The following is a 144179-nucleotide window of genomic DNA, read 5'->3' as shown; positions in this document are numbered from 1 at the left end:
TTTGTTTTTGAGTTTAGCGTGTTAGCATGCGAACATTTGCTAACTAGCACTAAACACAAAGACGACCTGAGGCTGACAGGAATGTCATATTTGGTCATATACAAAAACTATTTGATGATGATGATGCTAAATGTTAAGTGATCGTCACGGTGATCATAACTCACCCATGAATGTTTGTACCAATTTTATTTTAATCCGGTACATTGGTTGTTGTTTCACTAAGAACAACAAATGAGGAAGAGTCAGAGAACCACCAAAGTCAGCAGGACGCATCCTCTGGGAACCATGAATGTCTGTAAAGCTTTGTGCTAATCCATCCAGTGGATAGTGAGATATTTCAGTCTGGACCACAGCGGTGGACCGATGGCACTGCCATCCCTAAAGCTTTGTTGTAAGCGTGGCTAATAAAAATGGCATTCTGAGAGATTTGTGTTAATAAAGACAATAATATGCAGGAACTGTGTCTCTGTCAGCTTGTTTTAGTATTTCTGCCCCCTACCGGATGAAATTATTAGTTAATGCAGCATTACTTAAAACTTTTAACCAGTTAAATGACGAGCAATGCAGACTTTCTTCTACTTACGCCTTAGCCCGGGGACTAGTTCATGTGTACACACAGCTTCTGATGGCAGGGAAAACCAATTCTATGTGAGATACAACCTGAGGTTTAGGCTAATTTAATGAAAAAATGTTGTTTTTGTCACCATGCGTCTATAATGTCCCACAAATACAATTATACCATGTAGCTTTCCAACAAGGCCGTAAATTAGTCACAGTAATAGCAAAATAAAAAATGGATTTCAAGTTTAATCAGTGCAGTTTTGTCCTGGTGTGAGATCAACAAGGTTTTTTTATGGTTACACTCCAAGTGTTACTTACTAATAACTGCAGCAGATCTGCGTGAGCTATGGTCAGGCGACGGTGGCAGTCTGGGATCATCATCCTGGACTCCTGCAACACCTCCATCTGAAACCACAGAGACCACACGGGTGCCATCAGCATCTTTCTATTAATTGGACTTACCCCTGCAACTTTTTCATTACCTGCGTTCACAAAAAAACCCCAACAAGAAACACATTTTCGAACAAGTATTGAGCATTGATTTAAACAGCTAGATACAGGCATATTCATTCGCTGCATTTTGCTGTAACCTTGTTCCTGTGCAGGGTGTCCCACATATACTCTGCTGTGGTTAACATCTCCCAACAAGCCAGCAGTATGAAAAATGTTATTGAGTTATCGATCCGGCAGGGAGTTGGGCAGCAGGGGACCACCTCAATCTGACTGCACACCTGGATAAATGAAGAAACCCTGAGCCGAGGGCACTGTGATCAGGCGTAAAGAGGTATTACTGCGCCTGGAGTGAAAATGTGTTAAAGCCTGGGGAACTTTTACAGCCGCGGCTAATGTGGAATTCCCCCAGCTGGCACCCTAAAGAGCAGAGAAGAGTTGGCTAACGCTGTCAGACACACTCACTCATGACAGATGCTTCCTCACCTAGCCCTCTGTCGAGCTGGAAAGTCAAAACATGGCACCGTTACACACATGTACATTTCACGGCTGTGCACACTAACAGACACTCAGATGAACTCATACGCAGCCAGGCTGGCGGGCTAACTGACACGCTGAAAGACAGTAGACAACTAGTCGGGTTGGTTGCCATCTAGATGTGACAAGGTGAGCCAGACTAAGCAAAGGAGTGCTGAAATGGAGAAAAGTCATGGTGCCCTCCCAGTGCAGTGGAATGATCCCATCAATGCTGGATAAAGATGACACTTACAGCGTATTGATTCCATTAAAATAAAAACCTCTAATCCATCCTGCCTCAGACCTTTCATCTCCAACCATAATCCATCTGGCCTCCCAATCTCCCCATTTAATACCAGCCAAGCCGGCTGCTCAGCCTGAGCCGCTGCCCCACGAACGAACAAACAAAACACACAGAGAATTTTAATGTTACCAGTAAACATAATCAGAAGTGGTGTCTGCTCTGCAGTTCCTGCCTGCTTGGCACATGTGGAAGCAAAATCTGATTTAAGGAAGTATGGAGCAGTACTGGTGGACCATGCCCACACATTTTGGTGCTGTCCACTGAGGCTTTTTTTGGGGTTTTAAATTTGGAGGCATGTCTAAAAGGTCTGTGTAGAACAGATATCCACTTGCTTGAAAATATTTATGTCTTAAAGGAGAAAAAAAATGAAGTAATTCTTTAGCTACTCATAAATACTGTAATAATGTAAAATCCTTACATAAAGTGCAGAAGACTTGTAGCCATGCTAGCAGCACTGTACACAGGCACAGCTGTGCTTTGAGCTAAACGCTAACGTCAACATGCTAACATCCCCACCATAACAATGCGGACATGCTGATGTTTAGCAGGTATGTTTACCATCTTAGATTCAGCGTGTTAGCCTGCTAACATTTGCTAATTAGCACTACACACAGCACAGCTGTGGCTGACAGGAACACAATTAGTTTTTAGATGTTTGGTTATTAAGGCCAGTCAGTTCATTTATAGAGAACATTTAAAGACAACAAATGTTGGCCAAAGTGCTTTGCTGAGAGATTAAATCATAGGATTCATTGATTGATGATTACAATCAAATAAAAACAGACATAAGTAAGAGGATAAGTAAATTAATAAAAGTATAGGATATCTTGATATTTTCTGTCCGGACCAAAGCTACCAACAGATGGACCACCTGCCAGCCATAGAGCCGCCCTGCTAGCATGGCTAAAAACACTGTATGACACGAGACACACCTTTTATTTAACACTCTTCTTAAGATCCCTGTGACATGAACTGCACCTGTGTTAGTTGATGACTCCATCTTAGTCCTCGTGTTATTAAAAATTCTAAATGTTATTGGAAGAAACGTGTAAAAACCCTGCACAAACAGAGAAAAGTCTGTTAAAGAAAGCTAGCAGCAGGCATATATCAGTCCTATATTGTTTTCTGCAGTGCTCGAGCTAGTGACGGAGGGCTGCAGGCAGTGACAGAATGGAGAGGTGGTTAGGGACACTAAATTACCAGCATGTGTCAGTAATTATCAAACTCCACTAAAGTAACATGATATAATTACATCTGCATGAAGCAAATTACAAAATCACTAATGATTCTCCTCTCAAAACCTAATTCTTCATTATCACTGTGGACCGACCTCATTACATGAATGAGGGGGTACTCAAATCACCAATATAGAATTCACTTCCTTACTACAGGAGAGCAAAACCCTGTCAGTAACAACGGGAAAAGTGTCGGTGATAAATGGATAATGCAAAGGGTTTCAAATTAAGACACATAATTGTTGAACAGGATCAAAGAAGCGAAACACAGGACCCACGTACCTGTTTCTTGATGACATAATCGTCTCCTGCCTCTGCCTTCAGGCGCTCAACCTTCTCCTCCTGCTGCTTTGCCTCATTTTTGTACGCAATCTCCTCTTTCGCCAGCCTGCAGAGGAACAAGAACAGGAAGAGAGGAAAAGACAGGTTATAGTTAGAGGCAGTGACACAGTGTTGTTCCATCAAACATGAAACATAAATGCACGGCCTCCCAGACAGATAATATAAGCCGAACCATGAAAAGGCAGGCTGTGATGGTCACCTTTTACAGACAAGGCCATCTATCCTCATTCTCTCCAACGCTCCTCTGACTGAGGGGACACACTGAGATCATCTCCCGCAGGATGGTAAGACACACACCTCAATAACAACCACCGAACGCATCATTCCTCCTCACTGCTGCTACACACAATACTGGAATCCAAGTAGACATCGGCCTTAAATTATGCTTTAGACAACAGATTTTGACCTAAAGCTCCTAAGAGGAGCATCTATTGGTATATCGTAAAAATGGCCCTGAATACCTGAGATAACTGCTTCATGAACATTGTTAATATGAAGCTCATTTGTTGTTCTTGGCCATAAAATATCAGAAAATGGTAAATGTTAACTACTGTTTGCCAAAGCCCAAGGTGACTTCCTTAAATGCCTCGTTTTATCCACATCCCAAATATATTCTGTTTTATGGTCACAGAGGAGAAAAGAAACGAGAAAATATTCACATTTAAGGAGCTGAAATCAGAGAATGTGGACATTTCTTCTTCCAAACTACAAAAATAGGTTGTGATTCATTCATATTCATATAGTTGAGAACTAATTGATTAATCATCTAATAATCGCAGCGTGTTTTAAGCCACATACCTAAAGCATGAACTGAAAAAGCCCTCCTAAAGGCAAGCTAGCTAAAAACGAATAAAGCGAAGTGTACTGGAGAACACAGATACTGTTATATTTGTAGGAATATTTGGGTACATTTTAATCTAATCTATTTTATTAAAGAGTAAATCTAGTATTTTAAATGTAGGCTGCAAATAATTTGCATTTCCATTATTGAATAATCTGCTTATTATTTCTTCAATTGCATGATGCTTATTTGTTATTTGGTACATTTCACCATAAAATGACAGTAAAAATTATAACAATTTCCCAGAACCCCAAGCGGCCCATGTTTAAATGGCTAGATTTGTGCGTACAACAGTTCAAACCCCCAAAATATTCAATTTACAGTCACACATAAGACGAAAGCAGCCTTCAACTTTAGAAACTAGAACCAGAGGCTGTGTAGCATTTTTCATTTGATTTGTCTTAAATGATTTTTGAATGAGACTAGAATTAAATAACTGATTCTAAGAATTGTTGCCAATTTACTTTCTAAGGATCAGCTGATGGATTACTGTAATCTAATGTATAGATAATATCAGATTTTCAGTGCCAGAGCCATTTAGAAAACACTGCTGCCTTAGATTTCATTCTTATTTTCTTCCAAAATATTCAGATGTTCATTTGAAAACGGATCATTTTCAGTCATTTAACGAAGAGCACTTAAACCCTGATTCTTCTTCATCATTCTTACGGTACAGCAAAGTGAATTCTGATTTCATGTCAAATAAACACGTCACATTCATTCACCTTCACTGTTGAGTTCAACCTTTAACTCGCACTGAATCTCTTCTGCGGCCAAACAAACACACAACCTTTTGCTGTCATTGCAAACTGTATCAAGCCTTCCATTTCAGGCCTCATCACTGTGCTTATGTGACTCCTTTATCCACCTCCAACACACACACCCACACACACACACACACACACTACTAGTTCTTTTTAGAGATTAATTGATCATCAATTTAGCCCCTAATTTGGACCAAGTCAGGTGGTAAATGGGCCTCTTTTCCTTGATTGTTAGTGAAAATGGGCCTGAATACATTGATAAATTTTGATTATTTATCAATTACGGGCCAAATGGAACTAAATCTATTAAACAGATTCTGACCCTGATTGGTATAATGGAGTTTGAAAATATCGCTATTGATAATGATTCCCAACTAATAGTCTTTTTCCGGCTGTGCCTGCTTGTCGGAATGACAACACAAATTTAATTTTTCATAAAATCAGCTGTGTGTGCGTAAGTGAGCGATCCTTCATTAATCAGCCACATTACTGGAGACCCTTCCCTCCGCGTTGCACCGCTCCTTGCTTAGCCGAGGAAGCCAACAGCACTCTGTCATATTTTACATCAATTACCACTCATTGTAACACGGTTCCATCAAGAAGCTTTTAAAACAGGCACCATATGCAATAGCAGCTCCTGCCTCCCGCTCTCATGCTTGATGCAGAGTGAGTGATGTCACCTGTTTAGAGTCAAAGAAGGTGGCGAAGAGAGGGGAAAGATGGAGGAAGGACGGCTGGAATAATTTGAATAAAACTGAAGGACAGTCTAATAACAAAATGTCCATTCCTCCCCTTCCAGTCCTGATGTTAATTTCTTATTTCTCCCAGACTTGGAGCGCTGTGTGAACGAGGGGTGGGGTCGTGGCTGGTTTTAAATAGACCTGCCACCTCAGGCTTAATGGAAAAGGCAGCTCTCTGGAAAATAGAAAAAAAGGGAATTAGAGCCAGCCGACACACACATTCGGCCGCCTCCTCTAGCACTGTATTTTTGAGCCACGATGTAGTCTGTGCTGGGACCGGAATGACAAAGGCAAATTACTGTTGTCATTTTATTAAGGGCATCCGCCGCGCTAGGGCAGAAAGGCACTGACTGGAATGTGCAAAAGCCACTGGAAATAGGCCTGGCTAAAAGAGCAGGCAGGTTTCCTCTGAACTCCAATATATATAAAAAGAGAGGAGGGAGTGAGGAAGACACGGGGGGAGAAAAAGCAGACAGAAGAGAAAGAGACCAAACGGGAGGGACACAAGATTGTGAAGAGACAGAAACCTCACAGCTTGATTAAGGATGCACGTCGAGGTAGTACTTTTGGCCTAGAGTAGGCGTGCCGTGGTAGGTCAGCGTTACTGGGGTTAAACCGTGTTCCAGCATGCACTGATTACATTACTTCCCTACAGCCTGCACCGTCGTCCTGTTTCATTTAAAAAACATTTTTTTATAGAAAGAAAACCCCATTTAGTTCATTTTTGGATATCAGCACACACGTTAATCAAATGTAAAAACCCCAATCTGTAAAATTATAAGCATGTTATTACTATTCAGTCCGACAGCGGATGCTATAATTATAAATTGAAAGTGTCCGCTCCGTACAGCTGCAGCAGAGTAGCAGGAGTCAGATTTCACTTATAGCGTAACAAGATTATGGAGAGTGACTGGGTGTCAAAGCGAAAAGCCAAAGAGCTTAGTTGGCAAAATTTCAGATTAAAGCAGAAGCTCTAAAGATCTGGAAGCTATTTTCTTAAATTGTCTGTTGGCAAACGCTCTGAGTGAGTTTGAGTTCCCTTCGGTAAAGAGTTACCTGTGTATACAGGGCTTTTATTGTGAAGGGTAAGAATCTGACAGGCGCCGTCCTTGTCAATGTGGAGTGAAGTAATAAAGTTTGCCATCTTGGTTCAGTCTATTTCATGATGCTCGTAAGTGTAAGTGCAACTCATAACCCCTCGGCTACAGAGCTAACGTTACAGGACACTACAGATACTATAAGCATCACAGACAATTATCTGTTCTTGTAAAATGTCCCGTGTAATCACTTACACCAGTGTTGTCATGAGTTTATTAACTTAATTTCCTCACCACAGCATTCATAGCACGGATAAAGTGGGGTTTAATGTCGTCTGCCTTATGTTCACATGGTATGCTCAACCTCAAACAGCACACTAGTCAGGCACAGTGCTGGCTGGCAAAGTACTTCTATTGTACTGTTGTTTTTCCTACACTGACTGGACACGCCGCTGTGAGATTATCCTCTATGGGAAATCCAGCCACCATCATTACCACCTCGGGGAGCCTGTTAGCAATCTGACCCTCATCAAAACACAATCGATAGCACATTACACTATCACCACTGACAGGAGGGAATTAGAGGTCTGCCTGATCGACGAGAGATCCTCTCAGACCATCACACACGCTACTATACTGAGCCCATTACCCCACCACACCTCATAATATCTAGTGTTTTCTATTCCAGCATGGTAAATCTGCCCATTGTACAAATTTAGACATGGATGCCAACTCTATTATTAGGCTGGCTTAACCTGGATGATGAGCTTGAGAAGTCTTACATCATGTTTTGGCCCAGATGTCGTGTACAAAACAAATTTATTAGAGTCGACATTCTGTTTTCCTATTCCTTTCCTTATTGTACTGTCCTGTAAGAGTCCTTTTTACTATTTCTAATCATTACTGTTCAATCGTTCACTATATCAGGTGTTGGATCGCATCTCCAGCTGAAGCAAACAGTCAATTAATTAATCAGTTGATTGATAATCGACTAAACATAAATTTAGTGTTTCCACCTTTCGCAAATGTGTCATAGTCCTCCAAAGGTTTTTTTGCAGCTATTTAATGACATAAACCACTTACCAATTCCCGAGAGAAACCCTGATCTAGTTTACTGACATTAAAAAAAGGTTGTCACAAAACTATTGTGACGGTATAACAGACTTCAGAGGGTACGTTCATGGCACACCATAAAAAAAACTTGGCTGCTGTTGGGTTTGTGTTTCTGCACAAAGATTAATTATGAAGTCAAAGGAGCATCACTCTGTAACACCACTGTTTTTACAACTACTAATGCTTCACATTCATTTCAGGAGCCACATTCTCCATGTTAATCTTTCATCTATATCATATCAATCCTTTAATTTGAGCTGATCAACCTTATAGTTTTGAATCAAGGTCTTCAGTTTTTGCAGAAAGTAGCTCATGAAATGCTGTGAGAGCCAAATGCATACTGAAGTATTCTTTAGCTGTTATTTCAAAATATCAGATACATAAATAATCAAAAATAAGATAAATGTAAGTATCGGACTCTGTAAAGGCTGAAAGATTTACCAGAAATATTTGTCTGTCTACAGAGATAATAGAACACATTTTTCCACTGGATCACTAAAAACCAATCAAGGATCATCAGCATGATATTTTATAACTTGTATAATATTCCTATGATGGGTTTAGTGACAGTAAACACTAACAGCAGCTGGACATGATGGAGACTTTCCCTTTGTATTGTGTGACATGACTCTTCATAAACCATCAGTTCAGACTAGGAGGAGAATGTTTACAACCACTTTTTAATGAAGAAAACACCATAATATAAAACTACCTATATGGCCTTAGATGCCAGTGACCTCTTACATCAGCAAACATGACGGTTGGAGAAACAAAGCAGGCAAAAGGAGCCAAAAGGCAATTTCATCTTAGCACCATGGCAGCTAACTAGCTAACACCTAGCAACCGCTACACTACACACTAAGCACATGACTACAGTGTACATGAGTACAGTGACCAGGCACTGCCAAGCCAGAAGTGTTAGCTAAGACAAACAAGAATCAAGAGTAGCCACCGCTCACAGAACAAAAGAAAACTGCGTAGCCATTTATACACCGATCACAGGCCGCGCGAAAGCACCGGAGTGACGTTATAAACCTCGCCCACAAACAGCATTCCATGCGCGGCGTGGTTCAATGCCGAGCCCGCATGTCCGCCCGGCTAAGCTAGTTAGCTTGCTAACTTTAGCTTGAGGTAGCTAATATCAGTAGCTTCCTTGGCATGTTAAATCACTTATATATGAATGAAGAGTCTCTTACCTCTTAACGATGCCAGTTTTAATCTTAATTTGCCGTACTCTCGGATCTGCCATGGCTGTGGATGGTGGGTTTTTCTCGGTTGTAGCTGCGGTGTGGCTAACTGTGCGAGCGGGTGGAAGTCAGTGCTGACAAGCTGCTCGCAGATAAATCGATCTGTTGAAGCGGATGATTATCGAGCGCCTGGATCGCAGCGTCAGGTCCAGGAGGATGAAACACTTTGGGGAGTGAGATCTGGTCCTGATGGCTACATTTAAGCACAACTTGTCCTGCAATTACATTCAAAGAGTGCGAAAACCACATTAAACTATGAAAATAAATCGACCTCATTCACTCAAGTCAGGTGTTTTAACACAAAGCACCACAGTTTGATCTCTATAAGGATAAAATCATATGGAGGGTTGTGGTCTTGTGACCAGTGTTCAGCTGTTCTGGACATGCAAGTTGCATAATCTATAATTTTAAGTCTTTATTATTAATATCATAGAGAAAATATACCTTGTCTTTATTTCTCACTGACAAGATTAAAATATTTCAGGCTTTATTAAATCAAAGAACTATAAAGAGCCAAAAAAATCATCGTGTCATATCCAGAAAGCCAATTCAATCCACATAAAAGGGTCCTGGATAAGCCTTTCTCCTTACTTTCCTTTAGGTTTGTAGTTTTTTGCACAGTGGCTGCTGCACCTCACTTTTTGGGGCTGCACATCTGGTAGTTTGCTGATCATCTTGTTCACGGCAACATCTCCATGTGCCGTGTAATAAAGATGTATTTGCAGGTTAGTGTGTGTAACTGTGTTTGCAATAACTTTGAACATTTGGTGTCAATAAGCGTTAAACTCTATATATGTGTAACTTAAGGTTTTATAAGGCTGAGAATAAGCCAATTTCTTTATTTACACTGTATATCACTTAAGCTAAACAATTGACATGGCTGATAAAGCTGTGTTACAAAGACAGCGCATTCAATATCATTTGAATCTTTGTGCATCTGATATTGATTTGTGGGATCTATGAAAAAAGAATCAATTTCATAGTATTCTTCAAGGCTGCTTGTGCCAAAAAAAATATTTATATATTTTATTAGAATCCAGTCCTCAGTCTGCCACTTCCATTAAGAGTGAATGTTATTCAGCTGTGTTTCTGCGCATCATTTTATAGCAGCTTTAATGCAGCTTTTCCATAACAGCATTAATTATATATATATATATTAGATATACACAGTATGTACACAACTTCATTAATTGCTCATCACAGCTGATCATAACAACAAAACCTACAACTGATGGGCAGAGTTAAGGGTGGAGGATGAGAGCGAGAGCACAGTTATAGCTTTACTCCACATGGAAAACAGAACCTTTTCCAAATTCTCTCAATTCTCTCCCTTGCTATTCTATTTTGTTATATATATATATATATATATATATATATATATATATATATATATATATATATATATATATTGACATTAGCTGACTTTTTCAAATGTATCATGTCACCTTAAGACTGAAGAATAAAATAAAAAAACAAATCTAAAAGCGTTTGAGTGGTGCAGAAATTATAAAAAAAAAAAAAGAAAATGTATAAAATGACCCACGTACACCTGAAATAAAGTCAAAGGCAAATCTGACCATTACAGCTGTCATGGTGATGGTGCTGTATCACTGTCTTTGGCTTCTTTAGTTCATGTTTCAACATAGATTAAGTGAAAATGAAAACATATACTGTACATGCTGCGATCGCTCTCATTTTTGCTGCAACATTCAAAACATAATTTATCGTATGTGAATGCTTTCATTATTTCATCAGTGGAACTCTGATCTCCATTTAGACATGACATTATTAAAGCCTGGAGAACAGAGAGAGACTCATTCATGTTGCATCTGCTTGTGTAACACTGGAGAACACAAATACAAATTAAATTAAACATCAGAAATAAACTCTTCTTTATTAAGACTTTTTGAACAGCTAGCAAGGTTTCATATCGAGGTAAATAGACATTATGATGACTTTACGCAAACACAGCTAGAGACAGAAACAGCTGGAAAATGATAGAACATATTTAAGTGCAGTCCTGAGGCGCATCTATACTTTATTGCCACATTTGGGTTAAATAGTGTTCTTTGTTTCCCCACTACATTTATCTGAAAGCTTTAATTTCTTAGCAGATTAACATTTTGCACAAAAAAACAATAATGATCTAATAAAAATAGATCAAACTGTCCAACAGTGTATGAACATACATACAGCTACACAATAACTCATAACATAATATATTGTAGATTTTTCTTTATTGCATCTTTTACTTTAACATTTTTAATGCAGTACTTGTATTTGTAATGGAGTATTTTAACTTGACTGCTTCAGTCATCATCTCCTGCTCACAGGCGTGTTGTAGAAACACGCAGGCCCCGGATTCCTTTCTAATGCAAAGTAATTCTAATGACTTCCTATTAATTTGGATCAAACCAAGACTAAATAGGTTAACATAACAGGGTAGAAACCAGCTCATTCTCTCTGCAGCTAATGATGTTAGATTTGAGATTTGCCATGCATTAATGCAACATATTATATCAGAATTACTCCAATGGCAAAATATATGACTTTATCTAATCTAGGTATTTCTCTGCTACACATGAATAAAATATGGCGCAGGTTTCTGTGTGTGTGTGTGTGTGTGTGTGTGCAGGGATGCCTCCTCCAGGCCTGCATGCATGGGAGCAGCAGCAGCAGCAGCAGCAGCAGAAAAATCCTTTAGCGGGCAAAGCTCATGTGATTGCATCTGAGAGGTGGGAAAACCCCGGGCTCGTTCCCCTGCAGCTTCATGGCCGTTGATTATTGGTATTTTCCGAGTTTTCCAAACTAATAAGTGGCACTATCAAGCATTTGGAAGCGCCGTGAGACTACAGACGGGCTGCTAGACTTAATTGATATTGAGCGAGGCTCTGGTAGGCGCGGACGGGGCCGCTGCTGGGTAATTTGCAGTTTAATCAGCGTTTGTAATGAGAGCCGCTGATTAGCGCGGGGTGGAAATAAAAGAGAGTTACAAGGAACGTCTGTCAGAGTCCGGTGATAATTCACGACTAATTGTAATGATTAGAGCAAACTGGATGACTTTGGAGTTTTCTAATGCGTTGCCTCGCCCGTGCGTGAGCGCGCGTGCACGCACGGGCTCACTCGTGGTCTCCATGAGCGCCGTGTGTGGGCGCGCGCGCGCTTGTGTGTGTGAATATACTCGTAAAAAATCAGATATCAATTCACTTTGGCAATTTTCTCCCTCAGAAATAGCGTAAAGCATCTGTGCGTAATAGTGTGTGTGTGTGTGTGCGTAATAGTATGTGTGTGCGTGTGTGTGTGTGTGTGTGTGTGAGGGAACAAGGCTGAATCACAGAGATTTGATTATCAAACAAAACAGCTAATTTATAACTGGGGAGGGGGGAAATCGTTGATGGACTCTGCAGTAGTGAGGCCGAGATGTATTCCTCGAGACGAGCCTCGGCCACTGCTGGAATAGCAAATGAGAAATTAGTGAGAAATGTGTGTATGAACGCCGTCAGTCAATTAGCGAGAGGCGAGAGGAAGAGGAGGGAGGAGGGAGGAGGCGAGGAAATCAGCTGGTACTCTCGTAGTGCGGATTTGCCTGGAGAGCGCGCACACACACACACACACACACACACACACACACACACACACGTTAACAAGCCTTCTGTCTTTCCTCTCTCAGAAGCTCTTTGAGATTTCCTCTGAATTCTAATAAAGTTGGGAAATAACATCTCTGGCTGTGATGACGACTGAACACAAGTCTTTTATTACTGGCTGCTTCTCTGGCTGGATTTCCTGAATCCACGTTGGTGGCGTTTAATGTCACAGACCTTAAAGGGTCAGTTCACTCAAATAAAAGCAAACTAAAATAAAGAACCAACCAGATTTGCTCTCTTATCTCTGGTGGTATGCAGATAGTCCAAATACAAATAGGAGCCAAATGGGATTTTTTTTTGTGTGTGTGTTGCTCACAGCATTGAAAAATTACATTTCTATTGTTTCTCTCCACAGTGTTTTTACTCTGGACAATCCACAAACATCACTGTGAACACTTTTATATGTCCTCGTTAGACAGCAGCTCTGAGGAAATCTGTTTGCAGATTGTTCTGTGGATTATAAGGACGTCGTTTTCATAAAGGAAGTTTTTGTTACATTTAACATCATCCAGCTTGGGAGATGTGGCTCACAGCACAGAGGAGCAGACTCATCCATCAGTGAAACACATAAAAACAGTTTAGAAACACAATAACACAATAATAATAATAATAATAATAATAATAAAAACAGGCAAAAATGTCCCATAAATCTTTGAAGATCCCAAAGTTTCCAAACATATTGTTGATTCAATGAAGAGCAGGAACAAGGTGATATACAATATACTGGATATGTGATTTCATCAAATGTGGAAGAAGTAGTGGGCATCAATGGCGATAATATTTTCCTTTTCCAAGACTCATGCTGCATCATAGTTGCATTTCTTACATTTTCCTGCTCTTTTTGAGTGTTTGAATATTTTTTCACTACATATTTTTGAACAATTATCAAAATTCACACCTTTTTATAGACACCTGTGTCTTTTTTCTTGTATTTTTGAGTTCCTGGCTGCGATATACTTTATTAAACTGACAAAACGATGAGTTAGCCTTATAGCTGAATGTGTAGGTGAGCAGTTTAAAATGTGCACAGAAGGTCAGCAAAAGTTAACCAAAAGGAAATGAAGCATCAGTTAGTCAGTTTTTGTTAAATATTGAATCTTTGGCCTTTAATTGTGAGCAGTGTGATGACAGTGAGACCTGTGATTATTAAAGTATTTCTCTATTTTTAGTAAAGCAGATCGGTTCTTCATGTTGCTGCCATGAGGCCCCCCTCTTCTCAAGGACCCCGCTGGCTCCTGAAGCCCTTTTTTTTCTAACAAAACCCTTATTAAAATGTATAAGGCCTCCCTGGGCACCACAGCAGCAGCAGCAGCAGCAGCAGCAGCACGGATGACCTGTTTGGTATCAGGTGTGATGTGCCACTAAAGTGACCTTCTCCATCTGATCCTCTGGTCTGCTACACAGGGAGACGGAGCCGGACGGGCCGGCAGGAGCCCGCGATCGATTCTCCAGCAAGAGGTTATCTATACGTGGTATTTTAATGTCACGGAGTCAGGCCAAATTGATAGTGATAAATATTTGCCGGAAGATTAGGTGAGGGGAGTGTGTCGAGGGCGCTCTATCTCAGACCTGTAACCCCGGCAGAGCTGTTCCTCTCTGTGTCGGATTAGCCCCATCCATCCAGTGTCAATGGCTGTCTTGTTGAGAAAATCAGTGAGTAAACACGGCTGACAGAGGGAGAGGGAGCTGTGTGTGTGTGTGTGTGTGTGTATGTGTTAGGTGGTAGATAGGCGGCTGATTACTCATACAAATAGACTCCAAACTCCGCCTGGTCCCTCCAGAAATGTGTTTTCCCTCTGTTCACCTCCTCTTCTCTCCTCTCCTCTCCTCTCCTCTCCTCTCCAATATTTACTCCCCCCTGCTGTCTCCGAGGATCCCCACCCCGCCCTGCTGTTCCCACTTTGTCCCCCATCAATCACTGCAGCATTGTGTCCTGGATGTTATATAGAGTGACTTAATATCCCCTCCTTCATCTCTATTCACTCCCAAAACCATTCTCCATGAGGTCCAGCGCTGCAGCCCTGTGTGTCTGTGGAGAAAGGTGATGGAGGGTGCATGTGGGAGGGGGTAAAACAAAAAAATCATCTAGATATAGAGTGCTCACTAGTTTGTGCATAATTCAATGATTTATTCAAATGTCCAAAGTGAAGCACTATGGTAATGCACATGCAGAAATATAAGGCTTTCATTTGTTTATTATTTGTAAGTCATCCTGTGAATGACTCCAGCAAAACAGCTGCATCCTCCACACGCTTAAGAGGATTTAAAAGTTTACATTGAGATGCTGAGAGTCAGAGAAGAAGATCAATACCACTCTCGTGTCCGTAGGATAAATACGAAGCTACAGCCTGCAGCTGGTTAGCGTAGTTTAGCATAAAGACTGGAAACAGATGGAAGCAGCTAGCCTGGTTCTGTCCATAGGTACTCCTCAGTTTTTAAAGCATAACATTTTAATTAGGGAGCTTTAAAGATTGTGGTTGTGGCAGATTTAGTTACTGCTGATACCTCCTGCTTCCGGTCATGATGCTAAGCTAAGCTAAGCTAAGCTAAGCTAAGCTAAGCTAAGCTAAGCGTCTCCGAGGCCTTAGTTTCATGTTTAACAGTGAGTCTGAGTGAATTAAACACTGCATTAGTACACTGCAAGTCACTGTTGACTTTTTGTGCATTAAACCACTTTACAACCTTTGTGTCACCTTCACTGCCAGCACCTAAACACAACCGTAAATCAGTTTAATAACGCTGCGCACACTGCCAGTGGATATTCTCTATTGTTTTTGTGGAAATATGTTGTGGGAGAACATTTTATTGATTCGCTTTTAGATTTTTGGAACTTGCCAAATACGTTAATTGAGAAAATTTCCTCGTTATGTCAATAGAAAACCAGTCAGCGTTACATTACCCACAAGATGTATTTGTTTTTGCAAATTAGTGGTATGAAATGTAATTTTCTAGTGTGCATAGCTACATAATGCTCAGCAAGAAAGCAAATAAGCATCATCCCTGAAATGCACTTTTTAAGAGCCCTGTAACAGCAGTAAAGCAGATTTTCACAGAAAATAATAAAGAAAAGGCTGAAAGATTAAAGTTATAAAGGCAAATAATGTCATTTTAGTCACTACTTAGAAAACACAAATAGAAAATCATTTAATTTGCTCTGTGGTTGTTTACTGTTTAACTTCGCTGATTGTAATCTAGAAATATTCTAACCAGGTAATTAGCTTGTAAATACTTTCATGCCTTCCTCTGACTGAGTAAAACTACATTTTTCTGAGCTGAGAATTCCTCTTGTGGTTAAATTCACTGGAATAGTCTTTTAGCCTTTTTGCCCTCTGTACAAAATGAAGACATCACTTCTCCAACACCGTCCCCGTATTTTATGAAGGGTCCCTGACAAATAGGGCCTCCCTGCCACGCTTGGGTGGCCACCTTCATTCCGCACTTGGCTTGTTTACATAGCACCAGGACCATTTCCACGGATTAAACAAATCACTGCCCGAGGGGGACATCCATAATCCGCTAACGGGTCACCAGCAAGACAGTTATAAATGCCCGTGTCTAGTAATAGGGGTAGAATAGATGTCCGTGTCCAAAGATGACCTTCCCTGAATGCAGCAGCCACCGCTCCCTGCCGTTTATTATAGGAAAAGGAGAAAAAGGAAAGAAAGAGAGGCTGTGTCAGAAAAATGTTTTATTATATTGTTATTGAATGGCTCATTCTAACAACAGAAAGAGGGTATTCCTGAAATCAGCTTCACTGAAGGAGGACGTTTGGTGATGAAAGCCCATCAGCTTCTATCAGCTCCTGTCACTCCCTGAAAGACTTTGTGACACCCCCAGTAATAGTGGGAGACATTTCCCGCACAAACAGAGGGGCCAGTGAAGGAGATCAGTAAAATATTGCATGGATCTCGGACCAATTTACTTCATCATTCCACATTACAGCCTTATGAATTGTTCAAATTTGATAACAAGCACTCAATTCGCTTTATTATGTAAGTTAATTTGGACTTTGCAAAAAGTAGTTGCAGCGGCATTCAGTGGATCCTTGAATAAAATGTAATTTGTGTGAGAATTTGTTGTATCTGTCACAAATATTCACAATTAGTGGTGGTAATTATTTGATAGTTTCTGCAATTATGGCTTAAATGGTTAAATTTGGAACTGTGTGAAAGCCTAATTGGCCTAAATGCGATATTTTGCATATTTGCATAATGAGGAAATTGGTAGAAAATTGTGTTCATTCATTTGTGAAAAATCCTATGAATTTTATGAATTTGAAAGGTCTGTTCCTGCAGTCTGTGACTTTGCTGGCTGCTCCCAGAGGACCCCGGTGGAAAGTGGGGCACAGGCAGTGGGCCAAATGGAGGAGATCTGGAAGAGAAGGGGGAAGAAAGGGAGAGGTGCAAAGGTTTCTTATAGGACTTTAAGGTTTGTAGTCTGAATCTAAGACAGCTTCATTTTTCTGTAGAGAAACAAAAAACACTGTGAGATGTCATCAGAAGATGCTCAGACAGCCACAGAAACACAGAACACTATTTTAATTCACCTTTAATTATCTAAACGCATGCTGGTAAAGATCAGGGAACTCCAGCGTGTACACTAAGAGCAGATATGTGTTGCTTTTAATGGATTTTAATTAGAGCTGCTGTTTGAACTAGAAAATTGTTCTTTCCTCGTTCTCAATCTTCACTTTTAAAGAATGAGGCTGATTTTTATTTTATTTTATTTTTTCCTTATCGTCAACAAATCCCAGAAAAAGACCAAAACCAACAATGAACACTGTTAAGAACAATGTGCTTATTTATTACGAGAGCACAACATCTACATTTTACCTCATTAAGTTCTGATACAGAACAATAACATTAGGCTGTAATGTTATGGGAAGTCCTCATTAACAGTTTATTGTCACTAACTCACAAAGTGCATCTCTACTGTAGTCACCTGTTTCCAGGAGATACAGATCTGTACCCTGCGGCCGATTAATCAAAACAGGATAAGTATCAGATGAGCTGCTGATCTACAAATCTACTTTAGAAATAAACTTCAGGCTGCAGCAGTGACTGAAGGTCAGAGCTCAGGTGTTACTGCTGCAGACTTAACATTTCACTGCTTTAATAAAAACACTAAAATAAAAAAAACACCTACTAATCTGGGTCTAGTTTAGTTGGATTTAAACCTTAAACTTACAAACTCTGATGGTTTCATGGTACAGTTTCATGTCAGCTGTAGAAGAAGCTGCCGTTCACCCACATTAAGTCACTTTCCATTGTTTTCCTCCTCAAAGCATTCGTACTTAAGTCCAGTGAGTGTGTCGCCTGCAGAACTGGTGGCTTGTTATTGTTAATAATACAGACTATAATTCTCTCTGTGCACTCAAACACATATAACCTGCCACTGCTGTTACATGTGATGTTCTTATAATGGGGGGATATTGTAGCCGTGCTTACAGGTGGAGTTATTATCCTGTGCCACATTGCTGCAGTTTTCATGGTATATTCATCCCTGTTATAAATCACAGATCCTCCATGATCAGGTTTAAATCTGCTGTTTGCTCAGCGGCCGTTTGAAGACGATGACTTCGCTGTAAAAGTTTAACATAAAGGAGTGAAAATTCACGTGATTTGGATAAAACGCAGATATGAGGACATTTGAGGTGTTTGAATGTTCAGTATTCGTCCACAAAGACGATAACATCTCATATGAAGGTACATTTTATATTACGACAACTGTGTTTTACTATCAGACACATTATCTGTTTATCCAGCAGCTTCCCCTTATGGGTGTCCACAGGAATCACATACATTAATAAACTTACCGTATGTGTTTACAAGCATTTTAGAACATGCTATAAACCCTAACGGAGGGTGGAGGGTGGTAAAAGTAAAGTGTTACCTCCTCTGAAACATGGACAATATGTTCAGATGCATCACTGACTGTTAACTCTCTGCTGATATGAAAAAAATAAGCAGCCCCTCAAAACTCAGATTGCATTATTTTCATCTTAATGAGAATCTGGTTGTTTATGTTTTGTGTTTTGAGGATCATCCACATTAATTAGAATTTGACAGATCCAATTAAAACTGTAGGCCCATAATGATGTGATGGGGTTGCCACCAGGGGAGCAGCTTCAAAACAAACAGCACTGGTTTAATGTAAAGGTTGAGGGGCTGGATCACAGAGCCTTGAAGAGGAGTGTGTGCCAGCGCACGTGCACGCCGGTCTATTTTCCCGTATAGTCGCTATTCTCTGCCATTCCCCAGAACCTCATAAAGCTCATAGACAATAATGATCCTGCCATAGACTGTAATGATCCCGCCATTTCATGGGGTATTACACTATAATGATGATAGCCCTCGACATTTGCATCCCATCCAGCCTTTAGCTGCTGAGCCGCACCTCCATATTACCTGGCACGGGTAATTTATAGAGCAAAGGCATGAATAAGCCGCTCTGGAATAATACAACCCGCACTTAGAGTCAACCGCAGAGATTTATTATAGGAGTGTAAACCCAAAAGGCAAATAGAACCGGCCTGCTCGCGTGCGGCTGTGTGTGTTTGTGGTCGGTGTTTAAGAATGAAGACATCCATGACAGCCCGCCAATGACAGCACATAAAGGATGATGGGGAGGTGGGTGTGAGACCTGGGAGTGGAAGGGTGGGTGTGAACGTGGGTGTGGTTGAATCATAAAAATATTTGTCTGAAAAAGAAAAAAAAAAAAAAAAACATGTTTTTTAAAAAACCCTCCATAAATATGTTCTTTGCCCGAGAAATTTTTCACCACTGCTCTTTACAAACAGAGAGACACGTGCAGCACAAAGACGACACACATCCAAACACACACAATCACTGGAAGGAGGGAAAAAAACAACAACACTGTGCGTATTTTACTCTGAGAGTTAATGGGAATAAAATACCTTGGTGGATGAGTGCAGATGTGTTTGATACAAATAGTCATTTTCCTATTTGCTGCCTCATTGAGCATGATGAATGATGGGAGTCAGGGAGGCGGCGTGATGAATGGCAGCACCTTGGCTCCATTGCATGCCCTATTGATTCTCCTTCTTTATTACTCCTACAACCCAGCTGGCTGCTCCTGCCCTCCCTGCACTCTCTCCTCTCCACTGGTGGGGTGGGGGAGGAGGAGGAAATGAAGAGGGAGGGAGGGGGGCTTCTTCCTACTGTAAAGCCCCACCTCCTACAGGAAGACTGTGTGTGTGTGTGTAAACATGCAAGTGAACAAGCATAATGTGTGTATGTGCTCTTGGGCTGCTGGGAGTTCATAGATAGGGGGAAAAATGAGTTTTCTGATTAGCGGATTAGAGGCCAACAGTCTCTAATAGGGACTTGTCTGGGAGCTGCTTAGTTAGCAGGCGCTCTGAGATGACAATGAGGGGAAGTGGAAGCAACACAGGAAGGAAATCAGAGTTTAGAAGAGCGAATTGAAGGAATTAAGAGGGGACACGGACAAGGACTTTTCCACAACTTGAACCAGAGATGAGATGATGGCGGCCATCTCTATAGAAGCAGCCAAGACCGGAGAAGATGCCATTTTAAAGCATGTGAGCATCAGGATGGTTAAGTTTAGGGTAAACAGAAATAAATGTGTATTCGTGCTAAATTTGTATGCAACGATTGAAGCTAAAATAAATTGCGATTTAAGAACCCATACAATTGTTTAACTTATTTATCGTTCTGTAATATTCATGGTATATATATGGCATATTGTTCTTAATGTGTAAGGGAAGATGATTTGTTGAGGAAAAGGTTTGTTTATTATCTGAGACTAAATACTAAGTTCATTTCATGTTTTATTGTCTGTTATATGATGATTTTAGTAAAATATCTCATCATTTCTGACGAGTTCTTCTGGTTGGATGACTCTAAAAAAAAGAAAGTTCTTTGTAATAATAAATAAATAAATAACATGACCACCTAACTAATAATTAAGTGTGTGTGTGCATGTTTACTGAAAATCAGCAGATGTGGAAAAGTTTTGTTCAGACAAAAATGTAGTAGTTTATATATATTTTTTTAAAGACAACTGATGTAATTCCTCCAGTGGTGTAAAAACTACTGGTGCAACATGTGCCAATGAACATTTTAATAGCTTATTGATCCCCTCTGGACATGTTTGGACACATACAACACTTTATGCACCTTGCTTTATATTTTGCATAATAATTTCCGTCTGGTTCGTTTTCCCATAAAAAAAGTTTATCTATGAAAGCAATAAATATGTAAATATTACTTCCATCCTCAGTGTTTTTGCGCTGGAGGCTTCAAGTCTCCACAAAGCAGTTGTGTAATTTGCAAACTGGGCAAAGCTTTAAGTATTAGACAGATAAAAACTACATCAATCAATAATGTGAAAGATGCCACTACAGTGAGTGTTTTGTGACGGCGATCTTTGATTTTTCCACATAACTAAGTAGAGTTATAAAGTTACTGTAAATACTCTCTAGTGCACTAAATGTGTATTAATCCGCCACCGAAAATAGTCCGAAACAAATGTGCTATTTTTTTTAACAATGAAAAAAAAAAAATATATATATATATATATATATATATATATATATATTTGTGACACATTTAATTATTATAGTTTTTTAGACTCACCTCACCTGCACATGGAGGAGGATTCGGGGTGTTCAGGGGGGGTCACACACAAAGCCATTTGAGTGACAGCTCTGTGTTTTCTCTCACAGTTGAGCCTTTAGAAGATCTGAAAACACATCTTGCCGGGGACTGTGACCTCAGTCCCACAGGCTCTGTCAAAACAAAGGCCTGCTCATCCATCCGTCCTCTCATCTGAGTCCACATGTGAGAGAGTGGGCCTCGGCCTGGACAACAGCCCCGTGGGGTCTGGACATATGAGTGTGTTGTTACTGGTCCGTCTGCATGACAGGAGCTCCTTCCTGGTTTACTGTGACGCCAGCGACCGACAGGATGACACGGAGAAGGATAAGATAAAGGTCATGACAGGACAGACGTGGTGCTTGGAGACATGTTTGTCCCAATCCTGCTCCATTTCCAGACTCTTTAGTTTACTGAATGTAAGGTTTGGGCCACTGTCCTTTCCTTAAGCACTGCCTGTCAAGAAGAAGTATTTGTTGAAAACAAGATGATAAAATAACAACTGAAAATACAGACTGTAGTGAAAACTTTAGCTGGTTCACAATCAGAGAGCTCGCCAACGCCTCGCAGACACTAGAAACATATGAAGCAGGGTAAATATGTGTTCGGCTCGGGGACAGGTGATGGAAGAAGAGATGGAAGAGCACTGGAACAGCCAGAAACATCTCTTCTTTCTTGTTTATTTGCAGCAAATCAGCGCACAAACAACTTGGAAATCTCTTGTTTCTTGCAGACATCCATTTTGGAAGAAAAAAAAAATCTCTACCGCGTCACTTTCCAATCACAGGCCAGAGTGTGAACAGTACGGCGATGTGGCGACGCTGAAAGTCATGTAATGAGCCTTAGAGGAGAGTCTGCTGTATCACTGAGGAGCAGGGTCACACACACGCTGAGAGCATGAAGATCAGATGAACCGACATCTCTTCCAGTAACCTTGCAACACCTGTAACCATGGTAACCGTACACCACAAAGATGGCGGCGGCTCGTCTCAAAGTGAAAATAAAAATGTATAATAAAATGAGACTAAATTTGACTTCAACTAATCCACATTTTCAGCAGAACACTAAAACTAAATCAAAATCAGGTTTCTGCATTCATCATGTAAACTGTGTTCAACCAGTTTCAGAAAAAAAAATCTAATCCAATCCCTGATTTGAAAAACAATACTCATTGAAAATAATGGGCAATCTCTGCAACTGATGAATTAAATTTCGATTCATTTCCTAAATGGGCTATGAAGAGATAGAAATGATCCCAACCAATGATATGCATACACATATCACCCTCCAAGGCACACAGACACCAACACACACACACACACACACACACACACACACACACACACACACATGAGCATAATACACACAACCATCTTCCTCTCAGCATGGCCTGCGCGAAGCTTCCCAGACTAAATTACAAATGTTTCAGTGGATTGGAGTTGCAGGACATAATGAAGCAGTGCGGCACGCTGAGAGGTAATTACCCAGCAGCACTCCTGCCGTTCTGCAGCCCTGCGAGGTGAGAGAGAAGATGAATAGCCAAAGTACAAAACCACTGACCCCTCAAAAGTTTCATTTACTATCTCCCCCTTCTATCTCCCACCCCCCTGGTTTTGGAGAGCTTGGAAGAGGTAATCATCTAGGGACAGTTTTGGTAGGTTGATGAATGGCGTGTGTGGCTTTGGTGCTCGTACTCGCACGCACACCTATTTATCTGCTCCGGCCTAAACCCAGCCGAGCAGGGCTGGAGATGCGGAGCATGCTGAGCCTTATTGAGTCACCAGGGCTGGTTGAGTGGAGAGACAGGCCAGGGGAGGAGGAGGAGGAGGAGGAGGAGGGGGGGGAGGAGGGGGGAGTCAGAGGGATGGAGCGATGGAAAGAGGACAGACTGCCTGGCTGGGAGACGTGGAGCCGATCAATTTTCCCCTCCAGCCTATCAGTCATGTCCTCTCACTCTGTCCGTTTCTGCTGATGACACACTTTCTCTGCCCATCGGCCCATTTCCAGGCCAAGAGCGAGAAAGAAAGTCTCGGTGTGTGTATTTGTCTTGACTGTGCATGTTTGTGTGTTTGTCAGTCAGAGGCAGAGAGAAAGAGAGGCAGAGGGAGAGGGAGCACACACCTGGGGGTTGGCCAAGGGGAGCGGCGGTGAAGACGGCGGGGGCCAGCCTCTGTCAAAGTTTCCTCTCCCAGGAGTGCGAGCGAGGACTGAGGAGCAAGGAGGGGAAAGCAGAGCAGAGGCCCCTCAGGTGAGCCCGACTCAGCCTCCTCTCCCATGCGTGCCAGCGAAGGTGGCAGGATCCAAAGCCTTGTCAATGCATAATGCATTAGAGGCCTCCTTCTACTGACAGCCCCCTCTGCCGCCTTCCACTCCGGCAGCCAGCCCGCTAATCAAAAACGACACATCCGAATGTCCAAGCATACACACATGCGCACGCTCGCACACCCAAACAGACACACACGCGGGCAGAAATTTACTAATCAAAAAGTGTATTTCCTAGAGGCTGACTCCCAAGAGAAATCCAGCTGGAAGAAATTGGAATAATTTATTAGCTTACAAGTTTTCGTTGACAGTTAGCCCGAGGCTATTTATCTCAGTAATAGGGAACGTCTCCAATGTGGCAAAATTGACCAAATCAAACAGCTTTGATCAGAAAATGAATCTGGCAAGGCTGTCTGTCTCTGGGTGTCCCACGAGGCGAGCGGGAAACAAACAAAACTGAGAGACAGAGAATGAGAGTGAGGGGGGGGAAAGAGAGAGAGATTATTTAACAAGTGACCATGGGAGGAAAAAAAAAACAGGGAGTGAAGGATAGACTCACATTGCAAGTAAAATCTCTCACTATAAATTATTATTAATTCAACAAAAGGGGGCCGGCGATATTGAAAATGGAGGATACTGCTGGATAAATAATGTGACAACGGCAGAACATCAGAGCAATTTGTAGAGTTTACAGTCTCTCTTCATTGAGTTTGAGATGCTAGAAATTGTCCTGCTTTTTCATATTACAGCAACAGGATGGCTAATTCACTTTGTCAGCTACAAAAACAGTGAAACGGAGGAGACAAAGACGACTGTGACAGAAAAAGTCCCATCACTGTACGAGGCTGCTACTAAATGACCCCCTTCTTCTGTGTGCATTTGGAAATATTTCAATTCAGTTAGGATACAACAATCTGTGCACTCTTGCCCGCTGTAGCACAATTCCCATCTGCAATCTCTAAACTCCTGAAGGGGTTTGGAGACACTTGGAAGCCAAATCTATTTCCATTCCTGCACAGTATATCTCTGTCACTCTGTCTCAGTCTCAGTGACAAAGACACTGAGGCGAGCTGTAAAACATGCTTTTGACATGATCCCCAGGCATGCCTCTCACAGTGAAGGACACATTCATTTGTCGGGGAGACTGACAGACAGTTCAAAGGGTCGTCAGGCTGACACAGTAAGGGGACAGTAAACACACCACAACCGTCTCAATTAGCAGCCGGGCCTTTGATTCACAGGCGTCGCGCAGAGATCCTGGAGATAGGTCTCATTATGTTAAATGCATGTCAATCACACGCCTCAGGGCAACAACGTGGAGGAGGAAGAGGAGGTGGCGGCGGCGGCGGGGAGAGTGAGCTGTGATGGTTCTGTGGTTGCACAAGAGCTGATATTGACTGATGAATTACATGTTTGCAGCGTTTGAAAAGATCAAATAACGTTTCACTCAAGCCGGAGAGAAAACTGAAGTCGGGAGGCTGTGCCTTGACCTCGCAGCTGAACGGAGAAGTTTAGAGAACAACAACAAAGTCTCTCCATAAGTGGAGAGCCGCGCGGTAAAGAAACAATGATTGGATCACAGTGGGAAATTTCTCCATAGACTGGCATTAGCATTGACCCCCATCCTCCCTCCCTCCCTCTCTCCCTCCCTCCCTCGCCTGCTCCACCTGTTCTGCTCCACACCTCCTCCCCTCTCCTCATCCTCTCCAATCTATCCGCCTAATGAATTTTTACCTGGCACAGACTGTTTTAAACTCCATTTGGACTTGTGCCTACAATTACCTCCTCAGAGTCTCCAAAGTAACTGCGCACAGCCTAATTAGTATGCATTATCAATTAACAAACTTAATAGCTGGCAGATTGATTGGATCCTCTGTAGAAGGGGGCAGAGCTGAAGCGAAACACAAAATGAAAAATCATCTCCCTCCGCACTCCTCATTTCTCTTGCACACAGATTCATGTATGTGCGTGTGGGTTTGAAGACGTGAGCAGTATCACATAGAGCTGGAATATCGCACATATGAACACTGCTAAATGTGGAAGATAATAATATAGTGATGTAAAATCTGGATGCAATTTGCATAATACTGCATTAATGATCAAAATAAAGTGGTGGAAGATGTATTCTGGCCCTTTACTTAAATAAAAGTAGCAGGACAACACTGTCAAAATACTCCATTACATGGAAATCTGCACCAAAAAACGAAGATTATTAGAAAAACATACTTGTTATGTAGTAAAATGGCTCCTGTCAGTGTTATAGGATTATGTACTTTATCATTATTATTATTTCTGTGCAGGCAGCACTTTACTGTCACAGCTGCTCCAGGTGGTATTATGTTGGCCATGTTAGGTCAGATTCTGTGAGCTCATCATAGGTTTAAGTACGTAAAATCTTATTTCAAAGTATCATCTAAATATTGCTGTCAACTAATGTAGACAATAATTTACACTTAAATATAATGGATATACCTCTGTAACGTACAAATGCCTTAAAATTGGACTTAAAAATACACTTTTAAGCCACTGTAAAGAAATATATACATGATTTTGTTAAATAAATAATGTGCGTATAATGTGAATAGACCCAAAGGTACGTAAATGTTGGAGGGAGTTTAGTGTGTAAGTAAAAGTATTCATAATGCAGAAAAACCACTGTTTTTGTTCATTAGATTTAGTGCATAAAACGTCAACCTGCAAAGTATCTAGAAACGGAAGCAGAAGAGGAAGAGCACTAAAGTAAATGTACTTGGTTCTTCTTCACTGCTGTACAAATATACATTATTTTACAGGTCATATTAATGTAATAAAACAGTGGTGGAGGTCGTATTCAGATACGGTTTGGATCCAGAGAAAAGTAACAATAGAAGTAGAAGTCAAATGTAACAAAACATTAAGAAAGTCAAATTTCCACTTGAGTATTAGACCTGATTGAAGGTACTCAGTTACTTCCCACTGCTGCATAACTTCCTGCACATCTATCATGGCATCACGTGTGTCCTTTCACACCGGGAGCACGAGGCCGTGCTCTGTAAATATCCAACCAGACTGTAAAAAGCACTTCCTGTTATTCAGAATTAGGAGCTTTATGAAGAAGAAAGGCGGCTGATGGGAGCCACGCTGGTGAAAAATGAAAAACAGTCAGTCTGCTTCCCGGGAGGAGTTAAGTGGCAGCCATGGGAGGCATGTTAGGCAAAAGAAACCAATTTGTCAGGGAGATGAAAACGATAGTTAAAGCAAGCATTCATTTTCTGGACATTGACGTCGCCATTAAATTGTGCTGTCTGACATAAAAGTCGCTGAATGGATAGGAATGTCTGCATTTTTCACTCTTCTCTTAATTAATGCCACCTGTTTCCCCCCCCCCAAAAAAACCCTTTTAGAAGCATTTCAGAGGAGGAAAACAGATCACCTGCTGTGTTTCTGATGCTGCTGGCTCGCGTTGCAAAGCCTGAAAGCTTCATATAACTCCACCAGGATGTTAAAAAGTCTCATTTAATCCTATTATTTGGTTGCCATGTGGTGATATTATCCTGTTTGTCAGTGTTAAAGTTTGTAGCTTCAGCAACACTCCACCAATCCAGAGTATTTAACTGCAGAGTGTGTGTGTGTGTGTGTGTGTGTGTGTGTGTGTGTGTGTGTGTTATGAGGGAAAATAATCCACCTTAATATCACTCTTTATCCACGGCACTAATGCTTGAATAACATTCATAAACGCATTACCAAAACATGTTTGACAGAGTCGTTTTAGATGCAAATTGGCCAATACGTCCTCAGCTTTAAGTGCGCTGTCCGTGGCGCCAAAAATTAATGCTGCATTGATTCTCCGCATGCGCGTTTGTAATGAATCCCAACAAATACACCTGATTCAAATGGTCTGATTAAAGGAACTTGCTTATTTACATAAATATCAATAAGAAGACATTATGACAATTACCCGCCCTATTGGCCACAAACTTTATATGCTTGAAAATATACTTTATTTTCATTAGGAGGCATGAAATGCAGTCATTACTGCATTAATTAAGGCCACTATAAACAATTATCTGGGTTAGTTTTTCAGTTATCCTGTAATAGGTCATTGTTGTGATAGAATCAACACTGCAGTGAGACTAATTTCTGCACAATGCCACTCAGGACAGTAGAAAGGGCGCCGATTCCTACAGCAAGAAAATGAACAAATAGAATAATGTTTGGTCTTTTATGGGAGGTTTTCTGTGGGAGAAATGGTATCTCAGCACATCAGCAGTGGAGTCCAGAGGATGGAGGGGAAAAAAACCAAAACAATCCATTACCTGGTGCAAACACCGGTTGTCCAGATAGTTCATAGCGCGGTAATACAGCGGCAGAAATGTGCTGTAAATGCAGGGAAGCAGCGAGATTGGGGAGTCACATACAATGAGCGTCACCTCTGTAGGTGGTGGTGGGGCGGGTGGGAGGGTGGGAGGGTGGGAGGGGGACAGTGGCCTCGGGGTGGGGGCTGGGAGGACAGATTCAGCAGCACTTCCTACAACACTGCAGCAACTTTGAAGAAATAAGAGAAACTTCTCTTTCCCTAAATGTAAAACACTGCAGGAATGTGGATATTTCCTAAAATAAAGTTAGTTGGATTCATATTAGGGCGGAAATGTTGATCATCAGTGTTTTCAAGCAAAAGAGCCAAAAGTTCTTCTGGTTCCAGCTTCTCAAATGTGAGGATTTGCTGCTTTTCTTTGTCCTATATGATGGTAAATATTCTATTTTGGGGGTTTGGAGCTGTTGGTCGGATAAAACGACGACTCTGAAGACGTCTTGTTGCACTTTGAGAAATCATCTTGTGTATTTTTTTTTAGTATTTCTTGATATTTCATGGGATTTGAAATAGTAAAATAATAATATATAGTTGCATATAGTTTTGTATTTTCACGTCTTCTTATATTTGGGCGTTTGCTTGGCTGTTTGTTTTGCTTTTATTCCTCAATAAAGCCAAGCAGAGGTGGAAGATGTATTCATACCTTTTACTCCAATCAAAAAATACTCTATATGCTCAAAATGCTATTTCAGTAAAAGTATCTAAAGTACTTATCAGACAGCAGAATGACTCCTATTATTTCCTTAAACATAACAGGTAATGTATCTGATGTATTAATGAATTGTTATGAATGATGTGATGTGTGAGCAGCACTTTGTGTTTCATCCATTTAAGGTGGAGAGAGTAAAGTCTGGGTGTTTTAGAAGCCTCTAACAGGGTTGTTGTAAAAGAATGTGACCAATATATGGCACATAAAAGTAGTGGAGTAAAAATACGTCAAGTGCAAAGCAGCAGAAGTCCAACTATTTGAGTAAATACAGTAAAACAGCAGTTGTTTGGGCTGAAACTTGAAATTATTGCAGGTGCAGGACAGTTGCAGGGCGGTGGTCGGCTCCCCGCGGTGCACATTGTGTGTGCATGCCACAGAAAGGATGGAAATCACAGACCAATAGAGGAAGAGCCCACAGGTCCCCGTCCAGTTTAGCTCTTTAAATTGTGTCTAATCGGCTGAGAGCACGTTTAAAAAGGCGCAAATAAATGACTTATCACTAGTACTGATTCGATTTGTAGAGCTAAATGAACATTTGAGGGTTTAAAATGGCCGAGGAGCAGAAAAGCAGCTGCACTTCTGTTGTGTTTCTCTGACAAGTGGCCAAAATAAATATTGGAAATTACAGAATTCAGAATCAGGATTTTCCACCTTTAACAACAGCATGAACCATGGATGTGTCCAGGGCCAGAGAGAGAGAGAGAGAGGAGAGGGGAGAGAGGGGGGGAGAGAGAGAGAGCATACAAAGGCATGTGTGCTTTGGTTGTGTGTGTGAGAGCATGTGGCTCCTTCATCGTCAGTTTTTTTCTTCTCTTTTTTTTTTTTGCACTGATGTATATTTCGTTGTCCGCGGGCTTAATTTTGATTTATAGTCCGTCCATAAATTAGAAAAATATGTTTTAGAATTCCATCCCGCGGAAAAAGCGGCCCGTGATGTCAGGGGATTGGGTGATATTTAAGATGTCAGAAATACATATTGGATTAGTGCGCTTTGTTCCCCCGCAACAGCAGGTGTTTAATCATAGCTGATGGCTGGAGCGAAATGCGTTAGGACAGGCCAGGCACCACAAAACTGGAGCTGCGTTCCCATTGCGATAAATCATACAGCCCAATGTTGTTACATTCACACTCAGATGCCCCCTCCCTTCCTCCTCCTCCTCCTCCCCCAACTCTCTCTCTCTCTCCCTCCCTCCCTCCCTCACAGGTATGTCTACCACACCACGTGCTGGCCACACGCCTCTCACACCTTTTCCACCTGCGGTCACTGCTCAGGTCCTTTATTTGAGCCTGATGGTGAAACAGACACACAAACAGGGGTGTTAGGAAACTGGAAACTCTGCTTTAGATGCATTTACTTTCCTCTTGTGTCCGTGAACGCAGCAGGATGGTGATGTCTGCTGTCATTTCCTCATATTAGCACGCACGAGCAGTTGAGGACAAACTCAACCACAGGCCCTTTTCAGGATGATGGGAGTCTAAATGGCATAAATGAATTCCATCCATCACGTCAGATCTTCAAGAAAAACGTGAATCCCCGTCTTTCTGGAGTGTAATCGATTGGTATTTGTGGTTGTTTTGCTTTGGCTGATCACAGGCAGGTGACTTGGACACCTTCTTATGACTCCATCATTATCACCTCATCTTTGCGCGGCCGCCATGGAGGCTGTTTTTCCGCGGGATCAGCCGAAATGGATGGGAGGTGGTGGTGGTGGTGGGTGCAGAGGGCTACAGGGGGGAGAGGGGGGAGACGTTTAGGAGAGCAAACATTTTCAAGGTCACCCGGTGAACTGGAACCAGGGAGGGGAGATGCATGGAGAAAATAGTGCGTTTTGACACCAGCGCGCCGTTTGATTAAAAGCCAAAGTAATGGGTTTAAACACACGCACCCAGAATGCCGCCAGACTCTGTTGGCTTTTTTCCCCGCAAATTACTTAACGGTGCAGTGATGGAAATAAGGTTGTAATGTTTGGTAATGGAAAAGAATGCCTATATATTCTTTTTTTCTGGTCTTCTTGTTTTCTGACACACACAAAATAAATTGCTGGAGCTAATAACCACAGCGCATGAGGGGGTTTTCCCCTCTGTCTCTGTTATCCAGGGTGGGAATTGGAGTTTTTTTTTTTATTTTTTTTTTTACGTTCGTCAGTATGAACAATAATGGTCAAAATGATGAGGCATCAGTCTTGTGGTGTGACATTAACACTTGTGACTGGTGAGACAAATAAGCCGGCGTGGACTTGAGCAGAAGAATTAAACAACAGGAGAAAAGAGGGGAAAAATGCCAAGCTTGCAGTTCAAGGCAGAGTTGCGCTTTACGGGGAGCCCATAAATGCCTCACAGTGGGACCGGGGGCCCCTGCAGGATGGAGGAACCTGCAGAGCAGAACAAAGAGGATTGCAAAACACACTGGAAGATGATTTAATGCTGGGTGCGCGGGGAAAACAACCTCAAGCATATTAGCTCCCGGAGAAAGGTGCTAATCATGCATGCTCGCCAGTGGGAACGCAGCCGGCACAGCTCACCTGTACGGCTCGCTAAGTGTGGGCTTTATTGGACGTGGAAATTCAATAATCAAAGCGCGTTGGAGAAAAGGAGCAGAAACGCACGGAGCGCCTCGGAGGCCGCTGCATTTCTCCGTCTGTCTGTGATGGCTGCTCTGTTTATCCTGGAACCACCTCTTCAATGAGTCTCTTAATTCCTCTCTAATTCCGCGTGTCAGGGCCGTGTATCCCCGCTGTCCCGCCCAGTGGCCCTTTGTCGCCCCGTTTTCAACTCTCCCCAGCATTACTCAGCTCAATGACACACGGCAAATTGCATTTAATAAATTAGCTTAATGGATTCGACGATCGGTTAGCGGGCACAGTGTTTCCTCTGGTTAAGCAAAACATTTATATCCCACAATCTCTCTCTCTCCCTCCCTCTCTCTCCTACACACACACACACGCACGCACGCACACACACTCTGTTACATCACACAGCAGGAGCATGAACGCGCGCGTAAAACGGCGCCTTTTACGCAGCGCTTGTTTGGCCGATTCTGAAATAGTTCATTCACAAGTTCACGTGCGCAGCGCCGTCTCACTTGGCTCGCGCTCATCAGCCAGTCACATATCTGTCAGTTTAGGTGTCTGAACAGTCCCCTTTGACCCCTGCGTCATTTAAACCCGCGCGTAAAGGTGATTCCAAAAACATTTTCAGGCTGTAAATCAACAACATCATCACCATCATCATCATCATCATCCTCTCCTGAAGGCAGCCACGCTGGGTGCACGCGGTTAAATGTCATGACACCCCCCCCCCCCTCCCACAACAATCCTTTATGGCCTCTGCATGTTTGGTTGCGCAAAACAATCTCATCGGACATTATTGATGTTACAGATGTTATAGTAATCAAATTATCGGCCTGTGAAGGGCCCCGCTGTCACCGCGCCGCGTGATGAATTATAGGAAAGGTCACAGCCTGCCGGTGCTTTATGGAGGGTTTGTACGGTAACGCTCAGGTGAGCGCCTCCAGGGCCGGTGCCACACACACACACACACACACATATACACACACGCACCAGCACGCACACACACACACACACACACACACACACACGTCATTCGTTCAGGTTAAGGGGTTCTTGCGCCTCTTGAGAGGAGGGTGGAGGTGAAGGGGTCACCTTTTTTCATAACACAACTTTAAGCTTATTTACAGGTAATGGGAGCTTAACTTCCCATGAGCCTTTGGCACTGAGAGGGGACGTTAAAGTGAGAGAGGAGGGACTCACTAAAGCTAAACATGCCAATATATCTCACCAACAAGTATCCAAGTCCTGATACATCTTCTTCCTCTGTTCCTTCATGAACACACACTGTTTTTATCATTTAAACTGACTTATAACTTCAGTAGGAACCAATGTGCACACACTATGTTGGTTTTGGTCTTTTTATGGGGTTTGTTGGTGATAAAAATGTAGAACAAAGCAGCCTCATTATTTTAAAGCATGTTCCTGTTTCTACAATCCTGATGTGATCATCTTCTCTGCACACCCTCACGACGCTGGTATTATTATTATAGCCTTAACATTTCTAATGAAGTTCTGTGTTGCATCTGTAGCTGTATTCTGTGCACTCTGCTGCACTGTGACAGCCGGCTTCACTGGGAACTTGTTCTTATTTGGGGAAAAGCTGTGGTCTCATTCAAATCTGCACCTATGACGTGAACCACTGTACTGAACAGGCTGCACTGAATAACTAAATGGTGCTCAGATGCTTAACTGAAAATGAATCTCCAGCAAATCTGATAATATAATCATCATTTAAGTTATTAATCAAGCAAATATTCACTCTTTAAATTGTCTTGAATGTGAGGATTTGATCATTTTTTCTGTTTTATATCCCCATAAACTCCATGTCTTTGGGTTTCTTACTGTTAGTTGGACAAAACCAGTGATTTGAAGTTGTTCTGGGAAACTGTGATGGAATTTTCACTAGTTTTTGATGCTTTATTTTCTAAATGATGACTTGAACGCAGGTAATAGATGACTGGTTGGTCTACATCAACAAACGCAGATCAAAAATGTACCAGGTGCTCATGGGAAATGGGGAAAACTGGACGACAATCCAGGCGGTCCAAATATAAATCTAAATATGTCACGACAAAGGAAGGAGCTTATTAAAGCTCTTTCTTACGGTGGCTATGATCAGCTGAATAATCACTGACTCATTTCACGTGGATTGTAAACTCCATCTTTAAAGCCGCAGGACATTTCTCATCTACAGGTAACAAATGGTGAATTATTTTTAGGCCGTGTGTAGAGGAGATTATAATGAGCTGGCTGCAGATGTACTTATAGAAACATTATTATTCCTTATTCAACAAATAATCACATTCTATATTGTTTTTTTTGATGAATGTTTTGAACTTATTTCCTGTTTTGTCACAACTCCAGCCTTTAAATTGATTACATATACGTCATTCATCGCTTCCTCTGGGTCAATAAACCTGACATACAGTGAACACATCACCGTGGTTTACAGTAACAGTACACTAAGTACGGTTAAGTTATGAGGCACTTTCATCAGATGCAACTTCCTACTTCTACTGTACCATTGTATTCATCTGATTTTGAATAATAGTATAAAATATGATTATCATAGGTTAGGATAAACTTTATTGACCCCTAGCGTTAAATTACAAGATGCTCATCAGTTTATAAAGTCATTAAAATCAGCTCCATCTTTAGCTGCTGCAGCATTAAAGTGATGCATCAGTGATTATAATCCAATGATATAATACACATTGTCCAGACTACTATGACTTTTGGTATTTAAATTGTATTTCTGTGCTAAAACTTTTGTACTTTTTACTTGTAACAGAGTATTTATAGTTTGTGGTATTGCTACTTATTTAATTTAAAGCTTCTGACACCACTGACACACTTTGGCTGTTAATATTTCCAGTTACTTGAGTTCCTTGATACTTTACAGTTCATAGGTGAAATGTTGGGGGACTGGTCCTTTACTAGTTGGAGGATGTAAACACAGAAACGACTCTCAGGAGAGCAGAAAGTGTTTTTTGGTTACTTTAGTCTTTGGACCTTTGTCTTAATCTCCACTCATCTGAACAGTGATGCTCAACGTTTAAAGGACTGAAGATTATTGGAGCCAAACAGATAAATCTGAGTTCTTTGGGTCAACAAACCATCAGGAAATCGATATTGAACCCAAACACATTTTAGCAAGTGGATTCTCACTGCATTTATCAATTATTTAATAGTTTGATATTATCGGAGCTTCCTGAGTCACTTTTTTAAGCTTTAGTGACACATAATGACCTCGTCTTTACATATTTACATCTGTTTCTTAACACTTAGCCTTGGATCGATACTAGTTTGTGATTAACAGTGATTTTTATTTCTCCTATTTAATGTGAGTGCAACTAGACATAATGATAAACTACATTATGCACATTTTCAGAAATAAAGTGACTTTAAAACCCCATCAGAGGGTGAAAGGTGTGTTACAGGTGACATTTGACTATTATATATACTATTAATCTGTATTTGGCCTGTGATGAAGCCCTCAAAGATGTGATAGTGTTCTTTTTAAAGGTCCATATGAAAATGAATCAATGACGCATTGATTCTGATGCATTAATAATAATAAATTCTGCTTTGTTTCCTTTAAAAAGGTCTTTAAATTCAGAAGCAGGGTTTCTTCCTGGGTCTATCCAGAGGAGGCAGACGTGATGGTTTGGAGGGAGGCTTTGCTGTCAGTCTGGGCCACATTAATCCAGACGCAATTAGGTGTCAGAGCTGCTGTTCTCGGTTTGATGATAGCCTTGGGCTGAGCACGGCGGAGAGAGCCCTAATCAGGAGAGTAAACTCCGCTATATTTCAATTTGGGAGGGCGCTCTTCCGCTCCGGGGGGCTGTGGCACCGGTGATAAATAAAACGCCCATTTACTCCCCCGTTCGCCAACCAGAGACATCCAAAGTGCGCTCGCCACCAGGCCCCATAATCACAGCCCGCATTTGGACGGTGAACATAAATCACGCAATTGGAAACGCCATGATTAGAGATGCCAAACTCAAACAAATGCAGCGTGTAACCTTGTCAGCCTGCGCGGGCTGATATGAAATCATCCCCAATGAGAAATGAAACAAAATGGAACAATTGACACTTATCCAAACATTCAATCCTCCACAGCACAAACTCAAACAATCCGCTCACACGGCGCCCCGATCACAGTTGTAATCTTAACCTAACAAGATTACAGCCTCCTCTCGTGTAATCCCTCAGTATTATGACACATCTGTTATTAACAGAGGTGACAAAGGTGGCCGCACGAGGGGGCCAGGCCTTAAATTCCTTTCAAATGTTAACCAGCATGTTCCCGAAGCCGGTTAAAGTGTTAATTGGCTGATTGAGTCCATTTATCTAATCCCTCAGTCTCCCCGCTGCCCTCAAACCCTCCAAACCGCCAGTGGATTTGGGTGAAGTGCTGCACACGATCTCTATTCAAATATTTCCATATGACAACTGCTCGCAGACCACTCCAATTAAAGGCCAGTCACTTTCTATTTAAGGTGCCTCAAAAGATCGCCGCCGTGTGCGTGGTGCAAACAAAAGGATCTTTCCAAAGCATTTAACTCCCCAAAAGTGACTGACCCTGGATCCGCCCCCTCAAAGGCCATCTCAGGGGATTAGATGCTGGATTTGGGAGGAGAATTGGGGTTGCAACACTGCCGTCCCCCCCCCCACCCACCCCCTGTTTCTTTTCTCTCTCTCTCCGCTAAAGAGGGGGCTGCCTGTGCGTGTTCAGCACCGTGGAAATGAGATGCGCATTTAAATCTGAGCGCAGGGTCCACCGCCTGTGGCCATGCGCTGCCAGGAAGCCTGCCCGCCCCGCCCGCCGGCCGGCCCGCCGGTCTGGGGTTAATTAAGCAGCCTTCAGAGCTGCAGGAGAGTGAGAGAGCAGGTTTGATGCTCTCTACATCTGTGGTTTCTAGCAAATTCATCCAGCCCCCCCCGCCACAGTGCGCACGAAGGGAGGATTTTTAAATAGGATATTAGCATTCAGATGAGAGCGCGGTGCGTCATGGCGCTGCGCTGCAGAGCGGGACACAGCCAAAGTTACACAGTTTGTAAATGTGAAGCAGGATGCTGACGACTGCTGGTGACACAGTCCGCATTTAGTGGGACTAAACCCCGTTCAAGGACTGGTGCGTTCAAGTTCTCCCTCAACAAACTGTCAAATCATGATGAAGAATATCAAAGTCTGTGGAACACAGTTTTCAAAGTGTCCTCAACCACAAATTAAGTTATAAAATCAAGTCTCAGAGCTTCAGCTAACAGCTGCTTTAAGTATTGATTCACTGATTATTAAGTATTTTTTTACTTCACTGCTTTTATCTGACAGCTTCACTCTTCAGACTGAGGTTTTACATCCAAAACATGAACCAAGTGTCTAAAATACGAAGCACTGCTGAAGATTAAACCTCTGCTGCTGAACCTTTTTGGTTTGTTGGGGCTCCCTGTCACAGGTGACATGTCTGAGCTGGTAGCAGCTTCACCTGAACCTCTCACCTGATTTCCTGTATTTACATATAAAAACAGCTGTTTGAGGAGGTGAAACTATCCAACATTTCAGAAAAAAGACAAAATGGGAACGATTTGGTGCAGTTTTGTCTTCTTTCCTCTCCCATGAATCATCTCAGCAGACATTTTTACTTGATAAATAACCTTGATTCATTAATTAATTCACTACCTGTTTCAGTTTCCGTTGGTCGGGGAGGTGTTAGGAGTCACATCTACTGTCAGCCAGTGTGGGATAAGATGATTTCTCCAATCTTTAAGCTGCTTAAGGAGAAATAAAAAGGACAAACTGCATGTTAACGGGCGGTGGCCTGTGTTGGGCTGCAACTAATGATCATTTCCCCAATTTCTGTTAATTAAAGTCAGGATCTAGTGAAAAATTGCAGTTTCACAATCAATCATCCTCAAATGTCTCGATTTGTCTGAGCAACCGTCCAAAGATAATCAGTCTGCTGTCACATTAGATAAATAAAAGCAGCAAATCCCAACCACTGAATGTTTGGCGTTTCTGCTTGGAAATGAACTGAAATGATTGATCGATTATCAAAATATTTGATCGTTCATTTTTCTGTCATTCAGCTGAGCTTCGGCTTTTATAAACTGTTTTAAAACAGTTTCATGTTTGTCGTGATGAATGAATCAGAGACATGTAACCCTAAGCAACACATTACTATCATTATCAATGAGTCTGCAGATGATTCTAATCATTAATCAATGCATCATATAAAGTCTAATGAGTCCAATGTGACGTGACCAGCACGTAAGATCAGGTGAGACAAAGCACCAAATATTTACATTGAAGCAGCTGGAACCAACAAATGTTTGGCATTTCTGCCTGAATCACGACGGAGAAGAATAATCGATTGACTGATTGATTGATCAACTAATCACTGCAGCACTCATGATTATTATGAATCATCCCAGGACTATAATGACTAATGTGTTGTGGAGGGAAATAAACATAATGTGCTGTGTAACAAGGAGCAAATCAGCAGATTGGACTGTGGTGAGGATGCAGATAATGGAGGAGAGAGAAAAAAAAAAAAAAAAGACGATTCAATTTTCCAAATGCAAGTAAATTCCTTGAATGAACAAAACATTCATTCAGAGCGCAAACACACAAACACACCCAGAGGCACTTCTCTGATTTCCAGACTCCACTCTGGCTTTTATAATCATTGAGAGGACGGAGGCTGATGCAAAGTGTTTGCAGGCGGAGAGGCCCGGCACTCTGCTCGCCGTGTTTTATTATGTGCTCGCTGTCACACACAGGTCTTCATTAAGAGCGTCTGGAGACTTGGTCCAGGGGCTTTTGTGTGCGTGAATCACGGTGGTTTATGTGTCTTTTGCACCACTAATATGCCACTATTTCAGATGGTCTGTTTTAGTGCAGGCCTTTATGGTGCAAATTGGTGGCGAATAGGACAGCGGAGCACTTTAGCAGCACTCACCTTCTCCTCACCCCTTTTAACTTATTAACTTGTATTAACTCATTCTAACCTGTCAACAGCTCTGCATCTGTATCGCAAATAAATCACAACAGTGGGTGCAGGAGGGTGTGTGGCTGGGTGCAAAATGTGTTTACCTCTGTGTGGATCCATGGGCTTTTTACCTCCTAGTCACTATTAATGAAGCCAATCTCCATTTTGACTGTGTGATCCCTTCTTAATGCACTTGAGTGTTTTTTAAAGTGCAATCAAATGCTAATTAAAGGCTGGTGGGGGGGGTTTTCTTACCGGCTGACCGTAAAATGCTCTTTCTCTGTGTTTTTTTGTGTGCATGCTTTCACTATAGGAGGAAAATAAGCATGACTCAATTGTTAAATGCACCTGCAAGACTTCAGCCTTCAGCCTCTTTTTAAAAGAACACAAAAATGGAAGGCAAACAATGTAATGAAAGCACAACCTTTCAAAGAATCTACAATGATTAGTTTTTCCTTGCTCTGTGAGTGACAGCACAAAGTACATGAGTGCATAAAGCTGTAAAGCTGGTGTACTGTCACTGTTTCTGTTCTTTTTTCCCCCAGAGACATTCACATTAAATAATATATAATGTGACATTTAAAGCTATAAAAACATTTGTTTTAATATTACTGCAAAACATCACATCAAATCTCAGGACCAAATGTGTCAGCTCTGATTAGAAGAACTGAAATATTCTTGTACCACTGAGGAAATGTTTAGTGAGCACTTTGTTACATACTTTATAAGTCAGAGCAGGAAATATAGTTGTGTTTCTGTGTAACCTGACAGAAACCTTTCCCTCCTCATCTCCGCTGGACTGTAGATTGATAAATGTGGGACACCAAAAAGGAAAGTGAAAAATCAAATCAGCAGAGCTGAATGTGTCTGTCCCTCTAATGAGCCGCTGATTGAACATTTCAGCGGGGAAACATGTAGTCATTAGTCTCCATGCTCCAAAGAAGCATTTAAAAGAAACTTCAGTTGAGGGAAAAAAAATCTAATTACAATACAGGAGACATAGGAATAGATGTGAAGCATCAATTTAAGCATAATCACTACAATTACTGTTCCCATGGGTCTGCTGGAGTTACACACTGATTGTTTTGGGGGAGAAATTGTATTTGTGTGGATGGGACACCTTTTCCTCAGGTGTCACGCAGGTCTTGGTTTTCGGCAAAGTGTGTTTAAGGGAGCGTCATTTTGAGTTGCCAGAGGATTAACTGCGTTGGCCACTCATGAAGTGATCTGTAATCTATTTATTTAGCCTTAAACATCACTGAAAGAAAGAAATGAGTTGGCACACGAGCATGATGACAGCGTATTTATCTTTAAGGGCCAGCTCAACCAAAAGTCAGGTTCAAAACTCTATTTCTCCCACTCGTTCCCTGGAGTGCAGACACAAAAATATGAGAGTTTCTCAAAAATGTGAGAGCTGAAATTGAAACCAGAACTTTCGAGTTCCGTTCCCAAGGTGGAAAACACAACAGGTTGTTTGCAGGCACATAATTATGATGAGGCGTTGACATCCACATGGAGGGCAGGAAGTGGAAAAACAGGACTGATGAAATGAAGAAAGCCCACACTGTGCTAGTTCAGATGACCGAGGTGAACCACAGGGGGCCAGTCAGCAGACTCAACATTGTTTAAAGGACTGCGGCAGCCTAAAGAGAACAGAGCTGTAATTCAATGCTTGAAGCAATAAGGCTGCACCCTGCAGAGCACTTAGTTAGCAAGCGTTAGTTATTACTGCTTCGTACTGTTAAATACCATACCTTTTCTAATGATAACCTAATAATAACAACAACTGCTCACCGTTTCTGTGTTTAATCAATCTGAGCGACTGTAGCGACTCAAACCACAGGAAGACTTAGTGGTCACTTCCTGCCCTCCATCTGTTGTTGGTGCAAGGTCTGATGCAAACATGCTACTTAAATTAACCAGAGAGATATTTGCAGTCAACATGGCCGACCATCACCTCAACAACCGATTGTTTCCAGCACTGATGCTGAGCCGACGAAGCCGATGGCGTCATAGTCTGAGATTCATACACTTTATATATTTACTTTACTTTACTTGTAAGCTAGCTGACATTTAGAATGAGGCCCATTTTTTGTTTTGCTGTCCCATCTATGGGGACGTAAAGGATGTGCTTTTTAGTGAAATGTCCTTCATTTATGCTGATTTCTTTTGGCTGGATGATTATGAAAAAAATTGAGTTGTGCTTCAGGAGAGGAGCAGATTTTATTCGCCAAGCTTGGGAGCAGAGACGGACCGAGCTGTAAAATAACCTGTAATTTTGTAATGAAATGAAAACTAATGAAATGTTTGATTACTACAACTGTGTTGGACACTGTGTGTGTGCACGGCAAGAAAATAAACTAAATCAATCATTTTTGTTTCACTCAGTCATGTTGGGCTGCTGTCTCTGGTTTTAGTGCCACAGAAAACAAACTGATGGATAAGACACATATCATATAACCACAACGTCCTCTTCTGCTTCTGCATCTCCTGTCTGTATGTCTGCAGTCACTACCAAATAACGGCAACCAAAAAATCTCTAAAATAAAAAGGGAAAACTGACACGGATTGATATTTGGTATCTATGAGTGTTGGGGAAAGAAAAAATTGGATTCCTAGTCGCCACATTCCCAAGATGTTATTATCACAGAAGCAGAAGTATACAAATAAAAGTCAATTTAATATCATTATCATGACAGAGACAAAGATTCCTACTAATACAGGAGGAGAGCCACAACTGAACTACAAGGACTGACACTGCTGTCTTTGATTGTGTGTGTTGTGTCTTTGCCGGCAAGTCTGTGGCTCCCTGTCAGACGAAAAAAGGGGCTGATCAGAGACACGCTGGCTAATGAGAAGTTGCTCTCAGTGGTAGGGTCAGACAGGCGTTTCCTCAGTTGGGATCCTCTGCTCTACTCCCCCCCCCACACCCCCCTTGCATCTCTCCCCCAGCGCTCCCTCCATCCCCTCCCTACTCTCTTCAAACACAGACCGTGATAAGACCAACTGAACAGGCCCATCATGTCACTGTGCTGCAGCCCAGAGAGGGAAAGAAATCAAGCTGTCACTGCACAGCAATGTTGAGGGAGAGGTGAAAGGGAAGAGAGACAGCCCCCTGTTCTCTCATTCCCTCCCCAGAGCCCATTATAGCAGGTGCCAACACCGGGAGATGGATCGCACACACACACACACACACACACACACACACACTCACACACACCCTTGTGTATGTACCAGTATGAGGACACCCTATGAAGAACTCTTCCCTGAAACTTCAATTTAACTCTTTCCCTAAACTACACTTTACAGAGTCGCTGCAGTCCAAAAAGATTTGATATAAAAGATAAGAATATTTTGTGCAGAGCGCAAAAGACTATAATGCTAACATGCTAATGTTTACCAGGTATACCACTGACTTAGTTTAGCGTGTTAGCATATTTGCTAATTAGCACCAAACAAAGAACATTAGTTTTGCAGGTATTTGGTCATAAACCAAAGTTTATTATATATATATTCTGTTTTTGTTTGAACACGTGACTATAATGATATATATTGTCCTTATCCTTTGTTTGCCCTAAAGTTAGGATGGGATGTGCACATAACTACACTTCTGCATCGCTCTGGAGGAACACGTCTTCCGTCTTTTGATGCTGTTGGTGTGCTGAGGTTGCCAAGGTGATCGTGCTCGCAGCTGTAAAACTAAAATAAAAAGGAGGCAGCTGAGCTTACATTATGGTGATTCATGCCAGGCAAACGGCAGCTTTTATCCGCTTAAATGCATGCCAGTTATTACACATCTATTTGTCTTTAAGCTGTTAAACCAGTTGCTTCTGCAGCTGCTAATGATAAGAAAGCTGAATGAGTAAAAGAAAGGTGAGTTACTCGTTTTGCAAAAGGCTGTATCAGCAAACACGAGACGTGAAGTTCTGTTTCTTCATAACATGTCCACCACTCGCTGCTCTTTTCCCGTTTACGCTCATAGCTAATTAAAATCATGAGAACGTGGGACATTGTAGTGTTGTCATATTCAGCGTGGGAGTAACGTGGATGATGGAGGGTTGTCAGTTTTTACTGTTGTCCTCTGGTTTGTTCTACTTAATGGCTCATAACTTATTTTTTTTGTTTTATTGTTTATGTTACAGCTGTCTCTATTCTAAGTTATCTTATTGTTTTTAAGTTATTCTTATGTTTATGCTATATAAATAAACTTTGATTGACTGATAACTGCTGACCTGCCAGTACAGTGGGCTGTGGGGCTGCTTTTCTCATATCTTATATGATCTTCTGACATCTTCAGCAGGTCATGTGTCCGATACGTCCTTTTATTTAGAACCAAATACCTGAAAACTCATTAGATTTTGCATCAGCATCAGCTGCACTTTTACGTTTAGCACATGTTAGCATTTTTAGACGCTACAGTAGGACGGCGAACATGTTAAACACTGTACCTGCTAAACATCAGCAGGTTAGCATGGTCAGTGATAAAGCATCACATAGCATGACTAACAAAAAGGAAGGGAGTGAACCGTCTTCTTCTTCTAGTGTAGAAAATGTAACAGGTTTGTTTCTGAGCAGTCTGCATACTGAAAATAGAGAAAGAAAGAATGTGTATACGCGTCGTGTTTTCTCTGTTTCCGTTTCGTCAAGTAACTTGTGAAATGTGTTTGAGGATCTGTATGATGTGTGTGTGTGTGTGTGTGTGTGTGTGTGTGTGTGTGTGTGTGTGTGTGTGTGTGTGTGTGTGTGTATCTGGCAGGCCTGACACAGCTTGTGTGTGTGTGTGTAATGGGAACAGCTGGCTGAGGGAATGAGTACAGAGGGAGAGGTGATGGATGCGAGTGGAGCTCCTGTGACAGATGAGCTAACAGGTGTTCACCACAGCCCTCAGAGAGACGCTATTTATGAGCCGGAAAAGACAGCCAGACGCAAAGCACACTACACCAGCGGCCTACTCGATGCTAAAACACATCACGTACATCTGCACAACTTTACTCAACACAGCAGAACTGTCTGTAAGTGGCGGATAGGCTTTGCTTTGCTAAAAGTGTCTCTACTCAGCCCTTTTATCCCTCTCGCTGTACAAAGTCCTCATACATCTACTCCGACAGAATATTAACATCAAATAGTGCATACAGCTACAACATCCTGGATCTTATCTGGGCTTCTTCAGCTTGCTGCTATAAAAAAACCTTTGTTGTTGCTATGTTTTCTTCGTCTTTTTGTCTTTTAATTCATAAAGCTGTTTGTTTTAGGACTGGATCTGATGGCAGATACCATTCCCCCTTTAGTGAGTGCAGCCTCATGTACTGTATTACTGTATATTCAAGCCATAGAGAGACAAAAAGCATCAGTTCATTTAAAGTACAAAACTGTTGATGTTGTTCAAATTAAGCAGACACATATCTAATTTCTATCTACCATCTTTGCTTGAATTAGGAAAAAGAATTGCAACTTTAAAAACAGATTAAAGCTCTTTTGTTTGTGCAGAAGACTGAATATTTCTTCATCCAGATGGTCAGAAGAGTCTTTGAGGATTCAGGGAGTCCCGTCAGAATAGAAGTATCTATTTTTCCAAGAATGCAACATGGATATTTAGCAGAAAAAGAGGCTTTGCTGTGTGACTCAATCTGGTCTGGTCAAACGGGCTGAAGCCATGAAATCAAAACTCTTTGAATTTACAGGAATCTCATTGGGATTCACACGAGCTCTTGTTATCTAAATCCTAACTGTTTGGATGTAAACTATGGAGGTTTCATTGCTTGTCTGCTGCCGTTCACAGGGTGCAATGTGGAGCGGAAACATTGGAGAGGAAGGGGAAGAACATATGTGAGCAAGTGGAGTGACAGATTCATCAAAATCATGATGTCATGAGTACACGGTATGCGCCTCAGCCTGCTAATTAGCAGCGCTCATCATTAACGATTTTGTGTTTCAGCCACGTTGAACTGAATGACCATAAATCAGAGCAGAGAGACAGTTAGGTGAAACACCCAAATCAAACTGAGGAGCGTTAATACTGGCCAGACAAAAAGAAAAATAAATGTTTATTGTTTTAATAAATTCAGTTTTTATTACTCAGCAAAAGCGGCACAAATAAAAATACCTTGTTGATTTGAGTCTACTGTATACGTTTGATTTTCTAAATAACATTATTCTCACATAGAAGGCACTTTGATAAAGGTGATTTGGGGCAGTGTAAAGGTTGGAAAGTAAAACTACATCAGGGACAGGGCTAGTTTGGTGTTGCAACAGTTTCCAATGGTTTACAACATAATTACAGTGATTGGATGGGTCTAAATGGTGTGGAGAAATCCTCCTTTTCTCTTTTTCTTGGCACTACAGAGCAAAGTCCATCAGTGCAAACACAGAGCTGCTCGGCTTGGGCACAAATGCAGATGAAATACCGTCGGACATCAATGCTTTAGTGGAGTATCTCAGTTTGTATAAACGTTGAGGAGCGACAGACAAGTTGGATTTTTCTCCCACAATGTATGTAGAGCCGTTTGTGCATAATGATGCTCAGTCAAAACCATAAATGGGATGGCATTTAAATAGTCCGCACTGAGGTAAATCACCAGCTGGTTTGACATGTTTCATGATGGAGTAGTGTCATGTTTCCGTGTGATCTGTAAACGCAAAGGTAGGAGGAACATTTTGAAAAATGTGTCGGCACTCCTACGATGCCTTCTGTGTGTTTTAAAAGGGGATCATCATTTTACTCAAGACTTTCACAAAGTTATTCCTGCGATTCAGGACAATCCTTTCCAAAACCACAGACCATAAAAATAAGAAACGCTGCATGAATGCTCTTCCATTGTTTCCAGTTCATTTTCTAGTTCTTCGGTGTCTGTATTTTGGATGAAAGTGGCACGTGTTTCTGCACCGCCTGAATTGTCCAAAGCCACAGAAACAAAATATGTGAAGTCCTTAATTAAGCGCTGTTCCCCTTTACCTTTACTAAAGGAAGTTGGGAGGAGAAGAGGGGACTCTACGCCTGGGCGAGGGCTTGTTTGAGGTCTCGAAGCAACATGGACGCCATGACGCTCTTCTCTGTGTTGATGGTGAGCAGGGCAGTGGAGGACTCCTTCAGCTCCAGCGACACCAAGACCACAGCTCCGCTGCTGACCGTCCGCCCGGCAAACCTGCAGGTTGAGAAAGAGAACGACGGTCAGCTTCTGACTTCTGACAGACTGATGTGGCCTTACAAGGAGAGTTTTCCATGGAACTACTTTCTAGTAAAGAAACAGTTGACAGCTTGTCCTGTGGTTTGTCTACAGTAGCAGTTCAGTTCTTTAAGTATACTTTAGGACATTACTTGCATTGTGTTGAATTTTGGTCAGAGACAAAAGTTGACGTACAACCGTCATAATAAAAATGTAAAAAAGGTGCAGTTCCATCAGCCTCACTAAAGTAAAAAAACATTTTTGAACAGGATGATGACGCCTGTCTGGTATTTTAACGCTATTTTAAAGAAAATGTGCTTTATTTTCTGAGAAAAGAAAACAGCTCCAACTCCAAGTCATTAGTTCACTGAATCAAGCTTGTGTCATTGTCTCTTATAAACCATCTATTATTACACATATATTCTTGTTAAACAGTATGTGAGTTGTTTTCAATTCAAATCCGATGCAGCGTCTCATCTCGTTACAAAATGTTACAATTATTACAATTTTAGTCAAATTTCACCATTTCCTGTTCAATAAAGCATAATTCACAAAGAACACCTGCACATGAAGCCACCTGACTACGGCAGCTAACACACAACCAACATCAGGCTCCTTAAAAAAGAGAGATGCAGTTAATGTGCTGTCCAACCGCAGGCCTATACACTTGACTCACATCTCTCCCCCAAACCCATAAATCCTCGTGTTAGAAAATTCTCCAGCACCTCACACCTTGTAATTACTCTGAATTAGTGAGTGAGACAAAGAAAGAAAATGATGTGACAGGAAATATAGAGAGCAGAGCAACAGACAGTCTATTATCCCAGCTGACTAAAGAGCCATTAGGGGTGAGGCACGCCCTTCGTGCCAGTCAAACAGAATTCAGCCTGTTTTTATGGACTGTGGGTGTCTATGAGTGTGTGGGACCCTCTGGACCGGTATGGGGGATGCACTGTCCCACCCGCTCCCACTGGGCCATCGGGGGAATTCTCAGTCCGCTGTTTCCTTGGATACCGTCCCTGCAGACTGGGGCCAAATCTGGGCACACATGGTCCCCATTGAGGGCGCTAACAAGAGGCAGACAGGGGCTATGACCCAGTGTGACCCTCTTTGAGGGGCGACAGAGCTGAGCTGAACCCCCTCTCCCACTCCCCCGTGGACCTCTGCATCTCTGAGCCTCACGTGGCTAACTCCCTACCATCTGCCTCCATTTAGCACTACATCCCTGCAACAAAGACCCCCTGTGGCAGCCCGCTTAGGCCTGACAAACAGCCCACAAAGAGCCCCACTTAGGCCTGACTAAAGTCTGTCAAGGGCCCCCGCAGGACAGCCTGTGGACAGGCGCTGCCACAGAGCCCTGCGACGGTGTGCTGCACGGCAGGAGCAACTAGCACGTCCACCAATTAGCACGCACATGTTAGAGACGAGGAGCGGGGGGGGGGCAATGAGGGGACATGCGTACACAATGAAAGCGGTGCTGGCTCACAAACCTAGTGTGTCTGGGTGTGTCTCTGGGGAGCTGCTAAATTACCATCAACAGAGGAGAGGGAGTTTATCAGGGAGCTCACTGGGAGGAGAGAGAGAGTCCTTCTCAGGCTTAATTAAAATATTAGCCACTTCAGCAGGAAACACAAGCCATTCAAGAAGAGGATTAATTTTCACTCAAAAATACCAACCTCTTTGCTCTGCTCTCACTTCTTTAAATAATTCAGGGGCTGTATATCAATTCAAATTACCAATTGTAGGTGTACGAATTCACAATGTGCTTTCTGTCATAATTCGGCCTTTAAAAAACCAAAACCAAAACCAAAATAGCCCCGCTCATGCAAAAACATGTCTTTTGTCATCTCATTTTCAGAGTTTCCATTCAACAGACAATCATGAAATCATGTAAACATACTCTTGCCCCCACTGTCAGCAGCCTAAGGTGTCCATGTGGTCCCTGTGGCTTTGCTAATGGATTTAGGATATAAATCTATCATTTACTCAGCCAGTTAACACTACCCTGAGGCTGCTTTCATTCCGTCTCAGGAGACGCCGCTGTGGGCCTTTGTTCATGTGTGGTAATAAGAGCGAGTGAAAGAAACAAGCGCGTGTTTTGATTGTGTTTGGTTTCCGGGCGAATTTGCTTTCAGTATTTTCACTTTGCTGTTTGTGGTAGCGCGCACGTTTAGGTGCAAAGAGCTGATCTACATCACATTTAGATCTAACACAACATCAGTGCATTTTTAGGCACTAGAAGGGAAAGATTAAGGACGAGTGGGCCTTAAACGGGTCATTGGTATTCTCCTGCACTCTTCACATACTGGGCTAAACACTGGATTAATTGCAGTGTATGGAAAGAAAAGCAAAGCATAACCCCTGGACTTAGAGCGGGTGGATTGGCATCGATCGGCAGGGCTGCGGCTAAGCATCACTCTCCAATTATCTGTGATTCTCCTCAGTGCAGAGAGCCTGTGTGTGCCATCTGCCTCCCCTCCACCCTGCCACTGCAAACACAAAGTGGGCTTCACCTTTACAATCACCCTCACACACAGAAGACACAGGCCGCCGAGGATTCTGCAACTAAGAATGCAAGACTTAACCCACGGCGAGTACACAAGCCTCCTGCATCGCAAACACACAGGCATAAAGAAAATAAGTAAGTACATGATGTTTTCACCAAAATCAGAAACTCGTGTGTGGCTGCTGCAGCTGGTTATTACTCTTTCATCCCGGTTCTTGGCCGGATGGACAAGTGGAGGAGTGTCCTTCAACTGAGTGGTCAGTGAGGCCAGACCAGAGCCGAACACATGAGCAGACTCAGACCAGGCAGATGGCCAGAGCTATTAGCCCCAGTTAGAACCAGGAACCCTCCACGCATCTCCAGAGCTCGCCCATACGGACAATCTGCAGCGATGCACTCGAAGGGCAGACGGACGTGACAGGAAAGAGAGGACAAACAGACTACAGGGGCTGAAGAGGAAGAAGAAAAGGGACGAACAGAGGAGTTTATCTGAACGAGGATTCAAGGATACCTACAACTGAGTTAAACATGTGACTGCATATCTTATCTTCACTGGTGTCTATTAACAACCCATTACAACGGTTACATTGCACTCTTTGGATCATCTGATGAAAGATCATAAGCCACAGTGTCTTATAGAGCAACCTATAATGGAGAGACCAGGCGTTTAATTAGTCGGATTATAAATGATAGTCAATTACATTTTAAATAGGAACAAGAATTCAACCTCACTAAAAAAAAAGGGAATTCACAGTGTTTAGGGAAACATAATTTAATTATATCAAAGTGTAAAGTAAAGAGAAAGCATAGCTTATAAATCAAGGGGTTCGGGTTTTTTTGTTTTCTTTTTTTTTTTTAGGAAAATTAGACTCTAACCAGAGGCATTGGCAATGCATGCAAAATTCGATCAAATTTGCTTTCAAACGGACTGAAAAATAGAGCACATTTATTCTATTCCGCCTGTTTAGACATAAACAAGAACAGCGTTTTCTACATTTGCTTTCCTGCTTGATTTATTGCCATCCTCCTTTCCAGCAATCAATTTCTGTGTTTCAGTGGCATCCCCCTCCGCTCGGCCTCGGCGCCTTGTTTGGGAAAAGCAGTGCTGCACCCTGCTGATAGACGAGGGGAGTGCAGGGGTGCCGAGGTGCAGAGGGGAAGGCAGGCTGTTGCTTTGTTAAGCAGAGCCTGCGTTAACTCCAATACTGCAATCTGTAACACAACGTTCCCGTCAGTGTAAAGCACAGCCAGTGTGTGTTGTGAACTGTGTCATTCTTAGGCTTCATATTGAAATCCCATTCATTATTTCTACATTTAACCCGAACACTCACTCCTCCGAGGGCAGATACTTTGTGTGAATCTCCCCCGATAGGCGGAGCCTTTCTCTGGAGAGATCAGAGGAGAAAAAGAAGGTTCCTGGATGGAGGTCACCTCGCACACATCACATTTAATGACAAGTGACCTCCACAATAAGCTCTCAGTTGGTGTATCCGATCACATTGATCCCTTTGCCGCGTGTGTGTGTGTGTGTGTGTGTGTGTTATTCAAAGTACGCACAGGAGCAATACAGAAACACCACGACAATAAATTAACTACAGATAAAACATTTATCAAGAAAAAGGGCAAATATTCTCTAGTTTCAGCTCCTCAAATGTGAGGATTTGTTGCTCGCATCTGTTTTGTACGACTGGAAAATACATATTTTGGGGTTTTGGAGTGCTGTTCAGACCTTTGAAGACATCATCTTTGACTCTGGCATTTTTCACTGTTGCCTGACATTAATGACAAGATCATAATGAAAAGAATCTTTAGCTGCTGCCCTAATTATTCCATCATTTTTGTTCTCCAAGACTCAGTTGGGATGTAAGGAGTGAGAAATGTATCCGAACCCCTTACAGCAACATTTGTATAATTTTCTTTATGATTCACATTATGAAAAAAATGGAAAAGGAAGCTGTTTGCAAACTCAACACAAGAACTGGATGATTGACGAACCACTCCAGCATCAAGTTGGCAACTTAAAAGAGCAACTATAACTGAGGCTGCGACTCGTGATTGCATTCATTATTGATTGCTCCTGATATGATGCCCATCATAATTTTCCCAGAATCCATGGCGACATTTTCCTGTCTTGTTTTCTCTGACCAATAGTCCAAAACACAAAGATACCCAGTTAGCTGGAACAGAAAAGTTAGAAAACCAGAAAATATTCACATATGAGAAGCTGAAACCTTTAAAATGACATAAATGTTAGCATGCCAATTCACTAATCGATTAGTAGAATAACTGCTGCAGCTCTAATCATAATGAAAAAGTAATTCTATCAGTTAATTGTTTGAACACATCAAATTAAACATCCAGAACCTACGCAGGCACCGCCATCAAATCAGAACTGTGGACAGAAAAAGATTTTAAGGGAATTATCTGCATGAACAAAACATAAAAGCTACAAATTCTACGTTCTTTGCAGCAACTTCTCAAAGGCAAAGCTGTCAAAACTGTCCATCATGTTTCAGCGACAAAACTCCATCATCTCCAATAAACGGACGTCCTAAAGGTGGCGTGGAAAAGCCGGTCATCATAAGGACACCAGCGGACAATATGGGAGAGAGTGTCTTCATTATTATGAGACTACAGGGCAACATTGGGAGGCTGTCTTCCTCTTTGGCTGTCACAGTAGCAGGAGAGAGATTGATAGCATGAAGTCATTTGAGCTATTGGTTATTCTGAATGAAGTATGGGCTTATTGGATGCAGGCCTCTCCCACTGGCTAACATTGATTTCCACTCACTCTTTCAGCTCTCTGTGCCCTTGTGTTACCGCCTCCCTCTTATTTCTCCACCCTGACTTCCTCGCTGTCCCCTACTCATCCGCCGTCTCCTTCATTTTTCCTCTATTCCGGCCTAAATCTACAAAGAAATGATCACCGACACCAGATCACTCGAAGACGGAGAGACGGCGGCGCGGAGGGACGTCTGCACGGGGTGAGGTAACAAAAGACAGACCGAGAGGGAGAGAGAGAGACGAGCAGGAGGAGGACAGAGCATGGCGCAGCGGGATGGAGTGAAAGACAAAGAGGAAGTGAAAGAGAGACAGCGGTGTGGAGGGAGAGACAGATGGGGGCGCAGAGATGAAGTGAAAGAGAGACAGAGCAGGAAACAGAGGGAGAGAGCGAGGTGTAATTATCTATCAGGTGTTCGGGTGTGCGTGACAGAGGAGGAAGCTCATTAGCACACTCTGTGTACACCAATTACACAGCCAGGCTTCTCAGGGCATTCCCCTGGCATGTCTGTGTGAGGCTGCTGGGGACACACACACACACACACTCTCACTCTATCATACCCACATACACACTGTTTGACTAATCGCCACGTAAAACACAATTATAACGGGCACATGTACGCACGCACATTCATTTTCTCATTCTCAGGCAGAACAAACAAACTCCAGATAGGAATTTGGACGTGACTCACAAAACAGCGTCAGAGTAAGAGTTTGGGATCTGAGCATTTACTAACTTTGTGTTTCTTCCATCTGTCACCTGCACAAATATCTCTCAGTTTTCTGTGGCTGAATTTGTCCAAATATACAGCTGGTGTTTCCATCAGCTGGATGGAAACACATTCCTTGTGTTGAAAAGACACTACAAAGTGCATTTTGCACAATATGGGACCTTTAAATATTATAATAGTTTTGGGAATTCAATGATTCGCTTCCTGGCGGAGAAATTATTGAGGAGCTGCTGTCAACCACCAGTACAATAAATACCAAAGCGTAAGTCAAGACGGAGCTCGGCTAGCCATTTCCTGCTGTTTCCAGTCTTTGTGCTAAGCTACGCTAACAAACTGCTGGCTGGATTTAATGAGATATGATATATGATATGAAATGATATCAATATACCTACAGTCATAAACGCTACATATTTACAATTAAGATTATTACAAACATATGTATCAAGCTGCATGTACACTAACAAAGATGTATTTAAGTAATCATTTTTAAACAAAGGGTCCAAGCAAGTTTAATGCACTTTAAAGTGGATTTGGTCTAAATTAAAGTGGTGGATTCTGCAGGTGCTCATCAGTTTCTCACATGACAACAGAACTGTGTGTGTTTGCAACCTGCATTATAAATCCTGGGTGTACCTTTGCAATAGCTGAGAAGAAACTGTAAACATCTGTCATTCAGAGTGAAATGCTCTGTCAAAGGTCTCTTGGTTAAATTTGGGATTAAACATGAAAGACATTCATCCTACATTCATCCATGTATCAACATAAAGCTGGAAATCCCACATTAATTTAAATACCAGTTAATTCCATAAATAATCTGGATAAATTATCTGTATATGTAAGGACATTGGACACAAACATGGTAAATACTAGGAGGAATATCACAGAAAATATACAGTTTAACACATTTTCAGACAACATATTCATCTGAATTCTGGACACTTCACCTGTGGAAGTTGCTTTGGCTGGATGAAACCACCCCTACGTTGGCCACAGACAGGACCTGCTTGCTGATGGCCTGGCTGGAAGTGTTTGCTGTTGCCATGGTGACGGTTGCCGAGGTCTCATTCATGCCCAGGAGCTTACCTGAGGGAGGACGATGCGAAATGTTTAGCCATCAAACGAGGATCGACACAAGCAGAGGCTAAATTATGTTACTACTGTAAGTTCGATGCTTTTTCTCCCCCAGTTTGAACCACACAGCAGCAATGTTTATACTTCCACGGGAATAATTACAATTCCACGGTCTGTAAGTGTTACGTACATCTAAAGTGTTCATTATCTTGCAGTTTGGGACCTGGTTTCAGGACTGATAGTGATGGAGCAACAAGATAAAAAGATTTTAATGGCTACTAAAATAGGGGGTGCTGAATGATAAAAGGGTGCCTACTTCAATGATGTAAATAGAGTTGGGGGGAAAAAAAAAGACTCCCAATTGAAGGCAAAGGGCCAGTTCATGTGCACTTAGTGATTCGCAGGGATTTGAAAGACAGAATGGAGATAAATATGCACAAGTTAGCTGGAAATAAAAGAGGTCTTAAAGGCAAATATAATGAAAACCTGTTAACTGAAAGAAATAATTAACTTCACTCAATTGGTATAAAGCAGCAATTTGCTAGAGAGAAAAAGGTCCAGCAAAGCAAGTTGTTCTACTCGGTTCAATCCTTTTTTCCCCCCATTCTGAGTGCAAGGTGTGTTCAGTAGAGCTCAAAACACGGCGAATGAAGATTAATTAAGGCAGAAGCAGCATTTAGCGGGCACTTAAGAGCACGCTGATGGCTTAGATACCAGTATGCTCTCAGCTCTCAAAAGCTGCCACAGCATGTAGCTCTACAGGTGTGTGTGTGTTTGTGTAGGAAACATTATTAAGTGCTTCATAAGAGGCAGGCTTTTTGCCTTAATGACAAAGGTGAGGAAATATTTATTGGAGGGATGCTTCTAGGGTTTTATTTCATTTTACACACACAGGAGGAACTAACTTCGTCACTCAGCCCCACAACTGTTATCAGGTCTGTAAAATGTGTTTTGTGTCAATTGAATCACCTTTAAAAGTGTAACTCTCTATAATTTCTATAATTTTCTTATCATCAACAAATGAATCGTTCCTTCTAAATAAGTATTTTCTGTGTATTAACAGTCTGATGTAGCTAATTCTTCATCTCCATTGTTTTCCAAAAACTTTTTAATGAGCAACAACTCTGCACTGGTTGACAAGAGAAAAACTAATTGGCCAGAGCAAACTTAGCTTATTGTAGATATATATTGGTACTGCTGTAAATCTGGGCCATTGTTTTTAAATGAATGGTAATTTAGTGTCACCATTTCATAGTCTGTTCACCAGAGAGCACTAACACACTAAAATGCACATTTCATCATCAAACACCCATCTAACTAAATCAATATCAAACTATACAGGCTGCATTCATTCTTTTTCTGCTCTGCAAAAATATATTCAAACAAAAAACTGACCATGGCTACTGTATAGTTCACCTTGAGTCAAGTCACACTGCCATAAATACTCACTAGCAGACCTAATGTGTATTAATCCGCTACTTATCAAATGCACCATTTATTCCTGTTTGCTAAGTATTTCAGGAAATAATTAAGCTTTTTTTGAAACTACATGTGTATCAGCTGTTTCGTCCCACAGACGAAAACCATGATGAGATGGACTAACATATCATTGGCTTTGTGGGATTTGTTGAATAAAACATGAAATCTTAAAATCTTAACATTATCTTAAATCATAACATTATCAACAGTTCTTAATTAGCGAAAAGATTCAGGTCACTTGCGCAAATACGAACACGGCTGGGTAAAAAAACTTTAATACTTCTATGGCACCAATCGAACTGCTTCAATACTAGAAAGTATTGAAAAATGTCTCCTCATTTAGAACCAAAATTCGATACGTAAGGAGTAAATCTCATCAGCATCAGTGAACCAATAAGCTGGTGCCAAGAGACGAGAAGATATTCCTTTATCAGTCCCACAACGGAGATTTAAACAAGATCGAATAAAGCTGGCGATAGGGTGTCTAGCATTACACGTCGTGGAGGCATGGAGGGAAAACAGGGAAATGTGGTGCCGAGTTCAAACTGACTATTTAAGTTAAACCATAAAAATAACACTAAACTTGTACCATTAAGTATAATTTCATTTTCTTTTTGTTAAAATGGATTTTATAGAATTAGTGTCAAATGTGTATTTTTCAGGAACCGAAGTCGAAGTCAAGCTGTCATCACAAAAGTTTGAGCGATACAGCCTTAAATATGAAAAACTGTTCTTTCACTTGAAGCCCAGCAGTCTTGAAACATTGGCAGGAACAGCAGACAAGCAAATTAATTTGTTCATCCACTGTCACTTATTTGATTCAGCACTAAATAAACAACAATAACATTCTCTAGTTAACGTTTGGCAATAACAAACTAACTCACTATTCAGAACCAGAACAGCTCATGCGCATCAAAGACTATTAAGTTATCTAATGGCACTAATCTTTAATGTGCTTTAAGCTTATTGTGAGATTATTTTTTTTTACTTTGCAAACACTGAAGCACATTTATCTCACCTTGCTCCTTGCAGAGGTCCTGTTCAGTCATGGTACTGGGCATTAAGAGCTCTCCCACAGCAGGCTGGATGGACACACTGAACTGATCCTCCTTGGTGCTGATGGACAAAAACAACAATAAAGGAAAAGTAACTTCTTCACAGGGTAAATCACATAAAGAGTGAAGCAGGAATCTTGTGAATTAGGACTTGTTGCGATCAGTTAATCTTAATCTGGATGAATCTGAACAGATGATGACGTCTGGTATGTTGTGTGCTTCGTGCACTTGTGTGTATTCATGCTTTGTTTTTGTGTATTAAATGTTTCTCTTCTGATTGCCTTGCAAACCGAGCTCTGTGAATGGCATTTTAGGCCAGATTGATTCCCCCATCCTGAACAGATTTTCTGATAAGGTTATTGATCGGCTGAGCAGCGGTGCCAATGGCATTCAGCTGGCTGATTTGGGGCTGGGGCTGATTACTGGAGGAATAATTGTTATCCCAGTGAACCCAGATCAATAACGGCTGATGTCTCACCTGGGAGTGCCAGCACAGAGCGGGTAGGAAAAGGGAAATTAACAAAGAACAAATGAGAGGGGAAAAAGGTAAGAGGAGATGCAAATGGACGTAAGGGAAAGAGACACATGAGGGAGACGGATGATGAATCTGGAGACACAGAATGAGAGCAGTAGCAGAAAAAGGGGAGTGAAAGAGATGTACAACTGAAGGTCTGAGAGGAAAAAAAACTACGAGCCTGACTTGATATGAGTGGATGTCAGGTTGTCTTACCACAACTGGAAGTTGGCTGCTTGTGTCGAGTCGCTGAAGTCAATACCCATGGAAACCGTCACCGAGGCCTCTGGCTCCAGCCTCTCTGAGAATGGAAAAGAGGGGAGGAAAGAGGAGAGGAGAAGAGGAAGAGTGAGTGACAAGGGCAGAGTGTGCATTGTGGGGAAAGATGGAGCAAAGGGAGGGAGGAAGAGAAGGAGGAGGGGGGCAGCAGCAGAGTGGAACAGACAGGCATCCACGCCACTTGTGTTTTCTACTTCACAAAGCAAGGCCACCGTGTGTGAGAAATCTATCCTTCAATCTCATTCCCCACACCTCTAGCCTCGGGGAAAAAAAAAAAAAAACACATGAAGGACTAGCATATTTCCAAAACAACAGGCTTGTCAAAGTGAGCATCAGCATCAACAGAGACGGGGTGAAGGAGATAGACAGAGCGGGTGAAATGCGAGCTACACAGGGACTTAAGTAAAGCCAAAAAACGCTGAAGAGGGAGTCTGGACAGCTGAATGGGAGGGGGAGGAGAGGGAGGAGGGGGAGGTGGAGGAGGAGGAGGAGGGGGGAGGTTAAGGATGAGAAGAACACAGACAGACAGAAACATCCTCCACGCTTCCCCAGTCGGCCTGTGTTTCTCTCTCCGTGGAGCAGGGCTATTTTACTGTATAACTCTTTCCACAGACAGAGAAGAGAAGAGACTCCAGAGGAAACCCTCTGAAAACAGAGCCATCATGGACTCACTTCCAATACAGCCCTCACAGCTTATCCAGCACAGATTTTATGGTGTTTCCTTTCTTTTTTTTTCCACAGTCTCCACTTCGTTCCTCTTAGTCTTCTGTGGTAATATAAAACACTTTCAAATAACATCTCAAGTTGCTCATTTTCTGAATAACAGTCTGAAAACACAAGTTCATCTGGAGTATCTAAACCATTTAATGTCAGTAATAATCCATCACAGCTCAAGAAAACAGTGTGCACCCAATAACTAAGTGCAGTGGGTCAAAGTTCAAGCAGGAAGTCAGACGTCTGTAACAGATCATTCTACATCTACATACGTTTGGGTAACCTGGGAGTTTGTTTCCAACTAGTATGATCATCTGACTGCTGATGTTTCTTGTTCTGTTCCACTATTTTGGTGAGTGTAATCTTATTATTATCCACATGGCTGATGGAGAAGTTGTTAGCTGTTATTAATTAGTTAACAAGAAAGATGTTAACTGTTTTAGGGACATGTTGGTGGTCGTAAACAATGAGCAAATCACGACTACCGTTTCATTTTAAACAGTTAAATTATGGGTTTAACAACCATCCGCCTGGAGATTAGCAGCAATGAAAAGTAATGCACCTTGTAGAGGTAGCGTGCAATATTTCTTATTAAGTGCAAACCCTGTCATTTATTATCTATTAAGGAACACACACGCACAAACAGCGTTACATAAAGCTTTGTCTTTTTTCATCCTCTGCAACTTATCCAAACCAACTCCAGCCACCCGCTCACACTGGCCAGGCTCAATCGATCCAAATTACCCACTGTTTGGCTGCTCGAGTTCCTTCAATGCCCAATCAATCCGCTGCAATTGACAGTTTTAACGTGCTTCACCGCACACCAGCTCTGTGTGTGTGTGTGTGTGTGTGTGTGTGTCTGTTTGTGTGTACGTGAAAAAGAAAATGTTGAGGGAGCACTGGTCTCAGTCTTATATTATACTGAGTGTGGCGATCATACAACAACAGCGTGACAAGAAATATGGAGATAGCACATGTTTGTCCGTCCCGATCGATACTAATGAACTGGGATTAGCTGAAGTAATATCGGCTGTTCTCGGGGAGGGGGGGTGGGGGGTGGGACAGGTCTATTTGCTGAGCTGATGGCAAACAGGCTTAAAGGTTTTTGGTAACATAATGATCATTTAATATCTGTCAGAGAAAACAATCATAGTATAGGTAGAAGTGCAGAAACAACTTGGAGTGACAATAACTATCACACAGATTGTAAGAAATGTGGTTGTTTACATTACAGGGGGGAGGAAACAACAAGGCAGTGAGATATTCTAGATCTGCAAGTTCAAGCTCGAGTTTGACCAACTTATCACCCAACACGTGTGACGCTTAATATTTTTAGCTTTAGATCACAGGCAGTGTTGGCTTGTGTGCAGTAGTGATGATTGACACGGAAATATACACATGGGAAGATGTGGGACGACATCTTTAAGGTTCGCAATATTCTTTCCTTTTGTTAGAGTCAACAAATCCCATCAAAAAGACCAAAAAACCATTTATGTTTTTGATCCCAGTCGCTCAATACTTTCCAGCTTCCCAGTCCTGTCTGTGGCTCTCAAGCTGGACGCCTAGTGGTTTAAAAACAAGTCATGAACAAATACTTTTATTCTATTAGTTTTTAACAAACATTAACTCAAACAGGAGTAAATAGTGCATTTGGTGCTGTGAGTATTTGGGGCAGCAGGATGGTGCACGTGGGATTTAGTCAGAATAAACTACAGTGTGTTCATAGTGACATCAAAAAATGTCGCCTAGTTTAACAGTTCGCCTCACTTATGTGTTTTTTATTGTTTTTGGATACCGATGGAGCTCTAAGGCACAGAGGAGGACGTTATATCAGGCTTTGGATACACAACACTTGGGGTTTTTTCTTTTTTAATAAGATCTGTTGATAATGAGATAAATAGAAAACTCTGCCATTCTTTTTAAAAATGTTGATGAACTTGTAGGACGACCAGAATCTGCCAATAACACATCATATTCTTACAACTCAGTGGCTTTTTGAGGAGTTTGAGATTCAGCACGCTCGGCACTGATACTCACCGACGGTGTTAAAGCAGTGGATGTTCTGGCTCGCTGGGCTTCGGTCTCCTATATGGATCTCCTCCAGCTGGTGGTCTGAGCTGTTGGTCAGTATGACTTGTACAGCCACCATAGTAGGCTCGTACAAACAGGGCTGCCTGGGGAAGTGGTACTTGGCTGACAGGCCTTTTCCTGTCATGTGGTGAAGCAGCTCATAGGTTTTCACAGGGCTGAACGATGGAGTGGTGACCTAGAAGGACATAATGAAAGACAAAGAGGATAAACCAACTATTCTAATCCTACAGTGTGATTTTATACAAGAGTTTGGTGCAAACGACACTGACAAATAAATCAAAATTCTTGATTATCAGAGAAATACACTGCAGTGTGGACTGGATTGATCTTTGAACAACCAAGCACTACTGGAAACAAAAGTGTGAGAGCAGAAGCAGAGAAGGAAGATGAGAAAAAAACAGTACATGCAGAATATTGCCTGGACGCCTAAAGCTCTCCACATCAAGGCGATATCCAGGGACGCCTTGTACATTACAGTGCAAATGCATCCACACAAGAGGACGGATTAATACAAGAATCTGCGGTCTTTCCATCGCCTATATTCCTGCAATTCACTGGGTCCAATCAGCAGGCAGAATGCGGCACTTCAAAGTGGAGTGGGACCAAGGGTTGGCTGATAAGTCCCCACCAACCCTCCCTTCATTAACTCTGTAGGGTAAAGAGGAGCCCATTTAAGAAATGTCCTCAATCAGCCCAGTTAGATGGAAATGGGCTGGATGCTCGGTCAAACCAGGCTGAATAAAAACAGCCTCTAATGAATAGAAACACAAGTGCCTACATGGGGCAAACCCGCCATTCGCAGACCTTTTTAAAAGGAGCTTTTACCTTTTCAGAGGCAGGAAATTGCATTACCTTTGAGAGGAAAAGAAAGGAGGTGGCAGTGATGGTGGTGTATTTTTTTCTCTCCTAAAAATTAACATCTTGTTACCTGGATGAACATTGTTGACACTTGGTGGCTTTCGGTTTTTAACTTAATGGTGACAACTGTCATCCGTCATTAGAAAGATGAGGTGGGTCGCCCCACGCAATGCAACACAACACGCTCAACATATTACGCTGTCAAACATGAGAATATTCACGTAATGCGCATTAACTTTAGACACACCTCTGCTGGATCTATATCAACAACACAAAGTAATAGAACCATTACAAAAGTATGACAACTTTGACAGTTGCTTCAATCTTCAATAAAAGCCCAAGAGGTCCATCTGTCTTGAGTGACAGCACTGATTAGTTTGAAAAATCTGGATGGATACGGCCTTTTCACACCCTCTAAAACACTTAGCGCCTGCATGTATTCACACACTGATACAGAGGCAACACTTAGACGTACGTCTGGTGTAAATAAGCAGACACTGACAAAACTGATATTTCTAACTGATATGATTTTTTTTTTTTTTTTTTAAATAAATCTTACTTTCAAAGAAGTTACAAAGAGGAGGGCAAAAATAGTAAGTAATCAAGCTGATTGAGTATGACTGGTAATGTGGTGTGAGGAAACACTGTGGAAACATGCAGGCATGACGGCACAGCTCACAGGTTTGAGTGGCAGCGTCACAACGCTGCCGGTGTGTTCTGACTTGGGCGAGAAATGTTCAACGTGTCCTCCGACTTGTCTTGTGTGAGGATGAAGAATTGGTTTGACACTCAACAAGAGCTGTGGAGATGAGTTTCAATGTGTTCACTTCAGAGGGTGAGAACACTCACTGTCACTGCAGTGTAGCAGCAAGACATCAATAGACGTATTTACTTAGGGGAAGACCTACAAATAAGTTGGCTTTGAAGGCCTGACTGTCTTCTTCAGCACTGTTTACTTACTGATTGGATATTTACTGACCTATTCAAGATATTAGGGAATGTTACTCATTTTACATTGTTTGGGTAAAGAAGTTCTTGTATGGCTGCTCATGTTAAATGATAGCTGTTATTTAGTCTTCCCTCCTTCGGTGCTTTCACATGCACTTGAATAAACAGATTACAGTCAGTCGGCTTCCTCCAGTACGCTCATTTCTTAAATGCCACGTGAATGAGATACCTGGTTTCAGTAATGTGGGTACAGCATCCTCTCCCCAGCTAGATCCCTCCTGGAGAAAACAAGATTTCTCTGCCTTATCAACAGCTCTATTTACCAAGATGTTATATAATTTTGGAAGCATGCACTATTTGGCATCCTGAATGATGACACAAATTTAAATACTTAACTGTACGTTACAAATCTTTTAATTTTATAGGCTACATTTCACATTCATAAAACTGGTTCAATCTTCTTTTCTATACCTCCAATGACTATTAAATCTATTAATGTCTACTTTCTGTTTAAAATATCTATTTGAATTGATTCCCCTCACCCCTGGCTCTTTGCAAACACTATAATAATACAGATTCTGCTAAGAAAGATTTGTCGAAGGCAGGAAACTAAAACAGTGTCTTGGTGATCTGTTTTTAAAGATGCAAGTCCTCAGTAGGGTTGAACCGACCTGGAGCAGAGCACCACAGCTTGGATATCACATTGGCACCAGTATAAAATATTTTATAACAATAGCCTGCCCAAGGCACATTAGATACAGAATAAACTGTCCAATCACAACACCATCTCCCAGTCCCCTTGACAGAACAGTGGCGTCTCTTGTGCCCAGACTGCCCGAGCATCTGTAAAGGAGGTCAAACAAACATTTGCCGCTGTGCTGTAACGCTGCTGCGCCCTCACAAGCGCCCGTCACGCTACCGCCAGCCTGAAAATTTATTGGGCCACTTTTGGATGTGTCAGAGCAGTCTGTGTCGATAAAGCTGGCCATAATGTTTGCCACCCCATCACAACAGAGATTTACCTCCCTGACAGACATATCCTGCTTCAAGGTCCTGTCTGTCGCCTCGGCCCGAGCGGGCGGCGGCGACAGGAGGCAGGAACGGAGGCTTCAAACTGCTTATTATCACCAATTTGACACAGTGGACAGTTAAAGCCTGACACAAGTGCCCACACAGGCCCCTTCACTCTGCAAGCCTTTGTTGTCCTGCTGCGCGGCACAAGCCCATAACACCTCAAGTGTAAATAAGAGAAGAAGAGGGATGTAACCTTGACTTCTCTGTCAGTCTCCCTTTCTGTTTTTTTTTTTTTTTTCCCTCTTTGGCTTTGGCTCCCATTCTCCCCCCTGGACAGGAAGGAGGGAGGTGACAATGAGGGAGGAAGTTGATTGAGAGACTCTATTATGCATCAACTTAAAGGAAGCTCCTGTGATGGATGACACAGACACCAGTCACCTTCAGAGCCCGGACGCCACGCTCCCAGCATCCTCTCTGGCAAATGACCTGAAAATCCCGCTGACATATTCAAAAGGGCTAACCGGAGCTCTGGGTAGCCTTGTGCCGTGTGCATAAGAAGGCCAATTTAAGAGAAAGTGGTGTGGGGAGTGCAGAGATGTATGGGCATATATTGAAAATCCATTTCTGTTTTTCAGACACCGTCTGCCTCCAACAGCAGGGACAGGATTTCATTACGCTTTACAAGAGTTGTGAGGATTAAGGTAAGGGACATGTGTTTGACTTTAGGGCCTAATTGTTCCCCTCAGTCAGGAGATGACAATTAATTGAGGGGCGTCACAAAGACCTTGACTGCAAATTGAATTAAATAAATGTTACTACAGCCATCTAAAACTACTTTAATGTTACAAGAAGTCTTTCCAGCGCGTAAAGACGGAGGTTACTTAATTTATGCCAATTTGTCAGTAAATTGGGTATTCTAAAATGATTAATTTTGAAATTTTCCATTAAAGAACATTAGCAATAATAGAGGACTGCTATTCAGAAACAGTATTGTCCTTCATCTAGCTTTGGAAGTAATGTTAACAAACTCCCAACAGTTTCTTTGTATTACCATGATATTTAATTCAGATAGCAACTAATCTTATTACTGGTTAATCTGCAGATTTCTTTCTTGCCTAATCAATTAATCATTGGTCTTTGAAATGTTACAAAACAGGTCCAATAACCAAAGATATTCAACCTACTGTCATAGCAGACAAAGACATCCAGAAAATATTCACATTTACGAAGCTGGAAGTGAATTTTGGGCAGTTCTGGAAAAAAAATAGTTAAATTGTCTCATCCATTAATTGGCCAATCGTTTTACCTCTAAAGAAATTCAAATGCAGATAAACATTGTTTTATATTTTTTTGATCAGCTATTTAGCAATATCAGTCCAATGATATATCACGATTCTTCATAATAAGTGATTTTACCGCTGATACTTAAAGTTTCTGATAATACATCAGTTTACTTACATAAACATGAGCTGAATGTAGAGAAACTAGTGGCAACTGCAGATCATAGAAGGACTGTGCAGTGTGAGTGCCCCTTCTAGTAATAATATGGTATTGTTCCTTTACTTGACATGCAATCATATTTATGATTATGTACTGCAGTTCAAAATAAAACACCAAAGCCTTGATCCACCTGCTCTACAGTATGTACAGTAACTAAATAGCTATAAGTGGACTTCTCTTGTTGCAGCAGGCAATTAAAGCATATGATAATCAAGGAACTACTGTCATGTCCTCTGTCACCTCAGAAAGTTAGAAAAGGAAGTGGTTTTTCTGTCCAAGATGAAATACACAGACAAAAACGTGTCCTCACACAGCTACCAAAGGGGACCGCTAAGAAAATAAATGCTGCAACAGTTGCATTAAAACACAAACATTTCCCATCACTCTCCACTTGCTGCGTAGGCCACTGCACTGACTGGCTTTTTCTGTGTGGGCATTTATTCCTATTTAAGAGGCAATCTCTGCAGTTTGAGTGGCAGCAGGAGGTTTGGAGGGCAGGGGCTGCTATATTCGTGCCGCTGAGGGTCCTTCTGCTGATTCATAATTAGACGTGAACCCAGAGCGCCCACTACGGGGAGGTCAGAGGGGTGAGGAGGGAGACGAGGGAGGAGGAGGGCGTGAGCTGGCGCCCGCCTGATGGACACCAAATGAACAAATTATGATGGCCCCCTCTGGGCGTGATGGGGTCAAACGCCCTGCGCCCCGCCGCTGACAGTTCAATTTCCCCCCAACGCAGCCCCATTCGCTGACTGCTAATTATGAATGAAAAGTTATCAGCCTCAGCCACCCCGCCGCACACACGGACAGCGGTCGGAGGAGGTTTGGGGTGGGGTGGGGGGTGTTGGGGGATTTAAGAGGCATTTGTGAGAGATCCTAATGTCAAAATGTTATTAGAGAGAGCAGCAGCATGCAGAAACTGTGGAGAGGAGGAGGAGACAGAAGAGGAGGTGGGTCAAAGACAGTGACCAGGGTTAATCTAAATGCCTTTGATAACCATGCAGTAATTCTCTAAAAGGGCCCGAGCGCTCAGCTGAGACAGACTCGCTGCCTCTGCGGGCAGATTGCTGAGAAATAGAAATGACACTGGGGCCAGTGTGTGTGTGAGTGTTAAGTGTGTGTGTGTGTGTGTGTGTGTGAGAGCTGATATGTAAGTGAGTGCATGCACGGGGAGGGGCGTGTGTGAATAAGGGTGAGGTTATTTACCCTTGTCTATGAATCCCGATGCCCATCATGTATTTATGCATAGAATTGACTCTAAATCAGATGTTGATGTGCAAAAAGTTCCCTGTTCTAATCTGCATTTCTATTCTCTATTACTCCATGGCCTTCACCTGAGGAGGAGAGTGACTAACAAGACTAGCGCTGCATAAACGCTGGCCTGAGAGCAGCCGTCAATCATACTGACTGACAGGCGGGCAGGACTGACGGGCGGACTCAGAATATAGAGTAACTCACCGCAAAGCTTCGTACAACACCAGAGCCGGGACAGTGTCGAGGCCATTCAGACCGCTGGTGAGAAGACACGTTAGCCTACATGCTGGCTAACAAATTGTTTACCATAAAATTTAAGCACAGACTTAAATCAATCACTTTCAAAGCATCTTTAAATTTTCTGCCACCCAGGAGCTTCACTTAGACTATAAATGAATCTGAAATAGGAAGTGCAGCTTTCTTTTCTCCTTCATCCTTTCCCACTTAACCTGAAGCTCATTACCTTTAGAGGTGCTTGTAGACGGATTTTGTTACAAGCTGGTGGTTTCCCCCCTTCTCCCGGTCTTAATTTTAAGATAATTGGCTGTAGCCTTATATTTACCCTACATATATAAGAGTGGTATTGATCCAACTCTTATTTAACTCACGGCAAGAAAGCAAACAGGCACATTTCCCCAAATGTCTCTTGTGTTGTAACTCTATAACTGCTACCTGTCTACTGTGTAGCTATGCCACCTATTGTCTGTGGATCCTGGAAGAGGTGTCCCTCCTCAGGCCTTTTCAATCTGAAAAACATAATACCGTCTGGAACCTCAGGAAAAGAGACAAATTTATCCTTTGCGCTATACAAATAAAATTGACTAACTTAAAATGCATAAATAACTTCCAACTGCACATCTCTTTTGAGTTAAGAAGTCTTAATGTGGTGTAGAGAAAATATCAAATACAAATGCAAACTCTCAACATGTCTGTCAGACCTAAACAATAAAACCTCAGTTTGTCAATTACACATTTAATTAATTGATTATAAATTGAATATCATTGTATTTTGGATTCTTGTTATGAGACAACAAGCAATTTGAAAACTTTTTGATCTGGAAACTGTTTTCTGAATCTTTAATTTTATTAAAAAAATAAATTAAATTAAAGAAAAACAATTATCCACAGATTAATCATTAAGTCATATATTAATAACTTGCAATGCTGTTTATTATTATGAGTAATTCATTTTTAGCAAAACATATGGTAAATTCCAAGACTAGAGCACATGTCACACACCTGTGTGACTGCTGAGCATATTGGAAAAACAAAGATTCACAGCTTTAATACTCTGATTGAAACATCTTAACCCTTTTTGATCTAATCTCCTCAAACAGTAGTTATTACAGACCTGGTTATGAGACACAAAATAGACACAGCAGCAGAAAGAATGGTCTGGACATTTTCCTTCCCGGGGGGGAAGACAAGATGGAAAATACACAGACGTGCAGAGCCGCTCACATACTGAGGAGAGAAAGGAGCCGTCACACTAGGAAAGGTCAACCATCAGATATACACAACGCTGAGACACAAGGGACACAACATCTGACAGAGAGAGATGGAAGGTGACAGAGAGGAGGAGGGAGATAAGAGAGAGAGAGGGGCAGAGAAACAGAGTGGGTGGGCTTATAAATGAGACACAGAAATAGAGTTCAAGGGTGTGGAAGAGCAAAAGACGGCAAGGGTGAGAAAGACAGACTATAAGAGATACAGGAAACAGGGAGAGAGCAGTTGTACTGTCCTGACTGGCTATAAATATAAGAAGGCAGAAAAGGTCAATAGTTGGCGTCTGAGGCAGAAATGTTCCACAGGGGAGAGAGGCTCATTTCACCATCTCATATGCTGCTCTGCTGTTCTGTCAGTGTCAGACAGAGAGGAACAATTGACTCTCAAACACACGTTGATGGAGGAAATGTCGTCCTGTGTGTTTCAGACACACACAAGTATACTAACCTGCATGGCGGGGGAGATGTTGGAGAGGGAAAGGCCCTCGAGGTCGGACAGAAGGCTCGAAGAGAAGACCGAAGGCTTTGGTGCGTTCGTGGGTGCAGGAGAAACTAAAGGATGAAAAGGAAAAAGAAAGTGAAAACAGGCACTTGTTAAAGCCACAGTGGAGTCGTGGCATGCATTGCTGCGCCCCCCCAGTGTCGTCACTAGGGGGGCCGAAACACTAGACTCTTCTGATTCTACACGCGGTGGCTTTAAAGCTAAACCCGCTGAGTTTCTGGCTTCTTGGCAGCTGTGGAAACGCATCACCTGACATATCATCACCTTATAAGCAGGTCTGCCTGTTTGTTTTAGTATTATGGAAATTAATTCAAGAATAAAAATGATTCATAAAACATTTTCAGATGTCAGTTTTTCCATTAATTAGCAGGCTCACAGCAGCTTATGTTATTGTAAAGGTGATTTATATACACTAGTGTATGTTTGGTTGTCCTGCTACATGATTTCTGTTTCTGACCAACTATTTGCATGCAGTGGACTTAAAACTGTGTTTGAAATCACAGGGTACATCTTTCAGTTAAATGAAGTGTATTATGCAATTTATCTCATCAGGAAAGGTTATTAGACTTCATTCCTGCAGTATGAACTCAATGAATGGAATAGTGTGTCACAGAATGAGGCGCAGCAGCAAAAGGACATTTTAACCTTTTGTCAAGGTGCCAAACATTTTTGTTGAAGAGCTGGATTCAGCCCACAGTTCCCTATCTGCCTACGTCTGCTTTACAGAGTTGTTCTGTTTGTAAATTGCCTATTTACACGTCCAGCAGACACAGAGCAACACTGGCATTCATTTGGCATTCATTACAAATGAGAGCCCAATATTCGCTCTTGTATTAGCTCCCTTTTGGGGGCCCCTTCAGCTCCAGAGGAAAATAGCTGGGTCATTAGACAGTGGATGCTCGACTTTTGTCTGCCTTTCTGTGCTTTGCTTTTTTGAAAACTGAGTGTTATGCAAGCAGAATTTGCAGACTTTAAAACCATAACAAGCTAATTGGTGGTACAGATTTGGCTGAATATCGTATCCTGCTCCCATTCACACATGACATGGATTTCAGGGATTAACTGCATGTGTGTAAGGGGTTTAAGGGAGCTGAGGGGAATAGTGAACTCTGGTGATAAATGTTGGAAATTGAGTGATTTAAATTGGGAAAGTGCAGATAAACTCACAGTCATCTAGATCCAGTAAAGAGACTTCTTTCTTGGGCTTCACTTCGACCTGAAAAACAAAACGCAGCAACATGACAATGAGGGAGGAGAAGGAGAGGACCAGGCAGAAAAATGACAGCTCAAAACAAAAGTAGTGAAGTCGTGTGTTGTGTTATTATTCAGTGGGTGAAATGTTTCAATTCTGCTGACAGTGTCTCTCAAAACGTGACACATTCATCCCAAAAAACAGATTCTCTGCATTTATATGTAACACGTCTGGAATTTTCAATGGCCAGTCATGCACAGTGTCGTGTCACAACCGATACACGCCACCCAGTGCGACTGAGGCGGGCTTGTCAGGTGTTGACTTGTGGGAATTACGACACACGCCTCTGGCTCGCACCACAACAGGCCCAATAAAAACGCATTTAAACATACGAGCACTTTTATCACCCTTTCTCCACACCCTCCTAACCAACCAGGGCTCCATTCACGTTCACATAAAGAACCATAAAATTCCACTCTGCATACTGCAGGGTGAGCAGACGGGAGGAGAGAAAAAAAAAAAAAAACCCACACACAAAACAACAGGACAGAGGAGGGAGTGTGGAATGGGAGTGAAAACAAACAAAGTTAGAGGCCGTATCTTATCAGATCTTCTCTGACTGACGCTTGGTGGTGGTAATAGAGACGGAAACCTTGTTAGTAAATGGAGATCTGGAAGTGCAAGAGAGAGAGAGAAAGAGAGAGGTGTGTGTGTGGGAAGAGAGGGAGAGAAAGATGCATAATTCATAGGCCATGTCCAAATGACAAACTGTATGAAATGAGAATTTCATAGCGCAGAAAGGCAAAGGAGGGGGGGGGTGAAATAATGTGATGAGCATAACAGGTAAGAAAAAGATGGCGAAGGCTGAAAAGGGGACAAATGAAAGACTTGGAGAGAAAAAAATAAGGCTGATAACAGAGGAGCAAAATTATATACCACAATATGAAGTGTCATTTCAACACTCTCGCCACATGTGTGCCTGCAGAACAACAGCGTTTCTCCATTATCCTGTTTACAACAAAACCATATTCCACTCTGGTTTAAACATGATATATTGCAGACATCACAGTATAGCTCAGCTCCTCCGCTCTGAACTTGTACATTACTGCAAGATAAATGCAGGTGTGCAATGATTTCTGTAGAGACTTTAGGGAAGCACTAATAAATGTTTAAAAGCAGCTCCAAATCAACATCTTTTGTAGTTGTTGCAAGATAATGTGCCAGAATTGCGTGCAATGTGTTGCCATGACTACACAGATCTATATAAAATGTCTGTTTATTTAAATGTCCGTCTATTTGGGTGTCTGGCTTTTTATATAGAAGCTGAAATTCAACCAAACATTTCTTACAGTGTAGTTACTCTTCAAGTCTTAATGGACAACAGTGACCTCTTCAACATACATACTGCATGAGTATTTTATCTATTCTTTATATATTGTTTTTGCATACTTGTTTATTCAATTTAGATACTGGTGGCATCAGAAGCATAAAATAACATTATTAAATTGTTATTAAAACGTCAGTTTATGGAATAAAATCCACTGCTGCTGCTTCCTATTCAGTTCATAGGAACACACTTGCTTGTTATGCCGTCTAACATCTATGGTTCTATAGTGTGTTGTAGTACTAGTATGCTCCACTCTGTTCAATGAAGAAAGCTATTGAGATAAAAACAATAAAAATAGGAAGCATTCAGAGAGATTATACCTACATCAAGCCTACACAAGTGTTATTCTTATAACAGCAAATGTTCAAATTTGATGCAGCAAACTGTGCATAAGGATGACAATCATATGATACATGTGCTAGATGTGACTGATCACATGACTGGAAACACTTCCAGCACCTCTGAAGGCACGATAGCTAAAGCTGTAGTGAAGGTAGACATTGTTCTGCTACCCAGTGAAACCATTTCTTCCCCATCCTAAATCCAAATCAACCCTCTGGGCCCAAATCATGACGTCACCTTGGGTTTGGATTTCACATCGCTCTTCTTCTTCTGTGCCGTGGGGGGGTCTGAATCGGAGTCGTCCTCAGAGTCTGTCTCCGAGCCGGAGGAGCTTTCGGGTGACGAGCTGCTGGCTTGGACTACAGGTCCATTACCATTTTCATCGGAGTCACTAAAACACACAAAAAAACAGAAGACATATATGAAAATACAACAACGTCAATGTGCATAATTTGAACTAATAGTCTCTAAACCATCAGGCAAAACAAACTTGGCAATGTGTATTTTGTTCTTCTCCATCAAACTGAGAGCTTGAGCTTTGCCCCGTCAGAACAACAACAATCAATCTGTTTTTGTTTGTGAAGTTAATTCACTCAAAAAGATTTTTTCCATCTTTCTCCTCTTCCTTTCACTTGCTCTGTCCCTCTTCAATTTGTCCCGATAATGAGTGTTTACTCCGCCTGCCTGGGATTTTCAGCCGTTAAATTAATGAGGGGAATTGTGACGGTAACTGGCTTTTTAACTTGGGCGATGATGAAAAGCCAGTATTAATTTGGCCTACAGATTTCATTTGCTGCGAACAGGAAAAAGTGATATAAATCACTGTGGGCCTGATTAGGCCCTGCCTGAAATGACTGGGCCATAATGAGGGCATTATGCTGTGTTTGTTGTGGAAGCACTGGGGTGAGCTGCTCTAATTACTGTGTGTATGTGTGTGTGTGCATGTTTGTGTGTGTTTGAGCACTGGGGTGAGTTGCTCTAATTATACTCTCTAATGGAGAGAACAGGGTCAGCCGGCGGCCTGTCACACAGCAAAATCAGGTACACTCTGTGTGAGTTTGTGTGTCCGTGAGCAAATGAAGTAGAGTGCATAAGAAACTAAATTTGCCAGTGTGTAAGAGAGTGTACGTGAGCATATTCAGTAGTAATGACTCAAATCTCATTCATTGGTAACACCAGGCTGCTAAATGACCAATCAAAAGTCATTATCCATTAGCCATGTAAATGTGGGTTACGCTACTGGAGGAAAATTCTCCTTGATTAGCTTGTTAATGGAACTCACACTAACGATATTCTAGCAGCTCTGCCAGCCTGATGCGTCTCTGTGTATGTGTGTGTGTGTGTGTGATGGAGAGCGAATATGTGTACACGGTACAAAAGATGTGCATGGCTCATAGATTATACCGTTACCTCCTACAACAGAATTGGTGTGAGGTTATTTTTTTTCTCTCATCTCATGAAAACATGGATTTGGATTAAATTTGAAGAACAGAGAGCATTTGGCCCTCCTGTTGACTGAGCTCTGCTCGTTTGGTGTTTCCATCTCACGAAAGCACTCAGGCGTGTCGTGTGTAGTATTCTCATTCAAATCATTTATTACTATTTATCACAATTTATCATTTTCATATCAATTTTCATTCCATCTTATTTATTTATTTTTTGATAATTACCTATACAATTCTAATTTAAGTGCTATTGCTGCGCTTCAGGATGACCAGAACTGAACTGACTCTTTAAAACAACACAATAACAAAAGCAAGCTAACCGATGGAGGAAGCAGTAGACCAGCCATTGTAAGATAGGATTGTTGGATTCCCAAACTTTTTGTACCTACCAGTTCTATTTGAACCCAAAATGTCTAAAAACTGGGCCCAGGTTTAAAATTAGCAGTTATCCTTTAATAACTAATGGAGATGTTATTAATGGTGCCATTAAAATGGACAAATTGAGGTCTGGTATTTTCATTCTTCAAAATTATTTAAGATATCTATCTATCTATCTATTTATCTATCTATCTATCCACTTTTTCCCCCTCTTTAAATCAGCACAGTTGTGTTTTTGTGTGGTTGTTTTTTTAAAACTACCTATTTGGACCTGAGTTTTCAACCATTATTGTTAATAATTTTTATCCATCAGTCCATGCAGTGGTGTGAAATAAAAAACGCTGCATTCACTGCCACTTGCCACATATCATTTGGAAGAAATCAAACCCAGAAAATAAATGAAACACAAACACACTACAGATTGGGGCGAGACAATTTAAGAGGCTCTTATCAGACATAATGAAGCCATAAGACGAAACATGCTGGAATAAACCTAATCTTTTACCCATTTAGGGAAGTGAGCATCTAATTCTTCTACACTCAAGTGTTTTATACCTATTTCTGATATGCCCACATCTTTTTTGGGGGGTGTATATGATCTTTTTCGAATGTTTCCTTCCAAATATATTGGAATATGTGCACATTTTTGTGGGTGTATGGAAGAAAAGATCAAACAAACAGAAGGAAGTTTCATGCCAGCAGAAAAATTATGCTTTCAGAGAGTTCATAGATGTGAGGGATTTTACTGTACCTGTCAGCAGCGGTTGGCTTGCTTTTCTTCTGTGGTGTCTTCTTGGTCTTTTTCTTCTTCTTTTGTTCCAATTCAGATTCACTGGAGCTTTTTTCGGATCCGCTGGAACTCTTTCCAGAGTCACTGGAGGTCTTTTCTGACTCTTCACTGCTTTCCTCCTCACTCTCACTGCCTGACTCTGTGCAGACATACATATGGTGCGCATATCAAAAACAAGCCTGGTGAATTTAAGTTATACTCTTTATATTTTTAATAATATCATACCCTGCTTTTAATAATATTTATGGTCTACACTTTCTCAGCAAAAGCCATTCAATGTATTTACACTCTGTAATTACCTCTCCATATAATCATTTTCATTGTAAGAGGCGGCGTCTGCCCAGATTTCAAATTGCCTTCACACACACACACACACACGCAAGGGATTCACAGGAACTCCAGGCATACATGTAATCAAGCATTACTGTTTGTAATTTCATCTAGCCTCACTGTTTACTGTTTAGTCTCCAACAGCCGTATCAGAGCTGGATTAAGCATAACCAACATTTCCTACTGATGCCGCCACTCATGTAGTGTGAAGGAAATGCAATGTTTTTGTCACCAAACGTGTGATGATCGCTCATCAAAAAATGTGTCTGCAAAACCAGATTTGGTCAATTTTTGTTTTAAAAAAATTGCAGCAAGTTTGAAACAAGGAGGAGCAGCCAATACAAACAACATGAGTTTGTTTGGCTGCACTATAAACAGATATAGTTGCTCTTCTATTGTATTTCTGGCTCAGCACCTAATCAGCCAACAGCGCTACATGTCGTCACCACCTGAATCTAGGCTAAAAGCTGTTAGATAAAAACATACACCTTCAGACACACAGACAGAAACAAACCTTCGCCACTGCTGCTGCTGCTGCTGCTGCTGTCATCACTGCCACTGCTCTCAGATCCTTCCTCTTCTTTCTCATCTTCGTCGTCTGAGTAGAACTTGTCAGATTTGGGTTGCTTGGCCTTCCCAACTAACGGTGCCCACTCTTTCACCTAAACGGACACAGAGGAGGGAGGCAACATAAATTAAATCAGCTCATTCAGAGACATTATCAAACAGTTTTTGCTTTGCTTGTTTTCGCTTACTTATTGACTAAACTATTTACACAAATATAGAATAAAACATCGAGATAACACAGACTCCAAGGTACCAGATATCTTTTCTGTTAAGTCTACATTAAATTTAAAACTAGGAATAAAGTTTGTTGAAATTACCGCTGTTCTGCTTCATTGTTTTATTAGGATCCCCCCATTAGCTGCCACTAAGTAACAATGATAAAGCTTAAACTGGTGCTCAGAGTAAACACAGAATCAATAACATCCCTCACTGAAAAACAAAGCCCTTTAATTTTTGTGATTTTTGTTCTTTAACTTATAACAAGGCATAAAAAGTACTCGTCTCAGAGCTGAATGAAGTGCAAACTCTCACGTATTTTAAAACAAGACTAAAACATTTCTGATCAAATCATTTCAGGATTGCTCATTCTTATCATTATCTTTTTCTCTTTAATCCATTTAATATTCTTGATATTCTGCTGTACTGCACAGAGTACTGTTGACAATATCATTTCTTTTGAATGTTGTTTACATTACAGAGAACATCTTCACTGAGGGGTTGGGTGTAACCACTAAACCATTTTTTCTAGAAAATCACTTTAAAATTGCTTAAATGGATTATCAAAATAGTTACCAATTCATTTTCTGGCAACAGCTGTTTTGTAATCCACCCACAATGATGTTAAATGATGTTAAAACAGTGGGGAGACCAGAGCATCATTTCAGATGCTGAAAGTGAAGTGAGACCATAAACAGTGTTGAGTTAGAATTAGGCCTGTGTTAAGGATAACTATGTGCAGTTTGTCCTTACTGGCTCAATGACCTCCACGTTCCTCACAGACTGGTCGGGAGCAACAGCTGGCCAGTCGGAGAGCTCCTGGTATCCAGTAGCTTTAACGTTGAGGCTGTGGGAGAGGGTGCCCAGTTGGAAACGGTCTCGATCTGAAAGTAGAAAAAATTAGATTATTTTTTTAAATGACAAAAAATAAAACACTGCTTTGTTTCAGGTAGTTGTACTTCACTTTAAAGATTTTCTCACACAAAACATATGAGGATCTTCTAAAATATGTTTTGTTACTAAATTATAAATAAAGTACAGCTGGAATGATTAGTTATAGTTAGTTATATATTATGTCTTTAAGTTAGTAATTTAAAGACATAATATATAATAGTATAACAGTTACAGGGGACATTTGTCTGCACTGAGTACTCATCACTTAAAGTATATTTTCCTGATTATACTTAATTGTTGCACGTCAATGCAGGCTTTTACTTGGGAGCATTTTTAGTGTGGCCTTAGTACTTTTACTTTAGTAAATGATCTGAATACTTCCTCCACCACTGGCAAGGGGGAGGTCATTATGGAGTAAAAAGAAACAGAATAAAATAAAGGATGGCAGATAGAGGATGGTTCAAAGTTACCTCAGTGGCTAAATGTCACTGTATACATATAAGATCCAAGTATCCTCGGCCCTAAAACACTCGTGCTTTTAATACCAGCGCTCTGTTTTCGTGTGCACACAATCTCCTCCACAAAGGAAGATACTCAGTGTCTGTGCCCTGGGAGGTATGCTCTAAAAACTGTGCTTTGCTAACGAAAAAAAAGACTTCAGTTGTGAATATTAAGAATGACAGGGGTGGTTAACGCTTTCTATAAACATCTAGTAGGTGCAAACTGCCTCTGAATTTTAATGTTGGAGGAGGCAGTTTCTGTCCCTTTTGTCAAGGAGGGAGAGAAGAGAGAGCTAAATGAGGGAGATTTTTTTCCCTCCGAGTGTCTGAGAAAGGTTAGCATTAGCTCAATTATTTACCCATCTCATTAGTCCAAGGTAAAGGGGGTCTGACCTAACTGCCCTTCAGAGAGACAGACACACCAGAATAATAAAACCACTGCCTGAATCATCTTTGCAGACTACGTGAAATAGAGCCACTGGATGAGAAACAGATGAATTACCAGAGAGGAATGGTATTTAACCTTAAACTTTCAACCCACTTAGAGGGTTTAATGCTTCAAAATAAGGACAAGAGGTTGATATTACAAATGTATGAAGTACCTTTGAAGGCAGACTCGAGCACTGGGGCTGGTTTGGGGGCCAGCAGGATGCGTCGAGCGTACTTGTTGAGGGCACCGCTCTTCTCGCTGGGCACTATCAGCTGTCTTATGAAGCGTGTTCGGTCTCTGATGTCATAGTTCTGGTCATATTTGCCGAGGTTCAGGATGTACTGGGTCAGCAGCTTGGTCTAGCGTTAGACAGGGCATTGGGGGGGGTGATTAGATTGGAGGGGAAAATTCAGATGGCGTGTAAGGCAGCGGACAAAATGATAATGGCAAACATTTGTGAGTAAAGAATTCCTGCACCGTGTCATTTTTACTGTTCTTTTGCTCAGATCAAACAAACAAGGACTATGGTGATATGTTTTATTAATATGTTGAATTAGAGATCTTTAGGGGTGTCATTTTTGACCTTTATACTAAGCTAAGCTAAGCTCCTTCCTGCCAGCTGTGTAGATGGAGACAGGAATGTCAAACTTTTCCTTTGAAAGCTCCATATAAACTGGAATATAGCAATCAAGCTCATGTACAACTTAATGAACTGAGCAAGGATGGCCATTAAAGACTGCTCCTTAATGACCAATCAGAACACATCTTCTTTACCCCCTTTTCGTCTCCTTGTTTGAGGATTGGTTCTTATTTCAACCTTGACGAGTAAAAAAAAAAAAAAAAAAACTCTTCCTCTGACCAAAAACAGGGAGCAACAGCACTTGCACTGACATATTTTATTAAGGCAGGCATAAAAACAACAATTACTGCTGCCATGAAGTAGGCATTATAACCCAGATCCTTTTGTGCATTGTCTTTGTCTCTCCGCTATTGTCCTCGACGCATCACGAGGAGCAAGAGGTGTAATGATGTGCTCGTTTGAGAGGGCAGCGTCTGGGCTCATAAACCCAGCTCAGAGGCCAGAATCACCCCATCTAACTGAATGGGCCTGCAGACACCACGCTATGCTAAGAGATGCTCCATTACGCAGAAGCTGTCTCATTCACAGCTCTTTATTTTAACTGAGCATTTAGGGGCAGGGGTGCAGAAATGTTATACCACTCCAAGACAAAGCTGTATCTTGTAAACTGCAAAACTTCAAAGATTTATATTTTAGATAACAGGAAATCTGACATCTCTCTTTTTCAATACTTACATTAATATTTATTTTGTACCTGTTTTGAGTTGGTCAGGTAGAGTTTGGCTGCCAGGTTGACTACCTGCAGCTTGACAATGTCCTCCTCTGCCGTGAAAGTCTTTGCCATCTTACGAAGTACATCAGGTGCAATCTTTGGCACCCTCTCACAGTATTCTCCCATCAGCCACAGGATGCTGGCTCGGGCCATGGGGACCTTCACATGTGGGGGACAAATCAAAGAGAAAGAGTACTCAGTGTTTGACATCACTGAGCTAATTTCTTCCCGTCGAAACTTTAATGTTGAACCAACACAAATGGATCAGGAGCATGAATAATACAATGATGACTCATACGGTGATGTTGTCGAACAGCTTGGCCATGTGTTTGATGATCTCACTGTGCTGGGTGGGCTGAGTCTGGAGCAACTTCTTGATCACCACCACACTCTCTGCTACCACAGTCTCTGAAAAAGACACGAAACCAGACAGTCAGGGCATCTTAATATACTTAGAGAGGTAAACACGCTAAGACAAAGACATGACGGAGCATTGGGGCCACAGCGAGGGCAAAAAAATCTGGTAATATTAAGTAATATTAAGAGAGTAAAGTGATAAAAAAAACATAAAATTATGATTTTATTTTCATAGAATTAAGACTTTATTCTCGTTAGATTATGGATTTATTCTCAAAACCTTATGTTAGTTTTTTCCCTTCGGTGTGGCCCTAACGCTCAATGAGCCTACTGCAGATATCTAAAGTGGCATTTTACCGTCTCTGTTGGAAAGCAGCAGCACCAGACCGTTGAGACAAGTGTCTGTCACCTCAGAGATGTTAGTGGCGCACCTGCCGATGGCCTGAATGGTGGCCGCCGCAAACGCCTTGTCCTGGCTCTTCACATAGGTCTGAAAAAAAAAAAAAGACAGACAAGGACAACAAAGAGAGGAAACAGTTTAAAATCAGCAGGAAGTGTAATCTCTAGGCGGGCTTGACTGTTGATGTCAATTAATGGTGATCGTTCATAAACAAAACACAAACCTGAAACTCCCTCAGAATAGTGGAGATGTTGGCTTCGTTGGCCAGGTTGGTCAGGATCTCCAACTATAAAAATCATTAGGGAGAGGATGGTTGAAGCACAGACTCAAGTAAGGCTAAAGGAGGATTTTAGGCTTGTGAAATAATTCCAAAGCTTTTGGTTGTGTGGTATATTTCCTTTTGTAAACCTGCGGCAAAAAAATATGGGAGAAGTTCAAGTTTTGTGAATGTGTATAAAACATTTGTAGTTCAACATCAGAATATATGAATAACATTTGTCATTTTCAAAGCAGGAAACTTCAAATCAGTATCATGCACAAGTGTGAGTTTCCTTCTTTGAATCTGTGCTCAGATGTTCATAAAAGCAGCTCTTTGGTTGTAGCCCAATAAAATATAAGAATTAGATCAATGGTGAGGTTACACAATCACTTCTACACATTCACAGACAACCACAGGCTGAAATTATGTCTGCACATCAATTCACAAGCTCAAAACCTTTAAAAACGGACCATTATTTGAGGATGTGGTGTGATACAATATGTACATAATGAGCAGCATTAACTGATCGTTACCTTCAGTGTTTTGATATGTGTGGCATCTGTAGATCTCACATAGAAACTCTTCAGGAAGGGCTCAAACATCCCCTGTTTGGAGGTAATTCATGTTTATTAGGCAGCCTGCACCCATGGAAGACACAGTTATTGCTGTTATTACTGTCCAGAAGCACACCCACCTTCCTCTGAATGGACATTGTGGCTATATTCTGAAGCACAATGTACTGCACCTCTCTGAGCAGAAGAGAAAAAAGGAAAAGGAACAAACTCAGACGTCATATATGCGGTGGACTCTGTGTTGAAGGAAGATGGTAAATAATTCATCGCAGAGGACCTCTGACAGAGGACATGAAGAGGCATATTCTTTAGCATTACCTGTGGCTTCTAAGTAGTCGAACCAGTGACTTGGTGACAATGCTGACTTCATGCTTAGGGGCCAAGTGCCAATAGAGCTGAGCGACAGACATCACCACCTGGAACACACCAGCACAGTCGGAAATTAGATAGATTTAAATATCTGTGCATTATTATCCCACTCAAAGCATTTCATAGCTTGGCCTCTCTGCAATGGCTTTTATCTTTCCTGCTTTTTATTCTTGTTTTTTCCCCCAACCACTTCCCAGTATGTGCTACCCACTTTTTACTCTACAACTCCACATGCTACTTTTCCTTGATTTTGTTTTTTTAACACTCTGAAAAGCACTTTGTAACTTTTAAGTGCTTTATTATTATTTTCACACCACCTACGGTGTATTACTGTACCATCTGTCGCTAAAGTAAAATTCCCCCACGTGCATTTCTCAGGGCTCTTTCAAAGGCACTCATGACATGACTCTATAAAGGTAATTTTTCAGCGGTGCTTTAAATAGCAGGCGGACGTGTGTCCATCGTTGCAGGCAGAATGAAAGGGTTCGGGCGTCTATGAAGATGGAGGATGTCAATGTGTTGTCGCGAGTAAAGACACAGCATGTCACATTTTAATCAACACTTTCATTTGGGAGCATTTTTCCTCACGCTGCTACACAGCGACAGAGACCTTGAGGCTCCTGGGTGATGGAGATCTGCACTCACTGTGTTTTCTATCTTTTTTTTCAGTCTTTGGGGGTGGAGTGTGTGATGGCAGGTGTGTGTGTGTATTCTCCTGCCATTGTTTCGTGTGTCCAGGTGTGCGTGTTGTATTTGTCTAAGTATCTTGACGTGTTTTGCTGCTGCAGAATGAATTTGTGTGCACGTGCATGCAGGACTACAGCAGCACTAGTTGTTGTGCAGCTTTTATTTTTAAGATAGTGGAGACAAACAAGTAGAGGCCGTATTTTGGAATCTTGGTCAAAGTTCAGATCACCCAAAGGCTTAAAAAGCAGCACAAAGCTTTACACACACTACACTTTTTTAAACACAGCTGTTCATGTCTAAGTGTCCAGCAGACTCACAGCAGTGTTCCTGCTCTGCAGCAGAGGTTTGGTGTTCCTGAGCAGCAGTCTGTGATCTGGATCCATGATGTAAGGCTTGGTCTCTGTCTGCCCTGTTTTCTCCTCAGAGTCAGAGTCGTAGAACGTCTTGTCATTATTCTCATCAAACACAGCACCCTGAAACACAACAACACAAAGCATCACAATAAGGATGTTATTCGATTTTCCCCCAAATTAAAGTTTGTACAGAAATCCAAATACTGTGAAATTGCTCTAGTGTACAACAACAATTGAAAAGCACAAATACTGTAAATCTACATGTAGCAAATATACTCAAATGTTTAAATCCCTAAATTATGAATACATAGATGTTTGGGCTTTCTAATTTTGCATTTCAATCTGTACATTTCAGGAATTACATTTCTGTGGGACAGAGGACTGTATATTTAACTGGAGTTGTTGGTTTTAATCTTTCAATGGGTTTACTGACAAAAAGAAATTGATAAAGTATCGCCAGACAGATCCCTTAAGATCAGATAATTGTACTCATCAAATAAGACCCCCACAAAAAGAGAGTACTCCTAAATGTAAGAGTTTTACAGTGGAATGATGTTACTTTTGATGCATTAGCACACACATTAGCAGAGGACATGATGTGTCTTGTAGTTTTAGCAGCTAGCTACGGACTTAGCATGACCAGGAATTACAACCACGTCCAGACAGACTGCTTACTGCCAAAGATGCTTAGAAAATACAATGAAGTATTTGTTGAAATGCCACTTAATGGATCTGGTTTTAGTTCTTAAGGCCATGCCCGCCTCACCTCTTTCCAGGGACTGGTGAACTGTGTCCTGGCATAGCGTGTCAGCATTGAGATGATGACCACCTGCCCCCACTCCTCCACATCCACCAACAGGTTACACAGCTTTCTGTAGTTCTTGTGGATCAGGTCAATGCGATCTGGACACACTTCCTCAAAAGCCATCACCACACTGCCGGCCACCAGCTACACATAAAAATTAAAAAAAAACAATCAATGGATGTACAAGAGCAGAGAGAAGCTAACTCATGAGGGAAATACTGACGGTTTTTAACGCATTTCTCTCCAGTATTAACACTCGAGTTAATGGAAGTTGTAAGAATATGTGGCAGCTTCGTTAGACAAATTGAACAAATACTTCATCTCATCTAAAAGCTATAGTGTACAGACTCTTGACAAATAAAAGACTTGTTAACAGATGTGACCCTGGTGAAAAAAGAACTGTTATTGAGCTTGAAAGAAGAAAAAAACACAGACATAATTTACTACTTTGATTACAATACACACAATTGAGCCTCTAAGTAGTTAGTTGATAATTAGAAGGAAAATGTTTGTGCTTTAATTTCCAACTGACTAAATGTATACAACTGAGAAAGAAACCCATCGCTGATAGTGCTACGCATATTTTTCCCATTAATTACGAATTGTTTTTTGTCAGGTATAAAACTCATTTTATGTTCAATTGACAGAGAAAAGAGGACAAGGAGGAAGCAGCAGCTGAGAGAGCCAATAATCAACTGTGTTTTATTGGTAGGAGGAAAAAACCCATTTGGCTGTTGCATGCTCTCCCCCAGCACCCCCTCGCCTGCTGGCTCGCTGGCTGACTGTGAGACTGAGTGAGTGACATGGAGGTATATTAATATGCAAACAGCATTATCATGGCCAGGCGAGGGTGAAGAAGAAGAGAAAGGGAGCAGAATCTGCTCTTCTCAATTAAAGCCTTCTGGCCCCCGGTGGCCCTGCGGGAACCCAGTGCATTTACCCATCAGCATTGTCATGAGCCTGCATTGATCGTGCGTGCGTGAACATGCCTGTATCGAGTGTGTATGTGCACGGCTGCTGTGTGTGGATTCTCCAAGAAATCTGGGCCCTGACTCCATGTGACGATTAGCCTTTCTGACATTCACACACCAACACTGATGAATGGATTACTAGTGGGTCAACTACATTTTATGGTATCAAACTGATGTATGAAGTGATATTTACAGAGTGACTCACACAGAGATTCTATGTTCTTTGAAGCAATGACACTTGCAGGTAGATCAGACTAGGGTAACGACATAATAAAACCAGCTCAGAGCCAACAGTCTTTGAAAATACATGTTATCAGGTGTGATATACACTCAGTTACCAGTTTATTAGGTACACCCAGCTGAAACTAATGCAGTCAAATACAACAGTCCTCCCTTCATGATTGCCATTGTAGAGAGGTGTGTCAAACTCAAGAGTTATTTTTTTTAAAAAGAGGAAAAATGCTACAATTGTCTATTAGATGTCTTCCACATAAAATTGTTTTCACACTGCATAAGTGTGCAAATCTTTGGTGTTTAACGTATGTGTGTGTGTGTGTATGAGAGAGAAAGAGGTTCTTATATGTATTTAAAGGTCAGTCGTTATTTCAAAAAAGCATGATCTGAGGTTTAATAGAAGCAAACAGAGATACTTCCTGAAAATGTATTGAACACATTGAAGCCAACGGAGGCAGGCTCCTCAGGCTGTCGGACTAATTTTTGTTTATATGGAATCTATAAATGGGGCAGCACGGCGGTGCCAGGATTACCACTGTTGCTTTTCTGTGTGAACTTTGCATGTTCTCCCCGTGCTTGCATGGTTTCTCTCTGGGTTCTCCGGCTTCTTCCCACAGTCCAAAGACATGCAGGTTAATTGGTGACTCTGAATGTGACCGTGAGTGGTTGTCTGTCTCTATGTGTTGGCTCTGTGGTTTACTGACGACCAGTCCAGGGTGCACCCCGCTTCTCGGCCAATGTCAGCTGGGATTGTCTCCAACCCTTTAGGATAAGCAGTAGACAATGGATGGATGGATGGATTATATGTATAGAAGCCCCCCACATGTGTTTTTCTGGAAATTATAAAAATCCCTTAATTTTCATTGCTTAGTCTTGGTTTTCTACCATTTTAGGGAAAAAAGTAGTTTAACCAACTTTGAAGATTTCTTTAGATTTTTGTTTAGGCAACCCCGGAGAACACTTCCACCAGAGGAAATTCAAACTTACAGCCGCAGGGACAAACAGGTTAATAGAAAGTAGTTCCAAATAAAAGTGTTAACTGTGATTGATGTGCAGTATAAACAAAATCATGACATGAGTAATGAGTAATACAATACACGCTTGTACAAGTAGCTCCACAGCAGCTTTTCAGTTAATATATCTGCCGACATATTCTACTGTAGATAAACCTACTGTAAGTCAGTCAATTAGAATATATACTTTCGCCATGTACCACTGTGTATTGTTGCCCCCCCGGTGCTCCCCCTTGGCCTCTCCTGTCTCTTAGGTTATTACAGGCAGCACTGTTTCTGAGCATGTGGATCCTGCTGCAAGGCTTTGTGGATTCTCTACCAACTTCCCCCATTAGACACAGCTCCAAGGTAAACTACATGCACCATCAACAAAACTGACACCCCAATCTATGGAGTTCATACACCTCCTCTCCCTCCTCCTCCTCCTCCTCCACCACCTCGACCATATTATCTACCCTGCATGACAAGCCGGTAATGGAAAAATCACACTAAGCAAATGGTTCTTCTAATAACAATAAATTTCCTATAAAATTATGAAGGGCCCAAACCGTTTCCTTGCATCTATTTTGCTATGAATTCTAATTAGGGTGCCAGAGAGGCAGAGAGTGCTGGGTCATCACGCCAGAGACAACGTGTGCCTTTTTGATTGATGGCCCAGTGTGGGGTCGGCCTATCCTCCCATCGCTCGCTCCTCTCCTGCTCTCTTCCTCCTCCTTCTTTTTTCTCTTAAATTAATGGGCATCTCACCTAGCCCCTAATCATAGTACCCCCCCGCCCCCTGCCCCTCCTTTCTGTTCTCATTTCAATTTTGCAGAAGGTGCACGAGGGTGGGGAGGAGGGGTGGGAGGGATCGATCATTTATCTTGTAATGGCTGGATAATAGATCCATCACGGTAAAACAGCTGCACAAACTCCTATGTTGTCTCTGTCATCAGCCGTTCCCATTTTCTCTTTAAACCATCTTGCTATAAGCAGGCCCCCCGTGTGTCACAGTCATTTAACCAAACAGGCACATCTGTAAAGGTAAATGTCAGGAGGCCTGGACAACGCCACAGACTAGAACAACAACCAAATGTTTCCTGCTTCCACAGGCAGCACAGTGACATCAGCTAAATAGCAGTTACCGAAATTAACTCACTTAATGGATTCAGTAATGTCAGATGTGGAAAATACTGTGTTACAAAACTAAAGATGTCTGGAAAGCTGGTTGCCTTGAGTCTGCAAAACCTAAGTAAGGAGGGAATGGAGTTTTTTTTAACAGTTGATGCTTTGACATGTCAAAGCAGGACAAGCACAGGTGTAAATAATAGCAATAATAATGGCTGTGTTCCATTCAAGAGAGCCAGATGCAGAGCTCTGCTATACTTGATGGAATTGAGTCATAATTAACGAGAATTAGTGTAGAAGGCGTGAATGCACGTGTTGTAATAAAAGTAATAAATGGCCTCCTGCCCAATGCATGCTGGGATCTTGCCCACCTGAGAACCTTAAGAGAACAAGCTGTATAGAAAATTAATGGCTTAATACACAAATAACAAGTCATTACCTACTCACAGTATCAATTCATAAAAGCTCATTTGAACTCAACTTTGGAAAAGAACTTCAATAACTCTTCAGTAAAGCTGGACGGACTGTTCAATATATCTAGCTTAATAGGGAACAGTTTTAATAATTATTGTTATTTAGTCCTTTTTACAAAAAGTAGCAAAACTCAAATGTGCATAATTTACATTTCCAATAATGCAACCAATAGCATCCTTACATCCCTGCCTGGTAAAAACCCACGTCTTTCACACTGATCACACCACACAGCTTTCTGTTATAAACACTGACCGTCTCCAAGTTCAAGCCGAAACAACCCTCATCAAAACATCTGGGGTTATATCCTCTGACTTGTGATAAAACAGCGTTCACAGGCAGAGCAGTGCTCCTCGTGACTAGTTTATATGTAAAATTTGTTCTTCTAAGTTCCCCCCTTACGGGAAGCTACATGTTAACCCACCAAGAGCATCTGATAGCACCGTTTCAACTCCAGGACATGCTTACATAGAGTAGTAACACTCCCTGGATATAGAAATAGAGATAAAGTGGCATGAACGGCCATCATTGTGGGACTAAATAAAACATGGTATCCTCCTAACATCCTAAAAATACGTCGTTTGATAGCCATTATGTATCCACTATGTTTGGGTTTTTCGCCATTCATCACCGACTGATAGTGTTTGTGCGTCTGTGTGATGATAGTGCCCTCTCTCTCTCTGTCCCCAGCCAATGTGGGCTCCAACGGGGAGAAGTCATCTGTCTTCGTTAGCGTCTGGGGCTAAATATGCTATGCATCTGGTACTGGGCTTTCCATCCCCCCCTTGCCCTAAGCGGCTTTGTTTTGTTTGTATAACGAACAGGTATACGCTATGAATACATAATTACAACAAACTGTGCATGACTTGCACGTACAAACACAACATAGTCTGCATTCTGTAGCCAACGTCTACATATTTGAAATTGGCATTTAAACACCCTTAGTATTCACTGTGACCTCCTCAAATTAATGTGCTGCCTACTGACTTCTAATGGGCTGCCTGCATTGTGTCTGTGACTGGCCTAAACACAGAATTTGAGAATCCAACCCATTTACGGTCCATTTTGGAAAAAAAGAGAAGAAGGTGGCCTTTGAGAAAATTAAGCTGACACTAGCATCAGTGCGAAAATTCCTTCCAAATGGACACTTAACAAGGAGCATCTGAAGATGTGTGGGTTTAAGTGGTTGTTAACAAACCATGGCATTGCCGAATGAGCTGTGGGATGGAGAGCTGTGAGGAGAACTGCTTGACTGGGGCGCCCTCCAGTGGTCTGCATTCTCCATCATGGCGGATGTCTCTGCATTTAGACCCAGAGTGCTCCGAGTGTACTTACTGTGCTTTTATCTTTCAACAGTTTCTCTATCACTTCGATCAGCTGCTCTTTCTGGTCTGGATCCAGGCTGAGGCCAATAGAGGGAGAGGGACAAATTGTCAACTAAGGATTGGCAATTATTCACATAACATGAAAACTTGATAGACTTACAAATTAAATTATGTCCCCTCTGTGTGCTCAGAATACAAAGGTGCCAGTGAGCTTACAGTGGCTCAGGTCAGCTGTCGATGAGCACGTTTTCTCTTCTAATCAAGACTGTGACCGAATTTAGTCCTGCTCACTAAGTAGTTTACTCTGTGGTGAGCAAGAAATTGGGATTTTGGACACTTGTGACACATCATCATGTTACTGATGCATTGAACTGTGGGATTATTAGCAGAAATTTGAGTCCTTTTTCATGCAAAATTCCTAAACATTTGTTGGTTAAAGCATCTCATTTACTGCTTTTTTCTCATATCTGATTGTAAACTGAGTAATTTGGGGTTTTTGAATAAAACATTTCTCTATTTTCTGATATCTTATTGGCAAAACAATATATTGAGAAAATATTTGGCAGATTAATCGATAATGAAAATAATCATTGGTTGCAGCCCTACCATGGACAGTATTTTTGCAAAGAGCATTTCAAAATTCAGTCACTCAAATAAAACAATGCGAAATAAATATAGTGCACTTTCTAGTAAATAGGTGAGATTTCAGACAGAGCTCTAGTTCTGTAAATAATCACCTGATATCAACCATGAAATCAAATATGCAACTGATCTATTCGGGTTCAGTTTTCTACTTTGCTCATATTTCTAAGCGTTGATTCCTTTTTCTTCTACCTATGCCTCTCTTAGGAAGACTCAGCTGATGAGAACAAGGTCACTGCACGGTGGAGCCCCTTGGTATCAACATTACCCAACATTTACTGTATCAGCTGCTCAGCTCATTGGTCAGTAATGAGATGGTAAGGGGAGGCAATCAAGCTAACGAGCGCGGCTACAAGCCACCGGCTTTACCAAGTGATATCTGCAGCTCTGCTATTTGCCAAAACCAGAAACAACATCGGATGCAGGGAACTTTACCTGTAGAGCTTCTGGATAGCATGAGCCGATGTCTTCCTGACGTATGGGGACAAGTCTGCTGCAGCCTCCTTGATGGCCAGCATCATGATGGGGACGATTATGGGAACCCGGATACTGGACAACACCCTCAGTGCGCTGGCCCGGATGAACTGGTTCGGATCCTGCCAGAGAGATCCAGGAAAAAAACCCTCTTATGTCAGTGTGTTAAATAATGTTTTCTACTAATACTGATGACTGCATCTAACAGAACAGAGAGATTTGAGCAGCACAAATGTAATTTATAACAAGCATCCACTAGAAGGAAGCCGCTCACACACTGGAAAATGTATATATTTTCAAAATAATATCAGTGTTGTTCATTCCCCAAAGCTTCTTGGCATTGCAGCTTTGTGTCATGTTGGTAGTAATCAGTTATAAAGTAGTAATAAAGAGAGAAAGACTGAGACATAAAGTGGATATGTTACCTTGAGGGCCCGCTGGAAGGTGCTGATGGATAGTAAAGCCAGGTCCTGCTGCTCCTCTGCATACCTCACCAGGTACACATATACAAGCTTCTTAAGCTGCAAAGGACAATTACATCAAACAGCAATAAATTGAAACAGCTGCAAAGGGAAATGAATGCAACACACGGGGAAAACAATCTAGGAGACCAGCTGTGTTCTAAAAGTTAAGCAGGTTTATGTGAGAGGACGGGCTGCATGCTTTTCATCCAATAAAAGATAAAAGACTGCAGCTATAAAAAGAATAAAATGAACAATAACGAATGAAACTACAGGGAGAGTCTTCTCTTAGCGAAGCTTTTCTGTGGGAAATTTGAGTTTATTATTACAAGGGGTTGAAAATAAAGTTGGTATAGAAAGTTTTCCTGTCTTGGTATCACCAACTGCAGTGTTGTTTCAGGCAGAGAACAAGGTTATGTATTTTTGTTCCTCTCACAAATTGCTATTGAATTATTTGACCCTCCCACCCGTCTTGTGTTTTGCACTTCCACACGGCTTTTTTTCCTCGCAGGAAAGTCTGAGATAATATTTGTCCTGCTTTCTGATAAGTTAAACTGGAGGCCAAATGTTGATCCTCTGCTGATTCACATCAGCTATTCAGAAAAAAGGTTTCAGACTCATAAGAGAAATGGAACAGAAATAAAAGTGATTATGAAAAATTATGATTTACTCCAGGAACGGTTTATAATTTCACTGGAGAACTGATTTAAGGTCGAGGTCAGGGGTAAGGTTACATTTTAGGGATAATCGGCAAGACCTTAATTAGCAATCAGCACCATGCTTTCTAATGCAGAGTATCGACCTGCAGCAGTGTACCACAGTTCTCAATCATCGTTCTGGTCATTACTGCTGGAATTAATGGCATTACTCACTATAAAAGGAGACACAACCCATCTGCCCTCAAGGATCTGGTATATATGACCACAAAGCATTCGACTGATTCCATTCTGAACCGCTAAGTAGGCGATTATGGGCTCTACAACTTGCTCAACGTCAAATTTTTTAATAATTTCTCTAGTGTCACTTGAAAATTGTCAAAACATGCCAACACACACACTCGTGTATGATATGTGGTGTTTAAATGAAGTGCAGCAATGATTAAAGAAAATAAACTGCACTACTATGAAACCACGCAACGAAGTCGATAGCATGCATGCTCTTGTGATGTTTTCTAATTAGCGGGGATCAGTGGTAGCTAAAAGTGATGAGAGAGGAGATGAGGGTCGGAATAAGAGAAGATGCCATTTTTAGTGAGCTATACTGTGGGTGAGTAAAGTGAGGAAGAGTTAGGAAAGGAGGCCAAGAGAGAGAAACTCACACAACGTTAGCAGCTGGTGTACATGAGGTGGGAGAGAGGAGACGTGACTGTGGGCGCTCTTCTGTCAATTACATCCACCCACCTGCTCCCCTACCCTGCCATGAGCTGCTGCGGCTGCATGCCTTGCACACAGTGCTCCAGGCCCCCCGCTCACATGCTGCCCCTCACGCTACCTGATTATTCTGCTGCTGCTGATGATCAATATTCACAGGCTCGGGGCATGGGAACCCCTCTCGAGCTGTTGCTTAGTGGTGGTCATTCACTGGAGGAGCCTGAGCACATGTCTGTCATGGCTCACACATGACATGAAGCATTCACACAGGCCCACAATCCTACAGCATCTTTAGGCTGCTGCACTAATTTAGGAACTGTAGTAATAAAACTAGTTGAGCTACTATTGATTGACAAGGGGGCACTTATTAATGCAGACACTCTCAGATTGTCGATCAAAACGAGCCAGATTAAGATCTTTACGACACTTAATTCCTGGAAACACTACTACTTTTGTCCACTGTTTTAATTTGTACAAAAACTAACTAGATCTAATCAGATGAAGCCAGTCCACATCAGCCTACTAGTGGAAGTTCCCTCTGTAACGCCATGAGTGTCTGCATGCGGTGTCACATGAGATTAAATGAATCATAATGTTAATGTTTTCCTGCGATATATTTCTTAATGTCGTACCTCGATGTTCTTGCTCGCAACGTTCTTCACAACAGCAGGAAACAGCTCAGATGAATTTTTTCCTTTGGCAATCAGCTGGAAACAAAACAAACGATAAAACCACCACACTTATCAACAGCTGAGAGAAGACACACACAACAACACTGTTTGTAACTCAAGAAGAATGTATGGAAACTCCCATGGTGCACTCACCCCAACAACCCTTTTCATGGCCTCCAGTTTGAGCGACTCCTTGTTGCTCTCCAGCATCTCTTTAAGGTCTTCATTCCTGAGGACAGGAAATACTGTTACTTACACTTATTATGGCCGGCATTAGAGGGAGCATAGTGAGCACCGCTGAGGTGACTTGACTAATCAGTTTCAAGAGTTAGACCTTGACGAAAGGAACTGTGAAAGCTGCGTGTATACAACATCTGTGTCAGCTTCCCAGATTGCAGGGTACACATGTGAGGGTCACATTGCCTCCTATAGACCAAACAGTGAACAGAGCTGTTTGGTCTATAGGAGCCAAAACACCAGGAATGTGATCTTTGCCAATGCAGCAGCAGCAGCACACAAATTTCTGCTAAAATTGCCCTGCGCTCACATGATGACAATGCTCATTCATGGGCTAATGCTAACACATATGGTCATTGTACAGCTACACAGGTTGTTTGTTGCACACAGAGGCTAAACATTGAGAGAGGACATGTCCAGATGGAAAATGAGAGACGAAAATTCAAATGCAACCAACGCAGATGAGCACCCTTCTGGGAATTAAACGCACAAACACATCTTAGTTTGTTCCAGACTGCAACATCTCAACAAATATGTGATGAATTGTGCTGAAATTGTGTACATTCATTGTCTTCAGAGGATAAACCACACTGACTTTGAGGATTCCCTGATTTTTCATCCAGTGCCATCATCAGATCAACATTTCGATGTGTCCAAAAGCTTTGGTTTATGGTTAAATACCTGCTAAACTCATGGCATTCCCATGAGCCTGAGCTTAATGTTCTACAAATGTTAGCACACTAAAAAGCTGAATTAAGATAGTGACAATAATGAACGTTATACGTGCTAAACATCAGCATGTTAACATTGTCATCATGCTTATGTTAGCACCACTGGCCTAGGTCACTTAACTGTCTCAATTCTAATATTACCTTGTGATTTCATTCAAAATCTTTTGATTTTGCAGATTTAAAGTTAAAAGGCTACAGCATGAGCCACGGTTTTACAATAACATATGGTATATATTGTAATGTATTTTTCCTGCACTGTACTATATAACCATCTTAATTCAAGAAAAAATAAATAAATAAATATATTAAATAAATAATAATCAGAACAATGATCAGAAGATTTAGTCTTAGACAGCAGTATACCTAACATTTAAAGATGTTCAAGCATAAACTAAACATGATTTGAATGCGTGTTATATCTAACTGCATACTTCTTTGCGACAGCCGTCAGCGAACAGACATGGTCTTCATGTGAAAGACAAACTTTAGTATCAGGCTGACCAACATTATGAGGAAACAATAATCTGAACTTAAACTGACATCAAAGATGTAAAAAACACAGTTAACGGCAAGCCTCCATCAGAGGCTTACTTACTACAGTACAGTACCCGGCTTTGTGTGTCTCCCTGGGGTTACTTTTGGTGTGTGTGAGGGCCTGCTCTTCCTGACTGAGCTCAGTCTTCAGAGTCAGCTGTAAGTACTCAGCAGACACCAGCGCTGTCCTCATGGCTCCCGCTGCCTCCGAGCGCAAAGAAGATAAACCAACATCCATACTGGTTGTCCTCCACAGCCGTCCAAAAAACACTTGAGTCCACTCAATGAACAGGACACTTATTCTCTGTGTGTGTGTGTGTGTGTGTGTGTGTGTGTGTGTGTGTAGTAGCCGTCTGAAGAATAAAGTCCACAAACAGACTGTATTTCAAGTGACTCAGGAGTGAAACAGAGCTAAGGTAATTACTTTCCTTCAGGCTGTGTGCCCTGTTCTCTTGGCTTTATTTACAGTTGTCTTCTCGTCTTGTTCTTGCTCATAACTGTCAACGCTGTGAAGAGTGGAAAAACAGCACAGGCTCCACCGGCTTTGTGTCTGTCATTCACTACTCCCTTCCTCTTCTCCTGGGCGAAAAAAAAAAGTCACAAGATGCCCCGTCAGCTCGCCAGTGGCAAGTCATACTTATGGCTTGAGGGGTAGTGTCTGCTCACTCGGGTAAGACCTCCCTCTTTCGGCCGTAGTCCACGTTCCCTTTGAAAGTACCTGCTTGTCAGCTGCGGCTCCTGTGAAGCTGTTACTCCTCTGTTCTTATACATGTGGTATAAGAACATGCTATCTCACCTGCCTTCTGGCTTTGTGTATGACTCGGTTTCTGTGCAACTATGGCCACTTCCCTCCAGGGGAAAAAGGAGGGCCTTATCTACACTGGTGGGTAAACACTGCGCCACTTTTCATCACCTCCACTGCACAGAAGTCCACTTCAGCTCGACACCGCTCAGGGCACATACACTGCCAAGTTTGGCCGACAGGGCCAACAGGACAGACCTACATCAAAGATAACAATACCAAGCTGAAAGTCAGGAAATACCCTTTAAGATGTGAACGTTGCAGAGTGCAGGATTAGCTTCCAGCTCTTTTCTTTGGGAGAAAATTACTGATCCCACCGACGATTAGTTCACTTTCACAAGTTCATAAATCACGTCATCAATATCTGGTTCTTTAGATGTTAAATGTTCCACTATGTTCACCAGCTTGTCTAACTATGTCCAGAAGACAGATGCAGAAAATACTGCTGAGAGTGGCGACAGAGAACCAAAACAACCAAAAGTATAAAGCTCCATAATGCTGAGGGAAACACTACTGCCTCGCTCTCCAGTCTCCAGACATCAGCATCACCAAATGTCTGCATCACTTCTTGCTGATTATGGAGCTTTCTAAATCTTTTTTCCCCTCCATCACTGCTGAGATTTATTAAAACATCATTTACCCATGGCAGTGTCTTAATGAATATTTATCATAAATGTGCCATATGTGTATCCATCTCATTTACTGCCATGTTGTATGAAGACAAAACAAATGTAACTTGAAGCTTCTCAGCTCAGCTTTGTGTTTCAAAGCATTTTTTGGGAATCAAATCTTACAAGAGTTTCTTTACTAATCTAACAAGAACTGTATTTTTTTATGCACCCAAATTTGTCCGTTAACACAGAGATGTCAAAGGCAATCATACACAACTATTTAATTCAAAAGAAGCCCGTTCAGATCAGAGCCCGAGTGGTGCTGTCACTTATATTAGAGAGTAGTTACTTTGGACCCCATCATCTACAGCTCACAGTACAGCCAGAGGCTTTCAGAGCGGGATTTTAATAACAGGGTTCCTCTACATAACTGTATTCTTGTCACTGGCATTAGTCCATAGATCAATGCCAATAACACAATACAGGCAGAGTGCCAGAAGGAAGAGTAAGCGCTGTAGTTACATGCCTGAGTGAAAACAACAGATTAGATCCACTCATGTTCACTGTTTTTAGTTTGTATTAATAATAACTCTGGTTAATATGGGCAATTAACTTCCTAACATGATATTCTTTAGTCCAGACATTGTGACAGTGTAGACAGCGCCTCTCTCGCACCGCACAAGAACTTCACAGGCATAACAGAAAACTGTGTTACACCATTCATTCAGAAATGAATGAACGAACAAATGAATGAAGGAATGCAGTCACATGTTTCCTAAATTCATTTGGAGGAAAAAAATAGAGCTATATGAATGCTCCAATTTCAATTACTATCTGTGATTATCATAACAATCTCAACACAAGGTCCATTTAGGAGCTCTTCTGGACCACTTTTTGTTCAAATATCTATTTTTTTATGAGTTATTTAAGGATAACTCATCTGTGTTGAATTCAAAGTTGAGAGTGAACGTTCATTCTTGACCTTGGAAACAATAACTCAACAACAGAAAAAGACTCCTGCGGCTTGACTTAGCAGCTGAGGCATCATAGGAGAACCAGCCTACAATGAAATCAGGCCTTTATAAAGTGTAGACACCAAAATACTGTGGCAAACACAGTGTGTTCATCAGAAAGGGAAAAGCTAATGTTATCTTAAATAAAAGGAGAAAAATAAATGTTGCTGCAGACCGTTCGTGCATGCCTGGGAAAAAATGCAGCTCTTGTTAAAATATTTGGATCCACCTCTCCAACAATTTGCCAAAGGGAAGGTTTGAGACCAGTGTATGATTTAAAACAGACTTATGGAAAAAATAATATACTTTAGTGTATTTGTTTGTGGTTCGTGTGTGTTTTCTTATCTGAGATACAGGGAAAAGCTGTGGCAACATAAAAGACAAGGAAATCTACATTGACATGACTCATGTAACTGCCGCCAGTGGGCTGAACACAATGAGGAATAATGATCAGTCAATCTGCAATGTTTCAGTTCTGCGTCAAACACGGCAGACGGACATGATGCCACTTCCACATGAGCCTGTAATCAAGAGTGCAAACCTTTCCAGAGTCTGACACGTTGAAAACAGCACTGGTTGAAATATAGCTGCTTTCTACATGCAGAATGAAAGAGTCTCTCAGCCAGATGCACACAGCTCAAATAAAACTGTTCAGGCAACAAATCCATACAACCAAAGCACTCAGCCACAGTGAAATATCTTGTTAGTCACAGATAATAAATTAGTCACATGTCTCCATGCCTTGCTAAGGCCTGGCACAGAGCTCTCAGTCAGTGAGACAAGGCCTATAAGGCTACAGAACATTGCAGGAATGCTGCTGTGCCCCTTCACATGTGACAAACATTCAGCAATTTCAAAAAAACAAAAACACAACGATTAAACTTAAGCAGAACAGGCTCTCAATCATTGAAACAAGCTGGGGGTAAGTTGAACTAACAAATATGCAACACAAATGTATGCTGAGGGGGTCGAAGCTTGTGTGCTGCGCTAATATGAGACACAGATACTTGTGCTGGCACAGCTTGGGATGCACAGGCTCGGGCGTTGTGAATTGTGTCAGACAGACGTACAAACAGAAGCATCATTCATGCCCTTGTGTTTCTCTCTGGTCTTCCAGCTTGGCTTAGAGGTAGGCAAACATATGACCTAGCCTTGCCTAACTGGGTAGATGATCATGTGAGACAGCTTAGAGGTTCACTTTAGCATATTAAGCAACATATAACACAAAAGTAACTCATCAAAACGGCATTCAGGATGAGCAAAAGCCTGCAGCAGAGAATGTTCATAACAAAATGAGAAGCTGTAGTGTAATCTTAAAATAAATGTTTGCCAGATTTCAGGATATTTAGTAACATCATTTCTAGTTTGAATTAATTTAGCACATAAAAGCTCATATTGAGTGCTTAAGACTGACTGAGCAGCTCATATCTGTAGTTATTAGCAGGTCTCCACTTGTGGGGTGTGTGTGGTGTGTAGAGAGCGATAAACCAGAGTGGCTAAGCAGCATAAACACTGCTTTTATAAGAAATTACAAACTGTAACGGATGGATACGCTGATGACTGGCTGCCCTCTAGTGGCAGGTTACTCAGATGAAACTCAAACATGAGCAAAACACAATGATAGTTACAAGGTTGATCAAACATCGTAAGGTAACATGATGTGATGTGATGTGAGCACAGACTGCAGCTACATCAGAAACTAATTTGGTGCGTTAGGTCCAAAAAGTGTCGTGTGTTGACAAATAGTGGCTCAAAGTGTGAATATATAAATTTAAGCACAGATGCTTTTCCTATTTTTCCACTCTTGGGCATGATGATAAAACACAGAGAATCATTTGACCAATCATATAAAACAGGTGGTTTACAGACTGATTCAAACAGGCCACACATTTGAAGTTTATACTAATTAAATACCTTGATGCTCCTCTATATAAAAGCCAACAATAAAAACCTCTAGGTCCTAACAAACACATCTTTACATAGCCATCAAAAAACATCTCTCTCTCTCACCTGAACAGTTTTGCGTGAATTACTTTGTCAGTTTAGTTGTTAAAAACTAAACTGCTGGTTGACTTGGTTGTAGCTGTTTGCAGGAGACCCAGTTCTTAACACCATGTCTGCACATATCACAGCTAAACAGGGTCATGGCACTGAAAGCCATGAATTTATGCTGGAGATTAAACACACCCTCATATACTCAAGTTACTGCGTTACGAGGTAAACTCATCAGATGTTAATCATTAATAGGCACAGATTTAAGGTGAGGTAAACACATTTTATTCCCAGGTTTTGGCCTATGGGGTAGAAGCTCGATTAATACAACTCAAAGACAAGAACAGTTTTGCAGTCGTCCACTCATTTGTCTGTCAAACATTTGACTAGAGTATGATAAGGCATGTAGCGGTCAGTCCGATCCACCTGCAGGCTGAAACGTGGACGATATTGCTAAGTGTATGCTGGCTCATTTACTGCTGGTTGGACACACATCATACTGATGATTTCATTGTCAATATGTGGATTCACAGACATGTGACCTCTGAGAAACTCAAAGAAAGAGTGTGTTACATTCTTTAGAAAACGTATGAGGCTCCCTCATTCATAGAAGTTCACTTTACTGTGTCAGCCTGTTCTGCAGCGTCTGGACACTTTCTGTGTGGACGTTATTCAGTTTGAAGCCTAAGTGTCATTTCTGCTGACTCTCTGAAGAAAATCACTACTGTGCACATAAGATGAAGCACTCTGAGCAAAGACTAAAGACTCACTGAGCTGGTTAAAGAGCTGTTTACTGAACAGGATCTAGAAGACTTGTTGTTTAGATTGAGTTAGATATTTCTCAGTTCCTTTTCTTACTATGTTAAATGTAGTCATTGCTGCAAACTGTGTATTCATACATGCTTTTAATTGTGTCTTGCATACAGCTAGAGCTATAGCTAGCCTTTTACACCTTCTTTGTCTCCAATAAAATGCTTAAATCACTGGCGTCACAGACATCAGAGTAAATTCTAATTAAATAATCAATCACAACTTCTTGTCCAGGCTTTTGAGACAAAGTTTAAGCCAATTTAAACACATCTAAATAAAACACCTGCAGACAAGAATATTTCTGTGTTTTCTTGAGTCACTTCAATCACTATAGTTTGCAGATTACAAAGGAGTTTTTTGTACTTTAAACTTCATCTGAAATCGTTTTCCTTCTGTGCATGTTTGAGCCTGACAGTCTCAATTGAGGAAGAAGAGCACTTTTTTAAAGATCTTTGGCTTCAAGATGCACAAGATATCAGTAATATTTCTGTCTGTCACTTTCTAGTGTTTGCTGCAGCTGCCAAAACCTGCTCTCCCCAGTAAAACCCCAGCTTTATCTCAGGGGCACACATCTACACACAGGGGCTACACTGAACAAAACACTGTAGCATCAGAAAAGCCCCCAAACCAGGTGGATTTTACTAGTTAACATGGCAGATAGCTAGCAGCCTGTCGCCATCACTGCCTAGCTTGTTGGTGGTTCAGGGTCTCTCTGGCCTCTTTCCAAGCTCCCAAACTTCACCATAACCGTGTAACTTTACCACAAACGAACAGTGTTGGCAGGAGACTGAAGGCGGGCTGAGCTAGCTTACTTTTTGAAGTCCGTGCTGAAAAGCCCAAAGGCAGCTCCGGTGCTGGAGGAGGTCGGGGTGCTCTCCTGACCCGCTTCCACGGCAGCCTCCGCTCCTCCTTGGTCGTTGTACAAGACGGCCGTCGACATGCTTAGCGTCTACTAAAAAAAAAACAAAAAAAAAACTGCTCGATAGGTAAACGTATATTCTGTTCATAAGAGTGAGGATATGTTCGCAGCGGAGCTCGTAAAGTTCCTGCAAAGGCGAAACTTCTCCGAGATTTCACCTAACTTTTCTTTTTTTTTTTTTTTTACACGCAGTACCGGAAGTGTGAGCTGGACAAGTTGGTGTCACATGACAGGGCCTCAGACGCAGGCGGCACGTAGATCTAGAGTAGCTAGAAAAGAGCAGTTCGCTAAATTCCAAAGACTGCGGCTAATTCCCAACAATACCTGTAACTATGGCAACTGACGTCTCGTTTGGAATTCCTAGATCTATGCGCGGAACGCCCTGTGACTTTGTGTTGCCAAGGTAACAACGGCACCACGGTTCTCACCAGAGAAGAAGAAAGTGAACAAAACTGCCTGAACAGAATTAAACTAATTAAATAAAATTAGTAGCCTGATTAATGTGTACGTATACTGTAAATATTACTACTGTTTATACCTTGACACCGTGTAGGCTACACATGTAACTGTTTTATAACTTGTTTCTTTCATCTACATGACACTTTACTCAGTTTATATCCTTTTAATTTATATTTAAATCCTATATTTTACCTTCTGGACTATTTCACATCGTATGTCTCACTGTGGGCTTAATGTTGCCACTTAACTTAAAACGTAAACTTTAAAACTCTATATTTTTTAGCGAGAGTACACCATCAAAACACCTTGCTGCTCATTCTACTTTTACTTAACATTTTGCATGCATGATTTTTATTATTAACACAGTATTTTATGATTGTGGCAGCAGTGTACAAAGTATTCCACCCTGTAAAATACTACTAAAAATAGTGAAGGCCTTGCATTGTAAAAGTAAGTGAACAAAATGAGGTAAAATGTACATAAATAGCCAATTAAAGTAAAGTAAAAAAAGTCAAAGTAAAGCTCCCCTGGAAATGTGAAAGAATAACATCAGATTTGGGATTTTTCTTGATACACTTATGAATCATCTTCCTCTTTATTTCCACATCAAGGAAGTGACGTTTCTTTACTTCCGCCTTTCGTCCGGTTGAATTGCGCTGTGTTTGCTGCTGGTGACCAATCCTCCGCCACGATAGAATCTCTGTCCACAGCCAACACTTGACTTCACCTTCGACCGTGTCACTTCTGGTGTCCACTTCGCTGCGTCTCGCACCTTGTTTTTTTTATAGTCGCCACCAGCTCAAACATTTGCTTACAACCATCAGTTTTGAGAGACACATTTAAACGGAAACGACTCAAGTCACCCTCTTTCGGACGATGTCAGATTTCGACAGTAACCCGTTCGCGGACCCGGAGTTCAACAACCCGTTTCAGGTAACGTTAGCTAGCTATGCTAGCCACGTTAGCGTTAGCCTCTGTATTATTTCACATTAATAACAAGGTTGACGGTACTAATGTGGGCAAATCAGACACTGGTGGTTCTGTGTCAAGCTGCTGTGATAAAGCTACGTGAGTTTAATAACTGAATTTCAGCTGGATTCACTTGTTGGTAGAGTGTGTTTCTGAATATTGGTACACTTTTCCTGGCTGGTGTGACATAACACGTGAAGCTGCCAGGCTGTGGCAGGCAGTGCTGTGTTAGCTAGCTTGATGTCTTGTGTTGGCCCTCCAGGTGACACAGCAGGTGTTATCTCTGATTCAGACTGCAGCAGGCTGGGGATGAGGTGCTCTTACTAATTCCGTCACAGGCCTGTAAAGGGAACATGCACATATTTGGTTTTAGGTAAATCACTGTAGTCCAAATGTTGTTCATACTTTAGTGCATATTTGACTTCCCTGCCTGAGTGAATGCTGTAGTGGATTAGACATTAAATGACTTTTTCAGTGCAAATGTTCCATTAGACTTCCTGTACCAAAGCACACATGTTTGTAATAACTCCAGCATTTTCTATTCCCCAAAACAGAGAAGTTAATAAGAGCAGAACATCACAGGATGATTGTGGCTGGACATTTTGTCACTGTCACGCCTTCATCATTAGCTGTTGGCCGTGTGCCGCCAGTGTCTTGTCATGGTCGAAGTATGCATGTGATCATGTGCTCTTTGAGCCTTTCAGTGCCTGCCTCCTTCAGCAAGTCTGCAGTGGTGTTTCCCTCTCTGTCTCATCATATCAGGTGTAATAAACACGAGCAAAAGGGCAGCAGTTATTAGCATTTTCATTAGAGCTGCTAAGATCAGGCAGTTATCCTGATAATACAATTAAAAAGCATAAAATTCCTTGCCTCCAGTTACTCAGATGTGAGTTTGTCATGTTGGGATTTGGGAGATTGTGATGTGCATTTCTCAGTTTCACAGACCAGCTGATAAATTGGCCAGGCAGATGGTTGCTCATTGCAGATACATCTGTATGGATGCCTGCGTCAGCCGATTCACAATAGGAAGTTGAAGTACGGAAATGTCAAACATATGTTCTGAAACGGTGTCACTGTGCAGGGAGTTATTTTTCAACTGTAAAATGTCTTACACAGTCCATTTCTTGGTCTTAATTGTCAAGACAAATGTTATGTTTATGTTATGCAAAGAAAATATTACCGGATGTATCATTATCTGAAGCATTAAAACTCCCAAATATCAATATCAGCATCTGCCTCACAAATCTGTATCAGCTGGACCAAATATTTCACTATTCTGACATTTTCCGGATAAAGAATCGAGAAAATATTTGATGTGTTGATCGATGAGATAAACAGCTGTGAGCTGCAGCTCCGATATTCATCGTGGATCATATTTTAGATAAATCACATGGTCTGAAACATGTTGTTAATAATAATAACTGAGCTGCAACAATCAGTCCATTAATTGATTAGTCAATCAAAAGAGAATGAACCATTTTGATAGTTTGACTAATGACAGCGTCTTGTGCTCTACGATATTGTGATTGACATTTTACACTTTTTTCCTGATGATTTATAGATCAAATGATTAAGTGAGAAAACCAGAAGGAGTTACCACAACTAGTGACCAATCCTCTGCCTCAAAACTATCTATGAACACAGTCAACACTGATTTATGAGGATTGTTTACAAAGAAACGGCTTCACATTTGTAAATCTTCTGACCATTTATTATATGAATAAATAAAAAGAACATCAGGCCAATCGACTCATATAGTCCCACGTATGAGTACATGGCTACAGTAACTGCTTTCTCCCACTTCAGAGGCTGTAATGTGTTGCAGAAACTTAAAGTCATCCCACCATCTCACTCACTCGGTGTGAATGATGCTGACGGCACAGTCTGACCCTACAGACGGCTGAAGAGTGAATTATTCATGCAGCCTCATTAACATACTGACATGACAAGTGAACCCCTGCTATCCTGCCTCTTTTCTGTCATTTATTGGCTCACACATTTTGGCTTGAGGACAAATGGAGCTTTGTTCCCTTCTCTGAGCTATCTTCAATAGTTCATGAAATCATATGGTGCCATGATAGCGACATGTGGTGCTGGGATGCCCTCTGGCTCCTTTCCTGCTACATTTCATCACTCCAAGTCATGCATCAGATTGTTCGTTCTGTTTCGGCCTATTTTTCTGGATGTGGGCTAATTACAGAAATTGGGCTTCCATGTCAGTTAATAAAAAACCTGTGTGGACTCCAACTGGTTTCCTTTCCGCTGACCCAGCAGGGTGAGAGGCTACATATCCCAGCTTCACCCTCAAATACAGCACAGCGGGCAAAGTGTTGAAGTTTTGGATAAAGTGTCAACAGCTAGTTAGACTTGGGCTCCTGAGCACACAGCACAATGTCTGTTTTATCATGAGTTACATCAGGACCACGGCAGATACAAGTTCGCTTGTCCGTGCCTTGGTATGTGAGAGGAAACCAGAATATTAGTTTTCATGCAGGCAGACAGGCAACAGGTGGATCTTACATGGTGGTTATTTGATTTTTACTTTAGTAGGTAAAGATTCTAAGATTAAAACTTGGTGAATATGCATGTGTTTGTTTGGCTGTGCAATAGAGCAACATTAAACTTTAAACACAACATACCCTAAAATATTCATGGCCCTGGTCTGGTGACAAGTTGCAGTGTGTGTGTGTGTGTGTGTGCGCGTGTGTGTGGGCAGCAAATGAGATGCTCCCAGAAATTTAAGAGTCGGAGAGACGGTGAGAGCATTACACTGAGACCGGATAAGGATCCTTGCAGGAATACGCAGATTGGACTTATCGTGAGCAGCTATTTGAATGAAACTAGTGCCTGACTGACAGCAGCTGATGGTAAGCGCATTATAGAAATACAGGTGTGATAATGTAGCTCCAGTGATCCCTGTGGGAGCAGGAGTATTACATTACATGCAAATAGAGGATGCAAAAGGAAGCTTATTTATGTTCTTTTATCTCTGTGGTAGCTGCAGCTGAATACACACCTTAAGCAAACATTAGCTGCATTCTATTGTCACACTTAAAAGATACCGCAGAGAGGCTTTTTATGGATGTTTTAGCTCCATTCTTCATTTGGCTGTGTGTGTTTACTTGGTGAATAGTAAAACTGTTGTTCACAAACTTTTATGAGCAGGGTTGTTTGAATTTGCTGGTCTCGCAAATCAAGAATGTGCTTAAAAGGATCTAAAAGTGCTTTAGGAGTCTTTGTGCCTGCGCAGCATACGAGAAATATTTCTGTCTTCAGCAGCCGGAGGCATTCACCCCCTCCTCTATGAAACTCATGGCTATTTATAGACGTCTTCCCGTGAAAATTATTGGAATCATCCTGTCTTTGCCAGTATTGAATTATAGGCCTGTTGCATTGAAAAGAGGGCTGTTTGTCCTTGATCTGGCAGAATAATGGAGGTATACTCTTACCACAAAGAATTCCACTGCTGTCCTTAATACAAACGCACAGACGTACACTAAAACTGAGTGACGAACACTTGAGTACATTTCTACCCTCATTGAGCCTCTTCAGCAGTTTATGTTCATTCAAAGTGGTTTAAATGTGTTTTTCTTAGGATCCATCAGTGACACAAGTACGGCAGGCTGCTCCTCCCGGCTTAGAGGAGTACAATCCCTTCACAGATGCCAAACCAGTGAGTACTGTGAACAACATTAACCACTTTCAGAGGACTGATATAGTAAAAGTACAAGAGAAAACAATCCGTGTTGTTCCTGACTTTCACATGATGCGGCGGCCATGACAATATGGTCGTCACTTCTGATTATAGATTGTGTTAAATGGGGAATAAGACAAGTCCCTCAGCATGTTGTATGACTACCAGTGCTCATCTCTCTTACATACCATGGTAGATGCCACGCACGAATCTAACAAGTGTGCGACTAGACAGCTTGTATCTGTATTTTGTAATTACAGCAAAAATAAGGAATTTTATAATTCAAAGTCAGTCACGGTTTATTATTTAGCTCTCAGTCTTTCTAGGTTTAAATGTGTTTTTATTTACATTAGAATGAGAAGCTACAAACAGATCTAAGCCTTTAAAATAAGACTTAGTTCACATATCAGCTTTGATTAGATGTCAGGACCTCTCCAAAGGGTCGCACAATAAATCTATGGGGGCGACATCATCAGTAATGAGGCAGAAAAGAAGAAAAACCTTCTTATGCTACTCAAAGTCAGATCTCTTTTTCTGACTTTTCTTCAACTTTTGCCTGTTTTGTTGTAGAATATTGGATAGTTTTACTTCTCCAGGTTTCTGAACCGTATTCAAATTGATTGATCTGAAGGATTTCATGGAGAAAACATGATCAAATTAGCTAAGCTCAAGTAGTAGTAGTATTTAGTATTCAGTCACCAATAAAAGGCTTTTTGAGTTGTTCTTGGTTGCAAACACTTAATATTATTTATATACGATGCAGTTTTAAAGAGTCCAGTGAGAAAACTGAGAAAAGCAACTTCCTCTTTTCGTAGCATTTCTGACATTATACCAGACTGTTGCTGCAGTGTCACTCTGTCAACTGTAATGAATGAAATCTATATATGTGTCCTCCGTAGACGCCTGCGGGTTCGGCACCCAAGCCTGCTGCGCCCGCCTTCAACACACAGCCCGCCATCATGAAGCCCACAGAGGAGCCCCCGGCCTACTCGCAGCCTCAGGTACAGGTGTTACTGCCCACAACTCCACCTGTGACAGCCACAAACACTAGATTTCTGATATATATGTCAATTTAAGCAAGCAGACTATGACATTTCTTATGGTTTAGCATCGACAGCTGAGATTCTGAGAGCGTACTGAAGGCAGAAAATGCATTAACACAGGAGCTGGTTTCATGCTGAGTTTGTGGGCAGAGACGTACCGCCACAGGAGGTTGTTTCTATCTGCGACTTGGCTTTCTAGCAGAGGGAGACACCGAGAAATCCAAGCAGCCAGAGGAAATAACTTGTGATGGTGCATCTCATTTGTAGGCTGACTCCTGGGAACATGTTGTTGTGATGTCTCTCCTCCTGCTGGTTATTGCCCCTGTAGAGAAATGGATTTATTCCAAAAGTAGAGACAGAGAATTCCTGTCGAGTTGAAAAAATAATCAGCTGAACAGTCTCAACACTTGACATGCACTCCTCTACTTTTACCAGCATGCTGACATCTGCTTTATATATATATATATGTGTGTGTGTGTGTGTGTTTAGGAGCAGACGCGAGGGGCTACGGAGCTGCTGAGGAGACAGGAGGAGCTGGAGAGGAAGGCTGCAGAGCTGGACCGACGGGAGAGAGAAATGCAGTCACTCAGTGCTTCAGGAGGTCAGCGTCACACACCAACACACAGCATCAGAGCAGTGCAGGTCCAGAAGGTCCACTGCAGCTTTTCCAGCTGTTGGGACCGTTTCTTTCTTAAAGACTTGATGCATACGACATTTAGTCTGAAGGAATAGTTCGACTCTTGCAGAGAGTTGGATGAGAAGATCGATTTACACGCTCGTGTTTTGTAAATATGAAAGTGGAAGCAGGAGGCAAGTAGCTTAGCTTAGCATAAAGCCTGGATATGGGAACACAGCTAGCATGGCTACCAGTTACTGATAAACTTGTTTCTTTACCTGCTCCAACTATTTCTTGGAGTTTTAGTCACCATGAGGCTGCAGCCAGTGGCGATGCCATGAAGTCATTGTACCTGGCAAAGAAATGGCATTGATAGTGATATGTTAGGGGGTCAACTTTAGAGGTCTGCGTACCCCCACAGCGCTAACAGTCTTTATGCTAAGCTAACTGACTCCAGCATCCAGCTATTGAGAATACAGACATGAGATCTGTCTTCTCATCGAATTCTTAGCAAGAAAGCAAACATAAGTGGATTTCCCACAATGTTGGACATTTCCTTTAAAGAACCGTAGCTTCTCCACAGAGTCTGTGCAGGTAGATGAATCATAGCATCTCCTTTATGTCTCCATGCCGACCACATGATCACTTTGACCAAAATAAACATGTTAAAGATGCTTCTCCTGTCACCACATTAACGTGCAGGCAATAATCAAGGCAGGAAAGAGGAGACTGTAGTTACTGTACATGCAGTAAGTCAAGGCTGTCAGTTTGAGACATGAGCCAGCTTTTCTCTAGAAACTTAACAGTAACTCGCAGGCTTGTCTCGTCTTTCAGGCAGGAAAAACAACTGGCCTCCGCTACCAGAGAAGTTCCCTGTGGGCCCCTGTTTCTACCATGACATTACAGTGGACATCCCTGTAGAGTTTCAGAAGACAGTCAAGATCATGTATTACCTCTGGATGTGTGAGTACTTTTTTAAATATCATATATCATCATTTTTATGATGTGCAACGCTGTTTTTTCATGTGATACCGAATTTGTTTTTAACAAAGAACCCCCATCCAGCCCCCCCCTGAAGAGAGCAGCTGCTCAGCTTAGTCCTAATGGTGGTAAAAACTAGGATTTGCCTGTGATTTGTTGAACGAATGGCTTCAAGCAGCATTCAGTGGCCACATGACGAGGGCACGTGGTGCAGTCATGTGGCCCGACGAAGTGACTCGGTCAGATGATTGTTTAAAGGTTGCTTTTGATAAAGACAGTGGTGGAAGTGTACTCAGCTCTTCTGTGGCCCATTTCAGAATAATGTATATTACTGCGTTCTAATTATGAATGCATTCATGTGTTTGTCACTATAATGTTGCAGCAGGTAACGGTAAAGCTTATTTTAATACTTTATATACTGTTAATTTGTTAATTTCCCCCTGGGATCAGTAATGTTCACCTTATTTTAATCTATAATGATACTGCATCATTTATTAGTTAATGTTTAGTTAATCTCAATCTGAGTTCTAAATAAATGTAGTGGAGTGAAGAGGGCAGCTTGTGAAGTATATAGACACTCTGACTTTCATATCTTTGTCAAAAAAAATCCCCACAAACTAGATTTTTTCTTCCTCCAGTAGAGGAAGAGTTCTTGAGCAAACATCAGCAGCACCCCCGCTCTCTTCTGGTGTGTCAGCCAGCAGGCGAATGTCGTATTTCACAACGTGATGTAGAATCACCCCTCAGTGTTACAGACCCTGGTGCTGTGCAGTGCTTTCAGCCACGCAGTCTCTATTAGGACCCCAAGAACAAATGATAACAAAGAGTAAATTATTAAATGTGCGTGTGTTCTGTTCTCGATCCCGCACTGTATTGCATGTTGAAATATTAAGCGCCTGTGTTTCCTCCACTTCCATCCTGAGCCTGACTTGGCAGGACACTGGACACTGCTGCACCAGCCAGCCTAGTTTCCACACTGCCACACTGTCCCACTTTCACTAAAAGCTCCGTCCAGATACTTAACTGTAGATTTTTCTCTCCTTATTTCTGCTCATACTTCAGTGCACACTGGGACGCTGCTTGCTAACATGGTGGGCTGCCTGGCTTGGTTCTGCGTGGACACATCACGTGGGGTCGACTTTGGCTTGTCCATCCTCTGGTTCTTGCTCTTCTCGCAGTGTTCCTTCGTCTGCTGGTACAGACCTCTTTATGGAGCCTTCAGGTAAACAACACAAATCTGTTTCCATGGGATGTACACATAAAACACTCCACCACTGTGCCGTTGATTTTTTTTTTTCTCTCTATTTTTGCAGGAGTGACAGTTCGTTCAGGTTCTTTGTTTTCTTCTTCGTGTACATCTGTCAGTTTGGGATCTACGTTATCCAGTGCATTGGCATCATTGGTTGGGGCGCCAGGTGAGAAAACGGAGAAAGATGAGATGCATCAATGCGTAGTTTGATTTTTAGCGCCACTGCCCTGACAGAAGAAATGTTAGATTTGGTTTTTAATGGTAATGTAGCTGCTACGAAGAATCATCTAGTTGTTTTTATAGAAAATGAATCCGCAATTATTTGATAACAAATTAATCATGAAAAGTTTAAATTCAGAGTTTATTAAATGCCTTAAGGGTTTGTACTGTTAGTTGGCCAGAACAAGACACTTCTTGACATTGAAGTTGAGCTGACAGATTGATTGTTAGCAGCATCCCTTGTTTATTTTGAGAAAATGTTCAAAAAGTGACCTGAACATTCAGTGAACATTAACTCGAAATGCATTGTTGATCCTTCTGCAATCAGGCTGTGTGATGTTAAAGGAGTAGGCTGCCAATATTCTTTCTCTTTGTCATCGTCCCTGTAGTTTTTAGCAAACATTACTCCAGCAGGACTATTTTCAGTGCGGATTAACACACATTTGATGTACTGTTGATTACTTCTGATGGCAGGATGGTGTATGTGGGATTGAGTGAAAAATATAAAATGCCACCAGCTTCATCCTCACTAGACTTTCTCGTCTTTAGCGGGTGGATCTCAGCGTTGACCGGTCTGAATACGAGCATACCAGTGGGCATTATAATGATCCTCGTCGCTGCTCTCTTCACCTCACTGGCTGTCATGTCCCTCATCATGTTCAAAAAGGTAGCTAGACAACATACCTAGAAGAAGTTTAAGAGGCCTCCGTCAATGCCTGTTCACTTGTAATTCATCTCTTCTCGCCCTCCTCATCCTCATCAGGTCCACGCGATGTACCGTACCACCGGTGCCAGCTTTGAGAGGGCCCAGCAGGAGTTCGCCACGGGCGTCATGTCCAACAAGACGGTCCAGACGGCCACTGCTAATGTCGCCTCCAGGGCTGCGCAAGAAACCTTCAAGGAGCAGATCTGATTGGCCCAGAGAGCTCACTCATCTCTCGGTCCGACCCTTTCCCCCCTCCGTCCTCCGCGCACAAGTGCAACACCCGGCTTCCACTTGAGCCAACTGCCCTTTTGAGCACATGGAGAGTCCCCCAGCCTTCTGACAGTATCAAAGTGGTTGATGCGAGGGCACTACGGTCGACCACGCAGTCACCCATCATCTGTAACCTCAGTCCAAGTGAGAAAACAACCACTGCGAACTTCAAACAGGATCCAAAAGGGGGCCACGGCGCCTCCCGTCCTACTCCACCAGCCCCGGCAACATTGTGCACTCTCACCACTGACTCTGAGATCCCTCACCTACGCTGCACTCCTACCACTCAACCAGCGTGCTCAACTTGATTTTCTGTGTGCGTTTCTGTTTGTGTGTGTGTGTGTGTGTGTGGCCAATTTAATGAATGTCTGTGTGCCTCTTTAAATGGCCTGTCTGTCCTGTGCAGGCAGATTCTACTGTAGCTGAACCAAGCACGACTTTCTAACCTTAACCCGGGCATTTCCCACCATCTTACAAAGTCTGTGCTCCCCTGCATCATTTATCAACCCAATCATTGCGTCCTGTTTTTAAATTAATTTATTATGGAAGCCTTCTAGTGCTCTCTAATTGTCAACTAATGCACACGCAGCAGCATAACCCTCTGATTTATTTTGCTGTTTTCCATGAGTGCATAGTTCAACACTGCTGCCCCCCGGTGGAGTGACTTTGCACTGTTGAAGATGAATGCTGTGCATTCCAGTTCACTGCTTTGCCTTCTTCTTTCTGCTGTCCTCAGAATTTGGTTTTAGAAAGTGTCTTAGTCTTGCTTCCCTTAAAGCGATGCGTCACCCAAAATCTCATTTGTATCAAACCATTACCCCTGAAAACTGTAAGGAGAACGATGATAATCTGCCAGGGCAAGACAAAGAAGAGCCAGCAAACATCTGGTGTTTTTAGCCACACTAGTGATCACACATGGATCTGGAGTTGGAAACACAACAAATATTGAATTTATTACCATAAAACTTTCCTTAGGCGCCTTCCTCGAGGTTTACATTTGTGCTTTTTCGTGAATTATCTCTATAACTATCAGACTGCGATGACATTCAGGCCCCCTCGTGATGAATTGTGATCATTTTGATCCCTTAGATGTTTTACTATCAAGCGCCTTTTATCAGGTCTAAATGTAAATGAAACTTAGCTTTTTGACCAAATACGACAAAACTAATGACATCACCATTAGCCTCAGCTGTAGTAACTTAGTGCGAATTAGCAAATGTTAGCATATTAACACCAAACTGAGCCAGTAAACACAGAGCTACTAGCATGGCTGTACACTCTTAGTCTTGTTGCTTGAAAAATGACTTAACTGACTGACTGAATTAAACTAATCGATTAATTGACTTTGAGCTCCAGCACTGTTGAGGGTCGGCCTCCTCGAACCTCCTCATATTTTGGCAACATAGTCAAGTTCTTCTCTGTAAACTATTGACTCCTAACAGCCACCTCTCCCACCTACAAGCTGATACACAGAAGACTTCTATTTTAGATTTTGGGTGAAATGTCTCTTTGACGTGTTTATTCGCTTAGAACGGCCTACATATCCATTGTGAAATTATGCCAAGCTGCACTTTAAAAATGGTCATTAGACTCTTTGTCTGCACACTGTAATCGGTGCAAATGGAAGGATATTTATAATAATGGCCTCACGCCTTTGTATACGAGCTTAATCCATACATGTAACACACACCAGCTGAGTTCAGTATAGTTTTCACACAAAGTCTACCTGCTGTCTCCTCAGAAAGAAATTAACTAATGACACTGTTAACAAACGGTAAGAGATCCACTATTCTGCATTTACAGCTGCATGTTTATACAGTTTTCTGAAGAGGAAAGTGTAACTCGTCTCCAGCTCTTCTTGTGTACCGGAGACTTACCTCAGTTTTACTCAGGATCGACTCTTCACTTGCATGACGAGGTTAAAAATGATATCAGATTATATGAAATTAGACACCAACTGGCCCCTGTTTTTAAAAAAATATGTGCTGTAAATCACTATATTGCAATAAAAATGACATAGAAGATGAGGAAAATCGCCAGTAATGTTGATTTAATCTTATTATAACAATTGCTTGCATATTCATAGTTTGACAGTTGTGGATTTTCTGAACTCCAGCAGAACCACAATCGAATGCATCAAACCTGAACCTGATGAAATGTCTTTGAATGTGTTTTCTATATGACTTAGTGTTGCTTCAGTGGGAGCTCTAAAGAGGTTTTCCGCTGTATGAATGTGTCTGATTTCTCTGCCTGTTGTGTCTCATGGTTAAGCCGGTTAAGCCTTTGTATGTATGCGTTGTGTAGGAGTGCAAGTTGAGGGAATTGGGCCTTGAAGTCTTAACCTGTGTGCAGGGCTGAGTCTGGCTGTGGGTCTGGGATCCTTCTTGACTTCCTTCCTGCAACATGCCTTGTTTTGCTCTCTGCTCACTTCTCCTCTCTTTTTTTTGAATTATTTCTTACTGGCTGCATTTGGACCAGTGCATGTGTGTTCCTAAGTACGTTTATGTACAAAGCGACATGAGATTATTACTTAAAAAGAATCAGACTGAGTTGCACCCACAGAATTCTGCTGTTCTTCTTGACTTGCTTCAAAACAACAATAAATGTGAGAAAGGCATTAGGCTGCAATGCAACGTGAACTGTGAGATGTACTGGTGATGGACTGTGGCTGTGCTAAGCTGTGCTTCGTAATCAAGTGTGGTAGAAACACTGAGAATTAAATTGTTCATAAGCATCTCTAGGATTAAAATTTTAATGAAATTATTGAAAAAAACTAGAGGGGATGTTTGTATATTTTGTACGATTTACAGATGGTTGCCTATTTGCTCTAAATTCTGCTGTAATTGCACTCTGGTTTCACCTACAGTCGCATGTTAAGTAGTTTGAGTTTTGTATATTTATTGTATTAACTCTGAATAAAATTCTTCTTCTGTAACTGTTTCTCTTTTTGTGTGAAGTTACTTTTTTTTGTAACTATTTGTACTGTTTGTATTTTAAACATCCAGACAGCTGTGTGTATTAAAGGACAAATGGTAGAACGTTTGGGTGGCGTGCACCAGCAGCCGACAACCAGATGATGTCAGTAGACATCAAAGAACATCAGATTGAGGTCACTTTGTGCTACTTAGGTGAAAAGTTAACTCACATTTAGGCAGAGTGAGTCCCAGATTTGCAAACATTTTAATAAACTTTCCAAAAGAGACACACCATCACTATAAGCTGTTCTACTACTGTGCATCATTACATATACATCATTTGATCCTTATTACTAATGAATTATGTCAAAACAGGACTTTACTGATGAAGTGGAGCTCAAATGTCCAATGTGATGCATTCACAAGTGTCCAAACATCCAAATTATTAAAAAAAATTAAAAAGGAATGGCTACAAATCTCCACATTTGAGAAGATTGAATCATAAATTGCATGAAAATTGATCACCATAATAGATATGATTAAAATGTAACTAGTCTAAGACAATACTTCCCTCTGAAATGTGGTGGATTCAGTTTGTACTGGAGTGAAGAACATGAGTAACTGTACTTACCTTACATTGCACCACTGGTTTTATTTATTCTATTACTGAAAGTACTAGCAATATTAATGATATTACCCTATTAAAAATGTCTATCAAGTCATTTCTGTCCTATAAAACCTTTTTTTCTTAACTGACACGTCTTCTGTGTCTTACTCACCTCCTGCATGGACAGCGACACTGGTCTTCCTCACTTGCCTTCTCTGTTTAAGGGATCACATCTAGAATCAAGTTAAGCAAAGAAAAAAAGGTCATCTTAAGACCTTAATGGCTCAATAACAGTTACACAGTTAAAAGTCAAATTGTTATTTTTTGAAGTACTTTTCGCAGTTGTGGCAATAATGAACCTGTTAAAGAGGCAGTGTAAAATATATATACACTTACACTCACTTTAAGATAATTGCAGGCCAAGTGCTGACGGAGTCCTCTGCTCTCTGCTCAAACAAACCTGTGTGAAATGAAGCAGGAAAAAGAGGAAACTGGCAGCAGACCAAAGTCAGTGCCAGCAGGAAGGGGCACACAGGAGGAACAACAGACTGGGGGGCTTCTTTTCTTTAAGGTCTCTCACACACACTTCAGCACTGTGTGAAACATGCAGCAGCCTTCAGCCCGCTGTTAGCTGTCTCTCCAGGCCGTGACATGGTCTTCCTCCCGTTGTCAGCTGCTCTGCTCACAGCTGTCACCGTTTGGACTCAGCTGCAATACTTAACTGCATTCAATGTATATATGATTTCTTGTCTGTGGTGAGGAGAAAAGTTAACTTGGCTGTTAGAGGAAATAAGGCTCTGTGGAGGCAAACACATGATTGTGGTTAACATACATTATACATGACTTGTAAATTCAGCAATCTTGATGTTGTAAAATATATTTGTGTGTCTTAAAAGAAGACCTAGAAGATTGTGATGATGGGAGGTTTTGAGGTAGTCGACTAAATCAAACACATGGTTCAAATACAAGCTGAAATAACAGACATAAAGTACCTAACTGTTTGGACACAACCTTAAATTTAAGCATCAGGACAGACTTTGAGATTTAAGGTTGATTGTTAAGATTATTATGCTTCAAGCTTTTAAGCAGCCATAATTGTCTGCTGTGCTGGTGCTGGGTGTTCACTAGGTTTATAAGAGCTGTCCTGCTGCCAGAAAACTGGGTTAATGAAGTCAGACAGAGCCAAGAAAACCAAAACAGTGAGCTTAAAGTCGCTAAAAAGGTCCAGCGCTGAGGGAAATTACCTCAATTCTTTACTTATATACAGTCCTTGAATAAAAGTACTTAGTTACATTCCACCATTGTTCACCATGAGTGAATACATGCAATCTACCAGGTCTAACAAGAAACCAGAGGCTATGGCTTTCCTCATGCTCGTCCTCTCCGAATCTTTCCACAAAAAGGAAAATGAAAGGCAAAACTAAAAGCCTCTGGCTCAGAAAACAGGCCTGAATTTATGCTGCGCTCTTCAGATTGCACGATTTGTCATGTGCCTAATCTGGAAGCCATCAAGCGCTGTGTTTGGTTTGAGTGTGCTGGTGGAGGAAGGGAGCCACAGGGTTGTGCCAGAAGCTTCTCTGTAGTCCACATGGAGGGAGGAACATCTGGGGAGGGACTCACAAACATACACAGGCTGTGCACAAGCAATATCATCTGGTAGCTGAGGAGAAAGAGAGCAAACAGGCTAGAGGTGTGAGTGCATGGTTGGTAATTGTAAAGCAGCTATAATGTATATTCTTGTAATAATAATGTGAAAACAGTGTGAATGATGGACCTACTGAGAATTATCACCTGTATCTGCAGCTTCTCTCAGCATTACTGAGATTACATTATTATTATTATAATGAGTGTCAGCTCACCGTTTAGCCGTACGACCCACAACTTTACTGTTCTGGTCCACTCCCACAGCTCTCCTGGCAAAAAAAACAACTCTAGAAACCAACTGTTCAATCCCCACTCAGCACCTAACAACAGACGGACACAGTTAGCAGCTAGTTTGTGCACATAATGGAGCATTTAGCAGCTAAAGAGCCAGATATTTTTCCTCAGGAGTTGGTGGGGACCAAAAACAGAGCAAAAAGAGATCAGTCGGACTCAAACCTGGTGGCCATGTTGCCCGCAAGTGGTGGAAGAAACACGGATCCTTTACTAAAGTAAATGTAGTGATACAACAATGTAGAAATACTCCATTTCAATTAATGGGTGTCTGACACTTTGACATGCAGTGGAGTAAAAATCACAGAAGTATTAAGTGGCATACAATGAAAATACCTAAAAGTGTGGTACTTGAGTAAATATACTTAGTTGGATATGAGGCGCGCACACACACACACACACACACACACACACACACGCAGCGTTCAGTTCAGCATCAGTGGAAAAACTGATCACCCGCTGGCTGGAAAACGAACCCACCCCCACCTCAAGGGCGAAACCGAGGTCTCAGCACCAAGCTGGCTGCTCCACTTGCTGCATCTCCACCCTCCTTCCCTCCCTGTCCTCCCCACAGTGAGGGGAAGGGAGGATAAAAAAAAACTACAACCAAACTGTATTTTCCCCCCTTCTCTTTATTTGTTTGGCAGAAACAAATGGGAACAGATAGGACAGTATCTATGACTCAACAGACTCCCTGAAACCAGACATAACTAATAACAGCAATACTTCATTTGTGTGTCCTCATCATTCAGTCCTCTTTGTGCACAGATTGCAGGATGTCTGCTGACTGAGAGCCAGACGCAGACCCTTCAGCTTTCAGCTTAGGCAAGGATTAAGCTCACTTCATGTCAGGACTTTGTTAAAAAAAAAAAAAAAAAAAAGGACAAAACGCGCCACAGAGCTTCCTTTGCTTGTCCCGTTGCAGTCTGAGTGAATAATAATTCCCATCAATACATTTCAAGGGTCTGCAAACACATTAATCATTCAAATAATAGTACATTCTGTAAGCTTTAAAGGACATCCACTGCGATTCTGTGAGTAGTTTATTCTGACTGAGTAGTGGTTCCCTTGTTGAGTTAATACTCACACGTGGCAAACAGTTAAGAGATCCAGGTTTGCTGGTCGTGGTCTGGCGACAAAAACACCAGTGTTTTAAGGCAAGAGTGACATCATCAGCCCAGCCTGGATCAAGCTGACCAATCATTCTGCGATCATACTGTAACTATGTACAAAATATATATAATCACACTTATTTACAGGGCATGTGGTGACAGACAAAGCCTCACGGGGCGTCCACATGGTTAACATGAATACAATAACAGACACAGCACCTCTAGTAGCAGAAAGACAAAGACAACACGCTGAGAAATAACTTGGCACTTGTAGATTTCTCCCACATAAACACAAAACGGAGACAAAGAGTCAGTTTTAGTGGTAAACAATGCAGGCGCCTCCATTTCACAGGCCGGCCTTACAAAAACAGGCAGAGGGGCAGGTGGTGATTGTTATTGGCCTGTCTCCCTTCGTCTTCTTTTTCTTCTCTTTTCCCCACAGGACTAAAGTATCCGGACCTCAGAGGAGGCAGATCAGGCTTTTGCCCTCCTCGATCTCCTCCTGGACCTTGTCGCTGGAGGTGGCGATCTCGGCCTGCGCGGAGAAGACGGCGCAGATGAAGGTGAGCACGGTGCCGCCCATGGCCGTGTAGAAGGCCCAGCCCATGGAGCAGAGCCCGGCCCGGTACGGAGCCGCGTCGGGGCCGCAGTACAGCTGGACCTTGTCTGAACCCCAGCCAGCAGGGTACAACATCAGACCCAGGATCAGAAACAGACCTGCGAGAGGGGGAACAGAGAGAAGGACTGTCAACTCACGGCAGGTTATTCAAATAGAGAATACAGTCCAAGCAGCATCACTGTGAGCATACAGAAATCTTCACTCAGTATCCACTTAGTAGCTTTTTCTGAGGAATCACAGAGTTTAAATGGTTTAAATGGTAAGTTCGCAGCTAATTCCTGTCAGGTTCATCTAGTTCGTATTTCACATCCAGATCCTGGAGGTGGCACTGAAACGGTGCATCAATGTTATTTTTTCCCCAAAACTTAATTTCAGACTAGTACTTTCAGGCTGGAGAACCAACTCAGATGTCTTTGCTTTCGCTGTCGGTGCAAATCCATTCACTTCTGCAGAAATGGTGGCAGCACTTGAGCACCCAGCCACTTTATAGATTTATGTATAAATATAGTCTATTTAGCAACTTCAGTGGGAGCAAAGTGTTGGATTGAACAGTGTAGGATGACAAACATCACCATTTATCAGGCATAAACCCACAACAGATCAAACGTTCGTCAGGTTCTGAGGATCACTGTCAATGATCTCTGAGGCCGCCGCTGCTCCCTGGTACGAAAACATTTCCTGCCAAAGTGCCATCACAGGACTCAAAGCATCCCATCAGGACAGAAATAAATGTTGCACGAGGCAGAAATGATTTCCTGATGGCTGCCTGAAACGTGACTCAAGATAACCACAGCAGAACCTCCAGTGTGGCAGCTGACAGGCAGGAAAACAGAGACCTGAGCCTGAATCTTGACACACATGTCTGTCGGGTCAGTGCACAACAACAGGAAAAGGTAGCCAGAAGGCTTTCCCGCCTGCCCCAGTCACTGGCTGACCCTCCGGCATCCAGCGTCTCAGTGGACGGATGGGATCACTTCCTGTCTTACTGTGACCCACTTGTCCCGCCGTGCAGGCTTCGCTTCAACACCTTAGAGCGACTCTCTGACACACAGACATCTCTTCTTATAGATGCAGCTGATTATACATCATCTGGAAACTAAAAGTAAATGAATGTCATGAGGTTTCCATCCTTTCCTCTGCTCTGCGCTTCCTCCAGCGATAGTGGATCAGTCAGCGGGCCGGACGAGGAGCCTGCCACCAATCAAAGCTCAGGAGGAAACATTTACAATAATACAATTACAGATAATAAAGGAGCCAGACAGGACGGCAGAAAGAGGATTTCAGTCTTAATGTGTTCACCAAACGAGCCGCTCGCGCTGCTTTTCTTCGTAAAAACAAACGTGGAGGTGAAAACTGTCTTGCTCTCCTCTCGTTCTCTCTCCTAATCTCTCTCTCTCTCTGCTTCCTTTCTTTCTCCTCCCATTCTCTTGCTCTTAAAGCACCCAATATCGTATTAAACAAGGAAATGAAAACTAGGTCATAAATTCTTTCCACATGTTGCAGCATTGCCCTGACGTCCAGACCGGCTCCAGTGATGGATTGAAGGTATGGTTTTAATTCCCAACCCCACCCCTCCTAAGACCCCCCCTCCACACACACACACACACACATTCCCACCCCCCACTACAAGCCGGACCTTCTAACCCAATATCCCACTGCAATCCACCCTCCCAGTCTCACTATTTCCTCTGCACTGGCTCTTGTCTCTGTTAACCTCCAAACTGTCAATTCTCCACCATCAATCCATTTTCTGATAGCTGCCTCCTTGCCACCAACAACCCCCCCCCCCCTCCTCCTCCTCCTCCTCCTCCTCGCTAACCTCTGCTCCCACAGCCTCCACCCTGTAATACAGCACAGCAGGCCTGCTCTGCGCTCCAACAAATCTGGCCACCCTTCTCTTTTTCCAGGAAAAAAGAAGAGCTGGGTCCACCTCTGCGATCCACATGAGGAGAAAATGAAAAGAGACGGCGAGAGGGCGAGGGTGAACGGACACAATCAAACTATTTTCTGTATTAACTCGATCAGCTTTTGGTCTTACCTACAAGATTAAGACAAAGAAAAGCAGCAAATGTTTGGCATTTTTGCAAGGACAGTTACTCAATAGGTGATCAAAACAGCTGTTTAACAACTGATCGATTCCAATCATTGCAGCTCTAATTTTGATTCTGCAGCTTCTGAGGAACAGCACCTTCATGTGATGACATGTTTACATTCACAGTCACCATGCAAACCAGTTTGCATGGTCTAAAAACGCTGAGTGACTTCATGACTACACTGTCAGACCTTTGATTTTATGTGGAAAACTACACTCCCAGTTTAGTATCAGTTTCACTGAACTAAAACTGGAGCAGCCTGATTTCTTTAAACTTTTTGAAAAAACATCTTGGTGGATCATCATGGATGAGGTGAAATGCTCCACATGATGTAAACAGGAAATAAAAAGAAGCTGGATTACAGTATCAAGGTCTGTTGGTCCTTGGAGCAATAAATCCTGAAGGTTATAAAGTCCATTCTGCTGCTTTATTGGAGCAGATTAAACTTTACGGTCACTACAGAGGCTGTAACGTGTGGACACATGCAAAAACACTGATTATAGCAGCTTTCGTGCAGGAAACACTTGGACTCTTGGATTCATAATCAGACATCCTACCATCCCCTATAACAATGACACCCTACAAAATAAAGCTGTATCTCTTTGTAAAAAGAAAAGCTAGTAAATGAAGCGTCAGCACTTCTGCTTCACTCATGCGTAACACATGATTCTTATGTCAGGATCATCATCGCACAGTAATTCTGCTTAAATTCCTGTAAGACATTGTTTCGTTTCCCTCACTTCCAGCCCGAGGCTGACTCATGCTGAACAGTTAGACCTGTGATGAGGTCTGTGACTCACGGCTGGAGGGAAAGTTTATAGTGGGTAATAAAAGCATTCGACACCCAACGCACAAGAATTGGAGACAGTTTTATGGCCAAGTTTGTTTGCCGTCTTGTCTCTAATCCTTTTGGGCTGAAGTTCGACATGAGTGACGATGAGTGAGGAGGGCGTTCCAATAAATGTACAAAGGATTCACTTACAGGTAGTCTAACCAGTGTGCAAGAAGTCTTTAGGGGCCCTTCAAATGTGCGCCCGCAGGATACAGCGTTTAACCGACTGACCCTCTACAGAGCTCTGTCTGTTTTAGCCATTCGATTGCGTAAAGTAAAGGGAATGGATTTACCTTCAGCTGAAATCTTAAAACCACCTGAGCTTAAACTGGCCGTCAGTGTGAAGGCATCCGAGACACTGCGGCCATCAGAAAGTGTGTCAGACGGGACAAAAGAGTCTAAAGTGAAAAGTATAAGTGACATCAGTGGATGTGATGATTAGGTTAACGGGCTTTGGAGCCACTCCAGTGCAATGACGTGACCATCTCTGGCAACGGCATCACAATCTTCCCATCTGAGGTCAATCACTTCCCCAAACATCTGCCGTCTGGCTCCAGTTTTCTCATTACCGGAGGGCAGGCACGAACAGTGGAAATAGTGATTAGCAGAGTCGGTGTGGTGGTGCTGGTGGTGGATATCAGTGAGAGTGATACCATTCACAGGCCTCATGAAGAGACAGCAGTCACACTGACCGATTGATAGATGCCGAGGAGATCGGCAGTGACCCTGCTGGATGTCAGACAGGCGGTGTGCCGGGTCTTATCTCTTCCGGCGGCTGAAATGAGTAAAGGGTTATCGGCCTTCAGCTCCACAGGCACGAAGGAAACCCTCCCACCTCCTCAGCTGTTTGAAGCTCCCTTCGCCCCCTTTCCTCTTCCGCATCCTCATCCTCTCCACAATGAGGGGACTCGGCGGTGCGTTTCCACACTTTCATTACCTTAGTCATGTGTCCCCGACTCCCAAGTCCTTTATATAGATAGATGGTAAACAGAAGGCTTCCAGGTTATGTAACACTATCTCGTCTGCACTTGTTAACTGTTCGCTTAACTTCAGCAGAGCATCAAGTTTCCTAAACTCAACAGTTAGTCCTCATCCTGAAACCCTGTTCTTTTGTTAGCATTAGTTATTGGGAAAAGTTTAATACCTTAGTATGAGTGGTATGGGGAAATCTCTCACAGCTGACATATGTGAGGAAAATATGCACATTCACATTAAACTAGTTCAGGAGAGACCCCTCCAAAGCCACTGATGATTCACTGTGGATTAAAGCACAGTTCTCAGGTCAGCAGGCCTGCACAGAGCTGGCATGTCGGTCACCACACGCCCACCTTTTTCTGTTTGGGCCTGCACCAAATAAACAACAGTGGGGGAGGACAGCCATAATCGCCACAGATATGAGACCTACAGTCTGTGAAGAAAGAGGAGGTTCAGCGAGCATGATCTCATGGCCTCCTCCCTTCCATAACTCACCACAGTGAGTCAAAGTGGCCAGAAATTTGGCCTCAGACGCACAAGCATGGACGCAGGAAACACGCCCTTCACACACAAACAGAGATACGCATGCGCACTCGCTTCGTTTTTAAGCCATTCAAGAGTCAGAAAAGCTCCGGCTGACTTGGTGGAAAGTAAATATTTGGGTTGCAGTTGCTCCAAGTGACAGCTCTGAGGGTGGAAACAGGCCACCGTGTGTTTTAAAATTCTGACTGCTTGGGTAAAAGTTCACAGGAGGCTCCACGAGAATCAAACACATCATTCTAGCAGTGGGAGTTGTGGTGCTCGTAATGAATGTGTTCTGCTGGACGCAGAACTTTTCATTTACCTTGATGAACGGTGGACACCACAGGAATGAAGAGACACACTCAAGTTTAGATGAAGCTTTCAGATTTCTACTCTGTGTATAAAACACAGGCATCTTTTTTGCCTTGGTGTATAAGGGAGCTATGAGGAGCTGTATCAGAAGCAGCAAATACACTGACAGCATATCAAGGGATAAAGTAGTTAGCTTGCAATGTAGTATTGGTATTGTTTGAGTCTGGCTGAGGTGGGACAAAGGTTGGGGAGGTTATGCTAGAGAACATCAGAAAGGTAATCAGTGATATTCAACAAAATGTGTAAAGATACGTGTTGTGTGCACATCTCACCTGCGATCCCTTGCAGCAGTCCACACACGTTGAAGATGCTCTTCTTCATGATGCTTTGGAAGCACATGGTGAAGACCGAGATGAACGCCACGGCACACAGCAGCAGGATTCCTGCTGCCAGGAAGATGGACGTGGCCTGCCAGAACCCGCTGGCAATCTCCCCAAAGTGTATGGCGTAGGGTCCGCACAGTATTCCACGCTGCAGATGGGGCAGTTTTATACAGCGGCCGTAGATGCCTAAAGTGGGCCTGTAGGCCTCTCCGGCCGTGGTAGCCCCATGGGGGCCGAAGACGGCATCGGGGGTGCGGGGGAATCCCACCAGCCAGTCAGTGCTCATGAAGGCGATGAGCTCTCCGAACGCGGCAACAATACTCAGCAGAGTCCACAGCATGGAGCGGCAGGTGACAATGACATGGCACATGCTGACGGTGGCTGGAGACTCCCTCTGCTCAGGGTCGGAGGTCCTAAAAAGACTGGGAGCGGAGGCTGTGATCTTTCTCCGGTGGAGACGGGACAGTGAGTGAACACTTCACAGGAAGGAGTAGGTGACACTGCTGCAAGTCAATGATTCACAGTCTGCTGCTTTCTTCTTTCACTTCTTATCTGCTGCTGGTGTGGTTTCGGTACAGCTGTTCCTCCTCCTTGAGCTCACCCTCCTTCTGTCCACTTGGTCTTCAGACTCTTTTTCTGTCTGGTTCTTGGTGTCTACATTGTATTGAAGTTGTGTTCCCTGAGCCAGCCCGCTGGCGTCACATCAGACACACCTAAGACATAAAACAGAGAGACAGAACAACAGGCTGAGCGCTTTAATTACAAGTACCAAACCTAATTGCATGTATAAAGGTTCTAACATAATTCTTTGTTTTATTTGAGGAAGTGCAGTTCTCCTGTTTCTATTCTGTCATATTTGGAAAAGCAGAAGTGTGGAGGAGGGGGAACGTGTGGAGGAGGAGCGGAGAGAGAAAGAAGGGAGGCTTCTGGTGTAGATCTTGAGGAGAGGGTCTAATGAGCTGTGTAGGGACGTGCTCATCTGAAGTGGGCCTCTTCTGTTTTCACTGTGTTTATGTTTAAGGATTTGTGATCAGGGAAGTCGTCATGTTCTCTACTCCCAGCAGATCTGCATGACTGAGGTTGTAAAGATGAAAACTAGAAAAACATTTGACTTGGTGTGTGTGTGTGTGTGTGTGTGCTGCAGAGGTGGAGATGGGAGGGTTTAAATAGACGTGGAAACAGCGGGATGAGAAGCGGATGCAGACAGAGAGAAAAACAAGCCGGAGGCCTCTCATTAAGCAGCCCACACAGCTGACCTGGGGTCAGCCAACAGTTGATAACACAACGGCCGCCCAGCTGTCACATGACCGCTGATAACCTCAGTCACATCAACCCTGCTGCACTGCTGAGTCAGTGACACCACAGCGAGGAAGCTGCAAAAGGTGCCAGTTCATAAAAAAGTCACAATCTTACGACATGCATGTGTACTTTGCTCCCGTTTAGTGCCGACTGCGATCCTGCCTCAGTGATCAAAGCTGGAACCAGCTCACACAAGCTTTAACACTTTATTGACACCTGCTTTTTTAAAACAAAAGTCAAATCCTGATGAGTTTTGTATCTCAGGGAGCAGTAACGGAGGTTTGCATGAATAGAGTCAAAGCTTTCATGTCATAAAAAAAAAGAGTGAATGTCATCAATGAGAGATATCTAGAACACAAGACTGAGGTACTTTGAGCTAAATGCAAATGTCGGCATGCAAACATGCTCACAATGACAAATCTTTACCATGTTCACCATTTTAGTGTGGTGTGTTCACATGCTAACGTTTGCTAATTAGTGCTGAACACACAGTAAAGCTGAGGCTGATAGGAATGTCATTAGTTTAGGAGGACGTGCTGATATCTTTCTAAAAACATGCTTCTTTTAAAAGGGGGGTTAGTTCTCAAAGCAGAATCTTCCTGGCTGACCCCTCTATGGGCAGAGCCTTCTCCACTGAATCAAACTGTCTAACCATTTGCTGTAAAAGACTCTAGACTTTGATATAAGTGTCTCTGACTGAATTCTAAACTATTAAATACAAAACTTGCATCAGAAATTTGGTCTTAAATGAAAGTTTGAAATGAGAAAAGCCACAGATTCCAGCAAACATGCTAACACAGTGGGAGGATGACTCTTTTCATCATGGTGTCTCAGTCTAAAGCTCTTAAGATCCCCAAAGATCTCGAGAGGTTAAACAGACAAACACTAATTCTATTTAAGTTACGAAAATAGTTTTGATCTATGAGAGACATTAGCGAATTTGAGCGGAACATAGACTTAAAGACAGAAGTCAGGATGCCAGAGAAGATTAAAAGATGCTTATACTGTACAGGCCGCTGTGCTTATGTTTTAAATACAGCTCAGGGCCAAAGCTGACAGTTGTTTCTTTTCTTTGAGTCTTTTCTTTTCTGCCCTGGCTTCCCCGCTGCCTCCTGGGAGTCTGTTAGTCATTCTCTGACCAGTGTTTGGCAGGGCAGCAGAGGGACCCGGGGGCCGCCGTTGACACGTGTGCCGCCCGCTCTGTGAGGTTTCCATCACTCGGCCCCCGGTGTGCCCTTACAGCGAGGGTCCGGGGAGCCACGGCCCTCCCTTAGGATCACATCCCAGCAAGTATGTGACTGCGTAAAAGCATTACACAAACTTTGATCTCTGTCATCCTGTAGAGATATAAACAACAGTTCTCTTTTTGTCTCCCTTCTTCCTTTCCAGCCAAGAAAATGACCCAGATCTGCGGTCGCCTACAGGGTGGTGTGTGTGTTTGTCTTTGTGCATGTGTGTGTGAGCTAACATAGAGTATGTTTGGACTGTGTAAAACAGATGAGATCATAAGAACAGGCACAGACAGCCGCCTCTGTGGATTTGAACCAAAATTAATTTTATGAATCACAAGCTTTCGCATTGCCTCACCATGAACAGATGCAGAAACAGATGCAGACTTTTTGAAAAACTCTTCCCACCCCCTCATAAAAAGGCCGTTGGCATTCAGCGGGCTGAGACCCAGAGGTCCTTTGACGAGACTGATGTTTGACGTTAGGATTTAAGACAAACTGGCAGGCCAACGTTTTAGGGTCAAACATTTGCTGGCCAGTTGCGAAGGCTAATTCCTCACTGACAGGAATATTGTTGGAAAACACTTTGGAGCTGAAACAATTCGAACCAGCTGGGGATATACGGAGCTTTGAAGACCTGGACACTTAACCTTTGACCTTGCTTGGCTGCAGTATGTTTGCATCACGTGCCTGTTGGTTACACAGTACCTACTAGTGGGTCAAAATTAGTCTAAAACTGCCCTGAATGTGAGGTAGTAGAGCTGAAACAAGTCTGGGCAAGCCTGGGTCTATTAATGTACCTGGTATTTGTCACTACACTCGCCCAGACGTCTGCTCTCTGTTCCCAGACACACAGATCTGAGCAGTTATCGAGAACAGAAGTTTCCCAAGATAGAGTGAAGCATGGTAGTCCATATATATGTGAGGCTCGAGGTGGATTTATGATGTCTTTTATGCTGCCTGAGCAACCAGGGGGGAGACTGTGGATTATTTGAGGCTCGGTTTACATGCACAGAGGAGTTTACAGGCCTCATACTGCACCCACCGCCCCACTGACCCCAAACACTAATCCCCATGCACACACACACACACACACACACACACACACACACACACACACACACACACACACACACACACACACACACACACACACACACACACACACACACACACACACACACACACACACACACACACACACACACACACACACACACACACACACACACACACACATACGAGACTCCCTGCCATCTCACACATGCTCCCCTAAAGTGTGAGCTAGTAGCACATGGACTGTGAAGACCGAACTTCCTCCATTGTTTCCCTGCAGCTTTTACTAATGATGCAATAATCAAAATTAAATTTAGTGGTTTAGTGGTTAAAGACGCCTGATTGGTCACAGACAAATACCTGGAAATGTTCACACTAATATATTCAAGAGTAAAAACCAACCCTTACATGCTGATGTTAATGTTTGGTGATGTTTTAGGTTGTCGTGATGGCCTGCTAACATTTGCTAATTAGCACTAAAGCGAAGGGGTCACCAAAGTTACTGCTGATTGTGGCACGAATGTTTGTACCAAATTTCATGGCAATTCATCCATTAAAACCTCATGGTGGTGCTGAAGGGGATCACCAAAGTCATTAGGCTTCAACCTCTGGGGACTATGAATATCTGCGCCAATTTTCATGGTAATCCACTAAGTGATTGTCAAGAAATGTCACTAAAAATGTTAATCGTGCAGTGGCACTACAGGAAAAGCCCGTTTTCATTCTCTGGGGAGCATGAATGGCAATCCACCAAACAATTGGTGAGATATTTCAGGCTGGACCAAATGGGTGGACCAGTCAACCCACAGTGGCATCCTTACAGTCATGCTACTACTGTGGCCGACAAGCTGAAGTGCACAACTCCGGTTAAAAGCGTCCACTCAGCCTTTCTCTTATCACAGCAATAAAAACAGCAGGAAACGCCTTTCCACGCTGCCAGTGACAGGAAACAATCTACATATCTATGGACATGCCGCGACTGGAGTAACGCATCACCATGGAGAGTGTTTGTTTAGAGCTGGATGAGGGGTTTAGGGAGACTTTATGGAGGGGTTTACATGCTGAGAGGCGAGGAGAGAGCGCTGAATGCAACCCCTACAACCTGTAACAAAGCTGCTAGGAACTATGAAGCATCTACAACTCTGCTGAATATCATCCAGCTCAGAAATATGCAGTGTCCTTTGGGACTCCCATCATGTCTAGACCACACCACTCTTGTCTTATGTGACCCAACGGCAAAGCAATTTTAAAACAAAGGGACTGATTATAATCTGTGAGGATCTGTTTGAATGAAAAGCCCCTGCAGCTACTGAAAGGGAATGTAGGAGATGATTGGTCACAGAGGACCTCAAATAACGGTCCAGTCACACTTTCTTTTTGAAAAACCGGGCCCTGTTTAAGACAAACCACATGGTAAAATATCAAATACAGCACAAGCACAGACTGCTAGGTTTTCAGTACATCTTACAGAGTAAGCCTTTGCCTTGTCATCATTATTAAAGGAAAACTACTAATAGTAATAATAGCAGTTTATAACAAAGGAGTTCACAGTCAGGTTTTCCACAGCAAAGGAGCCAGTCTTTCCCAACACTTCTGCACATCTGCTCAGCATCTTGTAGCTCTGTGACGCTACAGCGAGCCGGTGATTCAGACAGAAAACATAATATTTACATCCTATCCCATCAGTCAGGAGCCCAGCTGACAGACTGTATGAGTGAGTGACTCAGAAGGAGTCACCTCAGTGGGTTAAATGAGAAATTAATGCAGTTAATTAAGAAAAGAAAGTCATTAGTCCAACCTGTCTCCATTGGTCTGTGGGTAGTCCAGCTCTCCTGGAGATGTGGCTTCTCTGCCCTGACTCTCCTCCTCCGCTCACACACTTTAATGCCTCTCTCAGGCTCTGACTCCCAGACCCTCCCCACGTCCCTCCTCCCCGGACTCCTCTGATTGGCTGGGCCGGCACTGGAGCCACACTTCTAGAGAGAGTCCACATGGTGGCCATATTTCAGAGCTGAATCTGGGTTAAAATAACAAGAGCTGGAGCTGGCAGAGGGTCTCTCCTCTTTCTCTCTCTCTCTCTCTCTGTCTCAGTTTCTCTCACCTTCTAGCTGTGTTTTCATTGCTCTCTGCACCTTTTCAATCAGCCAAGGCCAACATCTTATTATCAGCCTCAATGCATTTTCACTTCCCTTTAAACACCCTTCTGTGAATAAGTATACTTATGTTAGCATACTGTTATGGATGAACTGTTGTGTACCTGTAAGTGTACTAGTTTAATGCTAAAAAACACTTCTTACATTATATAAGTGCACTTTAAGAGCAAAATAACACAAAGGTAAAGCAGTTCTGTAGCTAAAGGTATACTTAAAACAAGTTATAATACTTAAAGCGACCTATTGCTATTGTTAGTGTTTTATTGCATTTAAAGTAGTACTACAGTAAGTTTGCATACTAGAGTAGAGTACTTAAGTACAACTTTGAGGTACTCTTGCTTTTACTCGAGTATTTCAACTTTATGCAACTCACTGCTTCATACTTTTTACTGCACTACATCTGTCTGACAGCTTTAGTTACTTTTCAGAATATAATTTTGACCATGTATTTCAAAATTTGGCAGTTTTGAGTATGACTGATGGTGCATGGTTCTCATAGACACTAAAAACATCCGACGATCTTGTAGACCATGATGCAAAGCAGCACACACATTAATGCAGCAACAATATTAATCCAGAAACATCAGATATAACATATCAGTTACTTTTTAGAGTTTAAGTAAGTTTAGCTGATAATACTTCTGTACTTTTACGATTTGGAGTGCAGGACTTAAATTGTAGTATTTTCATAGTGTGGTTCTGATACTTTTACTGAAGTAAAGGATCTGAATACTTCAGCCAATACATGAAGCAGAACACATCCATCCTCAGTCCACAAAAAAATATCTGACTGCCAGGTCAGATTGCTTCCCAGTTAACTGCCTGATAGAGCAGATGGTTCACTGTCTGACTAATGGATTACCTTTCTGGCTGATGGGACCAAAGTGTCCCAGGATTGCTTACAGCAGCACTGGGTGCATTCAGCCAACAGTGCAGTCAGCTACAGCGCTCGTCTGACTTTTGTGTTCACTCACACACTGGAGAGGCAAATTAGTTCCATATGAAGACGGAAAAAGGGGCCGACTCAAACAGGAAGAGAAGCCGATAGGCCAGGCACTTGAAGGCAGCGTGGACAGCCTGAGGAAGGGGCCTTTCTTATCAGCTGGAATAGAAGTTAGACCATAACAGTGCAAAAATAGCTCCTTTCAACCCAGATGCATATATCCTGAACCTAATAAAACCTCCCCTTTGACCCATTTCCAATAAATCCTGGTGACTCATCCTGACCCTGTGGTTGGGATTTGGATGGGAAAAGGTTAACGGTCCATTTTAAAGCCACACAAACTCACCCTGCAATGTCTAGAATATCACAAAAATGCCTTTTCTCAGCAAAACAACAAGTGACCATTCGCTAACCCCCCCCCCCCTTTAGATGCTGAACACATTCAGATTACAACTCGAAATTCACATTCATTTTTTAAACAATGGCTCCTTATTTCAGACAGAGGTGGACAAAAGTAGACTTCATGTTTCTAGCCAGAACAAAGTTAGCAGCCTCAGCAGTTCATGATCAGTGTAGAAAGCATAAAAAAGAAACACAGCACTATTCTTCTGATCAATAAATAAAGATTGATTGATTCTTGTATTGCAATGGCAGCCCTGTATGATCGGATCTTTAAACACTATCTTCACTTTTAACGTTACAAGAGAAAATTCTTTTCTTGGCTGAACACTGTGTTGGGCAAATATAACATATCTCAGATAATGTTGCTGCAGTGTGAAGACAGTCTCCACATCCAGGACCATCATCAGGGCTTCTTCAGGGCCTTGGTAGTTAGCTACTACCGTAAACACTAAGTTAGTCATCTGGTTTGGTTTTAGAAAGAGTTTCGAAATGATGTCACTCTTGCTGTCCTAGTTACGGCTGCTAAGCTAGCTAAGATTGGAGTATCACTGTTTGAAGGAGGACTTTTGTCGCCTATCAGGAGTCATCCTGACTGTGAGCGGGCTGAGTTCTCACATATATCCTCTTCTTTGACTCGGAGACACAGATACGGATCAGGCAGAGTGAGACTGACCACATATCGTCTTACAGTCTTATGGAAAACCCTGCGGCGCAGCCTGAAGATGTACCAGGAGATTTCTCTCGGCGGCCTCGGGAGCCGGGACACAGCGCAGACCCTCACATCAAAGACGGGAGGATCAGAAGAGACAGCGGAGAGAGAGATCTGCAGCACATGTACGCACCAGACACATGGCAGGCTAAATCATCATTCATAGAGATCCGACAGCGCACTCGGTAGTGTCAGGGCCGAGGGCCTGCTGGTAATTCATCTTTCCCTGTCAGACTCTGATCAATAGGATCTCATAGATCTAAAGAAAGTGGGTGAGTATGAAGCAAAGCAGGGTGAGAAGTGATGACGGTCAGATAGCAGGTTGGGTGAAACAAGTCGAGCTGACAGTTAAGCTACAAGATGTGGATAAGGGTATTAACACTTTCTTACTCTGATGTCAAACTCCTCATTTAAACAACACCTTAGATTTTCCCTGAAAACTACTATTAACCCTTGATGGAGACACTTTTATTTGTTTGTTTCACATTAAGGAACTTCAATACCAATCAGATTTGAACAATATGGGAAGCAGAATTAAAAGACTTGCTTTGATCATATTTGATTACAGTCTACTTAACAACCAAACACAGCCAACACAGATTTAATCATTAAACCGTTAATAACTTTACATGTATTTCCCCTAATTTCAACCTTGGTTGTTTATTTAATCACGCATGGTTTAAGCTGCACTAACTAAACATTTCCGGATGCTTTAGCATATTTTCCCATTTTGTCCATGTACTGATATTTCATCTTATCTGAACCACATTGACACATGGCCAAATTAAACAGGAGAGAGGATGCACAGTTGGGAAAGGGGGCTTCCAGTAATGACAGTATCTGTGCAGAGCTCGGCCTTTCAGGAGTTTATACACTTAAACAAACTTCTGAACACGGCAACAGTAGAACCAGGGAAGTTTCTGTGTCTATAAACCTGTGACCTGGATATCCAGGTGTGCAAAAGCCTTTAGTTTGATGACGCAGTCAGGAAGGAACTGATTTCATACTACACAAAACCAAATGTTTGATTTTGGCTCGTGTCGTGATTCCCCGGACGTGCCTCGGATATCTCAATGAGGGTTTTATCTCCACGTGTTTCCAATCTGAGCCGAGGCTGCACGAGTTACGTCACTCCACCATCCAGCCACCCTGAAGAGGCTACGCAGGGTTCACTTTTAAAAGCCGCTGTGGAAAGAAATGGCAGCAACGGGCGGACAGATGGAATATTTGGCTCTGAAGAGACCTTATGGAGTTTCCAGTTGGGGAAAATAGTAATGACAGCTCTCTGTGTAGTGAGAACACATGCGGATTACCAGGCAAACTCTGTGCTACACAACTGTCTGGACATGGAGAGGACCTGATGGCACACCTGATGGTAGCATATGGATGTTAACATTATATATCTGTCCCGTTTTAACTTTCAAATATGTCAGGAATTTCTCATCACCCAGCAAAACGCTCAGTATCAGTGAAGTCTGAAAGCAGATCCGGAGCGACAAATGAATGTCGGGGGAGATGCTTGTGCTTCTCCGTGCAATCAGAGAAGCCTGTGCTCACTTTGAATCCCACAGCCACGACCATCTGGCCACTTCAAGGCCGCGGCTGCAGAGTGCCCATCAACAGGCACATGGAGGCAGATGTTTAACGTCTAAATCACAGCGCCGGCAGGGCAGGGTGTTCTCTGAAATGTTTTCATACTTGTGCTGAGTTTTGGTGCCAAAATATTATTATTTTTACTTTCAGAAACATTTACTTAAAACTTTTTTACTCATAAAAATATGCTCTTATATTGTCTAAACACAAGCAGGCGTGACAACTTTGCCTGAATAAAACAGAATCAGAGATTCAGGAACTTTCTGATGGCTTATGAATCAAAAATTCAGTGCCACCTTTAAGTGCTTTACAGTTTAATACCCGATGTTTCAGACACATTCAGGCCAAATATGTTCGGTACCCAGGCCTTGTTCCACCCTGTGCCATCTCCTTTAATAACTTTAACAGAAATGTTGAAGGTGCTGAAAGGGCCACATTTCATTCTTACGCTGCATAAAATGTTTTCTGCTACAGCACAGCACATCGTCACTGAGAACCTCAACATCTTATTCACATATTTGACATCGATCCATTTATTTAATACGGCAGCTGAGGTCAAGAGACAGATACATTTCCCCAGTGAGGTCACGCCACATCATTTTTATCCATTATGCTCTTGTCAGCGATGGTTGTAGAATCCATATCTGAGTGTGGGAGAGCTACCTCTGCGGCATATTTGCTAATTTATGAACTTTCTGGGGAGGACGGCTAGAGCATAAACACACGGATGTGTTGAAGGTGAGGAAATCCCGACACTGAGCTCTGGGGGAAGCGAGACGGGAGCGTGGGAAAGAGAGATGGAGGAAGAAGGAATACCGGTGCAGAGAGCTGAGTGCTGAACAGATCCCACAGCTTGTGGTCAGTTGGGAGTACACCTGTGAGAGGTGCAGAGCTAACACGCTGGCCGCATAGACACCGAGGACTTATAACACCTCCAACTGAGAGGAAAAGTTGAAGAAACAAGCAGTATGAGGGGAAAAAGAAAACAATTTCACTGATCCCAAGAGTCCTTTTATCACCAAATACATACATAGAACATAATAAAAACACAGTGTAGCAGTGCACACATGAACACATGTGGCCCTGGACACGCTAAACACACACACACCTCTATTTGATCTCAGTGTGAGTGGTCAACGGTTTCCCCTGGAAACATCTGTTTATACAATCTGACTGACTGTGTGTCAGTCTGGTTTGAGTGGTGAGGTGGGGCAGAATTCACTCACAGCTCACTGCGGTGGCGGGGGGGTGGGGTAATCCTTCAGCTGTGCCTCTGAGCGGGACGGCGGAGGTCAACAATCCCTCATCTTCTCATATTGACCATAACAGCCCTCGCATGGCGAGCCCACGCCACGAGGGTTAAGAGGGTGATGGAAAACAAAGGCCATCTGACATATCGCAGTCTGGCTTCAAAGTGGGTGGCCGACCGGACCGCCACAGACCGGGGAGGGTTTGGAGAGACATCTTGGGGAAAGACTGTTCTGTGCCGTTTGAGGTTTTTTCCTGACTCCGTCTGGATGGCATCTCTGAGCAGTTACATATCAGCTCGTGCTGTTTGAGCTGAGGATTAAAGGGGCTGAGGAGCAGAACCAAAACAGAGATAACATCCGTCACAATGGCACGGTGCTCTCACAGGGCGATAACGGCAGCGCAACAATCACGACTGTTTGCAGTGTGAAAACCAAAACAGCACAACCAGTTGCTGCGTGACCCTGCAAACAGGTCTCCAGGGGTTTTAACTGGAGTGGAACATAAAGGTATAAGCAACGCAGTGCTTTTGTTCAGGATATAAAAACAGAGAGGGGGTAGCACACAGCACTGGGCCTGGGCCAGATTGGAACCTGGCCACGGTGATAAGGACTTTGACTTTAAGGTACACGTGCTACCAGGTGCCAGTATGCTCCATGATGCAAATATCAAACAAGGTGAAATATCACTTTACAGATTAGGGGCTACACTCACACCTATTTCCTCTGACGGCTGATGGACTGGGGGAGGCCTGAGGAGCCCCAGCACTTCTCCTCTTCCCTGTTTCCCACCGTTAGAGAGCTGCGAGGTTTGAGGCCTTCTGGCCTAACACTGTCTCCATTATGCTTAACCATTTCCAGCCCCACCTTAGCCCAGCACACAGCCTGAGGGACCGTAAACACAGGGGGTCGCAGGAGAAAAGTCCTTCCACTTCAAATCCCCCGGCCTCTGTTTTCCAGACTCAGGAAACCAGTCACTCTGCTGAGCTGGGTGGATGGTATTTGTCCCTCTTCTCTGGGGGGCTGAAAGCATTGTTCTTGCTGTGTTTTGTGTTTAATCCTAAACTCCCTGTGGCTCTGACACAAACTCCCCTGCAAACTGAGACCTCGCTGGCTGCATTATCCAAACGCCCCTGGGGGGCAGAGCCATAGCTGGTGTGGGCACTCCAAGCTTAACCCGATACCCTGCTCAAAATCAAAAGTAAGCGCCGCTGAGGAACGCTGGCACCGGACCCTCTCAAGTTTCGGGTAATAAAAGTATCAAGTGATATCATCCTCACTCTCAGGCTCTTGGCAAATCACGTTAACGGCGTTATGTGTGGGAGGCGAGGAGACGAGGGATGGAGACAAATGAAGGGAGAAGCCGAGAGGAAAGGAGACGTTGAGGACAAGAAGAGGTGGGAAGCTGAGAAATGAAGAAGTATGTTGCTATTGTCAGACTGGTTTCTGGGGAGTAAAGTGAGATGTGTAAGTGCTTTCACTTGCAGACAAAGAGATGAGTGTTGAAGAGTCACGCTTTTCTTATAAAAACCTCACAAAAACCTGTCCATGTCAGATTATACCAAAACACTGGACACCACCACAGTATCCTGCACACACAATGGAAAAAATCTGTGTGAATTAGAGCTGACATGGCAGGATTTAGTGCATAACAACGGTCATGTCTCATATTTCCAGAATAAATGAGCCAGGACATCCTCGGATAGCAGCTGAGAGTACTTAGATAGAAACAAAAACATATGAGTTTATTCTTTAAATCAGACTCCCTGATAAGAAATAAGCATGTGTTTGTTAGACTGTGCAGCACAGAGCAGGAGGACAAAGGAGGCCGAGTCAAAAACAAGTGTGAGATAACAGGAAGCAAAGTGACAAACGATTATTGTGTTTATTATCTTAGAGGGGGCTTTCCACTTTGAAATGACCTTCACAGGTGGTCCCTACTCATTATCTCTCCCTCCGCTGTTTTCCTCCATATTGGAAAAACATGCCCCCCCCCCCAGCTTCCTACTCCATTCAGACAAATATACCGGACAGATTTCATGAGTCAGTGTGGCAGACAATGAGAATACAGCATGAACTTGAGGCTGTGGAAGATGCTCTTTCACCTTAAGGTTATAGCAGATAACTCAAAGCAGGAGGGGTCACAGAATGATTCACAGGGTAGCAAAGCCAAAAATACACACTTCATCAATACTTAATTAAAACCTTTGTATTCATTGTAGAGGATTAGACTGTATTTAACACATTTTAAACACTGTATTTGCACTAAACTTGTTTTTCCTTGTGAATTAGTTTTACCTCCACGGGCCTTTAAATGTGTCAGAATAAATTCACCTGAAAAGGAAAAAAAAGCTCTTTGGCGAACTGATCACAACTTGTGACATTACCCTCCATTAAGTTATTTTATACTACTACTTTTTAGCGTTAAATATTCACGACTACATAAGGAAGAATCAGAGAAAAGACGTCCTTATGTATTATCCATTTACACTCATCAACCCCAACCTTCACCACAACCACTCTGACTTGTGTTCATGTAGGAAGGAGTCACTCAGAGTGATGTTCGATAACACCTGCACCGGAACAATAGGAGCCCTGGGAACAGCTTGTATTTCCACTGGTAACAGGCAGGTGCCTGAAACCCCAATAAAATCATGACAAGAAAAGCAGGAAACCATGTTTCCGTTTGTGTTGGTAGCCTACACAACTCCAGTGGGTCTCAGATCCCCTGAGGAAAAGCTTTGTACTGGAGTCACATGTCTGTGGACAAAAGAGTGTGAATGAAATTAACTCTCAAAAACACCAACCTCCTGTGTGGAACTTCGTGGCGGCGGCAGAGACAAATCTCCAGTTAAATCCGAATGATGTAAAAGTCCTCTCAGAACCTGTAGAGACAGCAGGAACAATGCAACGATGAGTCCAAATCACAAAACCATACCACCTCCAGAGAGCAACGGTTCAGTCATTGTTGGCTCGGCTTCTTTTTCTCTTTGCTCCTTGGTATTTTCCATCTAAACCTGAGACGGAGCAGCGACTGCACCTGGAGAAAACGTTTAAACTGTTTCACATGTTCATAAAAAAGAAGACGCTGATGTCTGCATCCCTTATTGGACATGACATGAGTCCCTCTGGCAAAGTTGTATAATGTTTAGCACAACAAAACACATTGAAGGTGTATTATATAATCCAATTGAGTAACTAAGTGGGATAAGTCATAAGCCCTGTGTGAAAGGTGATTTCAAATTTCCACAGAGACGTATTATAGCTCCATGTTTTAAGTACAACACAAGTGAAGCTTCATGTGTTTTATTCCTTATTCAAAGTGAAAATACAAATACATGGCATATAAATACCCTCTGCTCTTATCCCTGAAGGTTCAAGATATTTTTTATAATAACAATGGTTCCAGCTTGCAGCTTTACTGCCAAGTAGCCAAACAAATCAATAATCACTGCTTTAATCTTGTATTTCTAGTATAATCATTTCTTCTGATGTTAGTGGAAGCGATCTCGGCTCTCCTCTGATGAAAGACAAGAAAGTGCGAGCACTTCCACACACACCATCACTAAATCATCACAGTATCAATACATCCATGACGCAAGAGGCCGATCCTTCCCTTAGAGAAGGTGGAGAAAAACTCAATAGGACCACTGAGCAGCAGACTGAGGTTCCTCTGCCCTCACATACGTCAGGCGGTAGATAATTAACTAATGGCCGACTGTTTTCTCAGCACTGTAGAGGCTCTTTAATGGGTACTGGCCAGAGAGCAGCACTCTGCCGGGTTAACAGTCAGGTCAATAGTCTGACTTCAATAGTCACGACATTAGCAGGATTGCAGAGCTTTCCTCTAACGGTGCACAGAATCACTACCGTGGGATAAATGGACGAGATTAGATGATGGCGACTGGTGGCTGTTCATCAAACACAGATAGGGAGGTTAGAAGGTGCAGTCCAGTGCAGACAGATGAACGGCATGTGACAGTGAAGGTCACGGTTTCTGCAGCAACTTTTGACTGACGGTGCACTTAATTTATCTGTGGGCTCCTTTCAGGGATCACAAGACTGGCCTCAGGGGGCCTTCAGGGCTTTTGTCAACAGCAGTGCTTCTCACACACACACACACACACTCACTCACATAGAAAGATGGCTTCCATCTTCTGATTCCATTTTGGATCTGGTTCTAAGTTGTTAAATCACAGAGAACCCCTCATTGACTCTTTCCGTCACGACAGGTAAGATTTTCGCCTCTTTCTGACACTACAGGCGTATGATGCTCCTGCTAACTCAGCGTCACACTTGTTGACAAGCGGAGCTGATTAAACAACTACAGCTACTAGATGACAGATGACAGATGACAGGGAGTGAAAATAGGACACCTCACCACGTCACTGCAGAGAGACACATGAGTCCGGTTTTCTTTTTCCTCGTCAGGTGTAACACATTCCAAGTGCTCCATGACGTTGGAGACCAACAGAAGAACAGACTCTTCTGCTTTAAACCGTAAACATGGCGAAGCAAATGACGGATGATATTGACAATGCTGCAAAGTGGAACTGGGAGACCTCTCTTTTTTTAGGCTTTTCCAAACACAACACTACCAGTATCATATCATACACATCACTTCTGACACCACTGTTTGTTTACATTAGCACCTCCTTCTCGATGGCCAAGTCACAGACACAGAAGTAGCACAACGTCAATTTCGCCTTCAAGTAACGTTAAGTGCTTCATGCATGCAGAAAAATCAGTGATTTATTGAGATGACTGAACGATAAAGTGGAATTAATATGATTTCCACTGTTTTGTTTTTACTTTGGCTTTCAAGACTCTTTCAGCTGCAGCACAGCCCTGCACCGAAGAGGAAATGCCTCTTTCCTCACAGCAAAAGGAAAAATGAGCAGCAACAACACATTTGGTGAGAGCCATTTTCAGCACAGAAGAATCTCTGTGCTTTTTAAGTAGAAAAGTGAAACAAAAACAATCCACATTTAAGGATTCAAATTTGATTAAATGCCAAAACGCCAACAATCCAGATACTTCTGTCACTCTGGACCCGACCTTCCCTGCAGCAGCAGGTGGACAGAAAAAAGGGCCGTGAGGAGAGTCGAAACACGCACTGTACACTTTGTTTATATGTAAAATGATACCCTGATAAGGAAATATAACATAATCAAATAAGGTACAACCAACATTGGCATCAGGTTTATGAGCAGGGGAAAAACAAGCAGTATTTAGTCACAATAACTCTGCAATAAGCTTGAAATAATACACAATTCCTTCAGAAGCTTTACTGGGATCACTACACTAATAAACAGCATACCTACTATACAGCAGCCCTCTAAATCAATGCTCTTTCACTGAATTAAATGTTAATACTTTCATATTTTTGATGGTATCAGATCAGATGGGAGGATAAAGAATCCTAAAACACTGTGATTTAATATGATTATTTGCACAAAACTGTGTAAGATGTTCGGACGGTTTACACCTGACTCTCCCCTTTTTCTCACGCCGAAGTAACGTGGACGAAAACAGGAACTTCCATTTCCAAGTAAGTTCCATGAAATTCATATCAACAGAGATGAGTGCGGGAACATCGTGGCTGGAACTTGTGAATGAAGAATAGTCCCATAACAGTACAGTGTGTTCTCCTGCTCACCACCAGCAGATTGAGTTTTGTCCTTAGGAGAACCTCAGCAGTGTAAATTCTTGTTGGGCATTTTCCAATTACAGAAGTGGATACTTAAACTGAGGGGATTTTCCCTAAGTGTTACAATCCAGCTACTATTCTGGCCCTTTAAAGCAATGCCAAGGAGGAAAAAAAATGCCCCAACATGCATTAAAACTTAGGAATACCTCTTAGTTAAAGCAGTGTTTGATTGGAGCTGAGCTGTTGAACCCTTCCACAGCTGGGGGCAGGTTATTATGTGGGGAGTCGGGGGACGTCTGCAGCCAGGCCCACCACAAAAGGGTCTTTCTTACAGTATTTAAGGGCTTTGGGAACAAGGGAGCTGGATGGAAGGGAAGCATGCAGGTTGTCAACATTTAAAGTGTTTAACATTTGGAAACTACACTTATTGGCTTTATTGTAGAGAGTTTGGTCAGAACATCAATACCATTACATATGAGGTTAGCTTAGCTTAGCATAAAGACTTGAAGCAGAGGGAAACAGCTAGCCTGGCTCATCACATTACATCTCATCTGTTTTGCTGGATTAATTAATGACTAATTAATGAATGCAACAGTGACTTCCTGGAGTTCATTATTCTTAACACTTTGTTTTTTTGTAAACATTAGACAAACAAACTGATGTTTTTTTGGCCTTACATTAAAGTAACTTTAATATTTTGGGGTTTTGGACCATTGATTGGATAAAAAAAAGAGAATTAATGGCATCATCTAGTTCTTCAGGATATTGTGAGAGAATTGTAATCAATAAAATCACTGCATGGCAGATTAATTAACTGCAGGCCTCCTTCTACCATAGCAACGCTAGCTGTTTCCCCCTGTTTTCAGTCTTTATGCTAAGCTAAGCTAACTTCTTGTTGGGTTTCTGATGATCTAAATCAATGGTTGACTCTGTTAAAGCTGTGATGCATCAATCTTGTATCCGAAGAGGAATCATACGCACCCTCTATTACCGTCTGCATCTGTTTAACATTCATTCCTCCGATCCTCTCTTCGTCTCTTCCCTCTCTGGGCAGTAATGAGAGGCATGTGAGGCTGAGCAGAGAGCACTCTCATTAAAATAACCAGCTCAGGAGCCCCATCCCTCAGGCTAGCTTATACAACACAGGTGTGAGGAAGCAGCCAGTACCCAGCTCCACTCAGTCTCTTAACACTAATCACTGTAATGCACTGCCTCTGCAAAGTGTTCAACAAGCGATTCAGTGCAATGAAGGAGCTGCGAGCAAATATTTACAGAGTACTGAAGCCGTGCAAATACTGACCGATACCAGGAACAACAACAGAACAGAGACTCACCTGCTGATCGGAAAAGGTCGAGTACATGTTTACATGTGTGAACAGTGAAAACTGAATTTACAGTTGTTAACATCTGCGTCTGGAGTTTACAGAAACACAATACATATTGTAAGTGTAAACTGGGTTATATAAGCCCCCCCATCTGAAGACTGGAAGTGAATGAGCATCACAGCTGCTGTCTATTCATACAATACAAAACAGACTTGACCAACAATGACCTCATCATTGTGCTCAGCAAGCCAGTGTGTATGTGTGTGAGTGTGTGAGTGTATAAGTGTGTGTGTGTGTGTGTTTTGTCTCTGTCACTGGAACATTTTTATAGGACTAGCGAACTGTTGCTGCATCAGCACCACAGAAACCGCTCAGTGGCAGCACAGTGGATTCAGTATCATACATGTGGCACAAGAGGACTAATATTTTTCAGCACTGTTGAATTAAAAACAAGCGGCAGTTGATAACGACACTCGACTTTGTCATGTAAAATGTATGGAATGTACAAAAGAACGGCGGGACGTGAAAAGCATAAATAAAAAGCAATTATTGTTCTGGAGAATAATAAGCATTGTCTGTTCCCGCTCAGCTGGGCAGCTGTATTACATTTACCACACATTATTTTAGGAGCCAGCGCTGAGACAGAGGGGCTTTGAAAGCCTTGCCAGGAGCTCTTCAAAGGGAAGAAGGAAAACTGTCGGGTTTCTGGTGCCTGTGCAGCTTCCGCTTTGGGTCTGGGTGCAAGTTTGGCCTGTTGACGGAGACTGGGAGGCAAAAACAATGCTGTTTCATAATCACAATGAGCCTCATACAGACAATTTATGTCCAATAAGGTTATGAAGAATGAGGAGCTGCTACTTTAGCTTAAACTTTGGTGGCATCCAGGTCTACAAACCAATGTACTTAGTCGATATATGCTCCTTGGCCCTGTGTCGGCTAAAACAACATCAGCAGCATGCTGTTAATGTGCAGTTCAGCAGAAAAATCAAAGACACAAAGAAACTACGATTTTACATCAGATGTGTTTTTTTAAAATTAGATTGTTTGTACATTAAGAAATCCATCCTCAGTGACATTCTGCTCCTTTCCGATGACTTTACACCCCTGACGTCCAGCTCTATCTCTTCAGTTAGCCCCTAACTCCCTGTGACACAAACACACGCCCCCTCCACTTCCACAAAAACACTTAACACTGCAGCACAGGCCATTACAAAGGGACTCGGTCTGTAAAGTAAAAACACAAGGTGTGTTTTACTCCCTCGGGCACACGCTGATTGCACACTCTGCACTAATGCAATGATTATCCACACTCTATCCAATTTCCTCTGGTGTGTGTGTGTGCCTACATGCATGCATATGTGCGGTTGTGTGTGTGTTTTGTATGTAAACCACAGACCGCACACAGCACACAGAGATGACATCACCTTGCAGTGATTAGTCTGTTAGCTCAATGTTAAACGTAACAGATGGCTGCAGCGGCATCATTCAGCGGGACTCATATTAAAGTGCTTTTAAGACGGGGGAAAAAAAAAACACCAGATATGGAATCAAAGAGGAAGCAGAGATTAAAAAAATGACTTTTTAAGTGACTTATAGTCTTGCGGTGAAGTCATCATTGAGGCATCTCCATATCATAAAAGACAGGTGTATTAAGCGCTCCTTAATGTGGGTTGGAGGGTAATTTCTCTGGCTTGGATGCGAGCCAACTCTCTACCAGACATGATGACAGACATAATGAGCAAAGGGGTTTCACGTGAGCTCACACACACACACACACACACACACACACACACACACACACACACACACACACACACACACACACACACACACACACACACACACACACACACACACACACACACACACACACACATCCCCCTCCTTTCAGGACTGTATATGTGCTGCAGCCTTGCTAACGTTCCCCAAATTGTGTTATCGTGTCATTAAGACAAGGAGGCATCATCTTTTCTGTCTAGCCTCTGAACCCGTGAACCTACAGTGATAAAGATTCCCACTCGGTGTCACAGGCTGTTGGCTCCCAGGAATCTAATGGCTCTGCAGTAACAAGGCCATAACGGCTCCTATAATGTGCCTAACCATCCTGGGAAGAGGATAAGATCACATAAGTGTTTACATGACCTGGGAGATGTGTGCCTGCCATTAAACCGCCTGAAGTGAGCTCCATCGACGCCAAAGTAGATGCACTTAAGCTGTTTTGGTGTTGACAGTTTTCAGTCCCCACGTTTTTAGATGTTCTTTTTAAAAAAAGTTTAGGTCACAGAAAATAGAAACAAACCTGTTTTCTCATTCACCTTTTGTGGTAACTCGCGATTTAGATAGTTTGAGATCACTGCCTCAGCTCGAAATACTGCAGAGGTGAACAGAAGAGCCTTTGTGGTGCTCACAGCAGTGAAAAGTGACATTTAAGAAAAAACATTGAACAGCAGCAGCTCAGTCAACAGTTTTCATGGGACTATTTTTTTCAGTGGAAAGTAGTTCCATTGAAAACTGTTGACAAGGAGGTCTGTGGCTGGATTCCACTGGAGGTATGTGAGAAAGTACCATCCCTTTAAATGTTGCTATCTTTAAACACATAAAAGTTATACTCTACTCTTTACAACCAACAATATATGAACCAAATCCGATCCGTCACATTGGTATCAGCCAAAACGGACCTAATTAAGTGGCTCTGGAATCGTACAGACACTAACAACAGTCATTCAGTTACAGTTATGGGTCCTCAGTTTCAGCAGACGCCCCAACTTCAGGTACAGAAACTGGTTCTGGGAGAGAAACTGCTGGACAGGTTCATTCCTAGTTAACACTTGTACTGTGTGACCCACCAGTCTAAAACGTACTGAGAAATAAGACATAAGTCATAGGCAGAAACACCACTGGTGAACAAAAGGACGTCGGCCATGTTTGTGAAAGTTTGTAATGCCTGAAAAAGTTCCATTTCACCAGGTAGACAAAAAAAAATGTTCGATTAAAGTGGAAACAGGGCAAATCAATGGAAAAAAACAGTGCTTTTAAAATGACATTAATGTGTGTATGGTCTCATGTTGACTGGACAGATGGACAGAATAATGGATGGAGGTCAGAGGGGGCTATTAAAAGAGTTGTTCCCCCACAGAGCGAATGGTCACTGGGGCAGTGGGGTTGTCAAAGGGAAGTCACGACGCCGGCGGATGGATGGAGGAAGAAGAAGAGGGAGGAGGAGGAGGAGGAGGAGGAGACAGAGGTGGTACAAAGGCAGCTCCAGACGCCTGCCCCTGGGAGATGGATCACAGATGTCTGACCCAGAGCGGCTCCACTTAATTGTGAAACGAAAACCTTAACTTCTCTCTCTGTCTCTTTACTTTCTTTGCTCTCCTCCTTTTAATCTCCCCTTTCTCTTTCTCCCTCTGAAACTTGTTTTCCCTTACGCCTGGTCTCTGTCTCCCTACACTATTATTACTTCCCTCTATGATTCACTCTTCTTGTGCCTGTGTTTACTCTCTCTCTCCATCTCCACGCAGCGAGGGACGGCTGCTGTCTTCAGATGGCAAATACCACTTAGCTGTCGAGGGCCGCCCCCCGAAATGACAACAGCAAACAAAGAAATGTCTCATTCCTAACATTCTTTTTTTTTTCTCAAAGCAAGCATGAATGTTTCATAAAGGCGTTGGGCAAAACAAAGGTCAATTAGAAAAAAAAATGAAACAATAGCACTGACTTTTCCTTGAAAATAGCAGCAGAAGTGCAGTGAACTATTGCTGCAGAAGATTACTGGCTAAACTAATTCAATGCAGACAGTGGAGAGGTTATGAGTTCAGTGTAGGAGGAGTTCACTGGGATCTGAACCAGAATCTGCGTTTGTGTTTATTTTAACTGGAGCCATGTCGGTGCTGATCGTACCTGAGATTGAATCAAACAGGATGCAGGTTGACGAGCCTGTGGCAGGGAAAACCAGCCCGGCAAATTCCGGTTAAATTCAGTTACGTCTGTTCATATCAGCTTGGAATAATGGCTGCAGCTTTAGGGTGTATTGTTTGCTCTTGTTCATAGCTGAGAGTCAAACCTGATCATGTGTCTTTCTTGTGGTATAAAATCTCTGAGTTTTGCCATGAAACAACCTTAACACAGGGTGTGTGTGTGTGTGTGTGTGTGTGTGTGTGTGGTCCCACAGGTGCTGTAACATTACCCCATCTCAGTGTAGTGGAGTAGTCACCCTCACCTGGAGAGTCCTCACACTACAAATCAATTCACAGCTGCACAGCCCATTAGACAGACCTCTGCTCAGTGAGCAGGAGCTCTCAGGCAGGATTCAGTGAAGACTGGTGGGGACATTCAGTCACAAGCTGCCAAGTTTTTACACAAAAGTTTCACCTCCAAACAGCTTTTTCCAAAGCCAAAAATATAACAGTAAAGGTGTAACGACTGGATTAACCTGCAAATTTGTCCTCATCCTCATAAAAAAGCCTTTTCTCTTGTTACATTAAAAGTGAAATATTCTGCTAGAAAATCAAAAAAAAAAAAAGAGAAACCTGCTGTTGTCTACCAATCAAGGACCCATTTTCTCCAACATTACTGACAAATCCCTGTGGTAAATCAACATTATTATCGTAAAGTGCACACTGTGGGAGAAGGGAAAGGCTGACAGGCATAGAAACGGTTACAGCACTAACGGGGCAAACGGTCAACTACTGTGAATACAGTTAGTAATGTGAGCAGGATTGACCTGCCTTATACAGTATTTAGCATGAGTCACCTCTATTAAAACTAGGTCTGCCAAAAGCGTTACAGCCGTTGGACCTGCTGCTGTGGTTCCAGTGGTGATAATGACCGGTGACAGCCTGCCAGTCCAAACCCAAATACAGTTTCCATGGCGCTGGTGAAACCAGGACCAAACACTAGGACTGACCCAGACCTCTGGCTGCGAGGGAGAGTGAAGGGAAGCTTGACCAGTAACACAAGGTTGATGAGGGGATTTCTTTTTTGAATAAATGAAACTACACTTAAAGTGAATGAGCACATTTCTGAAAGCATATTTAACGGAACAAAAACAATTTGCTGATGAAAATAATTATTTGCACCCTTTCTTTGAATAGGTAATGAATTCAGAGAATCTCTCTGATTGTTTCCTTTCTCCAATATGAACTGGGAGCTGTAGCATGAAAGCACATTATGGCTTTCAGCAGTGACACAAACACAATCTTGTGTAATCTCGTCCATCCAGTTTGAAGCCTTTTCCATGACCTAAGCCAAACTGAACATATGATACTGCCTTATCGCACATCACACACAGGCTGCCTATTGAGGCAGGCCATAACCTTTCGTCATTAGCATACAGCTGTGAGGCTGGGTCGCTTGGTCCACTTCCAGCTTAATCAGTATTCAGACATGTCTGATACAACAATATCTGGTAAGGAAGATAGGAAGGGAAAAAAACAGGAGATGCAACGCTGCCGATGAGACATAAAGTGAAGTGAATGTTGAGGACAGCCGGCAGAGTTTAATGAGCCTGCAGTTGCTCAGGGGCTAGATTAAGTGCTGGAGGACATGCAGCTGCAAAACCCACCATCCGTCTGCCGTGCATTCCCCTGAGACTGACCCCCCGCTCGCCACAAAGGAACAAAACCCACTGCAGATTCTTTCTCCTCATTTCACCCGACAGGAGGGTCCTGCCCCCCTTGCTGCCCTCCACAAGTCATTCACTTCTTTGGATGTCTCTTTCTTTCTAGGGGAGGGTAGGTTCCACACAAGTCGGCTTTCAGTGGATAGAGGGGACAAGTGTAGGGCGAGGGCTTTGTTATTATGAGGATCCCACCCTGCTGGTTTCCCAGTACACAGCAGGCTGTGGAGCTGCTGGAGGTAGATGTACCCCCAGGAGAGGCTCATCTCTGGGAGCCACAGGGGGGGCCCCGAGGACGGAGTAGCCCAGGGAGCGAAGAATAGCAGGGGAGAGGAGAGAGAAGGGTGATTAGCTCTACACTGCCTAATCTAATCAGTGTGCGTGACTGCCCCACTGCATAGCATAGAGGGGGGGGGGGCACAAAGAGAGTAGGAAAGTTTCGTCAAGTATCATTCAGAGGGCTGTGGAGGGTTGTTTCAGAGCAGGAGAAGGACGAGAGGCCACATGGGAAAGGTCATCAGGTAGAAGGCTGCTGGACACTGTCACATTTCACATGGACGTGACATGGTCTGAGCCCTGGTTTTACTTTCGAACTCACTGCAGGTGCCATGAAAAGTCAAAAAAGGGCGATCCAGCAAGCAGAGGAGAGGCTGAGGATGGCTTAGGATTTGGTAATTCACTGAAAAGTTACCAAAACGTGACATTATAACTCCCAAACTGACCTAATTCCAGTCACAGTCAATAAATCCATTCCTACATACAGTCCCTTAGGGAGTATATTAACAAATCTAACTGTATGTGCCAAAGCACACAACTAGCCAGAGTTCACTGCGTGGGATCACTTCATATACTTCATAAAAGAGGCCCAAAATGTACTGATATTATTCAACTCTTTTTCTTTTGTTTCTTTTTTGGCAAACAAATACTTAAGAGTGTTAAACATTAACCACCCACTTATCACCCATCACCCCCCAAAGTCAGAAAAAATTAATGTTTAAACTGTAATGATGTTAGAAATATTGTTTTCTTTACTAATTGATAATCAAAGGACCACTAGTGAGGGCCATGCTGAATGGTTAATAAGAACACTAAAACATCTGAGAGTTAATGTGTGGGAGCTTTTTGGATTTTCAACACATGACTTAACATTAACTTCATTGGTTACTTTACCAATTCAAGTGAATAATGTTCGTTAAAATTAGTTAAAACAGTGGAAAATGTCCGAGAACAAAGGCTCTTGGACGACTTTCTTTTCTTCTTGGTGTGCAGACTGTGACACAGACTTTTCCAGAACCGGCGAAGCAGCCCATCGCTATAAAGAAGAAACAAACTCGGACACACGGCTGCTTTTAATTCATGGAGAAATACTCCTTTTAGATGCTTGGAATGGAAAACCTTATAACGTAATGTGACCCAGTTTAGATTTGTCTGAATTTTAAGACCTCCTTCTTTGCATTACGTCAATTTTACAGCCAAATAAACAATCTTAAGGGTAACAAGACGCATATTAAAAAAAACCTCTGTGATGTGTTGCTTTAATAAGAGCACTTCCTGAATGCTCCTGTTGAAAGTTTTATTGACCGCACTTATTGGGAAACAAAAGAATACTTTGGGGTTAAATAATGACCCAAAAAAAATCACTGATTGTCAAAAACAGATGGTGCTGGGAAAGTAAATGTTGTAACTTCATGTACAAGTGCAACAGTTACAGCAGTTTGAGGAAATACGACTCAACTAAACCAGCCTTGTTATCAGGGCCATCTACAGTGGAGGATGTCCACAGCAGGGCTTTGCTGTAACAAACTGGATTCCAGATGTTAGTCCCAGCCGACCGGAGTCATCTGGTTTAACCTCTGACACCGGAGCAGCAGTTCGTTTAGTTGATTTCACACTCTGGTCATGGTGACACTGCGATCCAGGCTTTGGTTTCAAGCACACACTGATAGTGCCCAGGTCTGATTTCCATCAGCAGAAATCTAAGCGATATTTACACTCACAGGCGGATAAAAGTGAGTGTTTATTTAGGATTCAAATGCCTGAAGAAGATGTAGATCAAATCCTCAAGCTGAAAATGGTCTTCATTCCAGGAGAAACATACTGACCAATCCCATAAACTGCAGCCTGCATCCTGGATTAATGACAAAAGCACTGCCATC

At 42.3% G+C, this 144179-nt stretch overlaps 4 protein-coding genes across 5 annotated transcripts in view; 1 reads left to right on the top strand and 3 right to left on the bottom strand.

Annotated features, from left to right (window-relative positions):
• tbca (tubulin cofactor a) overlaps nt 1-9227 on the bottom strand; it is an 11315-nt gene extending 2088 nt beyond the window's left edge. Inside the window, exons 1-3 of the mRNA XM_070850598.1 lie at nt 9100-9227; nt 3349-3454; nt 880-966 (exon numbers count right to left, since the gene is read on the bottom strand). Coding sequence (XP_070706699.1) covers nt 880-966; nt 3349-3454; nt 9100-9152 — 246 coding nt within the window. The 5' untranslated portion in view covers nt 9153-9227. The remainder of the gene's footprint in view (nt 1-879; nt 967-3348; nt 3455-9099) is intronic.
• A 35139-nt stretch (nt 9228-44366) lies between these two features.
• On the bottom strand, nt 44367-96310 carry ap3b1a (adaptor related protein complex 3 subunit beta 1a). Of its 2 annotated transcripts, none has more exons than XM_070850471.1 (27): nt 96183-96310; nt 88794-88869; nt 88602-88676; nt 86564-86659; nt 86100-86260; nt 85033-85099; nt 79863-80045; nt 79061-79216; nt 78006-78103; nt 77810-77864; nt 77649-77720; nt 77080-77142; nt 76814-76946; nt 76398-76507; nt 76082-76258; nt 74920-75106; nt 73677-73807; nt 72655-72802; nt 71772-71949; nt 69435-69588; nt 67444-67492; nt 66223-66326; nt 58645-58873; nt 55831-55915; nt 55064-55161; nt 52440-52578; nt 44367-45456 (listed from the first exon to the last, which is right to left on the bottom strand). In XM_070850471.1, exons 1-27 carry the CDS (start codon nt 96308-96310, stop codon nt 45303-45305), a joined length of 3306 nt encoding a protein of 1101 aa, XP_070706572.1. In that variant the 3' UTR covers nt 44367-45302. The 2 variants fall into 2 exon arrangements, with proteins under 2 accessions (XP_070706572.1, XP_070706571.1); XM_070850470.1 differs by lacking the exon at nt 96183-96310 and adding an exon at nt 90217-90395.
• A 1225-nt stretch (nt 96311-97535) lies between these two features.
• On the top strand, nt 97536-107460 carry LOC139218704 (secretory carrier-associated membrane protein 1-like). Its single transcript, XM_070850368.1, has 9 exons — nt 97536-97681; nt 101313-101390; nt 102311-102412; nt 102944-103055; nt 103905-104033; nt 105114-105273; nt 105365-105466; nt 106069-106186; nt 106283-107460. The coding sequence occupies exons 1-9, from the start codon at nt 97625-97627 to the stop codon at nt 106430-106432; spliced, it is 1008 nt and encodes a 335-aa protein (XP_070706469.1). The 5' UTR covers nt 97536-97624; the 3' UTR covers nt 106433-107460.
• Nucleotides 107461-112564: 5104 nt separating this feature from the next.
• lhfpl2a (LHFPL tetraspan subfamily member 2a) lies at nt 112565-132259 on the bottom strand. Its single transcript, XM_070850597.1, has 3 exons — nt 132239-132259; nt 118750-119513; nt 112565-113781 (listed from the first exon to the last, which is right to left on the bottom strand). The coding sequence occupies exons 2-3, from the start codon at nt 119168-119170 to the stop codon at nt 113525-113527; spliced, it is 678 nt and encodes a 225-aa protein (XP_070706698.1). The 5' UTR covers nt 119171-119513; nt 132239-132259; the 3' UTR covers nt 112565-113524.
• Nucleotides 132260-144179: the final 11920 nt, after the last annotated feature.

Source organism: Pempheris klunzingeri, chromosome 19 (assembly GCF_042242105.1).
Source record: "Pempheris klunzingeri isolate RE-2024b chromosome 19, fPemKlu1.hap1, whole genome shotgun sequence".
Taxonomy (NCBI): Eukaryota; Metazoa; Chordata; class Actinopteri; order Acropomatiformes; family Pempheridae; genus Pempheris; species Pempheris klunzingeri.
This window is presented reverse-complemented; position numbering and strand designations above follow the sequence as displayed.

Bases quoted from the DNA above. Each gene is read 5' to 3' on its own strand.
- ap3b1a (XM_070850470.1), bottom strand. From the start codon at position 90,380: ATGGATGTTGGTTTATCTTCTTTGCGCTCGGAGGCAGCGGGAGCCATG. The intron at 88,870-90,216 runs GTACTGTACTGT...TCCTGTCCTCAG, and splicing joins AGGGAGACACACAAAGCCGG to GAATGAAGACCTTAAAGAGA. The intron at 73,808-74,919 runs GTACTTCATACA...TTCTACTTTCAG, and splicing joins GCTCGAGTCTGCCTTCAAAG to ATCGAGACCGTTTCCAACTG.
- LOC139218704 (XM_070850368.1), top strand. From the start codon at position 97,625: ATGTCAGATTTCGACAGTAACCCGTTCGCGGACCCGGAGTTCAACAAC. The intron at 103,056-103,904 runs GTCAGCGTCACA...CTCGTCTTTCAG, and splicing joins GTCACTCAGTGCTTCAGGAG to GCAGGAAAAACAACTGGCCT. The intron at 105,467-106,068 runs GTGAGAAAACGG...TCTCGTCTTTAG, and splicing joins ATCATTGGTTGGGGCGCCAG to CGGGTGGATCTCAGCGTTGA.
- lhfpl2a (XM_070850597.1), bottom strand. From the start codon at position 119,170: ATGTGCCATGTCATTGTCACCTGCCGCTCCATGCTGTGGACTCTGCTG. The intron at 113,782-118,749 runs GTGAGATGTGCA...CCCCTCTCGCAG, and splicing joins ACTGCTGCAAGGGATCGCAG to GTCTGTTTCTGATCCTGGGT.